This window comes from Ictalurus furcatus, chromosome 3 (genome assembly GCF_023375685.1).
Source record: "Ictalurus furcatus strain D&B chromosome 3, Billie_1.0, whole genome shotgun sequence".
NCBI lineage: Eukaryota > Metazoa > Chordata > Actinopteri > Siluriformes > Ictaluridae > Ictalurus > Ictalurus furcatus.
In genome coordinates, this window is record NC_071257.1 from 18,919,216 (window position 1) to 19,056,180 (window position 136,965).

Here is a 136,965-nt window from a genome sequence, read left to right on the forward strand (position 1 = left end):
AAAATATACTCAGCATTTCTGCTCTATTTAATAGCATGATCATTAAAGTACTTCCTACATTATGGGAATTCCTTAGCATGACCAAACTCCAGACTTTTGCTGCCTGGGACACCTCATATAATTAGTACAATTATTTCCAGACCTCAGAGGGCTGCTGTGGCCTCTAGCTCTTCAGCCACCATAAATCAAATGTCTGATCTGATCTGACTCCCTGGCATCACAGTGCCTGAAAAATGTTCTCCTCTGTTTAACATGGTAAGCTGTTACTGCCATAAATCTTCTCATCTGTGTCTCTATCACTATGTGCACAATCTCCTTAACTGCCAAACTGACAATATCCACAAAGACAAAGATGCTGTCTGCAGATGCGGAGGAGTGTGAGAGAGAAGAAGAGAAAACAGTAACCATTCAGTAAGCATTAGTGAAAAGTGAAAATATATGTAACAGCCATGTATGCTGAGGAGAAACAGTGCTCTGCCTCTACTTGCTATAAAGTTAAGAGTGATTCAAAAATCATGGTGTGGATTCCATATAGCCTACAGTGTTTAGGCAAGGTAAATGAGATATGAGATATGAGGCCATCATAGGTCACCATGCAGGTACACACACACACGCATTCATGCCTAGGGCCAATTTAGTGTAGACAATCCATCCATAGATGTTTTTAAGAGGTAACCAGAGAACCCAGGCAAAACCCACATAGACACTGGGAGGACATGTGAAACTATACACAAACAGTAACCTGTGCTCAACATGAAACCAGGGACCCTGGAGCTGTGAGGCAGCAGCACTACCCGCTGTACCGCTGTGCCACCTTCACTACATTTTGTACAAGGATTTGGCTATCTTTACTCTGAGAAATGCCTGCATGCACATTTATCATTTACTGCAAATAAAGAAAGAAAGAATGCAGTCTCTTGGCTGTCCAGTCACCAAAATGTTTTTGTTTGTTTGTTTGTTTGTTTTTAAGAATTGTCAGTTCCCAATAATCTTGTCATCTTTTGGGAGGTGTATTTACTGTATTAACTTCTTATAGGAGGATGGAATTGAACATTCTTCAGCTGAAGTTGTGGTGGTCTGTTTTCATTCAGAACAATTATGAAGCACCGTTCAAATTAAACTCAACTTAACATTCAAAGCCTGTATGTAAGCCAAATGAATTTTGCATTCATAGTTAATGCTCTCAACCTAAACTGGTAATCAAATTGGCATTTATTACACTGTTATCAAGCACTATGTGTAGCTTATCCAACTTTCACAAAGTGTTGTGAATATGTTTTTAATAAAACCAAGCTAGAAGTCTGCCAGATAAGGATAAAAAATACATCTACAATCAATCTTACTCTGCCCATATTGATAATTGAGGGTTCATCTCTCTACCATTTTACATGCTTAAATAAGGTTACAGAAAATGTGAAGAGTTTTAACATAAATTATTCTGTATGCATAAATGCAAATTATTTATTTAATACTTGAATTTTAATGTGGTACAAAGGCTCTATGTACATGCCCTTTAAATAAAGTGTTTCAAAATATTCCAACTTTTAAATTGTTAACAAAAACTATGCCGTGCTGCCAATCTTCCCAGTTAGCAGGTGCTTGACAGGGTACCTCCTACTGATTCCATAATGCTCTGACAGCCTTCCAGCTTACAACCAAAATGAAGGAAGGAGAGGAAGAGGGGCTGTGACAAAAACTGTTGCAAAAGCAAAAGCTCAGACATGGAAAAGTACTTTTGGGTGGCCCCAAAGATGGTCTGGCAAACTATTTGGAGCCTCAGGATGGATATACAAGCACAAGCAAGTACAGTTGAGTGTTGACCTCTACTGGGGATACTGTTGAGTGATCAAAAGAGAACTTTGAGAAATTCCATAACCCAGTGGTCTTGCCCTCACTTCAGAAGCCAATGCTAGAAATCTCTGGTGTTTTGGAGTCGATCACTGTGGCTGAGCTTACTTTGGCAGTTAGAAAGATTCAAAGCGGCAAGGCTGCAGAGGTGGATGAGATTTGGCTGGAGATGTTGAAGTCACTGGGTTATGTGCTTAACATGTGTCTTCATGTAAGTTTGCATGGGGATCTTGGGGCTCTTCGGGAGATCTTGGGATAATAGTCCCTATTTAAAAAAAAGAGAAAAGTTTCAGAGTGTGTTCCAATAATAGGGTAATCCCACTATTCAGCCTCCCAGGAATATTGTATACCAGGATTCTGGACAGATCTATGTGATAGTTAAGGTTAAGGCTCTGGGTTACTAATTGGACGGTCGGGGGTTCAAGTCCCAGCACTGCCAAACTGCCACTGTTGGGCCCTTGAGCAAGGCCCTTAACCCTCTCTGCTCCAGGGGCGCTGTATCATGGCTGACCCTGCACTCTGACCCCAACTCCCTAAAGTGCTGGGGTATGAGAAGAAAAGAATTTCACTGTGCTGTAATGTGTATGTGATCAATAAAGACTCATAATCATTATCATTATAGTTGAACCTAGGATTCTGGAGGTACAATCCAGATTCTGCCCATGCCTTGGAACAGCGGATCTTAACTGAACTAGGTTAAGTAACATTATTGTGCTTAATTTAAAATAAATAAATAAGGTACTGGAACACCAAGGGAGAGGCCCTGGAACATATAGACAGAACAGTGCTTGAAATGCTTTGCAGAACTCAGTAGTGTATGTAGTAGTAGACATGTGAAAAAATAAGTACACCCCATTGAAATTGTTGGCGTTTTTAACATATTTGGACAAGCAAACATTTGATCATCTTTGAAACAGTGCCAATTAATGAAGTTGATATACTTGAACAAAACCACAAGTATAGCATTGAAAAATAACATTTTCAATAATTTATTCAACAGAAATATCAATAAATGTGATATTCTTCTGTGGAAAAAGTAAGTACACCCTTGGCCTCAGAAGCGAGTATTGCTCCCCTTTAGCAGAAATAACTTCTTGTAGGCATTTTGCATAATTGTCCACCAGTCTCTGACATCAGCTTAAGGGAATTTTTAACCACTCTTCAATGCAATATTCTTTCAGTTGCAAGATGTTGGAGGGTTTTCTTGCATGTACTGCCTGTTTCAAATCCCCCCACAAGATTTCAATGGGAATTCAAAGCTGGGCTTTGACTAAGCCATTCCATAATCCTCCATTTCTTCTTTTTGAGCCATTCCTTGGTGGATTTGCTAATGTGCTTATGACCATTATTCTGCTGAAAGGTCCATTTTCGGTTCAACTTCAACTTTTGGACAGATGGCCTCACATTATCTTCAAGCCCTCTTTGATATCATGCAGAATTCATAGTTGAATCAATAAATGCAATCTTTCCAGTCCCTGAGGCAGTGAAGCAACCCCAAACCATGACATTTCCACCACCGTGCTTCACAGTTGGTATGAGGGGCTTCTCCTGAAAAGCTGTCTTTGGTCTGTACCAAACATGTCTGCTGTTACTGTAGTCAAACAACTCTATCTTTGATTCGTCTGTCGGGAGTACATTAATCCAAAAGGCCTGGTCTTTGCCTATATGCTCATTGGACAAATTGGCAGTCGTTTGAAATCTGCCCACTTGTATGTAGAAGATTTTCCTTACAGTGGAATGATGTATTTCAAATGGAGATCTTTTTCAATCCCATGCTAGACTCATAGGCATTCACAACCTTTTTTCTGAAGGCCTTACAGAACTCTTTAGATCTTGGCATGATGACACCACACACCTCAGTAGCAAAGGGAACACCAGACACTAGATATGAGAAGGGTGTAAATAAGACCGGTTCCACCTGCACTCCCTGAGTAGATTCTAATCACTGGCACTCAATCTTGAACACCTGATTCAAATTATATGGATTTGAAGGTGTGATAAATGTAGGAGTGTATTTACTTTTTCCAAGTGACATGTGTTTTTGGTTAGTTTAAATTGTGAAAATTACTACAAAATGTCAATTTCATGTGTCATTTGATTTGAGTGTATCACTTTTATTAATAGGCACTGTTTCAAAGAGGATCAAATGTTTCCTTGCCTAAATATGTCAATTTCTATGGGGTGTACTTTGCAATATGTGTAAGCTTTGCAATATGTGCTCAACTTCACAACCAACATCATGCTCAGAACATTGGGCCTTTAAACAACATAGTACAACATACAGTACATAACACCATGAACATGAATATCAATGAGAAAGACTTTCTTAGCTTGTTTAATTATCCCAGTTACTCCACAACTCAGTCTTGTAATTTATAGGGTCTCAATTCTGCATTTTGCTCTGCTTTTCTGGCCGTTCAGTGTCATTTAGAAAACCATAAAACGTACCTATGGCAAAGGGTTGAATTTTGTTGAAATTAGCTAATTTGGATTTTTTTATTTTTTGGTAGAGATCACACATAAAGAATGATCCTTAGTTATATTGATTTTATTATTATTATTATTATTATTACATTATTTAATAAATGAAATACTGAACTTAACATGATTATGACCAGCTATCCTGCATGGATGTTGTGAATCCAATGCCATTTCTGCCTTTTAGATCTACCAAAATTGGAATTATTTTGTCTCTTATAAAAAAATATATATATTTACTGTATGAACTTTTAAAATGTCTTTTTGCCCTTAACACATTTAAAATCCTATGTATAAATAATCAGATAGTTAGATAGATAGATAGTCAGATAAAATCTTGTTTTGTGTGTGTGTGTGTGTGCATGCATGTGTGTGTGCATGTGCGTGTGTGGGCTGGCAGGGCTGAGCAATGTGTGGAGTGTATAGCTCACTTGTGCCTGCTGGCTCCTGGATGGAATGGATGTGCAAAAGATTGAATAGATTGAAAAGTGCAGCTGAGTTCATCTTTTCACAGAGATCTCTAGCAGACGTGTTTATGCAGAAGGACATGTAAACAAATCTACTGCTTCCTGTGAAAACTGACTACACCTCATAGAATGTGTTCACTTATGCAGTCAACCTCCATGCACACACACGTGGAACAGTTGCACCACGATTCAATTCTGTGTATCTCCTTTTCATCAGAATTTGAAAAATGCTGCTTCAGCCAAAGCAAATATAAAAACATAAACACAAAAACAAGAACTCTGAGAGACGCAGTTCAGGGAGCATGGGTAGCTTCTGGATCAGCTTCTTATTTAGCATGGTCTGCTCTGACCCACAGAATGAGAATAAGCTTTGTCATACAGGGATCAAATGAGCTTTTGGTGTAAAAAAGTGTCAAATGTGTGCGGTCTTTGGGCAGGTTGTAGTGGACACACACAGAAACATTGCAGACTTTCCTTAAACTGGAATTGTGGAGATGATCTGCTTGAGCAAAACTGGGGGGGAAAAGTCTTTCAACAAAATGCTTGTCTCATAATAAACCTACAAAGAGTGTCTTAAAACATAATACTTTATTTGTGTTTTATAGTGCTATCATAGCTAATAAAGTTGCTCTCTATCTCTACATGCTTCTGGATCTAGCTTCCACACATGGGAACAGTGGAAAATAAGTTTTCCGAAAAATGTTCTGGGCTGAATTTTGAGTGCACTTCTATCAATTTCACACTGTGTAAGTTATGTCCTCTAGCTGGTTGGTTCAGAATTGGCAGGCTAGTTTAATACTCTTGGCCTCCCTTCCTTTCGCACACAGCTGTCCATCACCACTAAATACCCCATGGTTAATACAGGATTTAGGACCTCTATGCAGTTCCCATAATATAGCATGTAACTTTTGATGTATGCTTAATCCAAATGAGCTACATATGTGTGTGCCATTTCATCATGCCACAAAGACTAATCCAATTGATCAGAATATGCTTTTTAAAGCATGCACTACACATGTATCTATGGGTGAAATATAAAATTACATATATCAGCCATTTCAACTAAATGATTGAAGTCCATTTCATAGAGCACACACTATGAAATACTGGCTAATCGAGAAAATATGTAGAAATGCATTTCAAGCCAAGATGTTTTTCCAAGCTACCTTTGCAGTCTAAAAAGATTCCTGAGGCTACTGTTATAAAACACTCTTATGTCTATGCAAGAGCATGAACAAATAGGCTATGAGTTTATTGGACACTAGAATTTGGCAAGTGTTTTTGCATGCAGGGAGAAAAGCACTGGAATAGAAGCTGTAAAAACAGACTTATATATACACAGAGAAGTAAGCATAACTACAACATTTTAATGCCTCTTATCCACTGTATTTCTGTGTTTCTGTTGCTTGGACAGGGCTCAGGGTTCAGAGGTGCTGTTTGTTGACTCAGGAAGAGGACCACTGAGAGGAGAAGACAGATTCCCACAAACCAACCACCTCTGAAGAGCTAAAGTCTGTCAACTCAGTTAAGAGTCTCCGAGGAGAGAGGCAAGCAGTAATAATCGACTTATTCACCAGAAAGCTGGCTTTATTGGTTTCCTGTCAAGACCACAGCCTTTGAGCAGTATTTATCTCTCCCTGAAGCAGGCGGGAGATAAGCACAGTCTTTACATAGCTGCATGTGTTTGCAATGCGCAGTCATGTCAAAGCAGTTTTGTGCCTCGTTGACATTTAGAGCCTGCAATCATATCCTGGGTCCTGCAACTTTACTGTACCCAGGTTAATAAATCTCATGAAACAATTAGTATATGTGAATTTTTGAGCCAAATGAACGGCCTGTACATTTCTCACCTTGCCTTGATGACCTCTAACCAATAAAGATACAACAGATTTTAATATTAACCTTTAAAGACATGGCCAAGGTAGTTTCAAAGTAAAGCATTTAGAACATTTTTCTAGGTGCTATATCAATAAGTATCCCACCATATCCTATAAAAACAGCATAAAGGAACTATAGAAGAAGCTTGTAGATTCAAGCAAGAGTAAAAGTAAAGATGTGGTAATCGGCCAAACTACCTATGTTTTATCTTATGTTTTAGTGGCTTGGTTTACTGTAGCTACGTGTGTATTTTCTATGCTATTTCTTACCCAGTTGGTCTATCATGTTTAATCTAAATACATTTCATCTTTTCTTAGAGAGAGAGTGAGAGAACGTTAAACTGGCGATTTTCTATCCTGGAAGCTCCTGGGCTTTTACCATTTGCTAATCTACTATCTTTACAGGGAACAGAACTGGAACTATCCTGTCATAGTCATAATAAACACACTATTCCCTCTGAAAAAGAATAGCCCCGTCTATATGCAGTCTACACTATATTGGCAGTCTACATTATAGCTTTTCTCTCCATGATGTGACACAAGATATCTTATTCTTCTCTCTAAAAAGTTTTATTATATTTCAGAGAGCAAGATAAACAAGAATTTTAATCCTCTTTCTGCTCTTTCTATTGAAGCTGGCTTATGGATTTGCAACTCGCTCAATCAATCACTCACTCACTTGTGTAATCACTCACTCTCTCTCACTCACTCTCACACTCTCACTCATTCACTCACTCTCACACTCTCACTCATTTAGTCACTCACTTTCTCACTCACTCATTCACTCATTCTCTCACTCTCATTCACTCACTCTCACCCATTCACTCACTCTCACACTTTCACTCATTCACTCACTCACACTCACTCATTTAGTCACTCACTTTCACACTCACTCACTCACTCATTCTCTCACTCTCATTCACTCACTCTCACCCATTCACTCACTCTCACACTTTCACTCATTCACTCACTCACACTCACTCATATAGTCACTCACTTTCTTACTCACTCACTCAGTCACTCACTCATTCTCTCACTCTCATTCACTCACTCTCACCCATTCACTCACTCTCACACTCTCACTCACTCACTCACTCACACTCTCACTCATTTAGTCACTCACGTTCTCATTCACTCACTCACTCATTCTCTCACTCTCACTCACCCATTCACTCACTTACACTCTCACTCATTTAGTCACTCACTTTCTCACTCACTCACTCACTCACTCACTCATTCTCTCACTCTCACACACTCTCACTCACTCACTGATTCACTCACTCTCACACACTCTCACTCACTCACTGTCACACACTTTCACTCACTCATTCTCTCACTCTCACACACTTTCATTCACTCATTCTCTCACACACTCCCTCACTCACTCACTCACTCATTATTTCACTCTCACACACTCTCACACACTCATTCACTCACTCTCACACACTCTCACTCACTCCTTCACTCACTCTCACATACTCTCACTCACTCATTTACACATTCTCACTCACTCACTCATTCACTCACTCTCACACACACACACTCACTCATTTAGTCATTCACTCTCTCAAACACGTATTCACTCACTCATTCACTCACTCACTCATTCACTCACTCACTCGTTCTCTCACTCTCACACACTCTCACTCACTCATTCACTCCCTCTCACACACTCTCACTCACTCACTCATTCTCTCACTCACTCATTTACTCACTCTCACACTCACTTAATCATTTTGTCACTCACTCTCTCAAACACGTATTCACTCACTCTCACACTCACTCACTCATTCTTTCACTCACTCTCACACACTCTCACTCACTCATTCTCTCACTCACTCTCACACACTCTCACTCACTTAGTCACTCTCTCATTCACTCATTCACTCTCACACACTCTCACTCACTTAGTCACTCACTCATTCACACACTCTCACTAACTCTCTCACTCACTCTCACACTCTCACTCACTCATTCACTCACACTCACTCACTTGTTTAGTCACTCACTTTCTCACTCACTTACTTATTCATTTAGTCACTCACTCTCTCAAATATGTATTCATTCACTCTCACACACTCTCACTCATTCACTCATTCACTCACTCTCACACACTCTCACTCATTCACTCACTCTCACTCACTCATTCTCTCACTCACTCACTCATTCTCTTACTCACTCACTGATTCACTCACTCACTCTCACTCACTTTGCTACTCTCTCACTCACTCATTCACTCAGTCTCAGACACGCTCACTCACTCATTCACACACTCTCACACACTCACTCTCACACTCTCACTCATTCACTCACACTCACTCACTCACTTAGTAACTCACTTTCTCACTCATTCACTTACTCATTTAGTCACTCACTCTCACTCACTCATTTTCTCACTCACTCACTCTTTCACTCACTCTCCCAATCTCTCTCTCACTCATTCACACACTCTCACTCACTCTCACTCCCTTTCTCACTTGCTCAGTCACTTACTCAATTAGTCATGCACTCTCTCAAACACATATTCACTCACTCACTCACTCTCACTTATTCACTCATTCTCTAACTCACTCACTCTCACACACTCTTACTCACTTAGTCACTCTCTCACTCACACACTCACTCACTCATTCTCTCACTCACTCACTCATTCACTCACTCTCACTCACTTAGTCACTGTCTCACTCACTCACTCACTCACTCTCATGCTTTCTCACGCACACACTCATGCACTTACTCATTTAGTCACTTAGTCTCTCACTCACTCACTCACTCACTCACGTTTAGTAGGATGAGGTTTCTCCACAAGGGGGAGCTATTAAGGCTCTAGTAGCCTTTGTTTTTGTGTATCATCGTGGAGATGACCACAGGCTGTGTAAGATGTGTACAAGATGCCATATGATGGACTGGCATGCTAAGCAGGGTGTATTCACCCCTTGCACCCAGTGTTCTCTGGGTATGGATATGCTCCAGATCCACTATGACCATGACCAGGATAAAATGATTACTGAAGAAAAATGAATGAATGAACGAATGAATGACTGAATAAATGAATGAACCCATCCTTGCTTGATACAGGAGATTTCTTCAAACTTCCTAAAATACATGAAGAAGACTTTTATATATTTAAGTTGTGTGAACTAAAATGTTAGTAGTCAACTTGAGCAGCGGCATGTAACCATAGATTTTGGTCTGATAGTATGACATTAATAACAACATAGCCTCAAACAAAATTAAGTCAAGGGGCCATCGCACTTGACTTATGCTATAGGCTACTATTCCAATGAATTTTTACCCCATAATAGACAGTTAAGAATCAGTCAGTCATCCAGCCTGCAGTCTCGTGGCTTTTTGAGTGATTTCAGATGTACCTTTGTTCAACATTATTTGAGGTAATATCATTAACCAGGGTTGCCAGAATCCAGTAAAATTTCCAGCCCAACTATATCTCAAAAACCACAAAAAAGACCTGAAACTAGCCCAAAAAATTTGGGCATTGGAAACAGGAGACATTTTCCTTTTTTCTTTCTTCTTTTTCTCCTTTGTATGGGAAACAGGGTCATCTTTTATGATGCACAGACATTACACACTCCATAATCCCATTTTCCCTCTCCCAATCTTTGCAATATATCTTACAATAGAAATGGTTATGCACATCTTAGTCACATTGTCTGCTTTTACACTTTATTAGATTTCATTCTGATGATTTGCTATAACACAAGATCTTGGTGGTCACAAATTATGCTATACTATTTTTTGACATTTTACTATAGTATTTTTTGACATGATATTTTTAAAACTAGCCCACCCTGGCAATGCTGACATTAACTGACCTGTCACGTACTCCTCTATTGAGTTTGGGCAGCATGATTCCCAGTGGACCAATCTCATTTTTGACCACTATGTGTAATAATAACTCTACCAAGCATGCTGCCCCAGGACTATGCAACATCTAGAAAGGTGAGCAAATTAGTATAACATGTGAAACATTTTTTAATTGTTGGCCACTCAAAAGATGTAATTGATATGTAAATGGAGGGCTTTATGAAGATCACCATTTGTTGAAGAGCTGATATACTATAAAAGGTGGGGGTAGTCCACCTTATTACAAGTTTATTGCCATGATGTGAGATTCTAATAACAATTTAAACCTAGAAAATTAAACTTACTTGAATTTTTAGACAAATCATTTTTTTTCTGTCAAATCAACTTATTATACATACATTGTATTATTATTATTATTATTATTATTATTATTATTATTATTATTATTATTATTGTTACGAATCTTCCCTCCCCTTTTTTGGTAGTGTATAGAAACTTTTTTTTTTTTTTTTTTTAACATTTTACTGTATACTACAAACCACAGCCATACCAAGCAGACACTATGTGCACAGCCATCATGGAGCAAAACTCTATTTTAAAGGTATGATATAAAACTTATTAAACAAAACAACTCATGTTTCATACTAATGTTTTCAGGATTTGTTGCTATCAGATAGACGTTGACTGTAACACAATCTTTTGTCCAGTGAGACCTATTTAAAAGAAAGCAGAGAGCAATCTGATTATGATCTGCTGGGTTGAATTTGAAAAGAGTTCTGGATTTTACTCTCTCTCTCTCTCTCTCTCTCTCTCTCATTGTCCTATTGTTAAAAGTCTCTGCTTACACTTAAAAAAAACAAAAAAAAAACAACCCATACATCAAGCAGAGACCCCAAGACAGAAAATTAAAGGAAGCATCAGAAGACAATAAATAAGGAGAGAACTAGTCACAGATGGAATACAGTGAAAGAGAATGAAAAAAGTGACAGACAAGTGTGGATGACACATAAAATCACACAAGAGGGAATTCAATATGTTGTACTTTAGAAGTAATTTTTTTTCTGTTGAAAATAGGTTATAATCACCAAGACCGCTCCATCACAGCTCAGATGATAAGAACTAAATGTAACTAATTTTGGCACATCACAGCTCACTCATGCAAAAGTCACTATATTAATAATATATATATTGCAAATGTGTGTGTGTGTGTGTGTCTGTGTGTGTGTGTGTGTGAGAGAGAGAGAGACAGAGAGAGAGAGAGAGAGAGAGAGAGAGAGAGAGAGAGAGAGAGAGAGTTTTGACAGAAAACCTCATACTGTTTCACATGAAAGTACATTATATTGGCAAAAGTGGGGCGAGGACTGAAGGCACAATCTTATAAGAGTCTGCTAATGTGTGTAAACATGTAAGAGAAGCTTATTTGCCAACCTTGTAATGTCAGCAGGGTGTTCAGGGATCCACCAAGAGAAATAAATAATATTTGTCTATTATTTTTCTATTTATTAAAAATATGGCCATGTGTACAGTATATGTGAAACATCAATGGTTGCCAGCACATTTTCCATTAATTTATCTTCAATAATTACTTTTTCCTGTTCAAGGTAGATCCACAGCCTATCCCAAGAACTGTGTGAATGAGGTGGGAATACGTGAGGATGGGAAGTCAGTCCACTGCAGGGCACCAGGCGCACACACACACACACAAACACATCCAAACCTAGGGCAATTTATGCTGTGTTCGAGGTGAAGTCGCAACCACTGAAAACACCCCCTTAACTTCCAATTTCAACTTGTCAACTTGGGGTAATCTTGTCAACCACCCGTTCCTTCCCCGTTTACAGAGTGACATCAAATAACTGTGCACTCTGTGAACAGTGTAAAGCACCCCTTCCCTAATTTTAAATTAGTTTATAGTAGTATCGTTTTTTGATTGGTTAATATACAGACACAGTACTTGGCTGAATCTCTAACATTGACCATACTAATCAATATTTTGAGAAGGTAATTATTATCAATAGAATTATCAATAATGTTAGCCAGTTAGCGTGTTGCCAAGTGTTGTCCGCTGTTATTGCTGTGCTGCAGTTTCACTCCATAATGTTGAATGAATGTTTGAAGTTCACTATAGTAGACCAGTACCAGTAGCCACTCAGACCTGTAACTGTAAAAGTGCAGTTAAAGTAGATTTTTATGAGCTTTACATTCTCTGACAGAGCAAGCAAAAACAGGATTTCATTGAGGTGTTCATGTTTTGGGGTTGTTGTTTTTTTCCACTTTGCACCTCCAACATCCCAAGATGGAAATTACCACTTACAATGCACCATGAATGCAGCACTAGTATAGCCAATCCACCTACAGCCATGGATTGGGAGGTGGGGGACTCTATATCTGTGAGGACCAACATCCAGCAATCTACACAATTTTAGAGAAAAATATATAAGATGTATTGTCATCAGTGGGTACTTCTGGGCAATGAAAGGGAAATCCTTGTGATTACCTATCAACCTGAAAAAATAAAACAGAGCACTAATCTACCGTGACACTGAATGTGAAGTTGTCTGCCACTGATCAAATGACCATTAGCTGCTCTCAAAGGAGTAGATCATTAAAAAATACAGAATATAACATAATAAATCAGAAATCCAGAATAATTCTAACTCAGGGCTGTGAAACACTGGGACTGTTCAGGATTGCTAGCATTATTGGCCAGTTTGGACTGGAGTTTCACAGCAACATTGCTAGAGCTTAATTATAATGAAATTCATGAAGCAGTCTGTCATCACTCTCCCCAGCCCAGGTCATTCTTACACACCCTACTCAGCCACACACATGCATGTACACATTCTAACTAGCACACAAGTGCACATACACAAAGACACTCTATATGGAGTCTGAATATTTCAAAGATAGTAATCATTTTTCAGTGAACATATTGTAAATCATCACAAGGCTGTTTAAAATACAGGTCATGTAATAATTAATTGTGACATAAACAGCACATATACTGTATAACATTTACACATACTTACATCTGAACCTACTGAAAAAGCAAAGTATTGTAGTGTGTAAAAGCAACACAGGAGTTTTTGCCAATGTGGATCAGAGTTTCAGAGCAATATTGTTTGAGTTTAGTTAACCTAAACTCTGCAGTTGGGATTTCACCATGACTTGTGCATGCTGAGATTGTAAAGGTTTATGATCACCTTGGACACTGACCAAAATAACTACAGGGAAGTCCAAAACATCCGCTGTATGACCCAGAGTTTTTCTGTGGACTAATTGCCTCCCCAACTGAGATGCAGAGTACTCATATCTCAATGTCCACTGCCATGGCAACGAGTCTCACTTAGGTCAACAACAGGGGCGATAACTCTCTGAGCAGCAGAGCTGAGGGATCATGCTCATGTCTACCTAGGGATGCTGGGAAAGCCATTATCTAATCTCCACACCGTCCCTGTGCATGGACATTTCACCTTCAGCAGATATGAATAATGCAGAATAGGATCTGAGTGACATTGCGCATAGGGACAGTCAAGCTAAGTGGAATATGAAAGCTCATCTAGTGGTCTATAAAGGGAGAGAAACTGGGTATAACCTGTCAGATTCTCTTCTGCCATGTAAAAGAGTGTCTTATGCAACAGCACAGCATTGGAATGCAGCACTTTTGAGTAATGGCAAATTTTCTGGCCCAGGAAGAAGACATCCCTTCATTCTGTTTATGTAGTGGCACAAAAGATTATTTCATTATCTAACCTACAAATTCTACACCTTACAAATAATGCAAAACTTCCTATGAGCATAGAATAACAAGATTTGGCACTAGGTTTAATGTTCCATCTGTTTACAAAAAGTGTTACAAGGTGAATTATGTCTAAGTGTATTAATATCCCTAATTATGCTTACCGAATCTGCAGTCAAGAATTCTTGCCATATATGAGAAAATAAAAATTCCATGTTTTTTTACAATACTCTCCTTCCCTGAATGAATTGTGGGTCATTTCTGGTAATGAACACATCACTTAGTCAAACCATTTATTAACACACACATACATTGGAGTATTTTTGGTAAGGATCCATGAATTCATTTTAGATTGCAGCTGTGATGAAATATAGATGATTAAAAGGACAGCATTCAGACTTCAGCTGAACATGGAGAGCAGAAAACATGATGAGCTAATAACAAGCACTGTGTTATTTTTAGAGTGAGCTAAGTTTTCTTGAATCATTGCTTTATACCGAAGGTAACTAAAGGGTTTTTAAACCCCAGCATACATATTTGAGATTTGAAACTAGTAATTTGAAAGTTTGTTGTTGTTGTTTTTCACTCAATGCAACGTGGTAAAAAGAGAATAAAAAGGCAAGAGCAGAAATGTGTGCATGTGTGTGTCCTAAGTGTGAAAGCTTTTTTCACTGTTTGCTTTGGCCTGGTATCTTGGCTAGATCGAAGGTTCAGCTGGATGAGATTCTCAGTTGGACATGAAATTCATGAGCCAGTCTGTCATCACTCTTCCCAGCCCAGGCCATTCTTACATACCCCACAGAGCCACACACATACACACTGGCACAGAAATGTATATACACAAAGACACTTTGTGTCTGGAATCTGGACAAGACAATGCTATTTTCTCACTGAACATATGGTAAATAATCACCAGCAATATGACCCATTAAAAATGGGTCCCAAAATGCATAGCTGTGACTTGCACAGCACATAGTAGATAACACTTACACCTGCTTACATCTAAATGTATGGAAAATGCCTTGTAGTATTGTAGTATGTAAAGAAATCACATCACACAACCTAGTCACATTAAACATACTTTCTTTCCCTGAGTCAAAACCTTAAGCATAAAGGCAGTAGGACTGAATAAGATCCTGCTGCTGATGCTGTGGCGCAGTATACAGTATGTCATTCAGGCTGCAGACCTGTTTGCTGAAGGTCCAAATATCCAGGTAGAATGTAAATGTCATGTTGCATGGTTCAGGAAAGCTGTCTGCCCAGAAGCTCAACACCTGCATATACTGCAACCAAGTGCATAGCATGAGAAGTAAAGGCATGTTCTTTTTCTTTTTTCAAAATTCAGCAAAATCCAAATTCATGCAGACCAGCAGGACTTATTTGTTTGCTTTTTTCTGCTGCTTTATTGGGATCTTTACTCTGTCATGTCTAGGTTTTTGGAGTTCGTTGTATGTGGAAATACTTGTGTCTTATAGGCCGACATCTCTCAATTCTGCCAAATGCTAGCTCACAGTGTGAGGAAAAATGGATATACAAGGTGTGTAAATGTCTATATGAGTTCCAGTTTACATGAACATAATATGAGCAGAGCATAAGGAAAGATAATGAACTTTTCATGGCACCGTAGCAGCTAAACCCATACAATTATAGCTTAGTTGTGCCTCCCCTTAGTTAGCGACACCAAACTAGCCTGTTAGAAAAGTTTTATATTTTATCGGTCTGGTAGTCCTACAAACAGTCACAACACCGAGGCATGTTTTATGATAAATCTGAAAAAATAAATAAAAAACTTTTTTTTCTGATCATGCTATAGATTGACACACACTAAAATTACTGAAAGAACTATAAGTTTCACTCACTTCAAGCACTTGAATTAGCACTTTACATATTATAAAGTGGTTTTGTTTTTGCCTTCCTATACTAACTTCCCACTAACAGGGTTTTAGCTTGACTGTATTCATAGACCCGGCCTTTGCATGTGGAGATTTTGATAAATAATACAAACCACGTAAGCAAGTATAAACGTAAAGGCATAGGACTATTTCACTATAACACTATTCTAGAGAGAAATCTTCCACCAGCTGATGACAATATTATTTCAAAAGATTAGCAAGACATGCTATAGACTAATCAGTATAAGCAGTACTTTACAGGCAGTTCCAATATAAATTCAGTATGACTAGCTGTGAGACATTCTGACACATTCAGAGCTAGAATTGTATGTACCTTATGTGCTGTACTGTATATGTCAAATTTAGCTGCTGAACCTAACAGAACAGGCAAGTATAATTGTGTATCATCAACAAAGAAGGAAACATTAATTAATTCATTCATTGATTTATTCCAACATTACCAGTTATATCGCTATGACACCCAAAAGCCAACATTATGTTTCCTAATTACATTTTCTAGAGGCGATAAATAAAAAATTATAAGTAGCCTGGAATGAGACCTTGTGCAATACCATATTGTATTCTTTTAGTCACAGTCAAAATGAGCATGCATATGTATGTGATGCCATGCAGTCCATAATCCATAGTGTATTCCTGTCATAAGTCCATAGTTTCTCGAATAGAAGATCACCATAAACCGGAATGAATGAACAAGCCAAATTCAAAGGTAGGTATTCAGTTATTTTACAAATAAAAGTAAAATAGTTTTTGAAAAATACAGAAAGTAAGCCCTGCATCTATTTATTGTTCATTTTTTTTGACGTATTTACTTTATACCTTAAAATATGTTTCATTTCACTTCATCAGTCAGTGACAACTGAACCACGTAAATGTAGAATTCTTGTTTTTTTATTGCATTTAGTAAAAGTATATTCACAAAAAAAAGAGAAGTAAGAAATGCAGACATTCCTTTCATTAACTTTGCTGAATGCCATTAATCACAGAGTTACATATGGTTCCACAGACTCATGTTAAACTGGAAATCAGAGTAAGATTTACTACAGAACTATTTTACAAAAAAAAAGGAGCAAAAGGAAAAATATCTGAAACACCCTGAAATATGAGCACCAAAGGAGCAGCTCAGTGTATCAAGAAAAAAAGACAGACAGTACATTTATTAACTTTCACATTCAGGACTGTGTGTACTATTTTAATTAGCCCCCAGTTGTTATCCTAACCCTTTCTCCAAACAGGGAATGCAGCAGAGCATATAACTTCAGCTGTGTAATGTTACTTTGCTCACTACACTGTATAAGTTACAAGTTCAAGCAGGCAACATGGGATAGAACTATAGACAATTTCTCTTAAATGTTTGTTGCTAGGCTGATTTTAAGACAATATAAATCTCATATGTCTATGGCATGGTCAGCTTAAACCAGATATACCAGCTACAAAACATTAGACAACAAGCATGCTAATTGTTAAAGGAGCATTCCGGACATAAAACTAGAATTTAATATATTATTTGTCATTGTATGTAGTATTCTGTTGCCTGTTATTGTATCACTTACTGACAGTATTATAACAATATTCATACTTACAATACCCAGCATGCTTTACACAAATATGTAATTCATCCATTCTGAATCCCTACTCTCATCAACCAATCTTGACCTCTGAGTCAGAAACGTTACCTTTCCAAGCCAACAGAAGATGGTTGTGGTTACGGGCAATTTGGAGGGATAATTTTGATCCAAGGAGCCCCATAGCTTGTGGTCTCTCAGCTAAGTAACCAACCATCAAATCAGAAATCAGTCTTGTCATGGTAACAAAGGGCTTAACAGACTTATCTTGCTAGTTAGCTAATATGTCAAATTTATATTGCCTAGGTAATCCTACCTTGCCAAAAATCTACATCAAGAAACTAGATCATGCTCATATTAGGTAGTTGACTATAATGAAAACATTTAGCTAGCTAAATTTGTTTATGTCGTCTGGTTGGGCAGCACCTCAGCTTTCAGTGCAATAACATCCTTGATGTTGTAATCGTACAACATTATGCCTTGAACCTTGCCCACATACATCAATAGACTTGCAAAGAGATTTAAAAGCAGAGAGTTACTGGGTCTTCCACCAAAGAAGATGCAGTGAAAAGAGTTATTCAACCTGTATTTAGTACAAAAGCAGACCAGATGAGGGAGATTTCCATGCCTGGTCAACTGGTTAATGTCCATTTCCAAATGCTTGTCCTTACTAACTCTTACTAGTAAGCTGGCTAGTATGATCACTAACACAAAGGTAGATCATCATGTAACATTGCTAGCTAACATTATGGTGGCTTGAGTATTGTTGCTAACTTTAGATATTTGGCTTTGTATAATTTTGAAAGACCTACAATTGCTCTTCTTGCTAGTGCAGTTCTTCTTCTGTGTATTCTGGCACAAACAGATATGGGTGGATGTCACCTCTGCAACACTAGCTAAAAAAAAAAAAGAATTCTCATCTGCTGAGTCATTTCTGTTGTTTGAATAATCCATTTACTCTAAATATTCACTCCTAACCATTATAGTCAAATTATATTGTATTGTATTTGTGTCCACCTCCAAGATATGTAATGTGGAGGCGTTCTTCCAGTATTCAAACCAGAGACTCTCAATATTGAGCCCACTGCATCATCACTGTAAGGTGCAAGGGTAATGTTTACAAAATGATGGTTACATTTTTTATTATTATTTTGGCCAGACTGTCTCTTTAACTAGAAGTAAAATATGAAAGTTGTGGCTTCAGAGAATATCAGATCTACTTTCCAACTTATCAGGCACTAGAGCAGTGATATATTTGATAAACAACAGTTGTCTCAAGCCTCTGAAAAGGCGGGCTTATAATATCAACGTAAATAGCTTTCTCTTTCCCAAGTACATGCACTCAGAAAAGCCTCCAACATTCTGTCACCTAAGCAGGGCCAATGCTTCCAAAATGGGAGACCAAACTCCAGGCTACTCAAGACTGTTAATAATAGTGGTTAAGCTTTATAAGTGACAAGGGGCTTGTTAGTAACGGTAAAAATCCTGCTCTGACTCACTTGCTGCTATGTTCAAATCTTCTTTTTATGTAATTCTGCTGGACTGCTAATTTAACCCAAAGCATGGAGAAGTCTGGAATGCTCAATATGTCTGCAAAGCCAGATCAGAGGTACAGTTTGGCATCTTGAATAAGTATGTTTTATTAACCCTTACATGCTCTGCATATTTGAACTCTGACCAGGATAAAGTGGTTAGTGAAGATGAAGGAATGAAGGAATCATGAACACTAACATTCCCTCTTTACCCCATCAACTAACATCAATTCTCGCAAATATGGCAGTCTTCCATTTTCTGTTTTTTCCCCCTAAAAAGTTTCTCACTTGAATTTTGTTGGTTGCTGTAACACATTATAGGTGAGAATAGATCTGCCATGATTTACCTTACTTTCCTTTTTTTAAACCATAAAAACCTGCCAGTTTAACAGGGCTGTGTAGACTTTTTATATAGTCTTTTGTAGTGTAGAATAATCAAGAGTGTTCAAGTTTAGGAAAGACAGTACGTTGTGCACACTGTTCTAATGAGATTATTCACATCAGAAATGGAAAAACCAATTGTGTTTTAAAGGTCTGAGGTTCATTTAGTAATTATAAAGCAGGATAGAGATGGTCCTTACTGCTGCATCAGTTGTTTAGTAGCAATACAATAGTCTGGTCAGCTGGGACAAACAGCGCTTACTATATAAGGAACAGACATAGAGAGGGGAAAGAACATTGCTAAGTTGTCAGTTATCCTTGTATACAGATGAAAAATGTTCTAAGTCATTATTCATCATTTTCTACAGAATCTATGGTTGTTAAATGAAGAGTAGTATCACTCAGAAGTAAGTAAGTTTGATGGCTTTACCAAACAAACTGTATAGCATCCTGCTGAAGTATTCGGGGACTCTTTTCCTCACCCCCCAAACAATTCCTGGACATTCCACCAGGCACTCAACCTCTCCCAACCCACTAATGTAATTATACTTTCAGCCAAAGGAAGAAGGTGTTGGAGCTGAGTCAAAATGTTCATGCTAACATGCAGGATATTGTGGCAGTAACAAGCCAGAATGATTAATAGAGTCATAGTGTAGGTTTATTAATACACATTACAAATGTCAATGTCAAGAAACAGTCCAAAACCCCAACAGCCAGAAAAATAGAAATTCAAGTAAACAAAAATAAATGGAGTTTTAATCCAGAAAAGAGGGAAATAATACAGTCAAAAGCAGTGAAGCAGGCCTACCACAGTGCTATCAATACGGTATTGTCTTAGCACCAAATACAATATAGCTAAAATGACTAATACCAATATCATATTCATATTCTTAATCAATTAGCTACAGTGAGTAGAAGGCACAAGAGTGTAGTTTAAGTTTAGGCATGATACATTTGTGAGCTTAGCACCCCTATTTCACTGGCATCAACCTACCTGGTAAAGAATTTAGTAGGGGTTGTTATCTTTGTGAATTTAAATTTGCTTCTTTTAAAATTTTGTTTTAATCAAAGTTTATTCAAAGCCCCACTAATCTAGTCTAGAGCACTGGGCACTAAGGAAAGCACATGATAATATTTGACAGTAACCAAAGTCAGTCACAGGTATAGTCAGTCAAAGACTTCTTCACCGAAACTTCACCCAACCTTAACCCTTGTGCGTCCTTGGGGACATTTTGGTCTTTTTCATCTTTTTTTTTTTTTTAATCATTTTGTCTGTGTTAATGCAAACAGCATAAATTTTTGCAAAAGGTGTGTATTTATATTGGAATTTAAATATTTCACCCTCATTTGCTATCATAAATCTATTTTAAACTAGTTACACAAAATAGTTACACTCAATATTGAGTGTACACTCAATTACAAAAATGTCCCCATTGAAACCCATTCAAACTTCAATGTTTATTCCCCATGACGTTTAAGCATAAAATCATGCATTCTGTGTTAGTCTTTTATTTTGTTGACAAGGATTCAAAACATTGAATTTTTAAAAAAACATTTATCTGAAATGTGTACTATTTTCTCAGCTTTAGCCTGTGGGGAAAATACATGCTATTCCTTTTTTCTGATTCTGCTGTATTATAGAACCAACTGAATAAATGATGCAACTATAACTTTGTGGGTGTGTTTGTATGGATATCGGAATTGTGGTTTGTATGTGTGTACTGAAAATTTGATGTCTGTATGAAAAGTTTGAAAGAAAGAAATTATATTGTACTGGAAATCACAAATCCCACCCCATGTATACAAGTCAAAGAAGGTTACTGAGCTTTAAAGATGTTTGCATTATGTAAACAACACGGTGTTTAAAGGGTTGAAATTCTGAAAATTAATGAATGTTTTGTATTTATGATCAGCAGTGATCCTGGTAAAAAAAAATCAAAGTCAGTGAAAGTGGAAAAAAAAATAGTAATATGTAATATTTATATGATAGTGTTTTGACATGGACATTTTTGTCCTTTATGGACCTGAGTAGTAGGTTGTTTTTTGTTTTTGTTTTTGTTTTTGTTTTTTATCTGACACTGCATAAAAAAGATGAATGTATCCAAATTAATGTTATTGTTAATCACTGACATATCGAAAACTGTAATAATCAAAGAAAAAAATTCTGCTTAGCATTTAGTATATGGAAAATAATTGCTATTTTACTTTTTTATTTTTCATTAAAAAAACTCTGTGGCATTATGTAAAGAAGGGTTACACTTCTAAAAATGAATGAATGTTTGGTAATTATGATTAGAACTGATGCTGGTATAAAAAAAAAAAAATCAACATCAGTGAAAGTGAAAAAAAATATTAATATATAATATTTTTATGACAGTTTTTGCCATGGACATTTTTGTCCTCTATGGACCTTTGTGTAACTTTTTTAATTGACACCCAAGGGTTAAAGTTTCATCTATACAGTCCTCTAGGGTTTTTTTTTTTTTTTTTTAGCCAAAGAATAAACTCTATTTCTAGGTATAGCTCCACCAGGAAATACCACACAATCTCGGGGTCTATGTGGGGATAACTGTACCAGCTTTTATTCCAAACATATTGGCACATTTATAATAAAAAAAAAGAAGAAATGCCAATTGTGGTGTGACTGATTGAGCTTTGTATTGGGGTAGGGGAGAACCACCACAATTGTAACATGCTTGCTTTCGTTAAATGCGTGTATGAAACTGTGAATTCATTATGTGCATATACAAGCTTATACACTTATACAAGCAATAAACACTTCTTCATGTTAATTTTTAAAAATTTGGATTCATCCACTCTTGCTGGAGATATTTGTGAAAAAACAAAAACATTTTGTGCTTTTTCTTCTAATACAGCTTTTTTCCTTACATGTTGAAAAACCGAAATCTAGTAACATAGTTTTCACTTTTTGTGCATGCATTCTGTTTGCAAGATTGTGAGAAAGCATGGGTGCAGTACAGCACTTGCATCATCCCATCGTTACTGCAAATGGGTGTTTGTTCTGCATGCATTTCTCCACATGTGCATTATGAATATGCAATGATTTTTTAAAAATTACATCACATTTTCCAAGTTACCCTCAAAGGCATACCACATGGAATAATGAATGTATGATGGTTCATTATTGATTTTTCTGATGTAAATGTAAGTTTCTGCCATTTTATGAGTGGTGTTACAATTTACCTATGCAATGTGGCAATTGTGCTACTCTGCTTGTACAATTGTTACACAGGAATCCTTTTGGTGTCAGTGAAAATGTACAGTACTTGCTGACAGTATGGGTAAACATGCACATATGCATGATGTTATATGGAAAGTATGAAATCTGTCATTTAGATCAATGTTGCACAATTTAACTACGAACCAAAAATGTTACAATTGTACAGGCTCTCTCCTCTCATAGCAAGGAAAATGATGACATGATGATTAAGAAAGCGTCTGCTCCATTGGATCATCTTCATAGTGCTCATGACATAGAAAGGCATGCTGAGCTGGATTTCAGGAAAATCACTGATCACAGGGATATTGTCTCTTGTTGAAATATGCCTTTCACTTTAAACGTACACAAGTGGAATATCTATGACTCTCGTCAACTACCACAAAAGACACTGAGTCAATTCATACAGAATCGTTTGTCTCTCCACCAAAGCTCTATTCTGCATTGGTGAATTCCTTAGTCACTGGCGGTACGGAGAGTACTCTCAAACACCTTTCCTCACTCAATGGCCTATGACAGCTGATGGACAATTGATATATTGATCCAGATTATGTAAGCATCCTCTGCAAACCTGGCCTGCAAGTTGACAGTATGCAGTAAAGCAGAAAAGGTTCATTCCAGACACTTCTGGCTATTTTGGTGAGAAATAAATTAATGTATTGTATTGAAGATCAGATCTATTTACCTGGCACTGTGGCTGGTGAGATGATATATAGATTTTAATAATTTGTAAAACTGAATCCTATATTCACTGCCACAAAATGTTTTTGTTTATTTTCTCCACCACTGTGGAGAACTGTTCCAGGTGGTAGTTTTATACCTACTGTAGATTAGAAAGTTCAAATTCAGGATTTTTTCATAAATCTTTACTAAATGACAATTCTCGGATAGAAAAAACACATTATTACAAGTAACAGTCTGTGCTAGCTGCATTAAACTGTATTTTATGTCTTTCGTTTATTTTGAGAATAATATTGCATTATTAAGACATTAATAATAGTCAATTAGAAGAATTATTACACAGAAATATTATAAGATAAATACTTAATTACATTTAACTGCTGATGTCGCCACCATTTTGAGTGCTTCTGCATGACATTGCAATGGTCAGGTGGTATAAGTTGGAGCGCTCAGAAAATTCCTAGTTTACATGTTATAGTTTACATGCATTCTACTAGGATATGAACGCTTTTTACAAGTTGGAATCTTGTAATTATGGCGTGAACACAGCTTTACATCAAGTTTATCAACAACTGTACCAACTCCAGCAGACACTACCCTTGACCAGACAATCTATTCACCAAACATCCAAAAGATTGCAGAAGTAAAGTCTTTGATGACAGGGCAGTACAGGAAATGGGGTACAAGTGCTTGTTAATTGACAATAAAACAAAAAAACTAAACTCTGTGACAGAAAACAATAATATTTCTGTTAGTCAGAGCAGTAAGGCCAGACCACTATGGGATGAAAACAGAGGAGCTCGTTAAACCAGAACTCATGCTTCCAAAAAAAAATGGAACAGTCTATAAATAAAACAAGGTATACAGTACATGACAACAGAAAATAGGGTAAAGCAGTCAGTTAAAAAAAAAATGGTTACATTTAGAACAACAAAGTGTTCTGAAATTTTGTCCCACTGAGGGAACCCTTAAAGGTTTTATGTAAAACAAAGTGTTTCCTCATGAGAGATCGTTTATCTAGAACCCTTTTAGGAAGTTAAGAACCCCCAAACCTTCCAAAGAACCACTAAGGAGTGTACAGTGAGTGACTATTGGAACCGATTATGATTGAGGATATGAGTGGTGAGTGGTGAAATCATCACACATTGATGTAAAAGCTACATGCAATTAGAGATTTTCTTTAAAGAGTACTAGCAAATGTTTCTGCTTTATTCCAATTGTACACTCATAATTTTATGATTTATAGATATGAGAACTTTAACCATTTGGATCTGAGATAATGAATTGCATACATGTTCTTATATTCATTTTATTTCCTTGGTTTGATGTTTTATAGTCTGGTTTCTGCTCTGGGATCATTAGGAACATATCTAACATATTGCGCAAAATACAATATGCCAAAAGGTTTGTATTACTAGTTGAATTTGGCAGTTATAGAAATTTTGAAAAGAAAATGGCACTGAAACAAAAGGATTAAGTGGGCTATAAAAAAACAGTCAGCCTTACACTCCACCTTTTCCAGCCTTGCCAGTGTATTCTGCAGTTTCTGTTACTCAGTATATGAGGGTGCTAGATCTATCTGTTCATCACTTATGTCATTCTGAACACAGCTCTGACTGCTATATTAAACAGATCACAGTCTTGCTGAGTCCAGTGATGAGCTTGCGCTGCACCGAGGCAAACAGCAGTGCTTTGCACCTCATCTATTACTTTAGGGGGTCAAACTCACTGAGTCAGTGCAGCTGTTTAATAATTAGCATTGAGTCTGCAGGAGCAAATATATTATGTTGTGTTGCTGCTGAAAAAAATGCCTCATTAGTTCTTCAGTAGCCTACTGTGAGTCATTTGTACTTATTTAAATGGCTCATCCGAAAACAAAAATAAATATAATATGAAAGATGCATCTAGGGAGTCACTATAGTAATTAATTATGTAATAAATGTAGAGAGGCCAGGAGTGATGGACAGGAGATCTGGTACATGCAAATGCATGCAAAAACCACTAAAATCACAGGTTTGAAAGAATCAAGCCTTATCACCCAGTATCTCCAGACTTGTTTATTATATCTCCCGCAATAGTTGCAATCATCTGTATGTCAGGGAACTCAAGAGAAGATTGCAGAGTACTTTTGGATTTATCATTTCCAGTGGTGTGACGCTTCAACATCAACAGACATAACGTTAAAGGCATCTTGTTTATTGTTGGTAGTACTTGCTATGGCAGCATTGAAGGAAGAAATCATAGGGATAAAGTTAAAGATAAATCTACTCTGTTGGAACTTTAGAACTCTATGGAATTAATGTTATGTTATAGAAAAACAACCAATTATAAATTTTCTATAAGGGACTATAAGGTCCAGTATGTCCTGTATCCCTGGAAGATTTATTCACTATCCTGCAATGTTTAATTTCACATTACACACTACATGTTATTTAAAATGACTGACTGTAGCCCATTTGCTGCTATGCACAATTTGTCAGCCAACTCTACTCAGCCCATCGGTGTAAAGAGTCCACAAAAAGACCACCAGATACAGTCATGTGAAAAAATAAGTATACCCCATGGAAATTGTTGGCTTTTTTGACATATTTGGAAAAGCGAACATTTGATCAGTCAGATGGAAAAAGTAAGTACACCTCTACAATTAGCACACCTTCAAATCCATATAATTTGAATCAGGTGTTCAAGATTGGGTGCCAGTGATCAGGACCTGCTTAGGGAGTGCAGCTGTCTTATTTATACCCCTCCCATATCTAGTGTCTGGTGTACCCGTTGCTATTGAGGTGTGTGATGCCATCATGCCAAAATCTAAAGAGTTCTATTGGCTTTCAGAAAAAAGGTTGTGGATGTCTATGAGTATGGCAAGGGATTTTAAAAGATCTCCAAATTATTTGAACTATATCATTCGACTGTAAGGAAAATAATCTACAAATGGTACAGATTTCAAATGACTGCCAATGACCAGTCCAGGACTGGCCATCCCAGCGAATTCAGCCCAACAGCAGGCCATCTGATGCAAAAAGATGTCTCCAAGAACCCCAAAATTTCATCACAGGATCTGCTAGTTTGTCTTACAACTGTTCAGAATCAGAACGAGATTGCACAAATTTCACCTGCATGGGAGACGTGCAAGGAAAAACCCTTTGCAAGGCTGCGGTTTGCCATTGAGCATATATACAAAGACCAGGCCTTTTGGAATAATATGCTCTGGACAGATGAATGAAAGATAGAGTTGCTTGGCTACAGTAACAGCTGACATGTTTGGTGCAGACCAAAGTCAGCTTTTCAGGAGAAGCACCTCATACCAACTGTGAAGCACTATGGTAGAAATGTCATGGTTTGGGGTTGCTTCGCTGCCTCTGGGACTGGACAGCTTGCATTCATTGATTTAATTATGAATTCTGCATCATATCAAAGAGGGCTTGAAGATAATGTGAGGCCATCTGTCCGAAAGATGAAGTTTAACCGAAAGTGGACCTTTGAAGAGCATTATGATCCTAAGCACACTAGCAAATCCAGCAAGGAATGACTCAAAAAAAGAAATGGAAGGTTATGGAATGGCCTAGTCAAAGCCCAGATTTGAATCCCATTGATACAGTATGTTGTGGGGGGGATTTGAAACAGGCAGTACATGTAAGAAAATGCTCAAATATCTTGCAACTGGAAGAATATTGCATGGAAGAGTGTTAAAAAAAATTCCAGCAAGACTGGTGGACAATTATGCAAAATGCCTACAAGAAGTTATTTCTGCAAAAGGGGGCAATACTAGTTTCTGAGGCCAAGGGTGTACTTACATTTTCCACAGAAGAATATTACATCTATTGATATTTCTGTTCTATGGTTTTGTTCAAGTATATAAACTTCATTAATAGGCACAGTTTCAAAGATGATCAAATGTTTGCTTGTCCAAATATGTCAAAAAAGGCAACAATTTCCAATGGGGTGTACTTATTTTTTCACATGACTGAATGTAGGTGGTGGACCATTCTCTGCATAGGTCCCACAGTCTTATGCTGTAAGTATATATATATATATATATATATATATATATATATATATATTACAAAGCTCTCTGGTTCCATCTACAGGACATCAGCATTCACATGCACTCACTTCCTGTAACTGCTTCTGATAAGGGTCACAGTGGTTCTGGAGCCTATCCTGGGAACAATAGGTGTGAGGCAGGGATACACCTTGAATTTGATGCCAATATATAGCAGGGCACCTTGCACACACACATTCACACCTAGGGGTAATTTATCTAAGCAAATCCCCCTAATGGTATGGTTTTTTTGGAGGTGGGAGGTAACCAGAGAATCTGAAGGAAACCCACGCAAACACGGGGAGAACATGTACAGAAACTCCAGCACACAGTAACTCTAGCTCAGGATCAAACACAAGACGCTGGAGCTGTGAGGCAGTGCTATCTGCTGCGCCACAGTGCCACCCGGACATCAACAGAAATATGGAAAGTACTGACCATAAAAGCCACAAAGATAAATGTTTTAAATAATTTTAGTATTGGCTCATTTAGCAGTACTCCAGAAACTGCACTATGCAAATAAATGTTTATTGTACACTCAAATAGTCACACTTTGAATGTTTCCCTTTTAACCCATTTACACATTCGCAGTTTTGGCTTAATTCCCCTTACACTTAGAAATCTTCCAGCATTTTACAACCATGGTTCATACACTTCACCCATAATTTTTGTAGGAGATTATTCAGAAGTCCTGAGAGTTTAGAACTGAATCCACTGACATGCAAAAAGTCCACTAGATGGCAGGACACACAAATTTTCCATTAGCATTAGCAAAACAGTTTTAAATGCATTTACCTTAAACCCAGCCTTAGTATACTTGTCAGTGGTTACAATGCAATACATTATAATAAAATGCAACATGCAATATTATCCTACATGAATGGAATGAACGAAGAAAAAAATGAATGAATGAATAAATGAATACTGATGACACATTAGGGCAAGAGCTTTGTAGTATATGCTTAAATATTTGATTGTGTTTAAATGTACATACAATAAGTCGGTAATGTTAGAATACTAAATAAATTTCTCAGTCCAGTACTCTGTCCTGTTATACAGCTTTTTACAGATGGTATTGATGTTAGCATTTGTTGCTACCATACACACAAATTAAGTTTCCTAACTCGAGTTCCAGGCCCTGCGGTCCTTCCCTATAAAGACATTCATGAGTAAAGTAAATACAAATAGTAAGAAAAAGAGAGAAGAGAGCAGTACTTCTTTAGTTTAACACAAACAGTTACATACTTCAAGATCAAGGCTTGGTTGCTTGGCAGCTGCTTGGCTGGATCAAATCACTAAGGAACCTAGCAATTAATATAATCCACAATAATGTTGACTCCAGACTAACATCATACTCAATCAAGGTAGCACATAGCTTCTTGTTCCTTTACAGTGTCTATTGTTTTGGTTGTCTGTGCATTTATAAACTATTTGACAGGCTCATAGGACTGAATCCTTTAAGACAATTGTTTAAATGGTGAATATAGGTCCCCACAACAGTCACAGAAAAAGAAAAAAACAACAACATGACACCAGCTTCAAAATAACATGATAACAATGCAGTGTATGACCTTAAGTTATCCACGTACCCCTGAAGCAATGCTGAGCCTGGCTTGCAAACAGTCCCACACAGCAGCACTTCAAGCTTCATAGCTTCCACCAGCCTTCATTACATTACAGTTTTGCAGAATGTTACTGAGAGCTATAAACTCTAACAGCTGCTACAGCATCATGCTGTGAATGAGCCTACAGATCAAATTGTGCACACTGTGAAGATGTATCTAAAACATTTCAGCAACATGTAATTTCGGTAAGAGTTTCTGTTGTTTTTCCTAAATGGTTAGCATCCCACTGGTAGAAGCCAGCCTACTTGAATGATAGCTTACACTTAGGAAAAGGGGGGGGGGGGGGTGGGGGGGGAAGAAAAGTTTATGTACAAGGCCTAAAAACAGAAATGCAGTATATGTTCCATTATTAAAGGTAAGTGATGCTTCAACTGAAATTACACATGTTTTAGATACTAATATGTTTTAGATACATGTTAGATGCAGGCTTGTGTCTTTTCTTGCATTGATTATTGTAACTCATTGTTTACTGAGTTGCCAAATAAGCTATTGAACAGTATGCACCTTTTTTTAAATGCCACAGACCAACTTCTAACAGGTATACGAACATACATTATGTAGCCAAAAATATGTGGACACCTGATCATCACATTCATATGTGCTTTTTGAACATCCCATTCAAGATGTAGTCCCCATTTGCTGTTATAATAACCTGCACTCTTCTGGGAAGGCTTTCCACTAGGTTTTGGAGATTGGCTGTGGGAATTTTTGCTCATTCAGTCACAAGAGCATTAGTGAGGTCAAGCACTGTTGGGCAAGGAAGCTTGGAGCACAGTTGGCGTTCCAGTTCATCCCAGCATTCAGATGTCAGGGCCTTTTGTGTTCTTCCATTCCAACCTTGGCAAACCATGTCTTCATGGATCTCGCTTCATGCACCTGGGCATTGTCATGCTCGAACATGTTTGGGCCACTTAGTTCCATTGTAGAGAAATTGGAATGCTACTGCATGCAAAGACATTCTAGAAAATTGTGTTTTTCCAACTTTTTGACAACAGTTTGGGGAAGAACCTCATTCTTGTTTCTATTACAAAATTTCCATTTTGTATGATTCTACATTATTGATGATTATTCTGTTTTTAATTACTCTTATTGCTCATATTCTTGTTGTTTCTTAATTATGTCTATCTTTGTATAATTGCTGCCACATTATATCCACACTTATTCTCTCATTTTGTGTGTTTTTAATTCCCTTGAGAAGCATTTTATTATTATTTAATGCTAACATAATATTTAGATGCCTTCTTACATAACTGAAGACAATGCTTGCTGGTAAAAGTTACCTAATAGTTTGCTTGCACAGCTAGATTATTCACAGCAATTATTAGTCATAACATAAATATATCTGACCTTAATTTCTTTATTTATAACTCATGATGGAGCTATCAAGAAAAGCACCTATCCACAGTGGTTCAGAACTAGCAAACAGACTGTAGTTGAAACAGGTCGTCCTTGCGCTTTGATTTTAAGAACAATTTCAATATTTTCTGCAGACAAAACAGATTGTTTCTCTTTTAATATTATCTCTGCTACCAAAGCCTCTCTCTATCTAGCTAGTGCATTCTGTTCATCTGCAGAGACTACACGGACTGTAATAGTATATAAACAAATAAGATGTAAAACAGTAGGTATGTTAATGAAGCCAGGAGTAGTGAGCAGCCTGTACTGCTCATTGAGCTTTACCTTACAGGCTGTGACAGGCCACAATTTGGGGCTTTGCAGAGAGAGAGATTGACAGCAATAAGAGCACAAGAAAGGAGAGGAACAGGTCAAATTGAAAAAAATAATCCTGCTAATCTGAGAGCTATATCTTAACATGCTTTAAAAAAATGTAATTTTTAATTAACAGAGAAAGAAAAACTGGTACACTATCCTGGTGCTCAAAATCATTTGGGAACACACTTGACAGGGAGCGCTGTAGCTCTGTGGCTCAGCCCTGGAGCTACAGACTCCATTAAGCTCAGTCACTACCTGGCTCTTTAGAGGACAAATAGGAGGGGATGACAACATCTCTCTCTCTCTCTCTCTCTCTCTCTCTCACTCTCTCTCTCTCTCTCTCTCTCTCTCTCTCTCTCTATCTCTATCTCTGTTGCTCACTCTCTCAATGAACTAGGCCTTCACCTGGTGTGTTTGCCTTTTAGGTCAGCAGGAGGTGAGATGCAGGCAGCTCACAATGAAGTCCTGTTTGACCTCAGCACAGCGGGTCAGCGTTTGGCAGCACCTGCTCACCGTGGCTGGCATCAGATTTCAGCCACTGCCCAGACGAAGTGCCCTCCACCTCCAGTGCTGCTCGCCTATGGCACAGTGATGGGAGCAACCCACAGCCTCAGAGCTACGTTTCTGACCTCAACATACACTGGCAGACTAAAAATGAAGGGCACAACATGGAGAATAAAGAATATGCTTATATACATATAGCCTACTTATATAATTATGCACTTATATATAGGTATTGTGTTTTCGCACTCACACACACTGGGTTTTTTTTTTTTTTTGTCCCTTAGATACAACTTTTCTTTTTATTAAGTTACCACAGATCTTTTTACAGCTCTATTTTACTCGAATTAGCATAATCTCTCATTTTAGTATGCATAACGCAGCCTTCAGCAGTCCTTCCTAAAAACTTTTGCGCTGTGCTCTGTTGCTGATGTTCCTTTTAAAACTCGGATCCTTAACACATTGCCTTCCTAATCAAACACATTCACAACCTCTCTGAGGAATTCTAACAGAAGTAAGTGCCATGGCTAATGCAAACCTTACTGTTCACAAGCCTTTGCATGTGCTCTGCCTCATTGTGCAAACTGCGTACACGGATTATTGTGCAGATTCATTTACACTTCATATTTCACATAACTCCACACAGCAGGGATGGACATATTTTCCCATTTTAGCATCATGGTGACACATCCAGAGCTTCTTACACTCTGCATGCCTTTTGTAACAAGACAGGCTCAGCGGGCTCGTGTGTATTCTGAAGCAGATATGCAGTAAACAAAGTACAAAACACAATTCCAATAGCAGTATTCAATATAAGAACCAAAAGTTTTCAGAAACAAGTTACAGGGTTGATCAAATGAGGGTGGAAATACAAAAGCATACGCAAACTGACAGGAAAAGGATGGCTCAGACCCACAGAAGAAACACAGAAGGAACTCGATGACGCTAGCAGCTATTGTTGCTTATGTGGAGTAGGAAGTGATTAGAAACACATGGAAATAATCAGTAACCATGACAGTGAAGCAAAATTATGGCAACCAGGACCTCTGCAGAGAGTAATCCTGTGCACTGATGTGACACCTTATATTTGAATGAAAATGTGTACTATTTAGTTCAGTATGGCACAGCTGAAGAGCAAATGCCTCTGTCAAGAAGCATGTTACACATGAGCACAGTGTCGAATGAATTTGGCATGCGCCCGTTAAATTAGCATTCTGGTGAACTGGCTTGCTCTGTCCTCTTTGCATTCTTATTGTGTTGAGCTTGAAGGATCTGGATCCTACAAAAGCAGCTGCCATATCTGCTGAAAGCATGTCATAGGCTGTTATTATTGTTATTCAATTCAATGCTTTATACATGAGAGAAAATGTGGCAATTTCATGAGCAAATTCCTTATGACTAAGCAGTGCTGTTGCAATTCACAAATTAAATGGCAGTGCAGTGATGACGGAGAAATATATATATATAAAATGTGTTTCTTTACGAATGCTTATAATGTACACTTTTTTAAAGATTAACGTTTGGATTGACATTATACATGTCCATTACACTAGGTAATTTACTGTAAGAATTGTATGAGGGTAAATGAACAATGCTATATTATTCTCATTCTTATTGTTTTATTTCTAATTAATTTCTTCCGTGATGGAGCAGTTATCACTTTCTCCTCCAAACATTTTTGGAGAAATATGGACTTGTTAAATCATTTGTTGTTGCTTTGTTTTTACTATCTTGTTAGTGGGTGAAAGAAATAATGAGAGGTCCATAAGAGCATGGTGAAGTCATCACCATGACTGGTTAAATGAACACCCACACCATGAAATTTACTCCTACAGAGTTAACAGAGTTTAACTATGATGACAGCATATGTGTGTGTGTGTGTGTGTGTGTGTGTGTGTGTGTGTGTTTGCATGAGTGAACATGAAGCAGAGACAAGTACTATGCTTTACTATTTAAAAAAATGTCTTTCAATACATCAAACCCTCTTCTAGACATTTAACACACTCTTGAAAAAGTGGTGCTTTGGGTGGTTAATTGTTCTAGTTTGTTTATGCAGGCTTTTTCTGAAAGGCAAACCCTTTGTTGCAATCCTTTGTTCTTTTGTTTCCAAGATTTAATCTTTTCTTCAGAGAGTGACTAAGGGCATTAGTCAGTGGATGAACCATGCTGCTCCTGTTGTATTGCTGATAATACATGCTCAGAAATAAAGATACCAAACTGTACTTCAACTGACTATGGCTAAAATTGCACTATATTACCTTCATCAAAATATATTTGAACACACACTAATATTCTTACATTTGTACTATCTATCTATCTATTTCTCTCTCTCTCTCTGTATATATATATATATATATATATATATATATATATATATATATATATATATATATATATATATATATATATATATATATATATATATATATATATATATATATATATATATATACTCACACACACAAAGGAGGCTTAGTGGTTAGCACTGTTGCCTCGCACCTCCTGGGTTGGGGGTTCGAATCCCGCTTCCCCAAGTTTGCACGTTCTCCCCGGTTCAGGGGTTTCCTCTGGATTCTCCGGTTTCCTGTGGATACTCTGGTTTCCTCCTCCAATCCATTGTTGTAGGCTGATTGGCATCTCTAAATTGTCTGTAATCTGTGAATGAGTGTGTGAGTGTGTGTGATTGTGCCCTGCAATTAGCTGGCACCCTACACAGGGTGTCCCCTGCCTTGTGGCCCAAGCCCCCTAGGATAGGCTCCAGGCTCGACCATGACCCTGTGTAGGATAAGCGGTAAAATGGATGGATACATGGATATTTATACAATGTTATGTTTCTGCAGTGTACTTTAGTATAGACATTGCATGTAGTAAAAGAAGTAGTACACCTTCCTTGGATAGCCTTAGGACTGCAACAGCTCTGCAAAAGTCTCCACCATTGAAGAGTTGATAACATCAACAGAATAGACTTCAAAACTATAATGAATTCAGAAATGATTCTGATGCTCATATTCATAAGTTGCTCATAAGTTCCTGGTTAAACAGTTGCACTTTTTGACTATATACTATACAAATAGGAAATTATTTACAATCGCACTATCCAGTGTCACCCAGATGAGGATGTGTTCCCTTTTGAATCTGGTTCCTCTTAAGGTTTCTTCATTATGTCTTCTCAGGAAGTTTTTCCATGCCACCGTTGCCTCTGCTTGCTCATTTATAGATGTAAAATTTATATCTGGAATTGATCTATTTCTGTAAAGCTGCTTTGTCCATTGTTAAAAGCGCAATATGAATACAATTGAATTGAATTGAATAGTACTCAAGATTCCAGAGGAACAGAATGTTTCAGACAAATGTCCTTCATCAGCTGTGCTAGCAAAGAGCTTCAGGGCTATATGAGGTAAAGGTATTTGTATTTGCACCATCAAGGGTACACTATTTTGTTCCTTTATTATGTACCATTAACCTGGGAAGGTGCATGTGCTGAACCTTTAATTAGCATAGAGAGAAAAGCTTTAAAGGTACATCAATGGTCATTAAGGTCAAATTATGTATCTTAAAAAAAATAATCAAGGTGACATAAGTAGTAAAAGTACAAAAGATGTACCCTCGATAGTACCTCTACAGCGACAAGGGAAAAAGTGCAGTTTTAGTAGGTTTATTTCTGACAGTGTACAGTAGCTGTTAAATAGCGAATGATGCGTGCGTGGGGGTGTTGGTGTAGGCAGCGAATCCCACCGCGCGCGTGGTGTCTCCCCTTACGCACGCGCACAGCGCTCGTTACTGAATGTGGCCGCTCGCTCGCTCGCGCTCAGTCGCTGACATCGGCTGCGCGTCACTGAAGGCTGTTGCTTGCGCGAAGTGGACCAAGAGGATCTGATGAAGGTGAGGCACAGTCTGCCTGCTCGTTGCTCGTTTACCGTTTGCGTGCGCGACACCTTCTCTCGACTCGTGGCAGCTTGACGGCGAGCCGCAAGAGCGAGCGAGACCATGCCGTAGAACTGCAAACGAACTCAAAGTTTGCCGCGCAATCAGGCGGATGAGTACAGCTGCGAATCTGACGCGCTTTATAGAGGAAACAACAGCGTAGAGGAAGGTGAGTGAAGTCGCGCGCACCTGTTTCTCAACACACCGAGTTCTCATTCACAACTACAAAAAAACAACAACAAACAAACAAAAAAACCTTACTAAGAAGATCATACTAAGGCAAAGCATCACCTAGTGTTGAATAAACCTTGCGTCAGACATGACATACAGGCTGTAATTCTGTAAATATATAAACATAACGTTGCTGTAAACATTCAACGCTGTTCCTTTAACACTGGACAGCTCTCGTGTTCTAACCGAGCTAGAATTTTAATATAAAAATGAGTAAAAGAAAACGAGTTAAAACAGAAATGACGGTTTTCCTAAATCCCAGCAACATCCTTTCCTGTGTAATTAACTTTGTTTTGAAAATGAATGTTTACATTCATTATTTTGTTTGATATATCCGCCTTGTTGCTCTTGCTGTTCATTCAAAAGCAAAAGGTGACTCCACTAGGTTTACTATAACGGGCTATTTTGAGAACACTGAAGAAAACAAGGCACATTTATTTGTCCTTGTGGTGGTACTGTTATTCTTTGTACCGTTAATATGAATGTGCATCTGGAAATGTAGATAATGTGTACCTTTAAAAAGATTATTGGACCATAATTAGTTTTTGGTGCACCGTTTTTAAATGTACATTACATTCATCTTCCTAGGTAAAGGATACAGTATATTAAAGGTAAACAGATGTACCCCTCAGAGTATCAGTGCAGTGCTAAGGAAAGGTAAAGTTTAGTACCCTTTTATCTAGAGTGAAGTGTTATCGAGTAACTGCTTTATTTGTGAAAAAAGTATCTAGTGAAATCAGTGTGAATTTGTATGAAACACTAGTGATTCTTCTTGTGCAGTAAGCGCTCTGATGGGTTAATGTACACACAGTACCAAGGTCAACAATTAATAACAAAGAGGAGTTAAAATTATATTCCCTGTAATTGAAAAATTGAAAAATATGTGGAAATTTGAAGGTTATGAGTGTATATGTCCATGATGACAGTTTGATGTTGTTTATTACTATCATGTTGTGTTTTCTTTCATCAAGCTTTCATTTAGACTGGAGTGATTAGGGCTACCAGCCAGAGATGTTATCATTTATCTCTGAGGGCGTATTGTTGATTATTATTGACTACAATGGCATTGATAGAATTGTGATTGATGTTTTTCATTATTATTATTGTGTATTTCCTCCATTTCTTATTACAACATTACTGCATCATTGCTGAATGACATTTCTTCTTTATTTACTGAACTTTATATCATTACAATTTATTTAGTGTGTGTATATATGTGTGTGTATGTATATATATATATGTATATATATATATATATATATGTGTGTATATATATATATATATATATATATATATATATATATATATATTCAATATACAATATATTATAGTATGTTATAGCATGATGATCAGGTTTAGAGTGTGTTCATGGTTTAGAGTGTACAGTATGATACTCAGGTTTAGAGTGTTTAGTTTACCATTGTATAAACAAACACTCAGTCATGGACAGGTTTGCATTGTCTTTTTTCCTCTGTATTTCAACTGGTCGGTTCTTTGTTCACACTATTTTTAAATTTTTGTTGTGCACGGAAAGCACCACATGTGCTCATGACAATAATTTTTACACCATTACAGTATATTGGTATTGTGTAATGTGAAAGCTATTACTATTTTCACAGCCACAGATCTAATTGTAATAATGTACTATTTTAAAGTAAGTAAAACAAATACAGCAATACTGCTGTACTAAGATAGAAGACAGAACTGCTTAACATGTCAAACAGAAAAATACGACTTGATTTTCAGTCAAACAAACAGTAGCAAAATACTTTGCTGTGGGGTTGATTAAAGGGTCTTTACAAGGTTGCTTTAAAAAGAAATTGTATTAATACATTGAAAAAACCAGACGTGGCAAAAACAAGAAATGCTTTACTACAAATACTGAAATGCTGATACCGCTATATGCCTAGGAGAGGCAGAATAGTTTAGTTGATGTTACAGTGACAGTCCCTCTCATGTATCATGTGTCTCATATGTCCTGTGTGTCCTATGTGTCATATACTGTATGCCACCTGATCTGTGGTTAGGGCTGCACATCATACACATGGCATGATTACAGGGTTTGGACAGGAGATAACAGATTACTCTTCACTGAGTAGGGATCACTTTGTAGCACCTTCCATCCTTCATCTGAGATTGATGGACTTGGCTGGAAAGTTTATAGTTATTGATGATTTGTTCTGCTGTGACGGATGCCACACGCTGCCTACACTCCTGCCCACAAACACATGGCAACAGATGATAACACACTTTTGGCTCATTTGCCGGAGAGAATAAACAGATACAGTACCTTGGCTTGTCCTCTGCCAGACCTGTGAGGGCTGTTTGAAAACCTCTGTTATTTACTAATCAACAATTGGTCCTTTTTTGAAGAATTATAAAGGGATGATAATTGTGGTTCATTTATAATTGAGCCTGCCTTCTCTGACCATGGTGTAATTTCTGCGCTCTTATAAGGTTCCATGGCAACAGGCAGCATAACCCAACTGAACCCTCTGTCATACTGTAAATAGCTAACCGTATCCTTCTGTGGAGCTCAAGATCCTTTTCTGCCCTTGATAAGATCTTGGACAGTGGTATATATGTGGTTATATACTCATATAATGACATATTGTTCTAAATGTAACTATTAATCAGAAAATATATCGAGCATTTGGTGTAAATTTGTCATTTTATTTTACATTGAATTTCATATGAAATTTATTTTAATTGAATATTGTCACAGTTCTAGTTTAATACTGTGCTCACTTGAAGGTTAAGAGCTATTGCCATAATATGAAAAGATATTTATTCCTCATTATTAAAAGATATGCTAAATCCCTGTAAGACTTTAATGTGTCAGAGCAAACAGATCAATACACTGTGTATATGTCTATGTATTCTATATTGAGTAATATTGTAGAAACTCTTTTTCTATAATATTTCTGCTTTTTTTGTGTGAAAAAGACCAGCCAATCTTTAGCTGTCCAATTTTGGTGAGCCTGTGCTCACTGTAGCCTCAGAGTCCTGTTCTTTGATAAAAAAGGAGTGGAACACCATGTAGTCTTTTACTGTTGTAGGCCATCCTCCTCAAGATTTGGTATGTTGTGCATTCTGAGATGCTTTTCTGCTCTCCATCGCTGTAAAGAGTGGCTATTTGAGTTACCAGTTACAAAGGCGTTTCATCCTGCAGAACTGTCACTCACTGGATGTATTTTATTTATTTATTTTTTGCACAGTTCTCTGTAAATTCTAGAGACTTTTGTGCTTGAAAATCCCAGGAGATCAGCAGTTTCTGAAATACTTAACTCAGCCCCTCTGGCACCAACAGTCATGCCACAGTAAAGTCACTGAGATAAAATATTTCTCCTTTCTGATGTTTGACATGAACCTTAACTGAAGCTCTTGGCCTATTTCTGCATGATTTTATGTATTGCCCTGCTGCCACATGATTGGCTGATTGGATAGCATGAATGAGCAGGGACACAGGTATTCCTTTTAAAGTGGGTGGCCAGTGTATATACTGCATTTGTTCATACAGATGCAATATAATACTTCATGTTTGGCAAGATGTCAGATTCAGCAAAGTTTTTAGTCGATTAAGTCAAGGAGAGACACCTGTCTATCTAGAATGTATATTGATTACCCTGTGCTGTGTGTGTTCAGGCTGAAAATCAAGGTACTACATCTATCAGATGTATTAGTGCTGTACCTATCAGACAAAGCCTCAATAACAAAGCAGAATTTTGTCTTTAATTCACTTCCCTCCTGTTCACCCTGTCAGAAGGATGCCATGTGATCATTTCCTCATCCTGCATTAAGCACTGAAAGCTATATCAGGCATTTCAATATTGACATCATGTCTAGCACTGCAGATTAGATATGTCCTATGTATTCAGTTTAGCTTTTTTTTGTCAGACTTGTATACTGCTTTTTATTTCTATTTCAGTCTCCCAAGAAGTAAAAATCAAAGAAAACAAAGAAAATGATCATAAAACAATGCAGAACCTAAGCCTCACACATTTGATTGTGAATAATACATATATAATGCAAAATCTATTTTGGTGCTAGCACAGAAATATCTGTTAGATACTTTTAACTTCAAAGAACCAGGAATACCAGCACACGTTGTGAGAAAGTCCAGAGATGTCACAGGATTTCAGTTTGCATTTTTCATGGTATGATGCATCCGTCAGATGTGTTATGTGTGATTTCTACTGCCATTTCCATGTCCCCTGAGGAGCTGGGATTGAACTATCTGTGAGATCTTAACCTTTCATGTGCTCCACCACAACTGGATAGGCATCTATTTTGAGAGTACTTTGTCTGCTTGTTTTTTCTTTTACGCTTATGCTTTCAGTGTTTTCGGAAACAAAGCTAACAGAGGCAGAGAGACAGCCATCTGATGTGCACTGATTATGGTACGTAGAGCTAAAACCGATGACAGTTCTATGTTTGTGGCATCAAGTAATAAAACCTGATTGACAGTCTGTGCAAACAAGGTCATTGCAAGGTGTCTCCACACACAGCAGACATTTTAATAGCTCACTGAAATGCATAACTGGATCTCAGTGTGGGATTTTTGATTTATTTAACGTGACTAAAATTAAGGAAGAATCTATTGCCAGCATATACACTCACCATCCACATTAATAGGAACACCTGTACACCTGCCCATTCATGCAGTTATCCAATCAGCCAATCATATGCCAGCAGTTAATTGAATAAAATCATGAGGATACAGGTTAAGAGCTTCAATTCATGTTCACATCAAACATCAGAATGGAGAAAAAATGTGATCTCTGTCACTTTGATTGTGGCATGGTTGTTGGTGCCAGATGGGCTGGTTTGAGTATTTCATAACCTGCTACAGATTGCATACAACAGTTTCTAGAATTTATACATATATATTCATCTTTAGTGGATCTGGAGCCTGTCCCAAGATCATAGGGCAGGAATACATACTGTATGGTACCGTTCACATCTCTGGGCAGTTTAACGTAACCATTCCACCTATGGGCTTGTTTCTGGAAGTTGGGAGGAAACTGAAATACACTGACAAGGTCGAGAACATGGAAATCTCCATACAGACAGTAACCCGAGCTCTGGATTGAATCAGCAGCTGTGATCTAATAATCTTGCATGTGATGTGATAGCTTGGGCTTCAAAATCTATGCAGAATGTCACCAATCAACGCCATTTTATTTGTGAATGAATCAATTCATGAGCATGCAGTCAGCTACATGAAGAGCCAATGAGAAAGAATTTAGATTTAGCTTGAAGAACGGGTGAATGTGTCAGCCAACACTCAGCTGATGCAAAAGTTGAATTAACACTGCATCTCAGCTAACCCATATATAATGAATAATAATATAATCACATTCTCGATTGATAATCTCTAAATTTGGCCGATCTCATGAACCGATTGCAATTTGATTACGTAAAACGTGAGGACGCAAAACACATGATGAACGTTAAACTTTAGCGCTGCAGTCATGTCATCACCAGTGTGGAATTATTACGAGGTCTCAAGAAACAATGAAAAAGTCGCCATTTGCCGTGTATTTTTAAAGGCCTATTAAAATGTTCATTGTAAAATAAATATCTGTTGTGCTTATTTATTTGATTCTCAATAAAAACAACAGTCTACAACATTACTGTAAGTAATATAACCAAGGGAACATCTGTGGTATTACTTTATCTGGAAAGAAAGGTTAACAGTGACTGTCAAAAGAAAGCGTACATATCACTTATATAAAGCTTGAACGATCAGGATCGGTTTCAGCTGATCATGATGACAAGAAATCAGTAATCGGTATCGGCTGCAAAAATCCTGATCGGAGCATCCCTACTGATAATGGATACTAATGTGCAGAGAACATTTCTCAGACCATACAGGAAACGACCTCTGTCCGATCTCTGCTCATGGTTGTGAGTATATATATATGGATAAACAACATGCATGTACAGTAGTTGCTTCTGCTAAGCATAAACTTTCTTTTCGCATGTTTTAGATGATGAGACAGGTCTTCTCCAATTCCAGCTATTCAACTCATTTCAGCGATTTCATTGTAGTTAACATAAGGGTTAAATGTACGGTTCATTATTGTTCCTTCATTCATTTCCTAGACATGGTGCACCAGCGTGACGCCTTATACATATACATGCATATGTTTATTTAATGCTTCAGAACTGTAATATAGAACCAATTCAACTATCTAATTAGAGACCCTAAAATGTTCCACATCACTGACACAGCATTTGATAATTGCTGTTTTAATGGACATTTCTGCTTTATTCATTGTGCTCAACTGTATGTAAATGTGTGTGAGAGAGAAAGAGAGTGTGAGAGCACAGTATTTTAGCAAGTGCTGATTAGAAATGTGTGAAAAACATGACATTTAACAAATTTACTTCCAACTCATGGAAAATGAAAAGTCATATTTATATATAACCTAGACATTTTTGTGAAGCAGAGATCATGAGCTTTAATCTCAAACGTTTTATTCCTTGGTATAGGTTCCTGTAGCAGATGTCAAGAAAAAGTCGTCACCTTTATTTCTATAGCACATTTAAAAGACAGCAAGTGTCATCCAACGTGCTTCACAGTATAATCTTATCAGTATAAGATTAAGACAGAATGAAATAAAATAATAACAACACAATTATTAAATCTAATAAAGTAAATAAGACAATAGGGAGACTGCAAAAACAATGACCCCAATATCAACACAAAAACAAAGAGACAGCTCGATGATAGAGACCTTACAAGGACTCCGATGCCTTGGAGAATAAATATGTCTTCAAAATTGGATATAAAAATGTCTGTTATGGGGGATGACTTTATAAACAATGGTAAAATATTCCACAATCTTGAGGTAGCAAAATTAATTAGGTGCATTACTAATGATGTCAGTGGAAGATCCTCACAAGGATTTATTTCCCCTTTTGGCTGCTCCTATTTTGTGTCGCTACAGCGGATCGTCCGCATGTTTAATTCTGGCACAGGTTTTACGCCAGATGCCCTTTCTGATGCAACCCTTCCCATTTTCTGGGATTGGGACTGGCACTGAGAGTGCACTGGCTTGTGCAACCCTCCAATGGCTGGGGTTGGCTCCCTGACCAGGAATCGAACCTGGGAATCGTAGCTTCTCAATGTACAGGCACAAGTCTAACGTTGAGCATAGATTTACGTCCTCTAACAGATGTCCCAGCATTCGTAGAGCAGTTATCAGGTGCAATTCTGTTTCATGTTGAAAGTGGGCTAAATACCTAGTCATTCCAAGGTTACACTTAACATGACTGATACCCACAAAAATAAAACACGGGTCACTTTGTCGCTGAAGGGACCAGCAGCCTGAGTGGTCCTCATGGCTCTGATTGCAATCGTGTTGACATGTTGCTGGCTTTTGGTACCTTGTCATCCTCATCGTTCGTTTACTCAAAGCGAATGCCAGACTCACCGAGGGCTTTGCAAGGCATGCTGGGAGCATATGATGAATTCAAAAGTGCAAGGACAAAGCAGTGCTTATAAAGGTTAAGGACACAAGCACCAATGTAAAAGCCAAGCAATCTGATAGGCTTTAGATTTATAGTAGCTGGCCTAATTTATGTTGCAGTTTGTGTAAAATAATAATACACACTTAAAAACAATCAGCTCATTGAAAGTTTTACAAAGTTGTTTAGTGAAGCTCTTATTTGTATTCTAGCATGATCAGGACATTTGGTAATCCTTTTTATCCCCTTTTTTATTAGATGAAATGGATAGTTTATTCCTAATTTATTTTAAATAGAAAGAACATCCTCAGAGGCTCTTAGTTTATGGTCCATTAGCCACTGATATGATGGTCATCTCTGTAGCACATCTGGGGCCTCATTTCAGAGTAGTTTATAACACTTAGGAAAAGAGGTTATATAGAAAATGTGTTAGATTACTGACTGGGTGGCTTACCCATAAGGGTTGCATATGTACTGTAGACATTAAATACCAAGTTAGGCAAATAGACGTTGTCTGGAGTGTTTTTGATTATTCCAGAAATATGTTATGCACCATAATTAGAGGCACTGCAGATCAGGATTTTCTTTTTCTTTTTTGAAAAGCTGTGTTTGTGAGATGATGTTCAATCGTTCATCCCCTTGTGTTTTATTTTGATAAGTTCTATGCTTTGAAAATGTGCTTTCTGTATCTGGGTGACACTTGTCAGACGCAACAAAAGGAAATGTGACATATTTCTTTGTTAGACACCATGGCTATGCGACATTTTGTCTGTTCCTAAGTAACAAAGTAATCTAAGAGATTCAATACAAACACTTATCTGAGCACAGTGACATTTCAGAGACAAACAACAAGACCAAAATCAGTGAGAAATGTAAATCCTAATGCTACAGACAGGGGTGTAAATGCTTTTCTTTTCTTTTTTTTTTCACTAACAAAATAGGATGCAGAAGTCTGCTCGAAATCTCTTCTGACTTGCATTTCCAGCATTTGACGGACACCTTGTTGTAAAGAAAAGAATGATGGCTAGCTCAAAGCTGTCAGAACTGACCTTAGCTTCTTTATTAATTGCCAAAACAATCAGCAAATTTTATCTGCTGTCCTTTCAATTTCAATTAGTTTTCTGTTGGTAAAGTTTTAGCGGTTTATTTGGCTGATCATTACTGAGGTCATTAAAATGTAATTACTTTAATACCTTTAGCCATTGCTATGAGTTTCCATATGTCTGGAGTTCATAATATCCTTAACTGTATCAGTAGAATAACGGAAGGAGGCAGAAAACCAGTAGTAGGAGTTAAAATGCCAAGCTGTAGCTCAGTAATCGATATGATGTGCCTGGGGGGGACATCAATGCATCTAGGTCTATAGTGGCCTGCCCCACTCATCATTTATAAAATATTTGACCTTAAATCATCTTCACAAAACTCCCCATGAACCACGAGAGTTACCGACAAGATGCACTCTACGCTTTAGGATGTGCTGTGAAGTGAACTAGAAGCACTTGCACCACAGAATTGCAAATGTGTTGTTAGGAGAGAAGGGATTTCTAAAGCTGCTCTTTTCCACAGGGTGGTGCGAGAAAAGGAGGGATGAAGGCAGCAAGGATGCTCAGTTCACTTTCTTGCAGATGTATTTTTAATGCCCCTTCACACAAGCAGCCCAGCCAAAAAGAGCACTCATCAACTTTTTCAAGCCATGGCGCATTGAAGAAGCATGATGCTTGAAGCTGGTGCCAGCAGCACCTGACTCTCTGTCTTGCCAAAACGAATGCCATTTGCGTGCGTAGTTACTCTACATGCATCCAGTCAGTCTCCCTGAGAATATTAAGAGATGTTTAGCTTTCAGAAATAATCCACCACGATCATGCTGTCAGTATTCAGAGCACCAAACCATGTAATTGCTGATTATTCGATTACATGATACTGTTATCATGGAATGCATATCGTAATGGCTGTCTCTAGTCATCTTTAGCAAAGCACTTTTAGCCTGAGCTGCAGCTCACATTTCACACAGCCCATTATACTGCACAATAATATCTCTTTGCATATCTGAACAGTACATTATATTTAGCGTCAATTCCAATTCTGTTAGACCAGATTTACTCTGAAGCAATCTCAGCAGATTACGATCATTGATCGACGGTCCAGTGAAAGTTTTATGGCAGCAGGTGCTTCCCAGATTTGACAAGATAAGTTAGTGTGGAGGTCAAACAGATAAAAAGAAGCTCATTCTTGTGTACAGCTGACCGTGAACTGCTGCAGTAAACCCAGAGGGTTGACATTGTAAACCCTTAGGCATTGTATTGCAGGGTATGGAGGGGTGCAAAGAGCTCACCTTTAGAGAGCTATGATCTCAACAAGAGTCATTTTATTCTCAACTCCATCTCTGCTAGTGAAACCTACTACTTTGAAGAAAAAATTCTCTCTGAAAACCTGAGCTGTGATTAAGCCTCAGTAAGTGCTGCTGGCTCCTTTTTTTTTTATTATTTATTTATTTGATTTTTTTTTTAGGTCAGACACCATCCTCAGACAGTGTCTCTCTGTCTTTCCCAGTTTTTCTGTATGCATTCCCAATATCCATCACAGAGCTGTGATCATGTACAATGTACCTACTTATGACAAAGCAATTCTTTATTCTCCAGTCTGACGGAGTGTAAGGGCAGACAGGACTGAACGAATATGCTCTTGGTGTTGCTGTTCGTTGCACATGAAAACAGCCTGACTGGATCTGTGCATCAGTAAGAATAGCATAACAGTGAGCTGGCGTAGACAAGGTCTCTACAGTCACACCCAGCAGACAGGAGTGGATAGAGACAGATGGCAGAGGGAGGAATGATGTCACATCACAGATGAAGATAAGGCTGCCACATAAGTAACCTGTGCTCTGATTACAGTGCTACAAAATGATCACGTACTATTGTGTCTGGCTCAGGTGCAGTGCCTTATACTGCTAAGAATGCTGTCAAAAGACTTGTGTGACTGATATTGATGCTGTTGGGGTTTTTTTCCATTCTATTCCCTCAGAAAAATCTGACTAGTCTCTCCTGCTATTGCTGTCATTAATATTTTCTAAAAAAAAAAAAACTTTCTGAAGTATACTGAGCAGTGCTCTTGCTGAATACATTGCTGTCACTGGGATATGACTGATTTTTGGTTCTCCAGAGCCATAATGAATGAGCTAGAGAATGTTAGCATGCTAGGAAAACCACAGGGGATTAAATATATACACCGAGGTGATCAGATACCCCAGGTGATTCACTCTTGCCCAATAAAACAGAGTTTATAATACCACAAAAAAGAACCACACAAACTCCTCGCATTAGTCACTACCTTACTATCATGAGTTCTCTATTTAAAACAACTTCACAACTGGGTAATGATGCAAATTCCATAACGAGCATAAATTGGCTGACTATCATTCACTATATTCCATCCAGTTAGAGAACAAAATTGCTTTAGATGTTCAGCACAAAAAAAGTTAACTCTTCTGAATCTATTTTCCTCATATTGGCTCTCACTCACAGATTACCTTTTGTTTTGTTGACCTATACACTCTCGTTCTCTTTCACTTGTTGGCTCCTGCCAGTCACCGTGTTTTCATACGTTTTTCATGCCTAAAGTTGAGGTGTGATGACATTTGATGTATCTAAGATGGCATATGATGTATGTGAACAAACTTAGCATCAATCCAAACAACATTTCTTGACACAGTGCTGACATGAACTACTATTACAGGATTGTCATGGTGACAAACAGCAGCACAGGAACATGGTATTATAGAGGATTTTTTTTCCCTTTTTAACGAAACATATTACACACTAAAGCTTTAAGTTTTTAGTTGGTTTAAAGTAAAACATTTAATGTAGTTTTACTGAATGTTATTGAAAATATAGTCTTGTTTTTTTATTGGGTCCTGTGGATCCCAGTGACTATGGGTCAAAAGTTCACCTCTAGCCAAAGTACAAAAAGTAGACCGGTAAATAAGTTTTGCTTTGTGCTTATTGTATTTCATACCAATAGTGATTAAAATGATATCTCTGGGGAGGCCTGTGTGTGCAGAGTTTGCATGTTCTCCCTGTGCTTTGGGGGTTTCCTCGGGTACTCTAGTTTCCTCCCCAGTGTCCTGACACAGGAAGCATGTTGCCAGCTGCTGAGAGTTTAGTGGTCTATAGCAATGTGAAGCCTCCATAAAGAAGAGAATATTACATTACAGAGTTCATCTTGAGGTCCATCTTATCATTCAGCAGTGATAGAGCACCATCCACAAACCTTGAACTGCTGAGAGAGAGTGTGAGAGAGCGATCTGCCTTGCCTAAGGTTCCATTGTTATTACACTGACCACCAAGACCTCCTACTCTTCATACAGTCCTCTAACCCAGCCTAATAAGAACACTAAGATCTCTTCACTGTTAGGTCTACAGGCAGGAAGAAGCATTTGAATGTTTGACTCCTTTACATCTGAGTGACCTCAGTAAGTGACCTGTCTACAGTATATTAATGTTGCATGTATACAGAGACATAGACATATTGTAAAAGCATAAATGCACTGAACAGAGCTCAGTATTATCTTCTAACCAAAACTTGTACCAAAACAATACTTATAAACAAACCATCTGATGCATAGAACATCAAATGACTTGGAATATTTAAAAAAAAAAAAAAAAATCAGAACTCCGGATGCTGCAAATCTGAAAGTTCAAAATTCTTATTATTTATAATTATTTATCATTATAATAATAATTTTTATTTTCTCCAAAGCAGAATTAATCAGTTGTAAATTTTCTTATAAAGTGCTCAAGAGTAGATGTTGTTTGATTATATTTGTTCAGAAAATTTGCACAGGAACAAATGACTTATAAAGATATATATTGTCATACACCATATTGCAATAGAGTTATTAATATCTAGTTTAACCTAAAGTATTTTCTAAAATATTCAGTTGGTTTGCACTGATGCACTTTTGAACGTCTTTTATGTTTCAAGGTTTTATTAAACTTTAAATTAACCATATTTTACATTCTTATTATTTACAAGCTCTAAATTGAAAATACCAGATTTAATTACATTTTTAGAAGCATCTGTGATAATCATACTGTAATTATAACTAAAGTGGGATCTTTTAATGAATGTAGATCGTAGACAAAAACAAATTAAGAAACTCTATTGTGTTATGTTAAACATATTACACATAGTGTCAAAATAAAAATGTTCCTATTTATTTTTAACAAAAGCTGTGTGGCTTCTGAGGTTTCTGCCTGTAGTGTACTTATTGTGTAAAATATCCCTGTTAGATCTTCAGGAGCAAGTGAATACTAATATATGCAGTCTATGAATATTAGTCTCTCTGTTTAGAGCATACCAGTCAAGTTGCAGAAAGAGATCGTTTCCTTCTGGTGACTCCTAAATGAAAAGTATCATTCATGATGACATGAAGATGGTAACTAAATTGATTTTTTGTATAACAGAGGATTCTAATTAAAATTAGTAAGTGCAACAGAAAGCACTAATAATAATTTTGATATGGTGAGATGAGGAGCAGAAAGTGCATTAAAAGTATACCAGGAGCCATCACTTCAAACAGGCTGACAGGGCTGTTCTCTAATAGTTTCAGACAAGATCAATTAGACAACAATGCTATCGCTGTCCTATCTTGTAGCCTGCTGTTGAGCTAATTAGTAGCTCCTGCATGTTCTCATCTGTCATGTTGAGGACATTCAGTAACAGAGGGCTAATTGTACATTTGGTGTGTAAAATGAGACTCAAACTGAACCTTGTCACTTGCAGCTCCACATCAGCCTGGCTCTGGTTAGTTTCATGTAATGGTTTTGCTATTTTCAGTTTATTATTGAAGCAGATTACACTGGTCCATTTATATGGTGCATATGGTTTATACTGGTCCATTTATTCCTCATGGTTCGTCAATTATTGAGGTTGCAATACATCATTGAGCATACATCTTACTTACAAAGAGTAAAAGTCTTTTATTGAATGTGTTTAATTATATGTTAATAGGAAAACATTGGAGACACTGAAACAAAGTATGACTTCTTTACCCTTAGGCAAAACCCATTTGTTGTCACTGCATGTAGCACATGTGGTCCATTACCTTCAAAAATACAAAAAAAATTCTATGACATCACAAACTCAGGAACTCAGTGCTGAAACTTAAAATGTAGCTGTAATTATGATAAGGAAACAGCAGTGAAATACTGTAGCTGTGAAAATGTATCACCAAAACCCAGATATACCTGACGCACATAACATAGAAAAAACCTTTCCCTTGAAATCTGCTATAGCTGTTTTTACTCTGTCCTAGTGTATCAGATGACACGTTCCATAGTTAAACATTGTCACATGTTTTAGCAAAGACCAGTATTAGCCTAGGCTTAGCAAACACCTGGGTGGTGATTATCACATTTGGATGAAGTTGTTGATAAGCTTATGTCTGAACTTGACAAGATAAAGTGCAGTGTCCTCTATAAGTCCTGACCATGTGTGCTGCTGTTTGTTGTCAGATGAAATCTGCAGGATTTGGCGATGGAGGACTCTTCACCGAGAGCTACTGTAACATCTGCAATGCTCAGCTCATCTCTGAGTCACAGCGTGTTGCGCACTATGAGGTGAGACTTCATGTTACATACACATACACACAGAACACACATTCAGTGATGTTATTCACACTTTTTCTCCGTTGGCTGTTTAACACGCTCTCTCACACACAAACACGCACACATACACACCTGTCATTAGACTCTCACTTTCCTCACGTTCTTATATTTTCTGTGAACATGTAACTGAGATTAATTGAGGAATAATTAAAAAGTTGATAATTGGCACATCCTTAAATCATGGCATTTTTATTGCCTTCCCAAACACACAGTCCTGATAACTCTTATGTCATAGCACCATCTACCCTGTGCTTGTAAAACCAGGGCTGGGGTGAGGGGGGGATTGAGTCAGGGGTGTGGCTAAATTTTTTTATGGGATATGAAGAGGGTTTCTATCTTTTATTCACTCGAAAGCCTACAAAAGTGAGTTCCACACAAAAGCGTAGCGGGTATATTCTGCATATGGTTGGCCAATGTTGACTTTTGTGATTGTCCAGAATACCTACAGGCTGCAACCAATGGGAACACTTCTCTATCAGCGCACATCCTCACAGGACTGATCAGACCATCTCAGGGAAGTTATTGCTGCTAAAGGTGGCACAAACAGATTTTAATTTTAAGGAGGCAATTCGTTTTTTACATTGGTGATTGGTGTTTGATAACTTTTTGCTTAAAAAAACTAGATTGTGTGTTTACTCAGGTTGCCTTTGTTTTATGTTGTATTTGGTTTGAAGATCTAAAACTATTTAGTATGAGATATACACAAAAACAGAAGAAATCAGGATCGAGCAAATACAGCACTGTATATAACACAGCACTGTATTATAATGCAACATTGCTTATTGTAATGTAACATAATGTAACATTAATATAACAGTGTACTTAGTATTTAGCAATATTATACTGGAATGATAATGAGTCTTTATTGGTCACATACAGTGAGGGAAAAAAGTATTTGATCCCCTGCTGATTTTGTACGTTTGCCCACTGACAAAGAAATGATCAGTCTATAATTTCAATGGTAGATTTATTTGAACAGTGAGAGACAGAATAACAACAAAAAAATCCAGAAAAACGCATGTCAAAAATGTTATAAATTGATTTGCATTTTAATGAGGGAAATATGTATTTGACCCCTCTGCAAAACATGACTTAGTACTTGGTGGCAAAACCCTTGTTGGCAATCACAGAGGTCAGACGTTTCTTGTAGTTGGCCACCAGGTTTGCACACATCTCAGGAGGGATTTTATCCCACTCTTCTTTACAGATCTTCTCCAAGTCATTAAGGTTTTGAGGCTGACGTTTGGCAACTCGAACCTTCAGCTCCCTCCACAGATTTTCTATGGGATTAAGGTCTGGAGACTGGCTAGGCCACTCCAGGACCTTAATGTGCTTCTTCTTGAGCCACTCCTTTGTTGCCTTGGCCATGTGTTTTGGGTCATTGTCGTGCTGGAATACCCATCCACGACCCATTTTCAATGCCCTGGCTGAGGGAAGGAGGTTCTCACCCAAGATTTGGCGGTACATGGCCCCGTCCATCGTCCCTTTGATGCGGTGAAGTTGTCCTGTCCCCTTAGCAGAAAAACACCCCCAAAGCATAATGTTTCCACCTCCATGTTTGACGGTGGGGATGGTGTTCTTGGGGTCATAGGCAGCATTCCTCCTCCTCCAAACATGGCGAGTTGAGTTGATGCCAAAGAACTCCATTTTGGTCTCATCTGACCACAACACTTTCACCCAGTTGTCCTCTGAATCATTCAGATGTTCATTGGCAAACCTCAGACGGGCATGTATATGTGCTTTCTTGAGCAGGGGGACTTTGCGGGCGCTGCAGGATTTCAGTCCTTCACGGCGTAGTGTGTTACCAATTGTTTTCTTGGTGACTATGGTCCCAGCTGCCTTGAGATCATCGACAAGATCCTCCCGTGTAGGTCTGGGCTGATTCCTCACTGTTCTCATGATCATTGGAACTCCATGAGGTTAGATCTTGCATGGAGCCCCAGGCCGAGGGAGATTGACAGTTCTTTTGTGTTTCTTCCATTTGCGAATATTCGCACCAACTGTTGTCACCTTCTCACCAAGCTGCTTGGCAATGGTCTTGTAGCCCATTCCAGACTTGTGTAGGTCTACAATCTTGTCCCTGACATCCTTGGAGAGCTCTTTGGTCTTGGCCATGGTGGAGAGTTTGGAATCTGATTGATTGTGTTGCTTCTGTGGACAGGTGTCTTTTATACAGGTAACAAGCTGAGATTAGGAGCACTCCCTTTAAGAGTGTGCTCCTAATCTCAGCTCGTTACCTGTATAAAAGACACCTAGGAGCCAGAAATCTTTCTGATTGAGAGGGGGTCAAATACTTATTTCCCTCATTAAAATGGAAATCAATTTATAACATTTTTGACATGCGTTTTTCTGGATTTTCTTGTTGTTATTCTGTCTCTCACTGTTCAAATAAACCTACCACTAAAATTATAGACTGATCATTTCTTTGTCAGTAGGCAAACGTACAAAATCAGGAGGGGATCAAATACCTCTTTCCCTCACTGTACACAGTAGAGCATGGTGAAATTTTTTCTTCAAATACCCCAGCCTGTCAGGAAGCTAGGGTCGGAGTACAGGGTCAGCCATGATACGGCACCCCTGGAGCAGAGAGGGTTAAGGGTGGTAGCTTGGCAGTGCTGGGGCTTGAACCCTTGACCTTCCAATCAGTAACCCAAAGCCTTAACCGCTAAGCCACCACTGCCCAACGTCCACACAGTGTCCTTTTGTGTAAATCATGTTGATTGCTGTGTAATTTTAGGTCTTAAGTGAAGTAAAAACCAGTAACTTTAAAGTGTAGTGGATTAAAAAAAAACACACTCACCATCCACAGTATTGTGTCAGTATTGGAGAAAAATAATAATAGTATAAATAGCTACAATAAATCACTATATACAGAGTCAGCATTTATTATAAAACTAAAATAAGACTATTTCCCTTGTGTGTACACTATACATATATTTTTCACAGGGGTGCGTGTTCCTCCCACTTTCAACCTTACCTAAGTTACACGGAGAGTCACTGCATAGGAGATCTAATCTTGCACCTAGCTGTCATAATCATAGAAGTAAGAAATTAATCACTACAGACATAAGAAAATAACTACGGTAGTTATAGGAAAGTAATCAACAATAAGGTGGCGTGATATGGCCTGATACAACTTTGTAAAATACTGCCATCATTTTCCTGTGTTTATGGGAACATTTTATGTTGTGGAAATGTTTTAGCTCTTGCAGCTGCAGTTAAAGGAATCCTAAAAGACTGCTGCAGCACCCTCAGCACTCCTACTTCCCGCATACTTGCTGGCAACACTTACATTATTGCAGCTATAAACAGGCATCCCCTCACCAGCAGTCACCTTACAGAAAACTTGAAGGTGAAGCATTATATTTGACTGTTAACAAGAAATCACACTGGAGTCTCCTTCCATAGATGTTAATTAAATGTTCTCCTTATACCCCATGGAAACCTGTTAGTGACTACAGGTTTTCCTTTGTTAGCACATTTGAGAATACAAAACCTGATTATTATTAGGCAACATTAAATGCAGAGTATCTTCCCTGTGTAAGTTCCTGTAATGTAGTTGTTATTAAACATTATTTAACAATATTAAATATTAATTAAACACAATTTTTTAAAAACACAACAGATTTCAAGATGTATTATTTTTTTCCCAAAAAATTAACCCAACATTCGGAAACCAGGTGAGAAAAAATAAGTACACCCTTCCTACTTCCACAGTCATGTCACAGTCAGAGAGTAATTAGCAGTAAGGTGATAGTAATGAAATGCATAAAAAAAGTTAATCATCAAGAAGTGTGACTACCTCTGTAAAAGGAGAACTTTTGGCAATTTGGTGTTCTGGAGTTCTCAGGTGTGTGTCTATGTCATGCCATGAAGAAAGAATATCAGCCATGACCTCAGAGTAGCAATTGTTGCTGCCCTTCAATCTCTGGAATATTACAAGGCTTACAATCTCCAAATAATTTGAAATTCACCATTCTACAGTGAGAAGGATTGTTTACAAATGGAGACAGTTGCCAATCTTCCCAGGAGTGGGCTTTCCAGCAATTTCAGACCAATCTCAACCCATTTAATGCTCAGAGATATAAAGAAAACCCAAAGCTCCATCATGTGCTCTACAGGCCTCTGTAAGCACATTAAATGCTTATGTTCATGACAGCACCATCAGAAAAAGACTGAACAAGACTGGCTTTCATGGATGTATGGCTATTGGAAAAAGCTCCTTCTCTCCAAAAAGAATAGGACAGCATAACTTTGCAAAATTGCATCTTAACAAACCACGACGGTTCTGGAACAATATCCTTTGGACTGATGAGACCAAGGTGGAGATGTTTGGCCATCATGCACAGCACCATATTTGGCGAAAACCAAACACAGTGTATCACACTGTGTATCAACTGTCAAGCATGATGGTGGAGGGGTGATTTAAGCTTGTTTTGTAGCCATATGACCTGGGAAACTTGCAGTCATTGAGACAACAATGAACTCCACTTTATACAAGAATATTCTTGAGTCAAATGTGAGGCCATCTGTCCAGGAAGCTCATCTGAAATTGGGTCATGCAACAGGACAATGATCCCAAGCACACCAACAAATCAACATCTGAATGGCTAAAGAAGAAAAAAATCAGAATGGCCAAGTCAGAGTCCAGACCTCAACCTCATTGAGATGCTGTGGCGGGATCTTTGTATAAAGAAATACCCTCAAACATCAGCGAATGAATGAATGTTGTAAAGAAAAGTGGGCCAGAATTTTTCCCACAGTTCACATAAAATGTTTACTTAAAGTTATTGTGACTTAACTAAAGGTTCTACATATTACTGAATTATAGGATGTACTTATTTTTTTCCACCTGGTTTCTGAATGTTGATTTACATTTTTTTTTGGGGGGGGGGGGGGGGGACTGAAATCTTTTGTGTTTTTTGTTGTCATCTGAGTTAATTTGCTTACAGAATTTAGTGAGGGCCACACAATTGTTATTTAGGCCCTGATAAATAAAAGCAAAGAATTGAAGGAGGGTGTACTTTCTTTTTCCCATAACTGCATAGCTTTTGATTTAGCTTGCAGTTGACGTTATTTATCAGTGCTGTGTTGTTATAAAAAAAAATATCCATACATTTTCATCATTCAGAATAAAGAATTTTTCAGCAATGTGGCATGCGTATATTTAATTGTTTGTATTATTATTACTATTTGTTTATTTTGTTTACTTGTTTATTTAATAAATTATTAATTACTTGGGGTTAGTGATTGCGTCCTCTTGTCTGAAGCTGAAACTAAATAATTTTGCTTCCTTTAATATCCAACCACACAGTATTGGATATTCTTTTGTATTTACAATACAATACCCCCCCCCCCCCCACACACACACACTAGTCTACACGTACTCCTAAAGTTGATAATCATTGGTCTAATAATATTTTGCACTTTGTACTCTGGTAAAGAATAGCTAAACACTAAGCTTGTGCATTTTTCACAGCCTGCTTTTAAAGCTGTAATCTAGTCCTCCTCTCTCAAGACTCTCAACCTCAGAGAAAGTAATTTAAGGACTGATCATTAAAGAATCATTCCCATGCATTATTTACAGCCCTCACTTTGTGCCTTTCTGGACTACAAACTATGCAATCAGTAGATTAACAGGTTTAGCTAATGAGGACAAACCCTAAGTGTAAGAATCTGTGTAGCAGACAGAGTGTCTCTGAGTGGCAGTTTAGCTCTGCGAGATTTATTTACATAGCAGCTCCAGTAACCGAAGCACTATATTTAGTGATGGATTTTCTGGCTCTTATTTCATTGGCCTGTCATCTCTCATCTAGACTGTCCATTCTCAGATTGCACATTGTTTAGATGAGTATGGTTGAATTTATTGCAGGCTGCATGCAGACCAGCTTTATATTCACTGAAAACCAACTAGAAAAGTTGTTTAGCATTAGACTTCACTGAACTACTCATTCCAGAGCAGTGAATGTGGTGTGCACACACTGTTCCTTTCCTAATCTCTGTATCCTTTGAGAGTCTGTGATCTTTGAGAAGTGATGTCTGCCAAAATGTATCCCAGCACCTGCTCCTTATGCTGGAGTTTGTATTGTTCCGGTATCTTAAACGCGAAATCTGATGAAAATCTAAGGAAGGAAAATAATCGAAGGTGAGCGAGGCATAATAGAAATCAAGAATGGGAGGAAAGATGGATGTAATGGCTTTCAGGGGAAGAAGAAGAAGAAGAGGGCAATCCTTTCCATTTGTTTGAAGTTTTGTAATGAATGCAGACCCTTTAATGGATCAACAGTGACAGTTTTAATTCTGGACAACAGAAGTTGAACAAAGTACTATAGAGACAGGTGAAATGAATCCAAAATTAATCAAGTAACAGTGACTATTAAAAGAGTGGGAGAGAGAGAGAGAGAGTATGTAGGAATAGCTCAAGTGGAGTTGAAAGGGTATGATAGCTGTCTCCTAAAAGATGGTAAATGGAACCAATTTATAAGCCAGCTTTCATCCTCTGAACAAATCATACTGGTCTCAAAGCATCCTTTTCCTCATAAGCATGGAGAGCAGTGCTACATCTTCCCTCAGCTGAGGCATTTGTTTACGGCATACAGATATGCACAGACAGACCGGCCCATCCTTCATTTATGCAGCAGCATTTCTTTTGTCATACTTTATTAGTCTCAATTTATGCGTTTGTTTTGCCTCACTTTCTTCTTTTTTTATAATCTTTAATTAATGCCAATAAAATAAAACAACACGTTTTCACAAAATGTTCTTAATGTTATTCTTAATCCCTGGCCTAGTGAATTAGCGTGAGGATGTGTTTTTGACAGGAAGACAGTGTAAAGGATGACATGATCTGAAGTCGATCAAGTTGAGGTTTACATTAGTTATCAAAAAGTTATCAATCTTCTTATTAAATTGACACATTTAGGAGCATGAGTAGGATACGAACGTTTGTTCTGAAATTATTGGATTTTCCTAAATACCAAATTTCTTGTGTAAATGCTCCTATGAATGATTTATGAATGAATCTGTTTGTATCCAGCTTAATAAAAGAGGCCCAATGTCAGTAAAACATAGATTCAGGTCGAAGCAGAGAAGTAGAAATGGTGTAATATATAAACTCTCTTGTGGCATACATTGTTGGCATCAGTGGCCTCTTTCATCCTCTCATACTGGGTCAGTGTAATTTAGCCAGGCTGCTCTCTCTCTCTCTCTCTCTCTCTGCACACAACCTCCTCTCACACTCAGTTATCAAAGCCACTGGCTGCTCACGGACAGTGCCAGGGTGAGCAAAAAAACATGCAGACTTCATGCATTAACACATATCAATACTCATTTACGAGTTCATTCTCTATAGGTCTTATGACTCTAACCTACATCCTCCATCTGTCTTATGGTTTACTAAGAAAAACTGTGTACTTACACCTCATTCAGTATATCTGTTTCTAACTTTGTATCTGCACATGCTTATTATTGGGTTATACAATCCTGGAGCATTGCGTCTGAAATACATAAATATGCTCACACACATACACACGCACACACACACACACACACACACACACACACACAAATAGCTGTATATTTCTTCTAACACCCACAAGACAGAACGTTGAATTCAGTCACATGGCCATATAATCACTACTTTTTTAAACCAGTTTATCTGTGAATGAAACATTCACACCTAAGATCCACAGCTAATATTGTGTTACCTTAAATGAGAAATGCAAAGCAGTCCACTGAACAGCACCCCATGTCTGATAAGAACGCATGCATTTTTAACACACCCATTTTTGGATAAAGCTGTTTTTTTCAATTCCACTCACACAACTACCCGAGACATAAGTCTGTATTCCTGGCTGACGCAATGGGCTGAAGTTCCTCGAACTTTTGACAAAGCTTATACAATACAAAGTTTTTTCCACCAGAAATGTCTGTGTGAGCAGGGTTACTCAACCTTCATCCTGAGCTGCTGTGACCTGCAGAGTGTACTGCTTCGCCTGCTGATTTAACTGATTTAACACTTCAGGAAGAGAGCAGGAAACTGTATTTGAAACTGTATGTAAGGGCCTAAGGGTATTCAGAGGATGTTTGATAAAGTATCGGGTAAAACAGCTCCAAGCACTTTGCAATGTTCATAAATTACTTGGGCAGTATCAGAACATGTTTGATAGTTTGCTTCATTTGTAACTGTTTTAGCATGGCAGCAGCATCCGTAACACCAGAACTGAGTCTACAATTAGAGGTTTGCTGAGGACTGTTTTTTTAAATGCCCACTTACACCCTTTCTCGAGGAAGCCTGACCAATAATATCTGCTCCGGCATTTACAGTCATGTGAAAAAATAATACACCCCATGGAAATTGCTTGTTTTGTTTGTTTGTTTGTTTGTTTGTTTTTTACATATTTGGACAAGCAAACATTTGATCCTCTTTGAAATAGTGCCTTTTAACAGGTTATTAATAGGTGATACACTTTATCAAATGACACATGAAATTGACATTTTGTAATAAAAATGTAACTTAGCTTAACTTAAAAAAAAAACCAGATCAGTCACTTGGAAAAAGTAAGTACACTCCTACAGTTATCACAGCTTCAAATCCATAACATTTTATTCAGGTGTTCAAGATCGGGTGCCAGTTATTAGAACCTGCTTAGGGAGTGCAGGTGGAACCGATCTTATTTATACCTCTTATATCTAGTGTCTGGTGTTCCCTTTGCTATTGAGGTATGTGGTGTCATCCTGCCAAGATCTAAAGAGTTCTGTAAGGCCTTCAGAAAAAAAGGTTATGGATGCCTATGAGTCTGGCAATGCATCCTTCCACTGTAAGGAAAATAATGTACAAACGGGGCAGATTTCAAATGAATGCCAATTCGTCCAGGACTGGCCGTCCCAGCAAATTCAGCCCAAGAGCAGACCTCCTGATGCAAAAAGTAGTCTCCAAGAACCCCAAAATTTAATCATAGGATCTGCTAGTGAGTCTTGCAACTGTTGGTGTCAAAGTGCATGCTTCTACAATCAGGAAGAGATTGCACAATTTTGACCAGCATGGGAGGAGTGCTAGGAAAAAGCCTTTGCAAGACTACAGTTTGCCAATGAGCATATAGGCAAAGACCAGGCCTTTTGGAATAATGTGCCATGGACAGACCAATCACAGATAGAGTAGTTTGGCCACAGTGACAGTAGACATGTTTGGCGCATACCAAAGACAACTTTTCAGGAGAAGCACAGTGAAGCACGGTGGTGGGAATGTTATGGTTTGGGGTTGTTTCACTGCCTCAGGGACTGGATAGCTTGCATTCATTGATTCAGCTATGAATTCTGCATCATATCAAAGAGTGGTTGAAGATAATGTGAGGGAGTGCACCATCTGTCCAAAAGGTGAAGTTGAACTGAAAATCTACCAAGGAATGGCTCAGAAAGAAGAAATGGAGGGTTATGAAATGGCTTAGTCAAAGCCCGGATTTGAATCACATTGAAATGTTGTTGGGGATTTGAAACTGGCAGTACATGCAAGAAAACCCTCAAACATCTTGCAACTGAAAGAATATTGCATGGAAGAGTGGTCAAAAATTCCAGCAAGCCTCGTGGACAATTATGCAAAACACCTGTAAGACGTTATTTCTGGTAAAGGGGCAATACTAGCTTCTGGGGCCAAGGGTGCACTTACTTTTTCCACAGACGAATAGTACATCTATTGATATTTCTGTTGAATAAATGATTGAAAAAGCTATTTTTCCTTGTGGTTTTTTTCAAGTATATAAATGTCACTAATTGGCACTGTTTCAAAGATGATCAAATGATTGCTTGTCCAAATATGTCAAAAAAGCCAACAGTTTCCATGAGGTATACTTATTTTTTCACATCACTGTATTTCTGTTTGTACCCAACCATGATATATTCTTGAACTTAGTTGGTTATTTCGCAAAATATAATTATTTTAAACTGCATTGACTCTGACTGGAACAAAGAAGATATTAAAGTTTAAGCTTATTTCATTGCTTAATTAATGAATTAAGCCCATTTTACACAGTGCCAACACTATAACCAATAAACTCCCATATTAAGGTAGCCTTTTACACCTGAATTGTGCAGAGTTGAAGCTGTGTGGTTGAAGCAAAAACAAAGTGCAGTATTTTTCTTGAATTCCTCTACTGTGTGCCACAGTCTGCAGGGCATAGGCATCATTTCTAGCTAGAAACACTACAAAATGCAATATTTGTGCTATATTGTGCAGAGTAGGCTTATAAACTAAACTGTACATGGGCTATGTTTCAGCCTGCAGCTCTATTACAACAGCATGTGCTCTGGTGACGAAAGCGTGAAAGTTTTAACTACTACAGAATGTTGGCATGAACATCTCATTGGATTAAAGAATTTTAAGCGATCATATGTAGTGCTGATGCGTGTTTGTTATAACATAGCAAATTAAAGATGTTATATTTACAAAGCCAGTGTGAGAGAATGCAGAAATGAATGCTTCACAACCTGAGTATGTGACCCACATGATCAGTGTCTGGCGTCACATTTATACTAAGTATTTTGTTTGTATTTTGATGTTGGGTCCAATTGGTTGCACACCTCTATGTAAAACAACAGTAAAACAACTGGCAAATACTGTGGAAGAATGATACGTTTATGATAGCCTTCATTCATCCATTGTTGTAGTCCCAAACAAAAACAGACATGGATATGGTGGAATTATTGTGTAGGAATTATTTCATCATGTAGTGATGGAGTGCATGATTCCTGAATGTTGAGTGCATTTTATATCCTGTATCCTACTGAAGCCTACCTACTGCTGTCACCTTCCCACTGAAGTCAGCAAGGAGCTTGTTGTCCTGATAAACACCATAACAGCATTTTCACCACACATGTTTCAGCAAATTATTGTAACAATGATTGTCTCTTCATGCTCTGAGGCACTCAGTGATATTACCTCTTATTCTCACATAAGCAAGTCCACACAAATATCAGATTTTAAATAGCAAGTATATGGATGGTTACTAAATGAAATAATAAAAAGCTCCAGCAATATATCAGCTTCAAAACAGACCTGAATAGCTGCCTTAAGTGCTGATGTTCTCAGCTAACAGGATCCTTTTCCTTTACATCCTACCCTTGTGCTGGCTGTAGGGCTTCAGACCCCCACTGTGCATTTGCTCAAGATTATTATGTTCACCAAAGGGGCAGATTTCAGCTGTGTATGATATGGCAATTCTTTGATAGCCACATTTTTCAATTATATTAGCAGCAGTCAGAAAGTGCATATGCTCACAGTGAACTATGGAAATTGCACCTCTCTGCAGAAAAGGCCACGAGAGGCAGACATAAAAAAAATACAGCTCATTCTGTGGACCGAGGAATACTCTCGGGCTCTTAAATGAAAATTTACATAGATATGAATTAATGACTGTCATGCATAGTGATATGATTTAATACCCTTTACTCACACTGGTAATGTGTCATTATGTCCAAGCACTGTTTTATAAAAAACTATTAGCCTAGAGGATACCTCTTTCCTAAACAAAGTACACCCAGTCTACCCAGTGAAAAATTGTGCAGCTGAAGAATTTATAATCAGGACAATGCCTCTGAGTAGCTTATTCCAGTAAGTAGTTTTGAAGTGTGCAATCCTGAGCTTCTCTGGCCCACCCTGACAATTTGAAACTTGAGAAACTTGTAATTATTTTAAAAGTGAAGCACACACATGCATATTTCAAACTACAGGTGCCATCCAGCTCTTTTGGCATGCTCGGATGTTCGGATCCCTATGAAATAATAAAAGTGTTTGGGTGGCGGAGAGTAACCTTAGTGCAAGTGTTAACGTCCTCAGACTAGCCATCTGGCCGGCAGGACAAAATCCTCATTGTCTTTAGAGCACTGCTGCTTCTCAGCTCTGTGAGTGTGAGAAATGCCATTTGTTCCCTGTGAAACCAGAGATATTGGGCTAAGTAGCAAGTCCTAGTTTGTCAGTGTGAACTACTTCATTTAGTCATCACATTTATATATGTTTTTTGGAGAAAACTAGATTGTTCTTTCTGTTTGCTTTTTTCCATTCATGTTGATTTTGTCCTGGTTGGTCATACTACAGTCAGTCAGAAGGTGAAATCAAAGTGAATGATGGTAAATAAAAGTGAGGGCAAACAAATAACAGAAGCTAAGAACATTTATATGTATAATGTCTAAACAATATAATTGGTTGTTGATTCCTCTGCAGGGGGCACAGTGGCTTAGTAGTTAGCATATTTGCCTTGCACCTACAGGGTGGGGGGCTCGATTTCTGCCTCTGCCCTATGTGCGTGGAGTTTGCATGTTCTCCCCATGCTTCAGGAGTTTCCTTCAGGTACTCCGGTTTCCTCCATGAGTCGAAAAACACGCATTATAGGCTGATTGGCATTTCCAGATTTTCCATAGTGTGTGTGAATGGATGCGTGAGTGTGTGTCTGATTGTGCCTTACAATGGGTTGGCACCCCATCCAGGGTGTCCCCTGCCTTGTGCTCCCCACGATAGGCTCCAGGCTCCCAGCGACCCTGTGTAGGACAAGTGGTACAGAAAATGAATGGATGGATTACTCAGCAATATTGATGGCTAAAGGTAGTTATTTCCAAATTTTAATAAAGCATTTAAATAAATCATACATGTACTGTGAGCAGCTTGCATATTCCCATTAAGTGTTCTGCGGGGGATTTGACAAATCGCGACATTCACAGTTTTATTAAGCAAAATTAGTACCTCACGCAATCTATTTTTTTAACAAACTCCCATTTATCACATTGTAGTGATACATTGTATTTCACTGATGCTCGCATTACAAATAAAAACGTTATACTTTATAAAGCTTTTGCAAAAAGATGTGGTGGAAGCAGTTTAATAACACAGAAACACTCAAAATACAGGACCTACATCAGTTTTTATCAGCCATCACTTCTCATGTATCACTGCAGAAGTTGCTGGTTGCATGTCTCCACATTACAGCGCTACAATGTAGAAATATAATGAATAGTGACTGAATATTTAGTGGAGCCCTTGCAAATCATTAGTCAAGGTCTATTCATTCTCGCTGAGCAGAGACATTGATATGTTTCTAGATTTTGCTATTGCAGCAAAGTTAAGAACCAAAAAGGAAGAATTAATTTACAAATTATTCAACTGAATTCAACTCTGAAGAAATGAATTAAATGTTGATTTTAGTATCTTCAGATCACTAATTCTGCTAAGTTATCAAATGAATACTGTTTGCTGTTATAAGCTATAATCAGATCTCACGTTATTATAAGTCTTGAAATAAGTGTTATGCTTAAAACAGTTTGATGTCAGCTCCTTACACATGTAATGGAAGACTTATTAGCTTCATTAAAATCTAGAGATGCACCGATGTATCGGCTAATAATTGGTATCGGCTGATAAAGGCAAATTTTCACGCTATCGGCCATAAGCCTATAGTTTAAAAACATCCGATGATCAGGGCTGATTATATCCTTTCAATCAAAAGAGGGCGGGAAAACACATGTTTCGTGCTGTGTCTAAATATGATGTCTCTTGTGTGGAATGACGACAAAACTGCAGTTTGTAATCTCTGCACTGCTAAAATTTTACACTGGACGCTGCAGCAGTGAAGCGGGAGTTTCGACGTCGAGTCTAATTTCTTTTTGCTGCGCTGCTCGCGCTGAATTAAAGCACCAGTACACCGTTGAAAGATTTAAATATGACTTCACAAAAAAGTTTATATTGCACAGAAAAATATATTTATAGAGTAGTATGTTTCATATCCAGTTAATGTTAATATATGAAAAAGTTTATATTATGTATTACCAGTTTGATGTCACTGATGAAGTAGAAATGTTTTTGTTTGTGGTGAGTGAATGTGAACCTAACAGGAGTTTTTTTATATATATATATATAATTCAGTCAATTAATTCTGTTACTATGAATTAATAACGTTCAATAAGTTAAGAAATCTTACTTTAATCTTCAGAATTGAGTTAACGTGTTAATGTTAATGTGAGTAATGTGTTTTCTGTTTATGAGACCAGTTACTGTGAAAAAACTTGTCGAAATGGAGAGAATAAAGTTTTTATTTGCATTTATTTCAGAATTATGGAATTAATTATTATTCATTTTAAAAAAGGCATAAAAGGCAGAACTGTCTGTATCGGCCGATATCACTCTGAATAATCGGTTATGGGTATCGGCTGAGAAATGTGTATCTCTATTAAAATCTAATAATTCCTACATTGAATTTTCAGTAGTTTGCTAAATTCTGCTATATTCATGTGCGGAAAAATAGGACTAATTTTCATAATGTGCATCTTTTCCTTTCTTTTTATATCATCTAACAGAGCAAGAAGCATGCCAACAAAGTGCGTCTGTTCTACATGCTCCACCCAGAAGACGGTGGTCCTCCTTCTAAAAGACTGAGACCAGACAACCCGGTATGTTCCAGCACATAGGATGTGAAAGAATGAGATTGTGTTCTACTCTCACACCCTGCAGCACTGAGTGTTCGTTAACCTTTTCTGTGGAGAGCCACAGGAGCTACTGGATGTCTTCACTGACCTGGATCTGATCATGCAGTTCCTTGCTGCTTCTGCTGTCCACATGTTTTCTTAGAATGTCTAGTGTTGTCAGTGTTGTTTGTGTGTTAGTGTGTTTTATAGGTAACCCAAGTACATTATCAGCATCTCAAGCCATAGAAATTATTGGAGAAACACAAGAATGACTAATGCCAATTGAGAGAAGTTATACAAAGATTTTCCACTGATTCTCTTTGATCCCAGGATTTAAACCTGTACTGTGCATAACAGCTTGAATCTAGGTTTGCCAAATAACTGCATTTATTATACAGCTTCAGCCCATAGCTTTTAAGAACTTTGTTAAAAAGTAGGCTACGGACTGGGTTAATAAAGGAAAAATCCATCCTGTCTTGCATTTTCATCTTTATAATTAACATGGCATCCAGGATTTATTTTGTAATGAAGTTTTACCTTATTTCATTGATGTGTTGGTCTGTTTTTATGTCACAGTTTCCTACATTACCCAAAATGCCATTTGACTGCCTGCTGATAGTGGTGCCATCGGGAATTAGCTTTTGCTTGCCTAAAGTGACATCCTTTAATACATGCTAATCTCTCACCTCTTCATCTGTGCACTCTGCTCAAAGAGATCAGGTTCCAAAGCTTCAACTTGTACTCTAATACTGCCATCAACACCATCATACTTGTCATCTCGTACATCTAGCTAGCTTGCTCTGCCATGACTCAGAACAACTGCTCCATATAGCTGTACTGCATCCAACGTCTCCACTACTTATTAATATTCTTATTAATATTGAATACTACTGGAAATAGTGAGGGACATAGGAAGCTCTTGCTCTTTTGATTTCAGCACAAAAAGCAAAACCTGATGTTCCCTGATGTTTGAAATCATTGTATTTTTTCTTCTATTAAAACGCCCTGTAACTGCACTAGCACTGTCCCACTACGATGGCACTGCGGCAGACAATTACTAATTTCTCACAAGAATAACAAAAATACAGTATCACTAGAATCACTGAACACATCTTAAAATATAAACATATTTTAATGTGCTTCAGGGTATAGGTTTCCTTTAAAGGAGTGCCGAACAGTTTACTATGCTGTTCCATCCTCTGAGCCTCACTAAGGTTCATTGCAGTGTAAGGTAAAAAAAAACATGAGATTCACTCACACTGTGACATTGTATACCATATAAACATTACTCATAGACCTACAATTGTGTACGCATTCTGTGTATGTTTGTTGAGTGTATAGTCAGCTTGTGTACACAGTCAAGCCGCTGCTCTCAACAGTGGATTGCATGTCAACCCTCAGGTAAATTGCAGGGAAAATCTGTAGATGGCTTTTTTCTAAATTATACCTGCCAAAAGCTGTCACAGCAAACGGAGTTTTGTTTTGGCAATAGCATGCACTTGCTGTAAGACTTTAATAAATAGGACAGTAGCAGTGCTTAATTTGTAAATCTGCAGGTCCCGGAACACTAAGAGGGTAGCGGTCCGGCAGGTCAGGAGGCACGTGAATGGCCCCGGCCCCTGAACTTACAGACATGTAAAAGTGCTTCCAGTGTCTCACGTAGCCAATGATATTCAATGCTAATAGGTAGGCCTATGTAATTGATCACACTACTACAGCAACATAATAGCATAACAAACATAATAGCAGTGAGTATTCTCAGTACAAAGGGAAACATTTATGGATTGCACATTCTATCAGCTTATGTACTGTCACCTCAGTTTACTACAAAACACGTTTCTCCAAAGTACTTCAAAAACAACGCTACATTTTATACAGTGAGTGTATTCACAATAAACATTAACTGCACAACATAATCAAGAACAAATCGTTTTACATAAGACAAAATATTCCACAAAGCTGTCATGTCAGTTTCCTCCTTCTCTTCCCTGTGTCCCTTGTATATCCATGAGTGCACACATGGCTCGGGATTGAACTTTGACATCGGTGGACCCACGATGTTCAAAAACATCAGAGATGAGATGGTGTGGCTGAGAAGGGATGCATGCTGCGAGCTATAAATGAGATTCATTTAGGAGAAGCCCTGCTTGCGTTCCACTCAAGATCGGTATTCACAATCGCCAACAACTGCCTCAGTCCTTCTGGAACTTTTTGTGTATTTGAGACTCTGTACTCCCTAAAATCCCACATGACTGTATGTGGGCTGTTAACTCTATTTAATTCAGGCAGTCAATCTCACTTTCAAAGCCATGCGCAGGTTGACAATGTTTAGCCTCATAAGCACTTCTAAAAACCTTCCACAATCAGGCTAGAATTATCACTGCTAGTCATGGGAACAGTCAGCAAACTGCTTCCTCAGTGACCTGCTGCTGTTCGCTCTCTTGGAGCCTTTTTAGTATTTTGTTTGTGTTTGTTTGTGTTCTTAAAAAATGCTGGTAACGGTAACTGCTTTCTTTTCACTATGACACACTCTACAACGCATGCTGTAGGCTTCGCTTCGTGAAAACGAATTCAGGTGAACTTTGAACTTGAAATGATTATGTTAAAAGAGGCTATTGATTGACTATTAGCAATATTTAAGCATTTCTATTGCTGTATTTTTTTTTTTGTTCTGTTTTACTTTTGGTGAATTAAAAACAAAAACTATTTGTTTTGATAATATTGCTGAGGGAGACTTTACATCCAGCTGAAGAGGTGCCAGATCAACATAAAAGGTTCTGGAACGCAGGTGTGCTATATCTTAGATGTGCTGGATCCTGTTCCGGCAGGATCCGGCTCAAATTAAGCTCTGGACAGTAGGGGTGACATATTCTAAAGTGGAACTAATTTGTTTCTCATTTTTGCTTCTCAAAGCAAATGCTAATGTTCTCCTCAGCTCTGCTCAGAAGGAGAGAGATGGCTAGTGGAGCAGTCATCAGGCTGCCAGGATCAAAGTGTTCTCCGAATTAAGTAGAGATTAATACCTGCTGTTTGCAATATGGGGAGAGAAATTGGAAAAGCTAAAAGCACCTGAATAAGAAAATAGCATGTCTGTCTAGGAAAAATAATTTTACATGAAAGTCCCAGGACTGCTTCTCTCACCTTCCTCAGGCTACAGCAAGAGCCTGAGAATTAATGTACATTGGATTAAAAATAAATAAATAAACAAAAAATTCTATAAGCACTAATGCATGTGTGAAAACACAGTGACCCGTGTACTTCTCACAATTCAGTAAGTAATTGCACCTATTATATAGTAATATGCAACTAATTACTAAATGTGACAAATGTTTTTGCAATGATAGAATGTGCAGTAATGGTATACTGGAAGGAGGGACTAGATATAAAATGTGTTTTAATTCCCATATGGCTCAGCAAATATAGAATGATATTAGTTACAGTATGTAATGCTACACTCTGGTCAACTGAATCGATTCGATTCATGATACTGGCTTCATGATTCCAGTCTCAGTATATTTTCAACAAAATGAATGAAGAAAAATTATGACTGAAAAGACTCCTTTTTAATTCCTTAAATGTATAATGATAATATGATATAATATATATGTATAATAAATTATATATTTCTTTTTCCTGTATAAAACTAAATAAATAAAAATGAACAGAGGTTTAATATTGTAAACAAAATGTACTACAGGTTTACCATATCTTTAAAAATATATAAATTAGGGCTGCAACTAACGATTATTTTCATAATCAATTAGTTGGCCGATTATTTATTTGTTTGTTTTTTCTCGATTAATCGCTTAATCGGATGGGGTGGGGCAAGCTTTCAGTACCAGTTTTTTTTTTTTTTTCGTTTATTTAAAATTAAATCCACAAACTGAGTGTTACAAATATAAACTTCAGACCAAAACTTTACACAACTGTTTGTCTAATTATATAAGACTGAAAAGAACCCAATACATACAGACACACATCAGAATATATATTATTAATTTACACACACATTATATATATAAAATATATAATATAATAGTATATATGCATTACTTTTTATGGATGCACAAAAAGCACTGAATTAAACTGAATTAAACTACAGTCCTAAATTAATAATAAAAAAACTCTTTCACTGCACCTTGTGGTTCCTGTTACTCGCTGCCTTTAGACATATTTTACTTGTGCTTACTTTTGATCATAATGTTTTAATTAGACATTACAGATCTTACTCGCACTACACTCTGTATCACAGCTTCTACACTGCGCGCGAGGAGCAACGCAGCCTCGTTATTAATAGATCACTTCCCTTATAATAAAGAACATAAGTTACACTGATACAGCATATAATGTCAATAAACTTAAATTAAACTAAACCTTTTAAGCAACTTGTAGCTGGTGCTACACAAACTCCGCTTTATAAAGTTTATAAATCTTCTCCGCGGTGTTTAATATAAAATGCTTCACTGCCTTAGAGGACTTGGAGGTCTCACATTTTCTTCCTCAGTCACTTGACGATTTCACCTCTGTCTGTTGGTCATTGTGAGAAAAGAAAGTCATGTACGGTGATTCTGGGTATTAGGCTAAAGCTAGCGCCGTCTCATTACGTGCTGTGACGTCATGTAGGAAGCGGCTTATACTTCCGGTTAGTAAAAAAAAAAACGCTAGTGTTCCATTTGAGATGATATTATCTTTCTAAAATCCACACACTAGACGGTAGTGCAGAGTGCATAGTGTAATTGTACAGTACTTCATTTGGGACACAACATTAGTATTTACTCTCAGAAGCGTGTTATCAGTACAGAAGTAACGTAATGAGTAAACATGCCCCGTGCTGCGCGCAGACCAACTAATCGATAATGAGATTCGTTGACAACGATTTTCATAATCGATTATTATCAATTAGTTGTAGCAGCTCTAATATAAATAAATTTATAAATTCTCCTCAAGACCTGATTGAATAACCAAAGTCTCTGACCCAGGATAAATGATTGATTGACACATAATGAGCTCTGTAGCAACACCTGAGGTCACATTTGAACCAGAACTAGTGCTCCAAAGTTGGCTAAAATGCCCGTCTTCCATGACCTCAGGCACTGTAGATTGCAGCAGTGTGAGGCTGGTGTCATTTAAAAGCCACTGAAGAGCTATTTTTAACTGTAATAACATGGTTGTGTAACCATATAAACTATAACGTCTGTCGTTGTGATCTGGAGCGCAGTGTGCGCTCTAAATAGTTTAATATTTTCATCTCTATGAGTTGCATAGATTGGTACTTTTAGTGTTCAAGAACACAGGAATAGTGTTCACGATGCACATTCACACTTTTGAATCACCATGCATCATGTCACAATGCATCATTACACCCCTAAATGGTATACATTTCAATAAAGCCTGATGCTCTTTGACATTAAAGTTTATAGTTATATTTATTAGCATATTATTATCAGTGACTATGTTTACATGGACTGCAGTAATCTAAATATTGAACTTATTCTGAATAAGACAATATTGTGATTAAGGTGTTTACATGAGTCACTTTTAGAATATTCTTTTCATGTTCCTGTTTTACATGTTACAGAACAAAGTTCGATTATCAGCACATGTCATTACGTCCCCACGCCACGCCGTCCAACGTTCCCTCCAGAATTTAATGTATCAACATACAGTTTGTCTTCATTATGGTACTGTATACAGTTTTGGGTGTTTTTATTTTAAATTTTTACGAACGCTTTAAGTGCAGTTAATTATTTGTCATGCTGTACATGCAAATAGACGACTGCTTGAAGCTGTGGGCTGCATCCCAAACCGCGTACTTACCTACTATATAGTAGCCGAGATATATGTATTTCGCCTACTATAGGCCTATAATAAGTAAGTACGCGGTTTCGGATGCAGCCGTGCTCTCTTGTTTGCCATAAAACGGTTGAGCACTGCCGTGTGTGATCGTGTCCTGTCGCAAAATGCGGTGAAAACTCTCACACGACGTTGAGGACGTTAATCATAATGTGATTAAGCTGTTTACATGTCTGTAGTACACGTCGATAATGCGACTTGAACAGGAGTACTCCACATGTCTTAATTCGATTTGTGTTTACTTCGAGTATGACTTTAATCGGATTAAGGTAATTAAAAATTGCTGTTTACATGGTAATTTCTTAATCAGAGTATTGTCTTAATCGGGTTAATATCGGATTATTGTATTATAGTATTGTCCATATAAACGTACTGACTGTTGAATTCTTGAATCTGATTGGTGTTGAGCAATTTGAATAACAGCACAGCTTTGACAGTAGTGCCAGCTCACAGGTTTATATGAATGCTATACTTGCTCTAATATGTTTTTGTTTCTATAGTAACAGTTCATCCACAGATTGTGAACAGTCCATGTAATCTAAGGCTAATAATAAACAGATAAAAGGTGCAGTTATTTAACAAAGAAAAGTGTATAATTATTAATATGGTGAAGCCTTGTGTAAGGAAGCTTTGATATGGTGAAACTGTTTGTAAGGAGACATTTATTTAACATTATGGCCTCTCAGGTGTCAGCACTTTTTAACAGTCACTAAATTTTCCATCACAGTAAAGTCTTCAGGACAGAGGACATTGGGGTTTCTTTTTCCTTTGTCCAATGGCAGTAACATGATAATCTACATTTATTTTTTTATTTGTTGGGGGGGGGGGGGGTTGAATGTAAAAACTGTAGTCGTTGGCAAACTGCTGTGATATAAAATGAATAATACCCCCATGTTATAACCAATAATAATATTGAATATATATTGTAAATATTCAGTGATATGGTAATATAATCAATTAAAAATAAGGTTGTGTCAGGTCACAACACGTATCACTGACATTAATTATTTTCCACTTCACGCCCGCTTGTGTTTTATTTCTTACAAATCAAATTTCCAGGAATGCAGAGAGAAAGCAACAAAATTCTGCCATGTGTTACTGTCTATACTTTCTGACTGCACAGGAAGTTTCTGGGTCTAATTAAAGTCCTCAAGGCTGATGTTGAAAGGGTTCATTTACTGGCTTATGAAAAATTCAGCTGATAGGCAGTCTGTGGAGGAATGTCCTCAGGTGCAGTCAGTTTGAGCATGAGCCTGTGTGCTTATAAAGAGCTCATTAGAGCACTTGTTATGAATAATTCTGCTAGGGACCATGGAGTACTCATTCAGGCCGGCCTGATTTCCTATTACCCAACTTTCTGTCCTGGAAGAGACATAGGGAGCAACACCACTGCTACAGCTAATCAAACTCTATAGCAGAAAAAACAGAACTTGAAACAGCTGTCATTAACATGACGCCCTGGGACTTCCTTTAAATATGAACCTTCATTGCTGGGTGGCACTGTGTGAGGTATCTTTTTTATTATTGTGAGATCACAAGTTAGAGGTCATGACAATGCTACAGCCTTCCAAACCCAGGGGTCCAAGAGAGCATTACTGACCCTCTATTCTGGGTGGATAAGATCACCTTGTTTCTCTCTCTGTCTGTCAATTAGGGTGACACTAGCCATTCTGTCTGTTCACATAAATATAATAGTTCAGTTGCTGCTCTACTCCAAGTGCATTCAGCTGTATTCTGTTGTTACATGAGCAGCAGTTAAACACAACATGTCTGGCTTTATGGGTCTCAGAGGAAGCATGCATTAGTCTAACGTGACTTGGATGTATACCACAGTTTTGTAAAATTCTCAGCCCTGATCATAATATGATGATTCATTTTCTAGAAACTCAGGGAAAGCCTTCAAAGCAGCATACTTTGTGAGAGAGAGAGACAGAGAGAGAAAAACAAGTAGAACTCGATACCAAAAACAGCAACAGGGATGCTCAACCACCAAATCTAGTCCTTCTTGTTACTAATTTGTATGCCTGAAATACCCTTAATATATACTTTAATAGGAAGGAAGCTATTGACCCTGTTTGGATCAAGTCTAAAATCTAACTAGTTCATCTGCTGGTTGCAGAGATAAATCCATATAAATCTTACAAACATTCAACCATTCATTCTTGAGGTATTGTACTAACAAGAATCTCAGACAGATGGATATATGGACAGACAGAAGCACGACAAGCTGAAAATATAATAGTGGTAGATGCAAACAAGAGAGAAAAGCTGGTGTGTAGCAGTTATAATGTAAGTGTTAACAGAAACGTGATTCCTGGATGTTCCACGACATTAAATGTTGCAATAATTGGGTAGAACTTACATTATTAATAATATAAATTATTGTAATACTATTAATTATTTAATAATGTACAGTCTCCTCCAAAAGTACTGGAATGGAAAGGCACTGAAGACATTTGGGTTTGATATCAAAAGATGAATCATTTCCTGGTCTTTATATCTTGACCTAGACCACACAAATTTTATGTGTGCAAAAGTATATGAACAGATAGACTTAAAGTAAATTAAACTAAATAACACTTAATATGTGGTTGCATATATACCTTGCTTGCAATAACATCAAGCCGGTGACATCCAGTTAACATCCAGGCTGGTAACGCAGCTTCTTTCAGTTGTTTGTTTTGGGAGTGTCACGTATCAAGAAACTCTGGACTCCACTTCCCATCAGCCACTGCACTGCTCTAGTTGTCACATGACCACCTGCACCTGATTCACGTTTTGGTTAATGAGCACTCATGTGTATATATAGTCCTTGTCTGCACTATTTGCTTGTCTTTCGTTGTCTTAGACTGCCGTGTTCCATGTTTCTTGATCTTGTTAGTTTATGTTTAGTTTTGCCACAGTATTATGCCAAGTTGTCCTAGACTCTTGTCGTTCATGTCTCGGTGTTTTGTTTCATGCCACAGTGTTATACCATGTTGTCTTAGTGTCTTTTTCATAGTACGTTTGTTTAAATAAATGTCATTATCTGCACCTGCTTCTGGCTCGACCTCGACACGTGACAGGGAGGTATCTCCCTTCAGTCTCCTCTTCAGGAGGTGAAATGCATGCTCAATTAGGTTGAGTTCTAATAATTGACTTGGCCAGTCTAAAATCTTCCACTTTTTCCCCCTTTTTAGTGTTGGCACTGTGTTTTGGGTCATTGTGTTGCTGCATGATGAGGTTTCTTCCAATTAGATTTGATGTGTTTCTCTAAGTTGGCAGACAGAATGTTTCTATAGACTTCTGAATTCATCATGAGTTACATCATCGATAGAGATTAGTGAGCCTGCTCCAGAAGCAGCCATGCAAGCCCAAGCCATGACACTCCCTCCACTGCACATGATTGAATGTATGTTTTTCTATCTCCACACTTTGGCCTTTCCATCACTTTGGTAGATGTTAATCTTGGTTCCAGAACATGTGTGGCTCATCTCTGTTTTTCTTTGTGAATTCCAATCTGACTTTCTGATTCTTAGTGCTCATGACTGGTTTGCATATTGTGCTATAGCCTCTATATTTCTGCTATCTTCTGTCAAGTCTTCTTTGAACAATGGATTGTGATACCTTCACCCCTGCCCTGTGGAGGTTGTTGGTGATGTCACTGACTATTATTTTCAGGTTTTTCTTTACAGTTCTCACAATGTTTCTGTCATCAACTTCTGTTGTTTTTCTTGGCCGACCTGTTTGATGTCTGGTTGCTGGTACACCAGTGGTTTCTTTCTTTTACAGGACATTCCAAATTGTTGTATTGGTTATGCCCAATACTTATGCAATGGCTCTGATCAATTTTCCCTCTTTTCCCACCTCCAAAATTGCATGCTTTTCTTTCATAGACAGCTCTCTAATCTTCATGATGGTTTGTCCTTTTAACAACAAATGCAGTCTTCACAGGCGAAACCCAAGACACAAACCAAGACTAGATATTCAGAACTATTCACTGTTTAAACAATCAATCTAACAGGGCACACCTGGGCAACAAGAAAGAGCAGTCAGTCACATGTTCACTCATCACTTGAAAAATGGGTGGGTTCAAACAGAAGGTGGCATGTTCATGTTGTTTAACACATCTGGATGTAACTATCCGGAAATGAAACCTGAAATTCTGAACTGTGATCTCATAATTGTCTTTTGAGCTCAACCCAAAATGTCTTCAATTTTTATTCCCCCAACCCTCCCCCCCCCCCCCCCAAAAAAAAAAAACAAAAAAAAAAAAACTGACCCTTCCAATACTTCCAGTTGGCAAACTGCTGTGGTATAAGTAAAATAAAATCTTTCTGATGTGCTGTCATAAGAAAATGAACAACTCTATGGTTATAATGCTGTGCATTTGGCTACATCACAACACCCTTTTGTTGACTTTATCAAGTTTTATTCCTAATCTAAACGTGTTATGACTTCAGGGTCAGGCTGTATGGAATCAGCTACGAGTTTAGAATGTGTGATCTCAGCACCGACTCGCATCCTATCTATGTTTTACCCCCACAACCAGCCTCTACTTTATAGAACAAATGCCACCATGACCAGTTAAAGTGAGCACTGCACTATGAATATCCATTTTATGGACTGGTTTGTGTCTGTTTACCTCCATAAAGCCATCAGTTTTTACAGAATCCATGCTTGCAACTGAAAGAGCTACTAGTTTCAGCGCTGGAGTGAGAGAATGTCCTCAAACAAGTCACACAAAAGTACTCAGACTCAGGAACAAACTCAAAGAATGAAGGTAGGCCAGAAAGGTTCTTAAAGATCCTTGAGATTTTTGTTGTTTTGTTTTATATGGATTTTGTTTTTCTTATTATTAATAAGCTTTTCTTATTGTTGTAACATGTTTGAATGATCTGTGTCTTTGCTTGAAGTGCTCATATGAGCAAGCTGGGCGGGGGGAAGGAATTTTTTTCTTCTGTTCTGTTGATTTTTCCCCATCTATATTTTGTGCACATCCTCAACCAGAGAGACTTAGTTTGCACCGTAGTCTGCAGCTTTTTTTGCAGCATGTATTTTTAGCTATGTTTTCACACCCCTCCAAACACTGGAGCAGCGGAATGTAGGAAATGGGAGAGAGAGATAAACAGGCACTTAATTAAAAGCTCTTTGTTAAAAGCAGGGCATGGCCAGGTGCTGTCACAGCCTTCAAACTTTTTTTACTGTTCACAAAATAGGTCACATGTAAATGAGAACAGCCAGATGTGTGTGTGATGGGGAGAGTAGAGAAAGAGAAACATTTGTAGATGAAACAAGAATGCGCCTAGTGAGACCAAAGGAAAACGCCATCAAAAACCTCCTACTCTCAGCAAGCATCATCAATAACGAGTTGTCACTTGTTCAGATGTTTTGGTCTTATGAAAATATTTTAAATTCAACCGATCATGAATTCATCTTTATGTAAAAATGCAAAAATGTTTGACAAGCACTGAGTGCTGAGACATGCCTGCTTCATTTCCTCTTGATCGCAAGCATCTACACTGCTCATGAGTTGATTTCTAAGACTTTGGCCCAACCAAGCCCAATAATACATCATAGAAATTCCTCATTATTAACATAATTGCCCATAGCTGTCCAAAGCTGTTGTATTTTACTTCAAATTACAGTAGAATAATGTTTTTCTGATTTCCTGATTACAGTGATTAATCCATTGACCCAGGACCTGCAGGCAGACTAAAAGCCACTGGAATCTAGACTCAAGGTCTATTGAAATAAATTAGAAATAATAGAACATTCTGCTCCAATGTGAGCATATAAAATGAGATTTTTGATGAATTCATATTGTTTTCTTTCTACTCTTGCTGTTTGGAGGGGACACACAATTTAAACTGAAGCAGATCATCACATATATGACACAAACACCATTCTGTCCATCTCACACACACACACACATTGCAGTACTAACCACAGCATGAGTTGTAACAGAGGGGAACACAGACGGCCCATTATTCTTGAGCTGAGCACTGAGTCCAAGCAGGCCAGACACTTGCTGTGTCTTTAGGGAGATCGTAGGCGTTAAAGGCTTTTCGTGTAGCCCTTCTCTTGTCTGTGAATCCCCCATATGAACAACAAACAGGACACTAACCTACTATCCAGCTCCCCAGAATCAGGTCATGTGCTCAGAGATAAAAAACAAAACAAAAATAAGGCCATCAAGTTTAGGCGGAGAGTGGAATTGGCATGGTGCTTGCCAATTAGTATCATTTCAGTGTCATTTCAAAAATTACATAATATGCCTAATAAATAACGAGTTTGTAATGAGAGACAGACTCTCGAAATGTCACACCATCAAAACAGAGAAGAGCATTTATACACTCAGTGCAGATGACAGCGGACGGTTTCAAAATGTTTAAATGATTTAATAAAAAAACACTGACAGAATGAAATGTAGCCAACCGAACAGAACACTGTTATGTCCCCCTTGATATAAGAGTGAACAGTGATTGTTGAGTGAAGAGATGATGAAGAGACTTGTGTGTGACGAGATAGAGATTGATGTGGATCAAAGGGAAGACTCATTTCCCATTGTGAACGTATAATAACTTAAAATTTGGCAGAGTTTCCATAAGTAGATTAGTTGAAATAGAAATTTTCAGAATAGCAAATGTCACCATTTAACTATGTGAAGAGTTTGTCGAGGCTGCTACAAATATATACAGTATGGTTTGTATAACAATCTTTGTATTTGTAGTTATACATGACATACTAACTTTAAGTGAAAACAAGATACTCATTTTATGGGAGCACAGTATTTTAGACTGTTTTTCGTTTAGCAGGTGAATAGGGCTGTCATGATGACATATGGATATAGAGATAAATGACATTACATTATGTCCTATCCTAGCATATTGCGAGGATAATTCAGTACGTCTTCACTGCTCACTGACTTTACTCTTACTCTTAATAACAAGCAGCTCATGTTAAAATGCAGCTTTATTTGTGTTATGTAAATACAGCAATACAGTATGTATTAGGTAGTGTGAAACTGTCCTAAGGTGTTGTGATACAATATTTTGCCATATCGGTCTCTGTGAGTTGAAAACACAGTCATCACCCTCGAGTGTGTGATCGAAAATGAGTGCCAGAATGCTGTGTTCAGGATAGCTTGATTGGCACACACACAAAATGAAATGTTGGACACAGTCTGTAAAAACACTGTTGTTGGTGGTGGCGTGTTTTTAAATATATTTTTTTATTTGTATTTAATTATTTAGTTATTATTTAGCACTATCGTCATATTTTCTGTGCCCAGTGATTTCTGTAATTTCTATGTCCACTTCACTTGCATTTTCCTTCACCCTAATTTTTGAACAATGGATGAAAGCCTACACCAACCCTGACTTTTTCTTTCTCTCTCTTTTCTTTTCTGGTCTGTTAAATTATGTGCATTGAGAAAACCAAATCATACCCCATAGAAAACATAACCATAATCCTTTTGATTCAGACTATGCAAAATGACTAATAGGTGCATAAATGAATCTTATTGTAGGAGTATGACCACTCTGTTGCATACCAGAGCATTAAGGATTATTAATTCAAATACAGGCAACAAGGCAATGAACAGCCATCGTGAAGCTAGCTAAAAGCTGCCAAACCAATAAATATGTTATTATGGGCAACAGAGGAGAATCATTTACCTGCCCACAGGACAACAGGTAGAAAATAAAACCTCAGCTGTGTACAGGAAGACTTATATATATATAAGTAGAGAGGCTGCCTTAAACCCCTCTAACACCCTGAGGTGGAAGTAACGGCTTTAAGAGTGTAACTTGTCAGCTGACACATTTCAGCTTTGAATTTTATGCGTTTTGACACCTCCATTTTAAGGAACAGAGTAAAAGTGCAGAAACTGAGCAAAAGAGAGGTGGTTGTAGATATTCTGGCATCTTAAACAAAACAGGATTATAAACTACATTATTTCAGGGTAAAAAAAGACACAACAAAACAAAAATACACTTGGAATATAGTGTTGGGACATATTAACCTTGAGCAAATCTCTATCCATGAAGTTCTTATCCTACACAAAACTAAGACTTGCCTTTAGTGATCCACTCGTTTCCTGCATTGTGATTTTCACATATATTATATAATAATGTGCCCTTAATATGAATCATCTTCCCAATCTATTCAGTCTCAGTCACACTAAACAGGTTCATTATTGCTCTAAGCAAAACAAAAATTGTACTTGCAGTTCTTTCAAACACGGAGTAAAATCATCCATATTTTTCAGTGAATCTTCCAGCTCACTAATATTCCTCAATCATAAAAGTACATGCCAAGATTTCCAGTTTATTTCTGTTAGATGAATGATTGGCAAGCTAATAATGTAGTTAGCTGTGAGCAGCATCTTGGAATGTGTCACTCTGTATGTCACTATGTATATACAGTCTAGTGTCTGGCAAAATATTTGTGCAGAAGTAATTATGAACCATGCTCTATAATTTGTAGCGCATCTGTGTTAAATAAGTGGCCAAGAAAAACAACAAACTATATTAAAATGCACTTTGTTTTATTGTTTTGCTACGGTCAGTTAAATATGTTTTCCTACCCCTGCAGTTTGTAGATCAGTTTGTATTAGCTACACGACATCAGTAAGGTCATCCAAGGTATGTACAGACAATGTCCATTGTAAAAAGCGCTGTACAATAAAATTTAATTGAATTGTACAGTGGCGTCCACAAGTCTGAGAGGACTAGTGAAAATGCTTCGATTTTGCATTCTTTTCTAAATAATACAACAGTTTTCATTACACATGGTCTGCACTTATGTAGGACCTTTTTAGCCTTAGTGTTGCTACAAAGGACTTTATACTGTTTCTCATTCACCCATTCACACACACACTCATAGCTGCTAGCCGGCCATCAGGAGCAACTTGGAGTTCAGCGTCTTGCCCAAAGACACTTCGGCATGCGGAGGCATGTGGGTGAGGGATCGAACCGCCAACCTGCTCTACCACCTGCTCCACAGCCACCCCGTTTTATATTATTATGTCTCCTTTTTGCTTTAATGACAGTGTGCACTTGAGCTGGCATGGACTTCACAAATTTGTGTGAAACCTTATGATTCATTTTAGATTAAATCCACTGTCGTAAGGTCATAAGGTCACAGTAAGGTCAGAGCAAAAGCCATGAAAACCAACAGGGCATCCAGACTAGGTATGTTTATTATGTGGAATTTTGACCTTAAAAAAAAAAAAAAAGAAAATCAGGAGGGATGTCTAGTAATGATTTAGTTAATGACCTGGATTTAACTTCTGGTATCAGACTAGACCACAATCACAAGTACTTATTATTCTTCATGGCTTCTAATTAGTTGAAACAAGGGAATATGTGGTGGTCAGATATATATATATATATATATATATATATATATATATATATATATATATATATATATATATATATATATATATATATATATATAATATATATATATATATATATATATATATATGTGTGTGTGTGTGTGTGTGTGTGTGTGTGTGTGTGTGTATAATTTCAAAACATGATTTGATAGCTTATACTAAATTTCATTTAAACAAGTATCTAATCTGCTAATTTAAGTTATGTAGAGTGAGGGTGCTCAATTCACATAGTATTAAGGTGATTCAATTATGGTACAAAATCTCATGAGGATGTTGGTGCTGACAGGAAGAAATGACCATAGTATTAAATTAACTTTATTAGCTTATGTTTGGTACAATAATGCAGTGGGTGATGTCGCTGCCTTACAATACCATGGTCCTGTGTTCGATCATGAACTTGGATGAGTGTTCAGTTTTATTCCAGGATTTTTAAAAATACATCATCAAATCATGTTTTCTATACAAAAACAAATTAGGTTAATGTAACACAATTCATTCATGTTGAACAAATGTACACATTTCAATTAAGTAAATTCACATAACTTTTTTTTCAGTGTGCACTAGGTGTTACGCCTGCCTGCTGCAGCTGATACAGTCATACCATCTCCTTTACCATGTCATTGTCACCACTGTGCTATGTATGATCCACCAACCAAGTAATATCTGGTCAGTAGTGGTCCTGTAGTGGTTGGATTGATGGACAGGGTTGAGGATGCTTGACAAAATGCGCATGGCAGTAAATGGGCTACATTTGAATTAAAATGAGTAAATTTGATCAAATTGGCCACACGTAATATAGAGGTGAGTAATAAACTGGTAGCTAGTGTATAATAAAAAGGGCTTGGGTTTCCTCTACTCTTTGATAATTGTGGTCGCAACAGGTCAGATATACACAGCTAGTGTGTTTGATTTATACACTGTTTGAAACTATTGTCTATTGGGACAGTGGTCTGAAGATGTGTATTAACTTTAGTTCATAAATTATTTAAGGCTGTAGTGCTGGAAGACACTGCACACAAAACAAACAAAACAGGAATATTTCATATTTTTCGTTTCATGGTTTTCTTACAATATAAGGAGGTGCTGCTCGGTTGTGCATTCAGAAATCATTGTTATCGCTTTTCATTAATAAACAATTTAGATTTTTAAACCTAAGGATGAAAAGGAAAACTTTAAAGAGAAAACAATTAAGGTGAAGAAGTGATGAATGTCAGCAGCTTTGAAGAAGGATTTATTTCCTCCACACTTTATAACACACAATCAATTAAATGATTGTTTGATTTATGGTAGATTTAATACCATAAAGATAACATAACTTTTAAAGAACATTGCATGTTTTTTTTTTTTGTTGTTTGTTTGTTTTTAACTTAAACTTACTTAAATAAGCAAAAATTATATTCCAACAAACTGTTCTGTAAGAAATTTCTTTGTCTTCACATTGAAATAATTTTTTTTATTTTAATTTCAACATTATCCAAATACTAGTTGTTGGTTTGTTTTTGTTTTTTTTAAGTATGGAGATGTTTTGCAAGTGATTATGCAAATGATTTATATAAACAATGCTTTATAATGTTTTATATGCTTTATATGCAACAATTAAATATGCCTTTAATTGTTGTGTATATAAATCATATAAAGCATTATAAAGCATTGTTTATATAAATCAATTGCATAAGAAAATGTAAATGAAAAAAAAACAGATACTAAAATTTTGGTAATCAAGATTAAGATGAATTGTGATATCTATTGTTTTAAAATAATAAATCATTCATTATATTGTTTTGTTTGATCATTAATTACAGTCCCCTCCAAAAGTATAGGAATAGATAATCGTAATGTAAAGTAAAGTAAATAGCACTTATTTGATTGCATATCCCTTGCTTGCAATAAGTGTGTCAAGCCGGCAACGCATTTACATCACCAAACTGTTGCATTCTTCTTTTGTGTTGCTTTTCCAGGCTTTAATTGCAGCTTCTTTCAGTTGTTTTTTTTATTTTGTGGGGTTTCTCCCTTTGGTCTCCTCTTCAGGAAGTGAAATGCATGCTTAACTGGTTTAAGGTCTGGTGATTGACTTGGTCAGTCTAAAACCTTTCATTTTTTTCCTCTGATGAAGTCTTTTTTTAAGTTGTGTTTTGGGTTATTGTCTTGCTACATGATAAAGTTCCACCTACGTAATTATATTGAATACATTTCACAGTAAGCTGGCAGACAGAATGTTTCTGTAGACTTCTGGGTTCATTCTGCTGCTGCTATCAATAAATATTAGTGTGAGTATTCCAGCCACGCAAGCCCAAGCCATGACACTACTTCCGTCATGCTTGACGGATGAGTTTGTATATTTTGGATCATGAGAAGATCCTTTCTTTTGCCACATGTTGGCCTTTCCATCACTTTGGTAGAGGTTAATCTTGGTTCTGAAACTTTTGTGGCTCATCTCTGTATTTCTTTGCAAATTCCAATCTGGACTTCTGATTCTTAGTGCTCATGACTGGTTTGCATATTGTGGTATGGCCTCTATATTTCTGCTCTCGAAGTCTTCTTCAGACAGTGGATTGTGATACATTCACCCCTGCCCAAGGAGGTTGTTGGTGATGTTTCCAACTGTTGTTTTTGGATTTTCTCTCACAAAGTTGTTGTTTTCCTTGGCCAACCCATTCCGTGTTAATGGGTTACCGTGATGCTCAGTACACCAGCGGTTTCTTTCTTGATGTCTTTCTTTTTTAGAGCATTCCAAAATGTTGTATTGCCTAAGACAGCTTTCTTGTCTTCATTTTTGTTTATCCTTATAAACAACAAATGCAGTCTTCACAAGTGAAACCCAGGGCTCATACCAAGAGGAGATATTAAGAGTTATTAATTGTTTAATCATTCAATCAACAGGGCACATCTGGGCAACAAGAAACACCTGTCAATCACGTTTCAATTTTTTTGATCACTTGAAAAATGGGTAGGTTCAAACAAAAAGTCCCATGTTCTAAATTGTTTAACAAATCTAGATGTAAAGATCAGAAAATGAAAGCTGAAATTTCGATCTACCATCTCATATTTATCTTTTGATCTCAAATGCAAACTGGCTTGCCATTCCAGTACTGTCAGAGGGAACGGTTTATTCTCCCTGTATTGTGTATTGCATTGTGTACTCCTTGTAAATTGTACATATTTGTATGGCAGTCTGGGAGAACCTTTTACATGTTAGTTAGATAGCGTGACTTCCCTCCTGATGTTCACTGTGTCAGATTACACTTAGCTAGAAAGGTTTTAGACAGCTTTAGTTTGGTGAAATATATTTAGGGTGTCTTACGTATGAAGTGGGTTCTAGCCAGAAAACAAAAAGATTTTTCTACTTTTTTTTTGGCCACAATTCAGCTATAGTCATTGGGCTGTTCATGGCCACCACGCACTTATATTAACGAGCCCATTTTTGTGTCTTTTCAAAGAAAGTTTTACATCATCGATGTATTTAAGCAAGCTTTTTTCTTGTGCTTCCTTATCAGTCAAACCTGCTGTTGTCTCTCCTACAGGACAGTGCAGAGAATGAAGTGGACAGGAACAAATGCTGCACGCTCTGCAATATGTTCTTCACATCTGCCATCGTGGCTCAGTCACACTACCAGGGTAAAACGCATGCTAAGAGAGTACGCCTTGTTCTCGGAGAGCAGCCCAGCTTACCTACCCCCACAGGTCAGATTAATATGAGCAATGTTTATTCCTCATAAGTAACATCTGAATATGCTGTGTGCTTCTCGCTGTGCTTTTGATTACTGTAAAGTCCGTGTAAGCCAGGGGTTATGTTACATTATGTTAAATTTTTAACTGGGATATTAAAATTATTTTCTTAGACACTATTCAAATGGATTCTTATAGCATGTGCTGTAAAGCTTGTCAGTAGAGGTTACATTAGCTGTGGTCAACAGAGCCCTGGAGCTGGGCAGATATCATGCAGAAGCGACGATGCACTGTAAAATACTCAGCAGACTGGAATTAGGTGCCCAGTGTTGTGCTTTTTCTCCAAGTAATGAATCAGAGTCGGCCTGTAAAAATTGGGGCAGGGGACTGGTATAGTGTAAAGGTACAGCAAATCCTGTGTGGCATGCAGCTCTAGCTGAAATCATGCTGAACTCAGAATTAACTCAGACTGAACTGAGCCCCTTCTTGCACTCAGGCTCCAGACTGCATGGAGACAATGAAGACTTATGACTCATGTCCACTGGGACATGAACACATCAAGGCTACTAACTTCTACTAACACAATAATTTAATTTTATTCCTCAGACGAGTCACTAAATCTGCAACTTTATTTATGATTACTGTGACACTTTATGCAGTACGTCTTCTATACAGTATGTCAGGATCAGTGTACAGTATATTGTGCTTTTTGCACCTGCTGTGAGCTAGGTTGAATGAAGCTGCTGTGTGAGGTGGCATCCCAGGTCACAGTCAGTGTGAGTGTGAGCATGCACGGGGCTGCCGTTTTCTGACAGAGCCATTAATCTTTATGCCGGTGGTAATGTCCCATTCCATTCAGCTTTCAATTCAAATGTGAGCCCAGCAGCAGATAATGAACTAACGCTATTAGTGTTGCGCCAATAGATATTATCATATATTGCAATCATTTAAGTAAAATCTGGACTGTTTTTTCACAAATTATCACGTTCTTTTGATTCTCTCTCACAATGGTACAACACCTTTTCACATGTATTGACATACATATATTTTGCCAAAGCACAGCTTCCCAAGGAGTTTCTTTCTCATCTACAGTTTTATGCTATAGAAAAGATTGTGCCTTTTTTTTTTTTTTTTTAAATAAAATGACTCTAACTACTGTATATTAACTGAATGTCTCAAACTGTTTAACTAGATACATATAGATTTAACACTTGCAATAACTATAATGTGAATTTTCAGTTTATTATTTATGGTGGGTATATATAACATTTCAATGAGAAAAACAATAACGAAGTTACTGCACATGTACGTTCCTAAACATTTATGGTTGTGCCATTTTAAAATGTAAAGCTTTCAAAACAAAATGATTAACAATAAATGAGCATTTGTGATTACTGGATGCTTGAAGAAAGAATGTGAGAAAACAGCCGTGAAAAATGACTTACGCTGGTGTGCATTATTACTTGATACAGTCCCCTCTGAATCTATTGGAATGGCAAGGACAATTTTTTTTGTTTTTTGTTTGTTTGCTGTGGACTGAAGACATTTGGGTTTGAGATGGAAAGATGAATATAAGAAGAAAGTTTAGAATTTCAGTTTTTATTTCATGATGTTTATATGTAGATGTGTTAAATGACATAGAACACCTACCCATTCATGCAATTATCCAATCAGCCAATCATGTGGCAGCAGCGCAATGCATAAAATCATGTAGATACAGGTAAAGAACTTTAGTTAATGTTCACATAACACATCTGATTGAGGAAAAAAATTGTGATCTCTTTGCCTGAGGCATGGCTGTTGGTGCCAGACAGGCTGCTTTGAGTATTTCAGATACTGCTGACCACCTGGGATTATCATGCACAACAGTCTCTAGAGTTCACATGGAAAATTTGAGAAAAACCTAAACAAATCCAGTGAATGGCAGTTCTGCTGGTGTAAACACCTTTTTGATGAGAGAAGTCAGAGGTTTGAGCTGACAGGAAGGCTACAGGAGTTCAAATAACCACTCTTTAAAACTGTGGTGAGCAGAAAAGCATATAAAAATGCACAACACATCCAATCCTGTCAGGCAGGAACAGGAATCTGAGGCTACAAAAAGCACAGTCTCACTGAAACTGAAGTTGATGCTGTCACCTGGTCTTCTATCAGTCATTAACTGCCCAGTTTCGCTGAATCTGCATGATTTCATGCATTGCAATGCTGTCACATGATTGGCTGATTGGATAATTTCATGAATCAGTAGGGGTATGAGTGTTCCTATTAAAGTAACTTATATGCTAAAAGTATAATAGCGTATCTATATTCACATGGATACTGAATGTAAATGAAAGAGGTGTGATCAGTAGAAAGGTTTGTGGGGTTGATGTATTATGTGGACTGGAGATGGTGCTGACATGGAATGTGTATGTAAATACTGGAAGTGACAGTATGTTTGTGACAGGCCAGCGTCAAACCGAAGGGTCTGTTTGAAAATTCAGCTTGTATGTGATGTATGGAACAGAGAAGAGGTGAGAATGCTATTTAAGCACTTGTACCATACTGATTGACAGGAAAATGTACAACACATCTACAAGCAGTGATAAATGATAAGTATTAAAAGCATGTCAACGTCTCAGTCACAACACAGTCCAACTATAATTATGTTTAATGGCCTACTTTGTGAACTGACATGTTATACTTATGGCAATTAAGCCGTACATTAGTGAGTAAGTGCCTGGTGTAAGTCATTGTGGTACATATGGGTTTATTCACTCAGTGTGAATGTTATGTGCACTTTAGCAAGACCTTGTTTTGTGCTTGTTTTGAAACCAAATCTTGAACTGACAACACTTAATGTTGGTATTATTAAGGCTATTATTAAAACAAACAAACAAACAAAAAAAACAACCTGTGAAAGTGAGACAAAATCGATTTCAGAAGTATGCTTCAGTCACCTCAAACCTTGTGACTGGAAATGAGCCAGTGCCGGGGAAAGCTGTGAGTTGTTGTGCTGAAACTTGGCAGGCGACGTGGGTAGGTTTGTTTCCATTTAATCACAGAGTGGCACATTTGTTTTCATGTAGTTCACTCAGTGGCCATATTTCAAAGACAGTACAGAGATGCCTAACACTTATAGTAGAGATGGATTATATTTAGCCTGTCAATGTTATTAAGCTCAATTTCCATTCATCAGGCTGCAATTTCCTGCAAGCAAGATATCTCATGTCTAGACAAGCAGAACATGCTTCATCAACATGTCCATCTGTTACTTTCCTTCTCTCCACTTTACTTTTTGGTAGAGTTTGTTAGGATGTGAAATTATATTTTAAGTGTAATCTTAAGGCATTATTGAAACAGTGAGTGCAGGTGAATTCAGATGTGATAGATGTGCATTGGCAGTGACAGTTGAGGCTGTGTGATGAAGATGCCTTTGAGAATAACCTACCTGGCCGGTCTCTTATCATCTCCCTGCCATCTATCTGTACTTCAAACTCATCTCCTGTGATATACCACTGTGCACTGCCAGGCTATCTCAGTAAAAAGCTCTTACTCCTGCATTGTACATTCAGCAAGAGAGGTAGAGATGGCAAAAAGAGAGAGAAATATAGAGTGCAACTTTCATCTTTCTTCTTTTTCAAGCAGACCTGAACGGTCAGTGTGAAGGAGTAAGTCTTCTCTCCCATTTTTCTTTTATCCTTCCCACAATTGGATACAATTCGAATTTCAATCTTTCTTCAATTTTAATAACAGAAGACATTTAGCTAACACTATGTACATGTAATCAAATCTCTTATTGTGAAAGAAAGCTTGCTGAAATGTCCATTTGATCTATTCACATTGGTTTGAATCATCTCACTTATAACAGCATTGTGGGTGGTGAGAGGAGGAGAGAGAAGCATACTAGCTGTAACTATGTGTTCTTGGCTTTGTGTTGGTTCAGTATGACTGACTAATGAAGTAAATGCACTAAGCACAACCTTGACAACCAAAACATTTGACATTCAGTCTCAAAAATTAAACAAGGAATCTCTAATTATGATGCGTACATTAATGTGATGCTCCATTATTAAAGGTTCAAGGATTATTTAAACCTTGTGTTTAGTTTCTTTTTGGCCAGTCTTTTCCATTATGAAAATATTAACATACATACACAGACCCACATGCAGTGTGGCAGCGTATTTAAAGCAATCTAAGGTCTTCTCACCAGTTATATTTGATCTGAGGAAACTTTTTTTAAGCATGAAGCTGCCAGGTTATTGTAGCACTGATGTAATGTGTGTCCTGGTTGAGTTGTCACTGATGTATTTTAACTGGAGTGCACACACTGCTATATTTAATACATTATGCTGTAAATGCTGGAGCTTGCTTTCTGTCCACATTGATATCCTAGCAACCACTGCTGCGTGCCTGGCAACCTACGCTAGGCTGCACTTCCACTGCCTTCTCCATTCTGTTTTTTTTTTTTCCACTTTGTTTTTGTGCTTTACCTGTTCCACTAAGGTTTTGTGTAAATTAGAAATTAGGCTTTAATTTTATGCTCCAACAGATGCAGGTTCTGTCCTGCCTTGAAAGACAGATGAGTCTGCAATGGTTTCAAGGCCTGTAGGCTCTTTTCGGGCTGGTTACCATGGTAACAGGTCTGTAGTGACAAGGAGAGGGGGCCACCTGTAAGACTACAGTTTCTGTACGCCTCCATTTTTAAAAATGGATGAAAATTCCCAAACATGTAAAGAAATATGTCTCTGGAGAGGTGCAGGTGGTCTGCTAACCTACATCTCAATTCAGTATTTTACACCTGGTGCAGTTACTATAACAACACTCCAATGAGTATGTGTATATGTCTTTATAAACAATGCACCACAAGCATAAAGATTGAGCATAAAGTTTGTTGTAACCTTCCCTCTACAGATTCAACTGCAAATACCCCTCAGGCCACAGACCCAGCACCACCACCTTCACCATCATGGCCCTCCATGGGTAACAATGGCGAAGCAGGCAAGTACTGCTGCCTGTGTGGTGCCTGGTTCAACAATCCACTGATGGCACAGCAACATTATGAAGGCAAAAAGCACAAAAGAAATGCAGCACGGGCACGTCTCCTGGAGCAGCTGGCAGGCAGTCTGGATGCCACCGAGAGCACAGGTAAGTTGAGTCTTTGACGGCTGAGGAACAGGATGGATCAGGCAGGTCCGGAAAACAGAAGGGGTCGGGATCACTGGTATCTCAGGAATAGCATGTGTAGCTCCAGAGAGGAAGGGAGGGGGAAATATTATTAGGTATGCTTATTGTTTCGTACTGGTCAAGGACAATGTACTTTGCCTGAGTGCAAGCAGGGACTTCGGCAAGACTAGCTATGACAGCAAAACTAAAAGGGAGAGCCAGAAGGTAACACAGACATGAGGGTGCCCTGGGACACAAGGCGGCCAGCCTTTCCAACATTAACAAACCTGGCTGAACGCGTGAGAGTGGGGGGGCAACAGCATCCAAACATCCCAGTTCACCGCAACACTCTATTCCTGTGAGCCCTCTAGATCTGTTCCTTTACCTAAGAAAAAACTATTCACAAAAAACTTGACTAAACGAATGTGTTTTCAGCCTGGACTTAAACACTGAGACTGTGTCTGAGTCTCGAACACTAATTGAAAAGCTGTTCCATAACTGTGGGGGCTTTGTAAGAGAAAGCTCTTCCCCTGCTGTAGCCTTCATTATTCGAGGTACCAACAATTATCCTGCACCTTTTGATCAAAGTAGGTGTGTCACATCATAAAAGACCAAAAATTTGCTCAGGTACTGTGGCGTGAGACCATTCAGTGCATTATAGGTCAATAGTAGTATTTTATAATCAGTGCAAAATTTTACTTGGAGCCAATGCAGTGTGGATAAGATAGGGGTGATATGGTCATATCTGCTGGTTCTAGTAAGGACTCTTACAGCTATATACTGGACTAACTGGAGCTTGTTTATGCACCTACTGGAACATCTTGGCAGTAAGGCATTACAGAAATCCAACCTAGAGGTAACAAAAGCATGAACTAATTTTTCTGTATTGTGTAGTGACATTAGATTTCTTATCTTAGCAATATTTCTGAGATGAAAGAAGGCTATCCTAGTAATATTATCTACATGAGCATCAAATGAAAGACTGGAGTCAATAATCACACCAAGGTCTTTTACTGCTGCACATGATGAGACAGAAATTCCATCCAGAGTTACTATGGAATGAGAAAGCTTAATTCTAGCTACACGTGGTCCTAGTACAAGTCCTTCTGTCATGTCAGAATGAAGTAAAAGGAAGTTAATAAGGATCCAGTGTCTAATGTCCTTTACACATTCCTCAAGTTTATTAAGCTGGTGTCTCTCATATGGCTTTGCTGAAACATACAATTGTGTGTCATCAGCATAACAGTGGAAGCTAATACCATGTTTACGGATAATATGACTCAGAGGTAGCATATATATAAAGAAAAGAAAAGTTTTATGTTTAGATGAGCTAAACTCAAGACCGAGTCCACCAATATCCAGTAACTTGGTGTTTGCAATCTTGGTTTGTTGTGATATAAGCTCTTAAGCAGTGGTGGCTCAGTGGTTAAGGTTCTGGGTTACTGATAATAATGTTCAAGCTGCCACTGTTGGGCCCTTGAGCAAGGCCCTTAACTCAAGGCCCTTAATGCCCTGGCTGGCCCTGTGCTCTGACCCCAGCTTCCAAGCTACGACGAGCTGGATTATGTGAAGAAAGAATGTCACTCTACTGTGTATATGTGACAAATAAAGGTGAAATCTTCTTTGAACGAGACAGACCAACTTAGGCTAGCTTTTTTTTTAACAGATACTCTACAGCCACGTTTTCATATATTCTAGGTTTTAGGGAGCCCAGACAGTACACATTGTACTCGGTATTCTTAATTAAACTCTCCAAGTGTTTCTGTGCCATCAATGAGAGTTAAAGAGAGGATAGAACAAAAATGTGAACCATCTGGGGGTCATCAAGTCTTAGACTGGGAAAATGCTGCTGTAGGGTATCATTGTCAGCTCTACCCCATTGGGGTGACAACTGGCATAAGCACATTGGCAATATTAAAGCACTGTGACCAACCAAATGACACTTGTTATTCATTTTTAGCTTCCAAATATATGAGGAAGGCAGGTTCTTTTATTCAGGGTGAACATTTTATATGCTAAAGTCTTTCCCGAGATCTTCAGAAATACCAGATATCACAAGGTGAATGAGATTTTGTTCTGTTATGCTTTGGGGAAACGTCCATGCTGGAATGCTTTTCACTGAGCCAGCAAAACACCGTCCAAAGACAGCTAACAGAGGATCAGCAGGTATATGGTGCTAGTTTCTAAAGACAGAAACACCACAAGCTGCTATATAAAAGTCGTGAGCCAGGAAGTCATAGTTTATTTTCACAGCTGTTCTGTAATCAAATCTGGCATGGAGATTTCAATGGATTTAAATTTTGTCAGAGGATCAATTTATTGTATTTGTACCAGTAGCACATTTTTATTCTAAGAGAACAAACAACAACTGCTGTGTATATTCTGGTTGTCAGAAATGCTTCTGAAATAGTTCACTGAGACGACAAAATGGTAAAAATTATTCTTATGCTGATATACCAGATAAACAAGCATCTTAAAAATCTGGAACCCTATAATCATGCTGTAGGCAACAACCAAGTGAACCAATGTCCTTGTTTATAGCATTCCACTGTGAATGTCACCTTCTATTTAAATCTCACCAGAAATATTTGCTGTTGATTACAATACCCTGCAACTGAGACACACAAGTCTACCACCTCTAAACTGGTGATGTTAGAACAGCTAAATTTAGCCTGAGAAACACCACAGCTCATCATCTTCATTAAGTCAGAGTGAGAGAGATCTGTGTGCTCAGATTACAGTATGAACAGCCCAGTTGTCTGTAGATATGTTTATACTGTAGTTGAACAAGTACAAGCAAATGAATACCAATTAATAACCCAATTAACATACACTTTGCTTTTAAAATCTATGCATATCCAGATTTCACTGCAACCTGCCTGATCACCAAACATGTTTGACATTGTGATTCATATAAACTGCACGTAAATTTGGTGTGGCTATACTGTAACAAACCAGACCTCTGCTTAAAGCCTGTTACTATGTTACAAATTAAACATGGACTATGTAATGAACTGCCCCGTCTGCCTTAGCCTATGGAACCTGGCTCGCTTTCTTCCCATTCACTGATGAAATGATCCTCTCACCTGCCTCTCAAAAGGCCTGAATGGCTTGTTACTGCAATGGAGAGGAAACAGAATGAGTGAGTCTCTCCTCTCCATGTGGTACATCACCATGTTAATGTGCTGCATTACAAATGACAGTAATCTTGAACAAGAGCACATGTCAAAAGTCAGCCTACACACTTTAGTATATACTACATAGATATAAAACACACAGTTATAGTGTCTACTTCAGTATATTTCTTTACCAACCTCCTGGTCGAGAAAATAATTGGATTAATTATGACGAAAAAGTGGATTAATCGTGACGATTTATCCAGGTTAGGGATGTAAATTATGAATGCGAATTGATTATTTGAAATGAACAGATAACGCATTACAAATACAGATATGAACAAGAGGCACATTATTATTTTTTTTGCCAGAAAGGTTCACACAGTATCTGGGTTGAGACTAGAGGTGTGCATTGGGACCGGGATGCAACAAAAAAGTCAAGCAGGCGGGAGGTTTTTATTTTTTCATGTGGGCATCAGATATCAAGTATGTGGGACAAAGAAAAAACACATCATAAATGTGATTGATGCATTTACTACGCTTGTTCATTCATCTGTAGTAACTGCCTGGTCATGTGGGTTAAATTAGGCTATAGGTTGTTTATATTTTGGAAAATATATCCAACTAAATTCAATAGAAAATTTTGTAGACTGGTACAAAAAAACCCTGTGAGAGGTGAAAGCAGGGGGAAAATATGTCCTGCATACATCACACACACACATACACACACAGTTTGGGTTTAAATCTGAATATAATATTTGGAACACTAAACAGATATAGATAGTGACAGTGCGTTACACCCTGAATCAAGGTATACATACAGTTAGTCTGTTCAGTAATGTGACTAATTACACTTTACTTTTCATCAATGTGCCACTCATGAAAAATTCAGCTATTCTTTTATGTTTGAAATGTACAAGGTAAGTAGAATTGAACATGAATATGCTACAGTATATGCACATCAAGTATGGTGATGCTTTATAGCTATGGCAGTGACTTAGCATCTTAAATGTCTTATACGTCATGCAGCTGTGAAGCAATTTAATCGTAAATGAATGCATCCAAAAACAGATGAAGTGCCAAGACGGTGCTATCACCTATCTTTCCTAGTCAATTCAACCAAGACAGGTCAAAAATCGAATTCTATAAAAGCTTTTTTACAGCTTTGTAGCAATTAGCAAAGGAAAGTTTTTAGATTGTTGACCCACTTGTCTGAAAGTACAAGTTTTCTGCCCACAGCCAACACTCAGCAGCAAACCTTCATCTACGTCCTGTGGACATTCATCAGCCTGGGTTCTCTCCCTACTTCTTATTCTCAGCGTGGATCTTTCTGACATGTGGTGCAGTTTAACTACCAGCAATTCTAAACTTCCATAGTTTCTTGCTAGACTGATTTATTAGCATCATATTGTGAGGTCATTAGCTGCCCACCATGCAGGACACATTCATTTAAGAGAGCTCATTAACAGAAATAAATAGTTAGTCGTACTATTAATGGAATGATGTGGCTTCAGTCACATAAGGTAGAGAGGCTAATTCTGGTACTCTTTGGGCTGAGTGTTAAACCTATTTAGTTTCTAGGGTAAAAGGCTGACCCATTATTTATAGGCACTCATCACAACTAGGAGGGAAAAAATCATGAACTTCATGAACTTCAATGTAAATATATCTAAATTATTCTAGGAAAAACAATATCACAAAACTGTTACATATACACTATATAACCAGAGGTTTGTGGATACCAGACCGTAATTATCATATGTGCTTTCTAAATTTCAGATTTAGTCCCTCCTCTTCTTCTGGGAAGGCTGTCCACTAGATTGTGGAGTGTGTCTATGAGGATTTGCCCATTTTCCCCACAAGCGCATTAGTGAGGTCAGACACTGATGTTGAGTAAGGATGTTTGGGAGGCAGTCAACATTCCAGTTCCAGTTCAGCAAACCATGTCTTCATGGACGCTTTTTGCACAGGGGCATTGTCATGCTGGAGCATGCTTGGGCCCCTTAGTTCCAGTGAGGAGAAATTGTAATGCTGCAGCATACAAAGACATTCTAGACAACTATGTGCTTTGTAGCATCAGTTTTGGGGAAGGCCCACATACAGGTGTGTCCACAAATTTGGTCATATAGTGTAGAAAATGCCATGTACCCTATGCTTAAGCGTTTGAACTGTATATATTCATCCATCCATCCATCCATCCTACCGGGTAGCCTGGAACCTGGAGCCTATCCCAGGGAGCATGGGGCACAAGGCAGGGTACACCCTGGATGGGGTGCCAATCCATCGCAGGGCACAATCTCATACACATTCCCACACCCACTCATACATTACGGAAACTTTAGACATGCCAATCAGCCTACCATGCACCATGCAGTCTTTGGACTGGGGAGGAAACCGGAGTACCCGGAGAAAACACGGGGACACGGGGACACGGGGAGACCCCGCAACACGGGGAGAACATGCAAACTCCACGCACACAGGGCAGTGGTGGGAATCGAACCCCCAACCCTGTAGGTGTGAGGCAAATGTGCTAACCACTAACCGCCCTTGAACTGTATATCGTATATATCCATTACATATACGCATTTGCTTCAATAGCCATTAGTGATCCAAAGTACTTAGAGCAATGTAATCACCAAGTAATTTAAGAGAATATAACAGCAGCTCTTGTGAGATAAGGGTGCTGAAGAATGTTCAATACCAATAAATGTCATAGTTATCCAAAATAACTCTTGATGTAAGATGTCTTACAGAAATGAAGCCACTACATGTAGCCACGTGGTTTGCTCATATGTGACGAATGAGTGTTGCTGCACTCATTCTCCTCAGCCTCTCAGCTCTCACTCTCTCCATCTCATGTCTCATGTGCTCCTTTATTCTACTCATCCATCCATCTATTTTTTTAGCCCACTGCTGTTCTTTACCACCTGCAAACCCCTTAATTAACATGCATCTGTTTTGCCTCAGTTGCATGGCTGCACACATGGTTTATCTCCATTCTGCTAAATCATCCAATAAATTTTTCCATCTAATCAAAAGTTCAGTGGAACAAAATAAATTTTCTAATGCTAATGCAGACTCAAAAATTTTAAGAGATTGAAAAGAAACTGATTTAGCTAGTGATCTGGTGTGATAATTACTACATCCCATATGACACTGACATGGTCAGTTGATGCACTACACTGCGCAAACAATTATTACATAATTATTAATACAGAAATAATACAGATGTTTCATCACAAATTGCAGTAATCATCCGAACTAGTCCAAAAACAAACTGAGATTTATATTGATGCAAATGAATTGACAAAATCATCATCACTACAGTGCCTTTAACAATAAAAGTAACGTTTCTTTCTGTTTGTGTGTATTGCAGGCCTGCGCAGCAGTTACTCGTGCAGCGTATGTAATGTGGTTCTGAACTCCATTGAGCAGTACTATGCACACCTCCAGGGCTCAAAACACCAAAACAAGTAAGTGAAATTCACATATCTCTCTGAGCAGTTGTGATTGGACATTGTACCCTTTTTTATTACTTTTTTTGCTGTACTAGTGAACTCCTCAGCTTCCACAACATCTCTTATGTATTCATGCTTTTTAAAGTTTCTTTCTTTAAAATTGTAGTGAACTTGGATTATCCTTCACTTTCAAACTGACCAGAGTAATATTGGTTCCTCAGTTCACTAGACGAAGCTGAGTGGGTGATGATGGCCTTCCAGCTTTTACACCTCCACTGTGTTAAATGAAAGCCAAATCAAACATATTTTCTTTTCTGTAACAAACAAGACTAGAGTAAACAACTCATTCCAGTCAGTACAAACTAGAGAAATGCCACTAATCGATACTTCCACCAATTGGCTTCCTCTTAATTATGGCCAGATAAACATGCCATTTTGTTTTCTATTATGTGTTGCATCGACTTGTGAATTTTGCCACTGTCATTCAAAATGGAACGACGTCTAGAGAGAAGGGAGCAAAAGAAGGCATGAGAGTTAGCATAAATATGTGAGAAAGAAAGAAAGGAGGAGAAATCCTGCTATGTAGAACCTTGACAGATTGCCTTTAATAGGTCAGGCAAACACTTAATGCCAGCCACAACTGATCTTTTTCTCTTATGGTACATTGCTGGCCTAATTTGAAGTACTGTGTTAGTAGACTCTAAAGCACACACACATACACATGCACATGTTTGTCTTATTATCTTCGTGAGGACCTTTTATTGAAAATTATTATTGCTGTTAAGTATGGCAGTATGCCTGCACCTAAATCTAACCCTGACCTTTTACTCAGAATCCAAAAGGGTTTTTTCTGTTTGTTTGTTTGTTTGTTTGTTTTATTGTGGGGATATACCCAAGGTCAAAACTGTCCAATATTCCTATACTTGAGGTAAAACATGCCCACACACACATGCACACCACACACTATTAAACACACACACACACACACACACACAAACCACCCCACACCACCACCAGCACTGTCCTTAACATGCCAACAGTGCAGCAGAGGCAGAGGAGGACACAAGCTGAAAGCCAAATCACCACTGCCTTCTATCACCTTCCACTCATTCATGGTAATTGCAGCTACAGCTTTGCTAATGAGAAATCGTTAAAGACTGAAGTATATCTGTGAAAGGTTATGGTACAGTCATTCTAATAGGTACACATGCATTCCAGTCAGCTAAAGACCATGTAGGTCTATTTCGCATCAATACACAAAAGAGACTTGTTTATCCACAGAGTCTTTTTTTTTTCTTGAACACCTCCTCAGTGAGTCAGTGAAGCATGATGGTCCTGAGGAGAAAAAAACAGACCTCAGATCTTTGCCCAGATACAAGTATTTATCAGATGGAGTCTATCTAATTAAGATAATTTGTCACTGTTTCACTGAAGCTTTACAGGATGAAATTGTTACTGGCTAGAATCAGGTGAAACTATGATCTCAATTTCATGCCATAAATTGTCAGATTGTTTTACTCCTCATTATAACCACAGTGGTTGATTGAAGATTGTGAGGTTTGGCTGATCATTTTGTTAAACATCTTAAATATATCAGACACAAAGATATTTAATTTCCTAGGCATAATATTGAACCTAGATGTAGTATCAAATTTACTCTTAAGCAGCTGAACATGTTCAAAATAAAATACAGTATATAAATACCCAGGGTCTGATTTATTAACCATGCATACACACAGTTTTGTGCATAAACCATACATGCACACATTTCTTCACATAGAATGTTATTTATTACAAGTTCTTCTGGTGCATAAGGACGTGTGTAAATTTACGCACACTTCTGACCACGCGAATGCAGGAAGCCCTAACGGGAGAAATGTGTAATCACGAGTAAACTGATTATGAGGAGCTCTCATCCCACTTGTTGTCAATCATGTCAGCATAGTTGACAGGGTAATTACTGATTTCGGTGCTCACAAGGTGCAGACAGGCATCACAGAGGAAATGTAAAGTAAAATCTTATAAAAGGCACATCTAAAGATTGATTGGGATGATTGCTTGATTGCTTGAAGATTCGGCACACACAGCTTTGCGCAGAGAACATGTTTTAAGAAGTGCTGGAACCTCTTTGCTCAGGTTGGCTCATCAGTTGATTTCATTTACCCACTGCGGATGTAGTTCATCTCTGTTCTACGGTTTTTAGCCAGAGGATTTCAAAGAAACATTGGAGCCAGTTCTGGCAATTTCCAACCAAATAAGAGCCAAATAATAATTATTATATGCATTCATATGCATCACGCTGCAATACATTTTATTTCCGAATTCAGCAATGTGTAAAAGTGCCTAATAAACCTTCGCTGGTTTTACTCTAGTTCAAAACAATAGTATCTCTACTTCATATCTTGATTAAGTTCAACTTCTTAGAGCTTTTATATGTTTTTTAAAGGGAAGTTGTTTACCATATATGGTGATTTCAGGGTGTTTCATTATGGAAATGACTGTGACTATGCATGAGCAGAGCAATTTAAAATGTGTTTAGGATTTATCAACGTCCATTGCGTATAGCTGTGTATGCGCACCTGTGATAAATGCCAATTACCTTATGTGTACTGGCATTTCTTACATGCAAATTTAGAACTTCTGTTCTGTGTACACTTTAATAAATGAGATTCCTGGTTATACGTTACATTTTGCATAGATACACCACTGTCTAAAGCATTGCTCTCCCATTGCGTTTTCCAATGACAGACTGTAGATCATCAGAGATTACTGAAAATAAAAGAAATTCTGAAATACAATCAGCACAGAACAGGTTTGCAGTATGCAAGACAAATTAGAGAGGATGTGAACATTTTCTAAACAAGAGTGGAACGATCAGTCCAAATTTAAAACCACTCATATTTGAGTGAGTGTAAAGGAATGAAGCTCTCACATTACATGACTGTGCTCTTGACTACTGGCAGTAAAATAACACCATATGTGTACTCTACAGTTTATGCTTTATGACTGTTGCCAGCATTCCCTACAGTAATTGTTTTGAAGTGCAGTAGTACCAGTTGGGTTGTAAAATAATGTTTATATTAATCCATTTCACCTACCATCTGTTCTATGAATTTCTAAAAATCATTGAGAAGAAACTTAACTAATCAAGGTCCCTGACATCAATATGTTATATAAATCATCAAACTGCAGTAGATTCAGTACAAAGATATAGAGTTTTATACTGTATGTTGAAGATAAATTTCAGTTATAAAGAAGCAAATAATCACACGCACTATGTTTGGGTTGCTACTACAGATTATCACAGTACATTAGTCCTTAATATATTTTGAGTTGTAAAGTTTTTTGTTGTTGTTGTTGTTTTTTTGTTTTTTTTTAACCATACTGTTAAATACAATAGGGCATATTTAGCCTAAAGGAACTGGCATGAAGAAATTGCTTTCTGAACACCAGGAAGGGTAGCAGTCTAAAATAAGTAATAAACTAATCATCAATTTTTTACTCTACAGGGGGAAAAAGCATCAATACTTGTACCATGAACTTGAAATGACTTTTTTCCCTCAAGTCGAGGAAAGCCTCACCTGCTTTATGATATAAAGTGTAGAGATGGACTCAATTTGGCATTTTAAACAGCCAGAAAATATAGAACGTCCCTATTTTATTAATGGATGTAATGAACTCTCTGGCGTTTTGGCTTTGCCTGTTTCTCCTAGCACATCTTTTTTTTGCTTGTATCCAATCTCATCTTGCCAAATCAGCTATTCCATGAGGAGCAATAGTGACAGTTCAGTGTGCATCAGCTATAATTATCCCACTGCAAAAGGGGTAAAAAAAAAAATAATAAAATAAAAAAATGCAATAAATATTTCCTCTGAGTTGACAGAAAGCTGTCACATATAGCTCAGCACTCCCTGCTGTGTCACATCTGTGCTAAATTACTACCCATCAATAACACAAATCCTGAGAAGCTTTGTTGCTGTTGTCAAATTAAAGAGGAAAATGAAATGTATGTTGAAGGGGTTGAAGTGTTTGGATTTAAATACACCACAAGTCTCACTAAAGGGAGAAATGTCTGTGGACTTGTGTCCAGGCAACGGGTGTGTTTATGGTTCAGCACATGCAGGGCAATTTTTTTTTTTTTTAGCAGCACTGTTACTTCTCTCAGTATGTACTGTATTGAGAATGTATTGCAGCAAATCCATATTCAAGTGCAATTTTGAATAGCAACCAAACTGTGTGATGCTACAGAGGCCCTAATAACTATCTTTGTATATCATATATACAGTATAAATAAAAACTACATTACATGTTTAGACAGATGTGAGAGTAATCTACCATAGCACACTATGAATGGACTGTAAGAGCAGTGTATTTGACACTATGCTCCTTGTTAGTTTTCTGTCATCATCTGTCAAGATGTTTGTGCTTATGAATGAGGACGGAGTCATATACCACTATTTGCTGACTTTAACATTTGCATATTGCCAGTAATCAAATCTGTAGTGCTAGTCCACATACTGTACGGTTACAAAGTGAATCATATCTCCTCAGTATGTAAGATGTTTCATACCATGCTGCTAAATTTATGTTACTATTCTCAAATTTGTCAAACCCAAATATATAGCTTTTGGGCCTTTTGGCATTCTCAGTTTCATAATTTAAGGACAACACAATATTTAGATTTATTCCAGAGTGCTCGAATCTGATTGGTCAGAAAATGATGACTAATATGCTATAACGGCATCTGACAGTAGCTGTAATAAGTTATCATGTCTGTATTAACATCCTACACAGAGACATACACTATACTTGTATGGCCAAAAGTATGTGGATGCCTGACCATGGCCCCTCTATGTGGGCTTTCCACATTTTTTTGCCACAAGATTGGAGGCACAAGGTTTTTTTTGCCACAAGGTTAGAGGCACATGATTGTCTAGAATATATTTGTATGCTGTAGCATTACCTTCACTGGAACTGACTCAAACCTCAAACTGGAGTCTGACTCAAACCTGTTCCAGCATGACGATGCCCCAAGCACAAAGTGAAGTCCATGGAGACATGGTTGCCAAGATTGGTTTGGAAGAACTTAAGTGGCCTTCACAGAGCCCTGAAGTCAACCCCACTGAACACCTTTGGGATGAGTCCACGCACCAGGCCTCCTCCCCCAACATCAAGGCACAACTTCAACATTGCTCTTGTGGTTGAATCCACAAATCCCAAAAGCCATGTTCAAAAATCTAGTGGAAAGCCTTCCAAGAAGAGTGGAAGGTATTATAGCAGCAAAGTGGGACTAAATCTGGAATTGGATGTTCAACAAGCACATATGGGTGTGATGGTCAGATGTCCACATACTTTTGGCCATATAGTAGCAATCTCACTACATAAACAGATGTGTAATTGTTGATATGATGAAATTTTCTATGAGAAGACATTTATTTAGCATTTATGGAAGGAGTCTGATATTATTAGTTAGCAGAGACAAAGGAAAATATTCAGAATAGGACTACTTATAAAGGAACACAATCAGTTAAATCAAGATCAATCATGGCTGATGTGAATCTAACACACTGTTCCGTGTCTAACAAAAGGTGACATGCACACAAATTGGATATGTAGGTTAGGCCACAGGGACAGTGTACTGGCCAGGCAGAACTAATAAGCACTAATCAGCTCCACCTGGTACAGTCTGTTGGTGATCTAGCAGAGAGGTTTGTCACTCCGTGCCCTCCTTGTTGTCACCCCCTGTGCCCTGCAGTCATCTGGGAAGGTTGTTATCTCCAGTCATAAACATCCGGCAACCTGCAGAGAAAAGTCATTTTATTTATAACCACCAAGTTCCTCTCAATCCTGCCTCTCAGCTAATCATGCTTACTGACCTTAGTACAGCTACGCTGGGCTCTGTTCCCTCGATCTGGAATCAAGAAGCCAGGCTAACAGCGTCAGGCTCGACTGCACTGCCAGATTTGCTTAGTCGTGCTTACACGCCAGTGGCTAGTACTGTCCTCCACCAGGATACTCACAGGGTGCCACGCAAGAAAGAATGTGCCACTTCTGTCTGGAACCTGCTTCTGTTAAACTTCACTGTCACCCTCAAGTCAATACCACCAGGACGTGGCCAGCATTTGCATGAACGTCACTCTTCATATAGCACCACAGCCTAAATGTGCATGCTCAGTCAACTAAGGGTGGTTATTCCTATTCATGGTATCACAATAATAATTAGTTTAAAAACGTTTAAAAACATACAAGCCAATGGTTAAATTTAAAGTAAAATGTATTATAAAATCCTTGTACATTATATGATCAAAAGTATGTGGACACCTGATCATCACACCCATATGTGTTTATTGAAATATATGCACTTACAAAACACATACAGATAAAAAAAAAAATCATATATACTGTATGGGGAAAAAATAGACACTGTATAGGGAAAGGTATGCACTGCAATTCCATGCACTTCTATGCATTTGATAGCTATTGTGTATGATAAAGTTAGGAACATGCTAGAGTGTTTACAGCAGTAGTGGATTATATAGCAGTCAGTGCAGTGAGGAGCTTTTTTCCGAGCACTTAGCGTTTACCATAAAACTCCAGATATGCAGTACACACTCCAGTTTTTACCATGGCTGACTTGACTGTGGTGGAGAGACCAGAGAGAGTGTTGTGAAACAGTCACAGTCAGACACATAAGCAGTACCATCAGGATATTGCAATCGCAGAAATTAACACAAAATCAAGGAAATGCTGCAATATTTACAGGAGCTTGCAATTTTTCAAAATTACCGCAGATTTGGTCCAAGAAACATCATGATACATCATCACAACGGGCATTCAGCCAAAGCCCCCTTTGATTCACATGCATTAAACATGAGTACAGCTAAAAGGTCTCATTTACCACTAAACATCACTGTGAAAGACTTCGTGCAATTGCAATTTTGCCAATTCAAGAAGTTTTCTGCAAAAAAAAGCACAAAAAATTCAAATTGCATCACAAATTTTGAAAAAAAAAAAGAAGAAAAAAAAAACTCCAGCGAAATCAGGCATTTTTAGCTGCAACAATCACAAAAACACTCCACAAAATTCTATACTGAATGCATAAGAGTTGGCAACCACTGGAGTAAGAACTTGACTGGGTAAAAATTTAAAAGTGCATGTGTTAACAGATGAAAATGCATTTTTAATCAGTATTTTGAAAAAGTCACCAGTGAGGTAACTGTCTGATCAAACACAGTGGAACTATGACACCATAACAACCGTACTGTCAACTGTAAAGTTGTCTGGTGGTGGTTAGATAAAAGAGCCAGTAAAAAGGGCATTTTAAGGAGCCAGTTAAGCTCATGTCTGTCCTTAGAAGAGGCAGATTTAGCTTTTAAAATATCCATCCAACACATTTATCATAACAGCAGTATTGACATCAGAACACTGGCTCGGTTCCCTCCTGTATTTAAAACCATTTATCAGGGCATTTGCTACTGCACTACTAGTAGACACATTTCTTCTGTTGCAGGTGAAAGCAAGGAAGAATTAAAGCTACGCATGTGGGTGCTGAAACCACTTGCCCTTCACTGATATTTACCTATGCCCCCACACCAAACATGCAAATACACACACACACACACACACACACACACACACACACACACACACACACACACACCTTTCTTTCCTGATAAGCTTGGCCCTTATCTCTTTCACAGCCAAGGAGTACAGGTCTGGTCTGCTGTGATTACATGGCTTTTATCTTAAAGGCGGCCAGCTCACCACCTGCTACGTCACTTTGTGGCAGGAAAGTGTGCTTCTATTAAGAGTCTGTTCACAGTTCAGCACTTTCAAGGGGATTTTACTGCCATCCCAGAGGCTGAGACATAGATAATGTAGTTATTTACTCGAAAGCACATAGTGGCCAAGAGCAGAAATACTGACAATAAAGCATTTTACTGCAAATGGTCAGGAAGAAGGAAGGCAGGCTGTCAAGGGCAGGATGGGGAAGATGTAGTGTGTCACAGATTGTGCTTAGAGCAGATTCAGACTGCTTAGAGCTATATGGATGAAGCACAGCTTCAGAGAACATGTCGTCTTGGACAAGCGAGAGAGAGAAATGGGTTCTGCACTACTGAGAAATGAGGAACTGACTTATACAGACAGTATACTGGGCTGTTTAAAGAGTCATGCTGATTGATTAAATGAGAACAGTGTGATCTGAGTGTTCAGTACCTGTGTTTAAATTTCCAGCTTCACCCATTTATCTACTGGGGTGTCTGGAAAAAGATATGGTGTTCCAGCTCAGTGGCCTCTCTCTACCTGTGTAATCACTCTGTCTGGGCTGCATACTCCCACTACACTGAGGAAGCCCCTGGGAGGAGGCCAGCGGAGGCAGAAAGATGGTGTTCCTGCTGCCAAATAAAGACCTGATCTGTTTTCATCAAAGGGAAAAGAAGGCTCAGTAACCCAGAAACTGCAGTGAGGACAGAACTAAGATGCACAGAGATAGTGACACAAGCAAGCGACTAACTTTTTAAAGGAAAAATAATATGTAAATTGCTTACTAAAATGTTCCCAGGTAAAGATTTTCTATTTTTGGTTAAACAAAATGTCCAGTATTCAAATAAATGCCTGCTGAACATGAAATATGGTGTGGTATTAGTAAAATTATTTCTGCTTAAACCTACCTTTGCTGATTTTTCTTCTACTATGTCAGTGGCTAATGTTATATTTCAGCTTTCATTTTAGCATCAGTTTGAAACGCGTTTTTAAAGCAACAATATTGTGACAGGTTGCAGTACAGAAAATGTGAGTTCCTCGATGTGGAAAAATATGTTGTGTGCAGTTTTACTACTTTTACTTCTTCTTTCTTACTGTTGCAGTATTTTAAAAATAAACTACAAAGCAGCAGTTCCAAGAGCTCGAGTAAGGTCTTGTATTAGAGCCTCATTTATGCATTGCAGTAAATGTGATCTTTATCCAATCTTAACAAGTCATCACAAAGCTTGACTCTTAAACCCCGGAACACTTGCAGTGCAGCTGTGCATTTGTAACAGCATTGTGAGTTCCTGTCTCTTCTCTGTCTCTGCTCTATATGTAGTTGTCCACTACACCTCAGTAACAACAAGCTCTGTTACTTACAAATATGACTTCATATGTAGAGAACATCATAAATCAGTTATGAAACTAAACTCTTGTTATTCACCTCCACCACCAGGTATGATGTTCTTTTTGTGGAATTTGGTGTTTGGTTTACGCCATATGTAACAGGACCCCTGTCTTCCAAACAGTTTGACTTTTGACTCATCAGTCCACAGAACATTCTCCCACAAGTTTTGAGGATCATCAAGATGTGTTTTGGCAAAATTCAGATGAGCCTTAATGTTCTTCTGGGTTAGCAGTGGTTTTCATCTCACCACTCTTCCATGGAAGCCATTTTTGCCCACTGTCTTTATGATAGTGGAGTCATGAACAGTGACCTTTATCGATGCAAGAGATGCCTCTAGTTCCTTTGATGTTGTCCTTGACTCTTTAATGACTTCCTGGATGAGTCGTTGCTGTGCTCCTGGAGGAATTTTGGAAGGTTGGCCACTTCTGGGAAGGTTGACTGTTGTGCCGAGGTTTTCCATTAGGAGATAATAGCTCTCACTGTGGTCCTTTGCAGTCCCAGAGACTTTGAAATAGCTTTGTAACCCTTCCCAGACTGGTGCATTTCAATCACCTTCTTCCTCATCATTTCTTGAATTTCTTTCAATTTTGGCATAGTGTGTTACTGCGTAAGACCTTTTAACCAACTTCATGGTGTTGAAAAAGTTCTATTTAAGTGTTGATTTGATTGAACAGGGTTTGCAGTAATCAGGACTGGTTGTGTCTAGTCCAGCTGAACCCTATTATGAATGCAGTTCCATGAATTTGGGAATTAGTATGGGGCAAATACATTTTCACACAGGTCCAGTTGGTACTGGATAACTTTTTCTGCTTCAATAAATAACATTATCATTTAAAAACTTTTTATTGTATTTTGTATTTACTCAGGTTGCCTTTGTATTATCTTAGATTTTGTTTTAATTTCTGAAACAATTTAGTATGAGATACAGCTGTAGCAATGTGATTCAAAAGTATGATTTAGTATGAGATACAGCTGTAGCAATGTGATTCAAAAATGTGATTCATTTTTTCTGTACCAAAGAAACCCAAAGAGAGTTGTCTTAATGACTATTGCTCTGTGGCATTATCCCCCAATGCAATGAAATACTTTGAGAGACTGGTGCCTCAACACATAAAGAACATCATTCTAGACAACATAGATCCAATGCAGTTTGCCTATCACCACAATAGATCCACTGACGAAGCAGTATTACACACTCTTCATACCACTCTGACCCACCTGGACAATAAAAACTGCTACGTGAGGCTATTATTTGTGGATTATAGCTCCCTGATTAATCAGAGTCACCTTCATTGCCAAGTACCATGAGTTTACATGTACAGGGAATTTGTCTTGGTGTACTGGTGCTTAACAATAACAGTAAAATACAAGAAATAAAATAATATCAATAAGATAAAAAAGAGAGAAAGTTATGAAAATCAGAAGCCTAAAAACTATTAAGCTATGAAAACTATTAGCATAAATATAAAAATATAAAGATTTAGTAAAATAAAAATAAATACATTAACTGTACATTAGTGCAGGGTGTGCAAAATAGGGCCAGTGAATACTGCCATTCCAACAAAGCTGATCCACAAGCTGCTAGATCTGGGACTGAGTGCCACATTGGGCAACTGGATCCTGGATTTCATCAGCAACAGACCCCAGCACATGCGGATTGGCAGTAAAACCTCCTCCCCTTTGACCCTCAACATTGGCATTCCACAGGGAAGCGTTCTGGGCCCGGTGCTGTACTCCTTGTTTACATATGATTGTTTGGCCTTTCACAGCTCCAACACTATGATTAAGTTTGCTGACAATACCACCATTGTGGGTCTGATCACCACCGATGACGAGACGGCCTACAGAGAGGAGGTGAGGCTCTTGGGACAATGGAGCCAGAGCAACAACCTGTTTCTTAATGTCAGTAAAACTCAGGTGCTGGTGATTGACTTTAGGAAACATAAGGTACACGCACCCATCTACATCAGAGGGGACAAAATAGAGAGGGTCAACATCTTCAGATTCCTAGGGGTCATCCTCACTTCTAAACTCACATGGACTGAGCACACAGCATCCATCATCAAAAAGGCTCACCAACGCCTCTGTTTCCTCAGCGTCTGAAGAAAACCAGGATGTCCACTACAGTCCTCACCACTTTTGACATAAGTGCGGTAGAGTCTGTCCTTACAGGCTGTATTGCATCCTGGTATGGCAGCTGCTCCATACTGGAAAGGAAAGCCTACAAAGGGTTGTTAAAACAGCTCAGAAAATCATCGGCACACAGCTACCAGCAGTTGAGGACATGAAGACAGAGCACATCATGAATGACCATAGTCACCCTGCACAGGCACATTTCTCTTTTCTGCCCTCTGGCAAACGGTTCATATCTATTCGAACATGCACTACACGATTCAGGAATAGTTTCTACCTCAATGCCATAAGACTGTTCAAACACATTAATGTACAGTGCATCCGGAAAGTATTCACAGCGCTTCACTTTTTCCACATTTTGTTATGTTACAGCCTTATTCCAATATGGATTAAATTCATTATTTTTCTCAGAATTCTACAAACAATACCCCATAATGACAATGTGAAAGAAGTTTGTTTGAAATCTTTGCAAATTTATTAAAAATAAAAAACAAGAATTATTAATTCTTGTACATTTTTGTAATTTCTGCACCCATGTACACTTGTGTACATAGCAGTGATGTATCTATTGTATTCCTGTCTTTCTATTGTCTGTGGAGTAGCATTCAAGAAAGTTTTTCATTGTACTTTGTACACAGTACTTGTACAAATGACAATAAACGACATTCACTTTGACTTTGATATACACAAAAACAGAAGAAGAGAAGAGGTTGCGGGCTCTTATTTCAGTGCTGTCCATCAATATGTCGAGTGAATGGGGGTTAAAGATATGCTATTGTGTCAGAGAGTAATACATCCCAAGTATATAAGAAATGGTCTATACTTCATTAAAATGGTGTTGTATAAAATGAGCAGATGGCCACATAGGAGAGTGCCCATTGAGTAGCCAGAACATTACATAGTGATTCCTGAATGTAAATATAACAAAAATTTAAATGGATAGGTAGATACATAAATAAATAAATAGTAGTTATATCTTAATATTGGCTTTGAATGCCTTTCCAGATTTTTGAGTTTATTTACATTGTCCAAAAATGTGTTTCAGGATGAAATATTGTGATTGTTAGAAAAAAATGATCGGACAATGTCAGACATGAATGAATGTTACTTTTGTCTTTTTGAATGTATATTTCAGGAACAATCTGCCTTAACTGTGGTCAGGCATAGTGTGAGGACATAGCTTTACAGATACTGTAATACCATTCAGTCTCCCTGGGGTCTATGGGCCACTGAGCCTGACTTTACCCCCAATGTACTGCCCTGAGCAGGCTGAGTGAGTGTCGACTCATGTAAGGAGCTTTGGCGGTGAGACAAGTGCTTGCCTGACAGTCATTGAAGATTAGGTCCTTGCAGGAAAATGGGCATAAAGACACTGGCTGTAAAAACCGATGTCTCTCCCTGTCCTTCAGCAGTGGGCCTTTAATCTCTGTCTCCCTTTTTTCCCATAATTGCCCAAAAGTCTGGCAAAGACAAACTCAGCACTGCATTGCATGTGTAATTTTTTTTTAATTATTATTATTGTAGAAGAGTGATGAACAGTTTGACATAGATCATGGTGAACAAACATACAAAAAGTATAGCACTGTTTTTGTGTGATCTTTTATTTGAACTGACTTAAACTAAGGCAGAATTCTAAAGAATCTATCTTATTATAGAGATGACTTAGAGAAATGTATTGCTACTAAACGTCCACTAAATGGCCAACATCATCCATCCATTTTCTGTATCACTTATCCTACACAGGGTCACGGGGAGCCTGGAGCCTATCCCAGGAGACGCTAGGCACAAGGCGGAGGACACCCTGGACGGGGTGCCAACCCATCGCAGGGCACAATCACACACCCATTCACACACTATGGACAATTCGGAAACGCCACTCAGCCCACAACTCATGTCTTTGGACTGGGGGAGGAAACCGGAGTACCCCGAAGGAAACCCCCGAAGCACAGGGAGAACATGCAAACTCCACACAAACAGGGCAGAGGCAGGAATCGAACCCCCAACCCTGGAGGTGCGAGGCAAACACACTAACCACTAAGTGTTATAAGTGCTATAAACGCTGGCAAATCTATAAATAGTCTGATGGGTCGAAGAAGATGAACTTGCAAGAATAGTTGGTTAAGCTGTAGTAAAGGTCTGGCAGAGCATCACCAGGGAAGAAACCCAGCATCTGGTGGTGTCTGTGGGTTCCAGACTTTACAGAGTGCAAATGATTTGCAACCAAGTATTAGAAATTGCAATTTAATTTATGATTCTTAGTTCGTCCACTTACTTTTGGTCCCTTAAAAAAGGGGGACCAAAAGTGCTGTAATTCCTACACCAATCCCCCAATGTTTATGTAAATTAAAATTAAAGTTAAAAGCCTTCATTTTGATGTCGCAGTCATTATTTAATTTTGACTCCAATATATTATGGTAGACAGTTCAAATAATAATAACTTTGGTGCTGTCCAAATATTTATGAACCTGACTGTATATGTACACACATTCAGGGAGAATGTCTGTAATTCCTCTAAGAATATTTAAGTCCTTAGGCGTTTTTTTTTTTGTTTTTTTTTTTGTTTTTTTTACAGTGTCTAAGGCAATTAGATTTTGGAGAACACCTTGTACCTTTGGAGAATCACAAGTTAAAAAATTAAGGTTTTAGATGTCACTAACGTATAGACTGGGAAGAAATGTAGGCCTCGTTGAGTGACTCATTGTAGAAAATTCTATTCTATTAACTACACTGAAAGCAAGAAAGTAAGGTCTAAAAGGAGCAACTGGAGTGAGACAGAGTATGTAACTTAAACATGGGTTGGTAGCAAGGCCTACCAGCAGAAAAGTACAGCTGTTCAGGAGTTGTCACAACTCCAAAATGTATTGTCTGATCTTCCTGATGTTACAGATAGCAAATGAGAGCCATAAATGCTCGTCTGTCATTATCCCAAGGTTCCTGGTGAACCTTGATGATAATAGCAATGATGGCAAAGGTGTTATGACAAGAATCCTTGTCTTTGATAAAAAATAAATAAATAATAAAAAAAAATAAATGAAAATCTATGTCAGTGTCAGAGCTTACCTACTGAATCACATTTTTCTGCTGGGGTGAAAGATGTCCTTTTATGTCAGGTATTATCATTTGTTTTTCAAGTGCTTTTAAATATTATTCATATTCCTCTTGGTGAATTTGCTCGTTCCACGTAATATTACTGCTATAAATATAATCAGGTCATTATTTTATCGATATACAATTTGGATTCATCCGTATAATACTAATGCAATTATGGGGAGTTACAAGCTTACAGTTTTGGCCAAATGACATATTTTGTTGCTTTTTTAAGTGAAAAGAAGTAAACACAACCTCTGCAAACTTTTTTTAATATATTTTTCTGCAAATATTAATCCACAGTTATTTCATATTGATGAACTTGCAAATTGGAGTCTTTTTTAGGAGTCTTTTTTATTCTTTATCAATGAATTTTCACCCATTCTTCTTTCCAGAACGCTTCTAGATCTATTTTTTTTTTTTTTTCAACCATACCTTTGGTGATTGTGACCAAAAAGTTCAATTTAATCAGTCCGCAACATCTGTTTTCAAAATGCTTCTGGAATATCTAGATATTTTTTTGCATAGATCAGATGTTTACTTCTGTGATGAGGTCGCAGTTAAGGATTCCTTCTGTTGATTCTCAGTTACAGTTACATTTATATAGCGGTTTTCTAGACACTCAAAGCACTTTTACATTGTGTGTGTTTGGGGGGTGGGGGGGTGGGGGGGTAAGTTGACATCTAATCAACCACCACCAGTGTGTAGCATCCACCTGGATGATGCGACGGCAGCCACAGTGAGCCAGAATGCCCACACACCAGAATCCACCACACATCAGCTACTGGTGGAGAGGAGAGGAGAGTGATGTAGTCAATTCAGGGATGGTGATTATTAGAGGGCCATGATAGATAAAGGCGATTTGAAGAGTCAGCCAATTTATTACACTCTGGAATTGTTATTCCTAATGACAATTCTTGACCTGCCTAATAAGTCCAAAATAGTCAATTAAAGCATAACAAGTTAATTATGTTCTAAGACTTTACACCTGTAAGGGTGTCCAAACCTTTCAACATGCCACAAATGTACTCTATACATGCTGCTTACTAAAATTGGAAGAAACAAAAGTGAGCACATTGCAAAAGTAATATTACCAGTGACAATTGTTAAGGGTTTTTGTTTGTTTGTTTGTTTGTTTGTTTACTTAAAATATGCCCAGAGAGACATTCTGCCAGACACTACACATTATAATCTGGCTGGAAGGAAAACAGCACTGCATAAACCATTACACACTCTGTGACATTCATGCATTTCCCAAAACAGCAGACACCGCCATGTTTGCTGCTGCATAGGAAACATTCTGTGTGACATTTTTTCCTTAATGCTGGGAAGAAATGAAAAAGAATAGACAAATGAAAATATTGCCTTTAAGTCCAAGCGAGAGAAAGATCTACAACTAGGTTTATTAAAATTGACATTTTTGTCAACTTAATGAAAAATGGACTTGCATGTATTACTTTTCAAACAACTCTTTTTAAATACAGCTGTCAACCAGGTGAGCATAATGATGTTTATATATAGACCTTTCAATATATGGACAAGCAATGACTTCACACTAAGGCAGGCAAATATTATTGCACTGAAGTGGTAAGGAACCTTGTAGTAGTATGCAAAGGAAATGAAAAACTAGGTCCCTCAGGTCTTTCTACGCCCAGCACTGCTCTATAACTTGCACTCCTGCAGTAGTATACAGTATGAACATTTATCAGGAAATAAACTCTGTCTTGACCTATCTGACCCTACGTGCAACTTTTTACACAGGATTTGACAAATTTTCATGAGTGGAATGACTGTCATACTGAAATCATTCTTCACTCTGTTACCTTCTTTACTGTTTGCAACTGTGTTACAGCTTAATTCTGTTATACATGCTTAATACTATATTATTTTGACTCTTTTTCAGTCTTAAACAACAACATCAGCAATGAAAGTTATTGCTGGACGTATTGGAGGCATTGCTACTGAAGCTCTGAAGAAAACAGAGAATGGATGTACTTGCAAACATTTGTGGAGATGCACAGGCATTAAAGGGACACCACGGACAATACCTCTATCTTTCACTGAGTTTCTTAATACTTTGGAGGCTCCTCGACTGTTTTGTGCTTTATGTTTGCATTCTAGATCAGTGTAAACTCGACTGTCATGAGCTGGGAAGAAACATTGTTATCCTGTAGGACTAAAGTATGAACTTCATGTCAAATTGATGTCAATCTGTGTTACAGTGGTTCTGATAATCACAATGGCACTCATTGTATACAAGCACTAGCCTGAAAAGACAGGGTCACTGAGTATTTTCTTACATTCACAAAGTCTATATAATTAATATAAGTATGTAATTATCTATGATATTTATAGTCTATTCCTTAATACCTGCGATCACTGCTTTTGTGGACTGTTTAGGCATTTCAGAATGGGGAAAAAAGCACAAAGAACAGGAGGCTGGTCATTTAATGACTGCATTTTATTAGGTAATTGTCTTGCTTGTGTTTAAATGTTGCTAGTAATGGTCAGTGGTAAAGCCAATAGACTGCTTGTATGGGAATTTTAGTACAGAAGTGGACATAGACAATATTTGCACACAGATCACATTATTTTCTCTTTAATAAAGTTATTCAATATAAACCATATTTAATATGAAGAAAACATTCCTACATTTCTCTGCAACGTAGTACTGCTGAGAGTGGATTTAGAGCTACTGAGTGTATTGAAGCTCTGCCTTATTTCCTGACCCAAAAGAAACTTCATTAGCAATGTAAGTATTTCCTTCCCATTAGTGTTTAGAGGAAGCTTGATAAGTGAATAATGCTATGTCAGTGTTTTGAATTAATTACAGACAATTCATATTCAAACATTTTACTTCTAAATTGTTGATGGCATTGAGCTTTGTGTACTTTTAATGATGTCAAAAGGACTGCCTTTAGAGAACATTATGGTAATTTGTAATGTTTTCTTCTTCAGAAAAGTTACAATTTTATGACCTTATTCAGGTGGCAGATAGTTTATGCAAGCAAATTATTAAACATCACAATGGTTCTGTTTGGAATTGGTTTAATTATGCAAAAAAAAAAAAAAAGTGTAAATAAATAGTATCAGGAAAAAATCTTCTAAAGCCCTTAAGTGTTATTATAGGAAGACCGTAATCTTTCAGGCATGGTATGAATTGTCTGCTGCATCCTAAATAATGTATTATTGAGTTTATATATTTGGGATGTTGTGCCATCAGATCATGGACAAGAACCTAATTTTCATAGGTATGTACGTATGTTTATACTACAACACGTCTTAATAATCATAACTGTAAGTATGTGGATGTTATGAATGGCATTAATGTTAAATGGAAAACATGGACAACTTTTCACTAAATCAGGGTTGGGGATCAAAAGAAATTCCTTTCAGAGGATTTCTTCTCACACTGTACTAACAGACAGGACTTCTTCAGCATGTCACCAGAGTAGAGAGTATGACAGTGGTTCCACATTATCTCGGTGTTTATGCTGTTAATATTGTTGTGATGTTCATCTTGTGTAATGAAATTTCAAATGAACGTGAAACTAATTGTGTAGTTGGTTATGGTCTCAATGGGGTGTGGAGCTGAATCAGGGGTACCAATTCCTGTAGAGTCAGAGTCCAGCACTGTTTGGTAATTTTCCATCTGTAACACGCTTACTTAACATGGTCATTAACTACTGAGTTAAGGCAGATTTTGAGTAGGTCAGACAGGTTAAATCAAGTCAAACTGTGTTGAACTCCTGAAGTCTGGTGTTTGACATTCCGGGTCTAAATTGTGCATTTAAAGGTTGCAGAAAACACACTGTATGTTTATGAAAAATGATATGAATGGACAAAGTATGCTACAGAAAAGGCTCAGGTAGAAAATATGAGAAACTATTGTATGCCGTGTTACGTGTCATCTGAAAATTTATATGAGAATGTTGTAACTTCAGCACATTTTGAATATACCTGATAAACTATTTTCTCTTTCAAATAAGAAATAATAATAAATAATCATCAACTTTATTTTTATAGCACATTTCATGCATAAAACTGCATCCCAAAGTAAGTGCTTTGCAATAAAATAAAAGGACACTAAAATAGGTAACAACAAGAATCAAGTAGGGGGATAATGTCGGTAACAATAATAATAATAATAATAATAATAATAATAATAAAATATAAATGATTAAGAAAAAACGAGGAAAAACTAGAGTAGCAGTAAATAAAAACAGAAGAAATCATATAAACTAGAATTTGTGCAAGAAAAACAAGGATGACACATAATGTATGACATACTAATACATTAAGTGCAATTTATTAAATCTATCCTAAAAGAGACTGAGAGCCAGTGTAAGCCAATGTTTGGACTCAAAAAGGGGTGAGTATGGGTTCATGTGGAACATCATACAGAATGTCATGGTTTTAGAAACAATCATTAAGCAAAGTATTTCCTGTCCAATAAGTATGAATAAAACCACTTCCCTGACAGTACAACCAATGTTTCATGTCTGTCTAGTAATATAGAATGATCAACAGTATCAAAGGCAGCAGAATGATCTAACAGTACAAAAGCAGATACATTGTCCTGATCAACTTTGAGTTTCGATCAATTAACTACCATCATCTATACTGTTTCTCAAGGATTCAAGGATTTTTATTGTCATTCCAACACATGTACTTGAGGAGGAATGAAATTAAGTACCAAAGGTCAGATTAAAACCGCTCACAAGTAATAACAGCTAACTCACTCATAAATAAATAAACACAAATACCCAATCATATACACATATACATGCACTAAAACCTGATAAATTCGCAGCATAGCAAAAGATATGAAAAAACCTTCTGTACTGTGACATGATCTGAACCCTGACTGTTTTTCTGTTAATTATTATTACTATCATAACTACTCTTTTAGCTGTGCTGAACATGTCTTGCCAGTATTTTTGAATAACATTGTGCAGCATCTAGATGGAATGCCCATCGATATCTTATCACTTATGCCATAGGACTCTACATGCAACATGCAAATGGTATTTCCAGAATATTCTTCCAGTGCATCAGAATGCACCCTGAACACAATGCTAGTTCATCACAGGGCATCACACATGCACACACTTATTCACACCTCTGTGGAATTTGGAGTTGCCATTCCACCTACTAGCAAGTTTTTGAGAGGTGGGAAACCCATGTGGACAGAACATAAACAGAACATGTGAAACTCCACACAGACAGTAACAGGAGTTCAGCCGTGAACCACAGACCCCGGTGTTAAGAAGCACAAAAAATATTGGCTATGGCACCATGATGCCTGTCTTGAAATAGAGACTTAATAAACAAAGCTTTACTCAATTTTGAAAAGTATTTGGTGTTTTGATTTTGGTTTGTTTGATAATTCACCATATTCCACTTACACTCCAACCTATATAGACCATAACAATTTCCTTGTGGTATTCAATTTAATAACCTTGTGCATAAGAGGTTATCATGCTCCAGGTAGCCCCAAGGTGAAGAAGTGTAACTGAAGTACAAATGTTCAAATTTGTTGTTGAGGTTTGAGGTAGTTTTTATGCCACCTGCTTTTGAAGAACCTGTGACCACGCTCACCTACTCCTGCAGACACTCTTGACCACTGCTACCTACTTGCACATACTTTGACATTCCTGCCCATTCTAACAGATACTTCTGCTTGTATCCACCTACACTATTTTAACATTTAATCAACTGGTCCAATCCCCCAAAATACATACAAGTAAATATCACAACTAATTCACATTTTAAGTCAGTTTTGCTTCTGATTTGACTTGATACATTGGGACTACACCAATACCAGATTGGCCAGACCAAGCTTGGATAAAATTTGTCTGGCAAATTCACTTGAATAGGAATGGACACAGGTTGCACTAAATGAATTAGTGTGTGATCATTTTACTTTGAACAGAGTTCATCAAGGTGCACTTTAATGCAATTTCAGATTCAGCATCGAGTGGCAGATGGCCTTGAGATCCATTATGGCCATTAGGAATATTTAGTGATAGCTTATGGATTGTAAACCATCCATTGGCGTTCATAAAGTGCTTTGAACGATAATTCATGATATTTTCTTTTTTGTAATTCCTTATAATAATAATAATATTGTTCACCCTGACAAGAGTACAACAATGAGCACTGTTGTTGAGACTACTGGGAAATGATTTTCTATGTGAAATTGTTGATTGCATAAGACCTGCTTGCTTTTGTTGGACACATACTGAATCCAGCTGGGATCAGAATGGAGCAAAGCAAGGTCTGGGCAGTGTTTGAATGGCTAGTGCCCAAGATGCTAAACCAATTATTTAGAGGATTAGGATTTATAGTATTTGCAAGCTTTTACTGGAGGTTTATTAGGACCTCTAATAATGTGGCTTCACTTACTGTACTGTTTAGTATGCCATTATAGAAATCTAGGATATATACTATGGATCACAGAAGAGGTCAGGGTACCAGCAGAAGTAGTATTTTATATTCATTGTTGTTCATAAATCATCAGCATCTAAATAGATTAGTTGCACATTGTAGACATTGTCTTTTAGGAGAATTCTCTGCTGCAACAGGAGCAATGCTGTGCAAGAAGGGCATTATAACCTGTCACAATTCAACCCCATTCCATCTGCCTTGAATTCTAGCCACATTTCATCAAGTTGCCATTTGCAAACTTTTGTTATCCTGTCAGCACAACTTAATTATTGTTCTAATGATATCTGTCTTAATTGCCCTAGGACACTTGTGCTTGATTTCTGTTTACTGCTTTGGACTATTTGTTATTCTCAGTAAACTTTCATACACAGCAGCCACAGTCTGTCTGTGTGTTCATTAGACTCAGGATTTGGCCAAACATCATTTCAAGTCAGGATGCTTGGTAGCCATGTCATATGTATCTGGTAATGTAAAACAGTAGTCACTGCACCAGGCATGAGTAAAACTTCTCCTAAGCTGTTCACTGAATGAAGTGAACTAATTTTGACTAATTTTGCTTCCACCTCCTACATGTAATTTAACACCACAAATCTGACAATCTTGGAAGTTTGGGTGAATAGAAAATAAGAGTGCAAGGTTGGTGTCACATCTATCTGGAAGACTGAACATAGGGGAACTGTATATTATTACTATTTCATGAGATGAGGCCTGAGAAACCCCATTAAACACCTTTGGAATGAATTTGTATACTGACAATGCCCTCCTCATCCAACATCAGTGCCTGACCTCACTAATGCTCTTATGGCTAAATGAGCACAAATCCCCACAGCCACACTCCAAAATTTAATGGAAAGCCTTCCCAGTAGAGTTGAGGTTATTATAACAGCAAAGGATGAATAAATCTGTAATGCTCAAAAAGCATATATGAGTGTTATGGCCAGGTATCCACAAACCTTTACCCATAAAGTGTATATGAAAATCTATTTAGATTAATTTGTATTATATAAACAGTAACTTTCAGGTCAGAAACAGCCGTAATTATGTAGAAACAATTAATTAAATATTTTTTGTTGTTGTTATTCAGTACTGATGACACTAAGGCTACAGTTACATTCCATCTTAAAATGCGAGAAAAAAAAATCAATATAAAATATTTAGTTGAGGCTGAGCAATGTGTTTTTTCCATACTACGCTCTAAAGGCTGCCATATTGATTTCGGAGACTCTCAAATCCGAAGATAATTATTTTTGTTCTTTCTCTCCACAGTGGCTTCTAGCAAAATAGACTACATCTCAGAACAGTTAACCTCATATGAGGTTTTAGGGAACAATAAATTTTCCTTAGAAATGCAGACTCCACATACCTGAAGTAACTGAACACAGAGAAAATCCAATCAAACATTTTGGTCAAGGTCACAGGTCATTTCCAAAAAGAAACATTGGAATGTCAATAAGTAGAAACCAAACAGTTATTGGCAATTGTAATCACTTCAAAATCTTTGTCTACTGCATGGTTTCTTTAGGCTATTTCCTGTGTTATATTTACATATGCATCACATGCAACTGGCACATGCTAATATCACTGTTTCTTAACTGTACTCGATGACACAAAGATCCATGTGTTTGGTTTTCTAAAGTTTTACCCTTAGAACCATGTTTCAATGTTTTTTTAAACATAATTAATTCACGACAATGGTGCCTCTGAAAGGACAATTCACACCCCCAAACTGTATAACATCAAAACTATTCTACCTATGGCATTTTCTTTTAACAGCAAAGACGATTATTATAACTGCAATCCAATTGTCTGGGTAGATAAATCACACTCTGATAATACACTGTATATTTGACTTGGAGATTGTTTCAATTATCATTCTTTTTTTTCATTGTACACATTCTGTATGTATGTTTGGTATGAATTGCTTTTTAGATGTAATATAACTTTAATCTATTACCATAACTGTTCATTTCTAAAGTCATTATTAAATGGTCTACAGCACACTGTGCAGTGGTGCATTTTATAGAGTAAACTGAAGAGTTATTTTTCCACGTTTGTATTTCCTATTTAAGGATTTAGACTTACTGTCACAGTATACACAGGGATAAAAAGTATAACGTAAGTTAAATCTTCAGGTGTAGATCCCCAACAGTAAAGTAAGCATTTATATTAAAATACAACCCCAATTCCAAATAAGTTGGGACACTGTGTAAAATGTAAATAAAAACAGTATGCAATGATTTGCAAATCTCATAAACCCATATATTATTTACAATAGGACATAGAAAACCTATCAAATGTTTGAACTGAGTAAATGTACCATTTTAAGGAAAAAATAAGGTAATTTTGAAAGTTGAGACGGGGCAACAAAAGGCTGGAAATAAAGTGTTACTAAAAAGAAACAGCTGGAGGAACATTTTGCAACTAATTGGGTTAACTGGCAACAGGTCAGTAACATGATTTGGTATAAAAAGAGTTTCTTAGAGAGGCAGTGTTTCTTAGAAGTAAAGATAGAATTGAATCTGGATGGAAGCATATGTTACTCTTTCCAGATGTGCAAGCTGCCCATTCCATAGGCACTAATGCACCCCCATACCATCAAAGATGCAGGCTTTTGAACTGAGCACTGATAATAAGCTGGTCCCTCTCCTCTTTAGTCCTCTTTAGTCTAGAGGACGCGGCGTCCATGGTTTCCACAAAGAATTTCACATTTCGATTCGTCTGACCACAGAACAGTTTTCCACTTTGCCTCAGAAGACGGTGTCATTTCTGGATCATGTTCACATATGGCTTATTCTTTGCATGATAGAGCTTTAACCAGCATTTGTGGATGTCACAGCGAACTGTGTTCACAGACAATGAGTTCTGGAGGTGTTTCTGAGCTCATGCAGTGATTTCCATTACAGAATCATGCCTGTTTTTAATGCAGTGCTACCTGAAATCCCGAAGATCATGGGCATGCAATTTTGATTTACACCCTTTTCCCTAGCTCACAGAGATTTCTCCAGATTCTCAGAATCTTTTGATGATATTATGTACTGTAGATAATGAGATATTCATAGTATTCACAATTTTATGTTGTGGAAGATTATTCTGAAATTGTTTGACAAATTGTAGATGCAGTTTTTTGCAGATTGGTGAACCTCTGCCCATCTTTACTTTTGAAAGACTCTGCCTCTTTAAGATACTCTTTTTATACCCAATCATGTTACTGACCTGTTGCCAATTAACCTATAGCTGTTTATTTTTAGTAACACTTACTTTTCCAGCCTTTTATTGCCACGTCCCAACTTTTTGGAGACGTGTTGCGTGCTTTTTTGGAATTGTAGAATAAGGTTTTTAAAAAAAGGAAAGAATAAAAGACAAGAGATTGAACTGTTCGGAATTTGTACTGTGGGGCACTAATGGCCACTGTAAAGATACACCATACACTAATACTGTCACATTACATCCATCATTGTGTAACAGTCAGTGTATTGATAGTAATTAAGCAGAAAAGGTGAAATATAGAGCTCATTATCTACCACTTCACTCTGAAAGACCCTTAATATCCGATTTGCATAAAAAGCTACTTCAGACTTGCTGAAGCTGAAGCCAAACTGTAATATACAGCCAAACAGTTACATCAAATGTTTACAAAGAACTGTTGTCCAACTGGGACAGATTAATCTACAGCTGTCAGAACATACTAATAATATGTCAAATCAGCCCCAGAACAGCTAGCACTGATTACTTTAAAAGCAATTTAATGTTAGTCTACAGTCTCCAGTAATCATTCAAATGTGTAATGCTGGATTGTGCAATTCAAACAGACAGGCAGGTAATACTGGATTTGGGTTGATCATAAACACTTTAGAAATAAAACTGATGAGAAATTCTTCTGGAAATAATGGATGGTGTTTGTGCAGCTTGCCATGGTTCTGTGAATAATGTTTAGTATGTATTTATGCATACTGTAATGCAGCATAACAGTTTTAGAAAAGATGTGTTCATTTTCCCTTACAGACAGGTAAAAAAATTTCTTTTTTTAAAAGATCATTTAAACTTTAGTTACAAATTGCTAGAACTAGGCCATGGATGTTTTGAACAGAAGGTAGGGAACACATTGTTTCCAGATTAAAAACCAACCACCGAGATTCTCTATTTAGAACTTATCGCTCAATTACTGTTGTAGTTCATCAAAAAGTGCTGCTGACAGCACAGAATGATGTCAAACAGCGTGTAGCTGTGAATTTCCATATTGGAGATCTCAGTTTCTTTTTAAATAGCTACTTTAAGTTCTTTTGGCCTTTAAGTAACAATATTATAAGGGAGGGGTAAGTAATTACCTATGATATTATATTTACAAAGATTTTTTTTTTTTTTTTTTTTGAAAGGACACAGTAATCTCTGAATGAGATACGAGATTAGGCTTGATGGTTAATATAATAAACACAAGATTTATTAAATATTTGCAGGTTATGTCTTTGAATTGAGTGAATTCTTGGTCTTTAAAAAACATGCAAGCACTGATAAAAGTAAATTGCAATATACATTTGTCATGAAGTGGACAGATGGATGCAAGTGCAAGTTTACTGGTTACATCAAAACCAATGGAGCAAACAAGCAGGCATGAAATAGACAAGACTAAATTTGTAAATGTGAAGCAGGCTACACTATATGGCCAAAAGCATGTGAAAACCTGACTATCACACCCATTTGCTCCTATTCCAAAATCATAGGCATTATGTGCTCATTCAGTTACAAGAGCATTAGTGAGGTCAAGGGAGGAGGCCTGGTGTACAGTCAGAGTTCCAATTCATCGCAAAGGTGTTCAGTGGGGTTGAAGTCAGGATTCGGGCCACTCAAATTAATAAGATTTACACTATATGGCCGAAAATTTGTGGAAACCTGTCCATCAGACTCATGACTTTTGTTGCCACAAATTTGGAAGCTCACAATTGTGTAGTATAATGATAATGATAATGATATATGAGTCTTTATTGATCACATATACATTAGCGCACAGTGAAATTTCTTTCTTCACATACCCCAGGCTGTCAGGAAGCTGGGGTCAGAGCGCAGGGTCAGCCAATGACTTTGTATGACTTTTTATGATGTAGCATTACAATTGAAGGCACCAATGATAAAACGATTAGAGTCACATTGTGCTTGAATTCCAGAATTTGAATTTAAAAGTTCAGAACCTTCTTATGTCATAATAGTTGAGAACAGAGAAAATCTTGATGATATGTTCACTAGACCCATTCATAGTCTTTATGAAGACACCAAAAGTTATCAGCCATTACTGTTTACATTGTGTTAATTGAAGCATGAAAAAATGCTTGCGCGGACTCTGATCTTTCTTTCGTGGGTATTCACAGTAATACAGTGATGAACTTATACTAATTTATACAACTGAGCATCAACAACATCACTTAAATACTGAAAACTCACAGAATATACATTATACATCAATCTCAACTTGAATAGTATTAATTATAATTAATATTTTAAATATATAATTAATTATTAATTATTAATATTAATATTATATTCTTATATTAATATTAGAGCAATTACTAATGAGATATGTTGAAGAAATTTGACAATAAGTTAACAATGAAATTCACACACCTGGGCGTCTGCCATTACTCAAAGCCTATTGGCTGATTTCGGTCATGTGACTGGACTGTGATCATTTTCCATAGCATGGCTTTATTTTAAATGGAAAATTATGTGACCCTGATCTTTCTATCATCCAAGTACATTTATGAGATCATTCGTCAATGCTCAATCAACAGCCATGGATGCACAACTCCAAAAATACAGTTTTGTGACTCTGATTGTTTTTTCATTGTGGTCTTCATTTTCTTTCTTCACTTGACTGGAACTAAGGGGCCCAAGCCTGTTCCAGTAAGACAATGCTCCTGTGCACAAAGCGAGGTCCATGAAGACATGGTTTGCAAAGGTTGGAGTGGAAGGACTCAAGTAGCCTGCACAGAGCCCTGACCTCAACCCCACTGAATGGCGCAATGAACTGGAACAGAACACTGACTGTGCCCCAAGGGCTCCTCATCTAACTCAGTGCATGACCTCACTAATGCTCTTGTGGCTGAATGGGCAAATACCCACATCCACACTCAAAATCTAGTGGAAATGGGATGCTCTTAAATGACATATGAGTGTTATGGTCATGTGTCCACAAACATTTGGCCATATATTGTACCTATATATGTATTTGTATGCATTTCTATCTGATTGTGACTATATCTATTACATATTACAAATTCATTTTAAAATGTAATTTTATATAGAGGATATACAGTACTTTCAAATAAGTGGACAATTTGTGTAGTTGGTAGTGTAGTTGGTACTGTAAGCTTGGATTTAGTTTATCCTATTTTGTACGGATAGCATGTTACATCTTAAATATTGTACAGAAATCTGTCTCACTTAAATTGTCTTGTTATGCATGCATATTTACAAACAATGTCCAACTATGTTCTACTACAATCCATGTGTAACAGGTTATATTTTCAATCATTTAGGGCCTTACTTCAGAGTTTATCTAGAATATTTATCTAACGTTCAAATTCGTAAACAAATTCGAGCAGTGGTTCTCTGAAACACCTCATTACCTTTTACAACTGATCCTATACAATGAATAATAAAAACATTTTCTTATTTACAGCCAAGTGCATGTTGATAATAAGATGTTTTAGTATTTTTTTCTTACAAACCAGTTGAATATGTAGTAATTACCAGCCATAATTATTACAGTTAATGAAGAGAGATGATTACATTTATTTTAGACTCAGTCATTACTGCCATATTTGGCTATGTCACTTTAGGAAATACAAGCATAAATGAGTAAATGAAAGACTTCATCATGAAACATGTACTAAATAAAATATGAGCCAAGCTAAAAGAAAAAGAGACATGTAGGATATGATGTGTGAGGTAAGCAGAGTTTCAGAAACCTAATTATTCAGTTATGCAAAGAATAATTTAAAGGACATTAATTAATTCATTTGAGTCACCTGCGATTTCTGAAACAGTTCGACAGTACTAATATTGCATTAAAATATTCCACTGCAGTCTTACTAAATGTAGTACAAGAAAAATGACCCATAGTGGATGCTTAAAGGGTTGGATCAAAATATTTTAATTGAACTAAATAGGTAGCCACTCCATATAATCTGAAAACAATAACAGGCCAGTAATGATTCCCCTGATTTCCATGAAAGTCCCAGAAGCTTATAATTATCTTCTGTGAGCCACACATAGCACCTTACTTTGCCCCTTTAGGAAGCAGTTGGCTATATTATGGAGAGAAAAAAAAAAGAAAAAAAAAACATAGAAAAACTTGAATAACTGAAAAGCATATTTATGTTGCTAGTGTGGTAATGTTTTTATTATATGAAAAGGCATTTCATAAACCTACTTTATTTTTAATCATCTACATTTGTCTTCTCTGCACATTGCAAGAAAGTACTTAGTCCTAGGTTTGTACATAGGGTCATCAAATGGTAGTCTCTACAAACCTGAAATGCTAAAGCATCCATGTCAGTCAGCTTTGGACTATGTGTGGGTGGAATATGGGTTAAAAATAAGTGAGTGGAATATTTATCTAATGTCAATTCTGTAACAATCTTTAACCTGAGGTTCCCTGAAAAGTAACTTTAAAATAGTCACAGCCTGGTATATTTTAATGTACAGAATTTTATGAGAAAGAGAAAAACATCTGTCTCTTTCTGATATTTTTAATATCACCTGTGTCTACCTTCACAACTCAATTAGAATATTTACTACAACTTGTTTGGGAGAATCTTTTTTTTTTGGCAAAAATGCCCACAATTTATAATTGTAACAGGGAGGCAAAGTAAAATTAATACATAAACTGTATATGGAAGATCATTTAAACATGTCCTGTCCAGGAACCAGAGAAATGTAACACAAAATGTATGAAATGTAAACAAATACACCTGCCTGGTGTGAAGTCACAGTGGGTATCATTGCCGTCTTACAGCTCCAGGGTCTCCTTACTGTCTTTGCAGGTGTCTCACATCTTTTTTGTCCAGGCTCAATAGGTTTGGTCCAGGTTCTCTTGTTTCCTCTGACTTTCTAAAAAAAATGCTGGTAAGACTGACGACAGTAAATTGGTTATGTATGAGGAAGTGACTGTGTGTGCATCCAGTGTGTATTCCCAATTCCTGCCCAGTGTTAATGGAATAGGCTCAGGACCATCATGACCCTGATCAGAATAAAGTGTTTACTGAAGGTGAATGAATGAATGAAAAATTACACAAACATGTAAATATTTACAAAATATTTCAAGTGAATACCTAAGAAACATTCCCACATAATGTACATTTGGTAGACTCCCTTATCCAGAGCAACTTACCTTTATATCATTTATACAACTGAGCAGTTGAGGAACAAGGGCCTTGCTCAAAGGCCCTGCAGTGGCAGCTTGGCAGAGCTAGGATTTAAACTCATGATCAGGAGTCTATCCTTCTGATCAGGAGTCCAACATCATAACCCTTTGTCCAATTTCTTAAACCTTATTCCCTAAGCAGCACTTAACAAGCTTAACCCAAGCAATGCCATCTTTTACTAACTTGTACTCCCAGTCCACTGAGCAAATTTATTGCAATCGCAAGCACAATTTGTTTGTGTTCACACTGATATTTCATAGATTTATGCTAAATGAATTTCCATGCTAAACATTAATTAGAAGTCTAAATTTAAAAAATCAAAAAGGAGAAAAAGCATACTAGAACAAAATACTTAGATATGCTAACAGAGGAAAGTATGCGTTAGTTGCATCCTTATTACAAATATTGCAAGGTCAATCGCAAACACTTATTTTCCATCTTAGCTTCAAAACAATAATTTTTGCTGCAGAACAAAGGTTCAGTGGTATAGACAGATATTAGACAAAATGCTTCAGCCTGCAGTGAAAGTGAAAGACTGCTATTACAGCTTGCTTGCACTATGTCATATATATAAACATTTAGCTATATCCTTTTCTGCATTTCCCTAGGCCTCCCTTTGAAGAGATACTTTTTGTAATCAAGCATAATAATGCTTTTCCTCTTTTTTTATTTTTGTTACACACAGGACAAGCTCAACTGTCTACACAGCACAGATGGAATTTTGTCATGCTTCATGGGTTACCTTCAGCTGTGGCTCCACCACCCCCTCCCATGAGAGAGAAGAGCACTGACTATAGGGAAAACTGGGGCAGGTAGTTTTATTACACTAAACTGAGAGACCAAAACCCTGCTGGGAAAACTGAGGAATATGGTCTGCCAGCTCCTGCATCATGTATAACAATAGAAATTCTGGATACTGCACCATGATTAATATTTATACTAATATACCTATAGTACATGGCATTTTACTGAACACTTATAATAAATATTTAAATAATTCTTTACAGGGAGAGATTTAATATATTACAATATGAAATGTAATAATATAATTAATTCACACAGATAATATGGCAATATTCCAAACCAGTATCCAAAACCAAAATCCCAAATCCTCCTGGAGAGGATTGTTTTGTTTGCTTGTTTGTTTGTTTGTTTGTTTGTTTTTTATACTCTGTCATAGGAACACCATGTCCATGTCAGTACATCAGCGCTAGCTGCAAAAAATATATACATATATTATAATGACTTAGTTAAGGGAGATATGATTTCTAAGAGTTATAATCATCCTCTTTCATGGGAGAGCTCAAAAGCCAATATAATGTAATGAAGGATGTAATTAAGAAAAACTGGCTTCACCCTTACCTGATATATGTAAGTCGATTAGAGATGTCAGATTCATAGCTATTTCACAGTTGCACAAAATAATATATGGCACCACTGTGCTTAGCATAGCTGTTTTATAGCTAACAAGATCCTAATTAATCAACCCCCTTCCTATTTAAATTCCACTTCACCCAGATCTCTTGCACAGAGTGTAAATTTGTGCACTGCATTTTGTATACACACTTACAGCACACAGCAGCATTTGCATAAGCCACTGCAACTGTCTAACAAGGACAGATCCCAAAGACTGTATATAATGTATGTATCTTTAAGTGTGTGTGTGTGTGTGTGTGTGTGTGTGTGTGTGTGTGTGTGTGTGTGTGTGTGTGTGTGTGTGTGTGTGTGTGTGTGTGTGTTTGCTTCTGATGTTGCTGTTCACGATTAGCCTCTGGGTGGCAGTGGTGCTCTCTTTTTCACAACCAGCCGAGCGGCGCAGCAGATGGTGAAAGCATAAGGGTTCATGAAACCGGGAAGTCAAATGTTTCGAGCTGCTCATCTCAAGTAGACTCAACGTTGTCCTTTAGTGCGGGAGTCAGAGAGACACGTGAGATGTAGAATCCACAGAACAACTCTTCAAGTCTTCGAGAGAGTGGCGTATTTATTGTGTGTGAACTGAAATATCGTCTGCATTCTGTGAATCATGAGCTATATGTTGAATACAGCAATTCAGGGCAGCCTATATGTCTACACACACCATATATGCACAACGAATATATATATATATATATATATATATATATATATATATATATATATATATATATATATATATATATATATTCAGTTTTTGGCGTTTGTTTCATTAAAGCCACAAGGCTAATGTTACTAAGTAAATTGACACTTAAAGCTACCAGTTTAGAATCACTGCATGTCTAAATCTCCACACATTCACTTTCTATTATCTATAAAAATGGACAAACGTATGTTACATAGCTAAAAGGATTAGTGGTACCATCTTGAAAGTTAGTACGAAGCAAAAAAAAAAAAAAGAAAAGAGAAAAAACCCACCAAAAAACAAAACATCTTTCGGAACGTGGTAGCTATAACCTTTCCTTGGCTATTTTTGGAAGTTTCTAGAATCTGTTCTAGATAAAACAATCGTAATACCACGACCTTACTGTAAAGAAATATGTGATAATTTCTATAGTAACATCTACTCACAGGGACTTGTACGATGGACACTGATCATAATAAACAGATTATTAACGTGTATTTATTCAGCAAAGAATGTTGTTGATATGGTGGCATTTTCTTTAAGGAGACATTTGTTTTGGAAAGATTTCTGGAAGGAGTCTCCAGTGTTTTATAACTGTTCTGGTCTTGGTTGGTTGACGGAACGACTGTTTTTAGCTGTTATAAGAGAAGTAATAACGTAACAAGGATGTTCCAGAACATTAAATGTAACTATACATGGGTAAACAGTGCGTCAATCTGTCGTTCTTTAATACATTAAAACATAAATCACTCTGGTGGTATTATATATACAGTATCTCACAAAAGTGAGTACACCCCTCACATTTTTGTAAATATTTGATTATATCTTTTCATGTGACAACACTGAAGAAATGACACTTTGCTACTATGTAAAGTAGCGAGTGTACAGCTTGTGTAACAGTGTAAATTTGCTGGCCCCTCAAAATAACTAAACACACAGCCATTAATGTCTAAACCACTGGCAACAAAAGTGAGTACACCCCTAAGTGAAAATGTCCAAATTGGGCCCAATTAGCCATTTTCCCTCCCCAGTGTCATGTGACTTGTTAGTGTTACAAGGTCTCAGGTGTGAATGGGGAGCAGGTGTGTTAAACATGTCTCAGCTTTTACTTTCCTAACAATTTGTAAGTTGATGACCTGAGGAGAACTTACTCTCTCCTCAATGTCAATGTCAGTGGAATAAAAAAAGAAATCGGAAAGAATCATGAGCTCCCCTTAGAGAACGTGAGTCACCGAAGAAAACACTACGCTACTTAAAATAGCATGCCATGCGCCTCGTGACTTTTCTACGTTTGACTCTCGGCAGCTATGAGAACAGAGATTTGCGGGGGAAACGCCTGAATGTGAGATCACTCTTTATTCCCATTGAAAAGCTCTCGACTTTGATTAACGGCTGTGCTGTGAGGCTGTGATTCCTAACCTACAAAAACGACTTACGAGTCAAGATGCCTCTGGAGACAGACACAATATTGGAGTCTGGAGTGTTCGGGTCTCTGGAGTGTGCCGCCGTCACTTACGGCTCCTTCTCAGCAGTCAGGGGTGGAAATGATTATGATTTGTTTGGGATGGGATTAGCTCTGTTGAGGCATGGAGTTAGCAATAAAACACCAAATATCAAAACAGTCCAGAAGCTTGAATCCACTCCTTAGAATTTTTTGTTGTTGTTGGCCTGAGGTTTAAATGATGTCTCCATGTTTATACCCCAGTGCTGTGGGATTCTCAAATCTGATTGGTTGGAGAACAGCAGCTCTGATGGTAGTAGTGTTATATTATTGCACTCCTTCTAATGTGTTATGGTTTCTATAGTAACAGCTAACAGGGGACCTGACAGAGGCAAACTCTCTTTCCAAGTAAATGAGCAGTTGTTGATATGGTGAAGTTTTCCGAGACGGAAACGTATTTAGTGTGTACATACAGAAAGATTCTCCAGTGTCAGTCAGAGAGAAAGCTGTAACAATGTTTTTGGAAGTTTCATTAGCTTGATCAGTTCAAATAGGATTTCGCTGAGTTTTTTTTTTTCTTTATTTGATTGTTGCAACCAAAAATGGATTATTTTAATGTGGCTTTTTTCAAAATCATGCAATTTGGAGAGTTTTTCTTTGTACTTTTCTGAATTGCTTGAATTGGCCAAATTGCAGTTGCACTAAATTGTTAATGAGACCTTTCATCTGTACTCGTATTCGACTCAGGTGAATCGAAGAGGCCCTTGGTTAAAATCGTGATGTCACGTGACGCATCTTGGCCCAAATCTGCGGTAATTTTGAAAATTCGCAAGCTCTTCCGAATACTGCGGCGTTTCCTTGATTTTATGTTCATTTCTGTGATTGTAAAATTGCAACAACAACAAAAAAATCCTTGATGGACTAGTTAATATGGTGAGAACATGTTTATTGTGGAGGAGTCTTTGAGGAGTCTGCATTGTCAGTGCTTTGTAAGAGTGAGTTTTCCGACACGGGAAAGTCTACTGGACGGACGAGTTTGCACTTTGCAGTTAATCAGTAACTTGACGAGTTTATTAACTTCAAAAAGAGAGACAGAACAATACAAATACAGGCTGGTGAGGGATTGTTTATAGCTGTTACGTATAATGTAAGTGAAAACAGGAACTATCTTGTTTGGTGGGTGCTCGACAACATTTAAAGTAACTATAAATGGATAAATACTGTAGTATGATGTGTTGATGATGTATTGGTAAACTGCTGTTTGATTTAAGAGGATTAAGACATGTTACACCAGCAACAAGTGTTCCTTACATAATGTTTAGAATAGTGGATAAGGTTGGAGTGTTGTGAGGTCAATTCCCAGGACAGCCTCTGTTGGCTTTTTGAGAAAGACCTTTAACCCTTAATTACTCCGTTCTATCCTAGGATTGGATTCCACCTCTGTTATAAATCACTTTGTCGCAAATGTTCTAGATAAGCAGTTAAATTTTAAGATTACATTATGATGCAAGATTACATTTTGCCTACAGCATACAATACGGCATTAGCACACACACTCACACACACACACAATTAAATGATAAAAGAGGCTCTAGACCACCACAAACAGGCGAAACATGTTGCGTCCATGTTTACTCTATGCGTTCACCCTCCGAGTCTTTCACTTTGCCATAACGATGTGATTTCCACTCAATTAAATAGCTTATCAGACATCTCGTCTCTTCTTCACACCAGACCTTGTGCTCCAATACCAAGTAGTAGTAAAATAAACAACTCAGAGCAGTTCCTGGATGAAAGGTCATGTATGCTGGAAGGAAAAAGATGGACTAGGAGTACTCAGGCACTCATAAACACAAATGTACCTCTGCTTCCTAATGGGCTGAAAGGTAAACAGACATAGTGCAATCAGAGGAAAACTAAATTTAGTTTTTAAAGACAGATCTCCTGGTTGTGCTCAAGGTTAAGAGCAAAGATTTCAAAAGCTTTCTGATGTTAAGCCAGAGAGATACGGCGGGTAAAAGGACAATTAAGAAAGACGGAAATAACTAAACAGTAGATGTACTAGTGGACAAATTGAACGTAATTAGCCACAAATTGACAAATATGGCGAAACTATTATATCGCAATACTTCAAGGTGGTTTCATTGTACCGTTGTGTTTAAAGGGATAGTTTAGCTGAAATACATGTTATAACCTCAAATATAATCACCCCAGAATCTTTATTGCTTCTTTAGTTTTGTAATGGAGCTACAAGGTTTATGTTTGTAAGGTTTATGTAGGTACTGGAAGCGTTTACACTGTTTTTATTAGTTACTATCCAATCAGAGAGGAATATGCTACATTCTGATACACCAGTAGCTGATAAACATGTAAAAAAAAAATAATAATAATAATTAAATGCAAACGTCGACATGGTGAAGTTCGACGTTTATTTAACATTTGTGGAATGAGTCTCCAGCATCATTGCTTTGTGAACGTCAAGGGTTGCTGACACAGGAGAATGTTCAGGACAGAGGAGTTAAAACCCTTCAGGACATATCAGGAAAATTTAAACAATTGAAACAATGCATGAAAGTCTAAAGGTCATTTCTGGGGCAGATTTAATTCCTGACTGTTACGGATTTTACTGAATTAAAAAAAAAATACAGCGATTTGTGGAGGAAGTTGTGTAATGTAAACACTTGTTAGGTTCAGACTTTGATGAAACGTTGCTCCTCTCCTCACATGTAATTTCCTATTTCTTGTGAAGCACTGATCCATTTAGAAGACGGTCAGAACCCATTTCATCCATCTCTCTCTCTCTCTCTCTCTCTCTCATGATGCGAGTTGACTCTGTATTACTGGCACACCATTAGCTGCAGAGAGCAAAAGAGCTCAAACACACAGTACACCACTCCCTCTCACATTACCTCTCCATGAAGCACCCACACCCCCACACACACCCCTCCACATTTCACACGCGCCTATTTCAATCACGCACTCTTCCAAACCCGGCCAAACGGAAAAGCCTAGGAATTGCATGCGGCTGCTCAGTTGCGAAATAATCCGCAATCCAGCCATTATAATAAATAAATAGTTAAAAAATGTTAGAAAAGCTTAATTCAGTTTGACTGGAAATGTTCACTTTGAAATGAAAACAATTAAATCTATTGTCAGGAAATGCACAGTGTTGAACTGTCAAGTTCGTGGATAGATTCATCGGCGCCAGTAGCTGCTTGTCATTTACCGCTTATGAGGTCTTTGAGGAAAAATGGGACTGGGAAGGGAATGTGACACAAAGCATAATAAGCAGTCTGCTGAGTTGGTTGGCTTGAAATTGCTTATATTACGGGGTAGAGCTCAGAAAAATACGTGGACATCAGACAATCTGACGAAGCAACTATGAATAAAGATGAGTCAGTTCTCAGATTCTCCAGAGAAGAGTTTTTTTTATTATTATTATTCTAACAATTATAACAATCCATCATGCTAAAATGCTAAAATCACAGCATTCTGTCAAAGCTTTATGAAATAATAAACATATAAGCACATATTCTTTACCATGCAAGAAAATGCTAATTTCTCATTCTGTACAGAGAATAAAAAGACATCACTCTGTGGTAAGCGTACAAAGCTATATTACAGTGTTTGGTACGACTTGCCAAAATGTAAAAGAAACCCCCGTAAAACAACACCAACAAACAATTCTGGCGTGTCAGGAAAGGGGTTGTTAGAAGAAAGGCTTTCTGGAGAAGGAAAGAAACAGCAATGCTAACTAAGGCTGTAACCAAATTCGTTTCAAAGCACAAACATCTTTACTTTGTCCTTCCAAAATCAACATTAGCATTAGCAGTAACTGTTGCTAGGCATGGCTGTAGAGCTAGAAACATATACACAATTACCCTGAACATACAAAAAGTAAACACTGAAATAGTTGAGCAAAAACAGGCCCTGAAGTAAGCAAGTAACATTCCAATACTTTACTGAAAACAAACAGTTTTTAAGTTTATCCTTCAAAAACACCTCAGTTATATGAGCTAGCTAGAGAGTTAGTTAGTAGATTAGCGGTAGCTGCTGAGGGGCAGCACGGATTCACAGTAAAAGCTTAAAATATAACATACTATATAACACTTTTGTACAATTCCTCTCATTTTTAGTGATTTTAGTCAGAGCTAGAACATAGCTGCAGGAGTAAATCTTTCCAGTTGTGTGTGTGTGTGTCACTATGCAATATCACTTCCTGTAGTAATTCCGTTTGCATTCATGTTTCTTGAGGGAGGGAGGGAGAGACTGGTTTTAGCCGTTATGACCATAAAGTGATCATTTGTTTCGTAGACGTTCTACAACATTAAATGTAACTATAAACGGATAAAAAAAATATATATGATGTCATTATTCGATAAATAAAACACTGACATAGTTAACAATTTACTGGTGTATAGAAGGAGCTTATGGGAAAATAATCCATTTTGGGATGGTAACAGTAAATCTGCTTAATAATCTCCCACCACCCTGTCATTGATTATTTTCCTATAACAGCATGTCCCCAAGTGTTTTATTCCTAACAAAATTTCTGACTTGTCGTAATGTATGTGTGTCTGTGTGTGTGTGTGTGTGTGTGTGAGAGAGAGAGAGAGAGGTAAGGAACAGTCTTTCACAGGGAGCTTCTGTCACTGTGTGTGTTGTACGGTGTCAACTTGGGGTTTGGGGGTGCATGGAAACATCTGTAGTGGCAACCTTCCAGACGAGACACATGGCTCTACAGCACATCAAGAATCTGCCGCACCTAAGAGGCTGTCAGGAAGTCACGCTACAGCAGAGCGTACAATTCACCTCCAGACTCCTTGCAACAGGTTTTCCTCTCTTCAACTTAGCTCTCATTGGAAAAAAATAAAACGAGACTAGTTCCCTTTCAAAGGGAACTTCGACGTTGCATTTAGCATAACAGTATGGGAACGCCCTTGCGCGCGTGACCGGTATCTGAAGCTTGTGTAAAATCATACCTCTACAGTACTTATAGGCCTGCCATGATCAGGTGACGTGGCAATTAAGCGCGTCGCATGATATATATATATATATATGGCACCTGTGAACCACGCCGCCAGCCTTATTATCTTCAGCGAGACTGCATGTCTGTGGTTTGTGTGAAAAAAAAATGAAAAAAAAGAGAAATGCTTCATTTCTACTCTGTATTTCTCAATATCTCTAAACTTTTCTATCCCTTTTTTAGAAAAAGAAAAGAAAAGAAAAGAGAGTGAAATAATGAGCGAGAGGGATTTCAGAAAGTGTGTTACGTCTTGCTCCCGTTTCATCACGTGAGGAGATGGACACGCTTTCTGTGTGAAGTGTTTGGGCGTAGAGCATGCTACAGCAGCCCTCGAGGGGTCTGACTGTCAGCACTGTGAGCATTTCACGATTAGGCAGCTACGATCTCGGCTCGCTCTCTTCTCGTCTGAAGGGAGTTGGGTTTCAGAGCCTCGCAGATCTGGGCCGGCCACTGCCGAGGCAGCCAGCCGGCTAAGGTCGTGGGGTTCTCGTATGGATTTGGAAGAGGAGCCAGAGACGAGCGCTGCTCTATCTCTTGCTCTGTCTTCTGGGTCCGGGTCTCCGCCTGACTTTAGAGCAAGCGTCGCGACTCCTCTTTCCCCTATGGAAAGCCAAAACACCCTCGCTGACTCCAAGGAGTCGGTAGAGGGTTCCATTGCAACAAAAACCGACAGCAGCTCTCAAGCATATAAAGAGCTGCTTGAGGTGATCACTAGGGAGGTTAAAAAGTTGAATATAGACTGGCCCGGGGAAGAGGAAGTGGCTCGTAGCAGGCTGGATGAGCGCTTCCTCTCCAGTGAAAATAAATATAAAGCTCCCTCACACCGCAGAAAACTCCCCTTTTTTCCGGAAGTGCATGATGAGATATCATGATGAGATATTCTGTGTTTATAACCCCGCAACGTCTGATTACTCAACCGTCATGGGGAGTGAGCAGCACGGCTATTTAGCGATGCCAAAGGTGGAGGAGGCACTTGCGAGCCACCTCTCTCCATCAACGGCAGGTAATTTAGGGAGGCCAACGTTACCTTCTAAGCCATGTAAGGCCACGTTGGCGTTGGTGGGCAAAGCCTATGCGGCAGCGGGTCTTGCTTGTGGGTCCCTGCATACAATGGCAGTGTTGCAGGCCTACCAAGCAGACCTGCTGAGTGAGCTCGATACTGGGGAGGGAATTGGGCCCGAGGCAGTGGCAGAGCTGTGTCGTGCCACAGATTTATCTCTCCGGGCGACCAAACAAACGGCCCGTCATATCAGTCGTTCAATGGGTAGCCCGGTTGTGGTGGACAACCACAGCCCGCCCCCCCCCCCCCCCCACAAAAAGCCAGGGGGACCGGGTGGCCAGAGCCACAGCCTGCTAAGAGGCCTGATCTAAGAATGATCATAAAAGCAAAGCAGGCAAGGAAGGAACGGTTCTGATGGGCCATGGAGGGACATATAAGGGGACATGAGGTTGCTAGGGCAGTTAGCCCCCAGTGCTACTGTAGGGCCAAGGCCATCCCACATTTTCAGTGTTCTCTGGTCAGCGAGCTGTCACAGGGCGACGGAAATCTGATGCTTTCCCTTCAACAAAATGTGGAAAAGCTAACATCACTGAAAGACCATTTGGCAGCATGGAAACTACTGCCAAATGTGTCCCCATGGGTTCTGTCTATCATAGAAAAGGGTTACCAGGTCCAGTTCAGAGCTCGACCCCCCTGGTTCAGAGGTGTGCTCATCACAGTTGTCAGCACAGAGCAGAGCCTAATGTTAGCACAGGAAATAAGTTCCCTTTTGGACAAAGGGGACGTAGAACATGTATCCCATTCCCTAAGGGAGGGAGGTTTTTACAGCAGTTATTTCCTGGTCCGCAAAAAAGATGGGAGTATGCGGCCAATTTTAGATCTGCATCATCTGAACCTACTCTTCGGACACACAGGTTCAAGATGCTGAGGCTCAAACATATCGTGCCACAGATTCAGTCCAAGGACTGGTTTGTGACATAGGAATATCGCCCAGTCACAGGAAGTTCCTGAGGTTTGCGTTTGGAGAAAACACATACCAATTTCGGGTTCTTCCCTTTGGGCTAGCTTTATCCCCTCGCACCTTCACAAAGTGCATGGATGCTGCTCTGGCTCCCTTGCGACTCTAGGGCATCCGTGTATTAAACTACCTGGACGACTGGTTAATTCTAGCACGATCCAGGGAACAGGCGGTTCAACATCGAGATTTTGTTCTCGCCCACATGAGGAGCTTGGGGCTCAGGTTGAACCTCAAGAAAAGTATGCTTTCTCCAGTGCAGAGGACAACTTTTCTAGGGGTTATATGGGATTCTACTATGATGAGGGCGTTTCTATCCCCAACACGTGTACAATCGATCCTATCAACTTTGAGCAAGATAAAGCTAGGTCTGGGCATCCCCTCCAGTCTTTACGAGAGGCTCTTGAGCCTTATGGCAGCAGCAGCCAACGTCATACCGTTGGGCCTATTGCACATGAGATTGTTTCAGTGGTGGCTGAAAAGTCGGGGGTTTCATCCGAGGATTAAACCTCTGAGAGTAATCAGTGTCACGCGGTGATGCCTACGTGCTCTGAGTATTTGGAGGTGCCCGTAGTTTCTAGCCTCGGGTCACACTCTAGGGGCATCTCCTTACTGCAAGACGGTAATGACAGACGCATCCCTCACGGGCTGGGGTGCAGTCTTAAATTGTTGTCCAGCTCACGGTCTTTGGAGCGGCCCTCCTCTGGAGTGGCATATAAATCGCCTAGAGATGCGGGCCGTATTCCTAGCACTGAAATTCTTTCTTCCTCAGTTGAGAGGTCACCATGTGCTAGTTGTGTCAGACAACACAGTGGTGGTCTCATATATCAACCACCAGGGAGGGTTACGTTCACGCCCTCTGTTCAGGCAGGCGCAACTGATCCTTCTCTGGGCAGAGGGAAAGTTCTTGTCAGTGAGTGCAATGTACATTCCGGGCAGCTGGAATGTAGGGGCAGAGGGGTTGGAGGCTCCATCCACAAGTGGTGGAGTCCATATGGCGGAGGTTTGGACAAGCGGAAGTGGATGTGTTCGCCTCCGAGGAGACAACACACTGCCCGCTATGGTTCGCCCACACTCCTCCTGCACCATTGGGGTTGGACACCATGATGCACACGTAGCTGAGGTCATGTCTATATGCTTTCCCCCCAATCGCTCTGCCCCCACAAGTTCTAGCGAGAGTTCGCCAAGACTGTCTACGTCTGCTGCTAGTAGCACCTTATTGGCCAGCTTGAATATGGTTCTTGGAGATAATTTCCCTGCTCGTCGGCACTCCTTGGGAGATTCCCATCTGCAGGGATCTACTGTCTCAAGCCGGAGGGCTGATTTATCACCCTCGGCCAGAACTATGGAAACTGTGGGCCTGGCCCCTGAGGGGCACCAGCTCATAGATTCTGGTCTCAAAACTGAGGTTGTAGAGACCATGTTAAACACTAGAGCACCATCCACAAGGAAATTGTATTTTGTCTTGTGGTGTGAGGAAAGTCAGCTAGACCCAGTGAACTGCACAATAGCTACAGTCCTGGAGTTCTTACAATAATGTTTCTCAGCAGGGTTGGCTCCTTCTACAATCAGGGTTTCAGCCAGCCACGCTCCTGTTGATGGAGCCTCTGTGGGGCAACATCCTCTAACTTCGAGGTTCATGTGTGGTGTCAGACGGTTGAGGCCCATCTGCAGGCCGCGAATACCTTCCTGGGACCTTTCTGTGGTCTTGGAAGGTCTGTCAGGGGCCCCATTTTGAACCCTTAGAGTCAGCCTCTGAGAAGCTTCTGACTCTAAAGGTAGCTCTTCTACTGGCCCTAACATCTCTCAAGTGAGTGGGAGATCTACAAGCTCTCTCTGTTGTCCCCTCCTGCTTTGACTTTGCCCCTGGACTAGCCAAGGCTTTCCTGTATCCTAGGCCGGATTATATTCCTAAAGTGCCTACATCGGCTGCCCACCCTGTGGTGTTGCAGGCCTTCCGCTGTCCTCTGTTCCTCACACCGGAACAAGAGAGGATGCACCTGCTGTGTCCAGTAAGGGCTCTCTGTACTTACGTCCACCGCTCCGACCAGCAGCGTAAGTCGGAGCAGCTGCTGGTCTGCTTTGGCGGCAACAGTAAAGGTGATGCTGTGTCAAAGCAGCGCATCTCTAATTGGATAGTGGAAGCAATCTCTATGGCTTACGAGGCACGCGGTCTCGCCACGCCTCTGGGCATAAGAGCTCATTCCACTAGGGCGGTCACCTCCTCAAAGGCTTTGTCCAAAGGGGTATCCTTACAGGATGTGTGTGCTGCTGCGGGATGGTCTACACCACATACATTCATTCGTTATTACAGCCTGGATATTCATTCCACCCCGGGCTCGAGTGTCTTGCATTGACCCT

General features: G+C 38.0%; 1 protein-coding gene across 1 annotated transcript; it reads left to right on the forward strand.

Annotated features, from left to right (window-relative positions):
* The first annotated feature begins 35,055 nt into the window (after positions 1-35,055).
* Positions 35,056-111,247, forward strand: zgc:171482 (zinc finger protein). Its single transcript, XM_053621250.1, has 8 exons — positions 35,056-35,515; positions 49,566-49,670; positions 64,056-64,148; positions 82,923-83,082; positions 87,958-88,191; positions 94,702-94,798; positions 107,814-108,081; positions 111,061-111,247. Exons 2-8 carry the CDS (start codon positions 49,566-49,568, stop codon positions 111,064-111,066), a joined length of 963 nt encoding a protein of 320 aa, XP_053477225.1. The 5' UTR covers positions 35,056-35,515; the 3' UTR covers positions 111,067-111,247.
* The last annotated feature ends 25,718 nt before the right edge of the window (positions 111,248-136,965 follow it).

Excerpts from the sequence above, each read along its gene's own strand:
- zgc:171482 (XM_053621250.1), top strand. The coding sequence starts at position 49,566 with ATGAAATCTGCAGGATTTGGCGATGGAGGACTCTTCACCGAGAGCTAC. Across the intron at positions 83,083-87,957 it reads CAGCTTACCTACCCCCACAG|ATTCAACTGCAAATACCCCT; the intron begins GTCAGATTAATA and ends TTCCCTCTACAG. Across the intron at positions 88,192-94,701 it reads GGATGCCACCGAGAGCACAG|GCCTGCGCAGCAGTTACTCG; the intron begins GTAAGTTGAGTC and ends TGTGTATTGCAG.